Source organism: Chiloscyllium punctatum, chromosome 18, assembly GCF_047496795.1.
Source record: "Chiloscyllium punctatum isolate Juve2018m chromosome 18, sChiPun1.3, whole genome shotgun sequence".
NCBI classification, from domain to species: Eukaryota; Metazoa; Chordata; class Chondrichthyes; order Orectolobiformes; family Hemiscylliidae; genus Chiloscyllium; species Chiloscyllium punctatum.
Genome location: NC_092756.1, coordinates 78399338 through 78521233, shown reverse-complemented (window position 1 = coordinate 78521233; position 121896 = coordinate 78399338). Strand labels below are relative to the sequence as shown.

Genomic DNA, 121896 nt, shown 5'->3' with positions numbered 1-121896 from the left:
AAAAAGTCTGAGATAACTGTTTCTGAACAGAACTTATAGAATTTAAAAATAGAACTTTTGGAAATGGCACACTGAAAATATATATGTGGAATTTTAAAAATAATTGAGCATGAATATTGTTTTCTAGGGAGCAGTTTGATGTCTCTTTCTGACAATTTGGAAAGTCACTGTTGACCACGTTCTTCTCTTAAATGTTTGTGGATTTGTCAAAGATATTAAAAGCCATACAAGCCATTGCCCAAAAAAACATAAATTGCTAGGGAAAGTCAGTAGTTCTGTTAGAATCTGTGGAGAGAAAAAAAAGTTAACATTTCAGTACTAATGATTTTTCTTTGGAACTGAAGAAAAGTGGAAAGCTTATGGGTTTTACACTGTAGACGCAACTGAATGCCTGAGACCTGGAGTTGAAAAGCTGCTTAGGGTGGGAAGTTTTGAAAATATTCATGATTGAAATTGCGGGGAAAAAAATTGTCTCATCAATTGGAACTGGGAGTCAGTGTGGGATAAATGGCTCCTTTGGTAAGTAAGGACGGGTGAGTATTTCTACTATCCTGTCTTTAAAGTAAAAAATGGTCTTTAGGTTAGGCTAAGAGAATTAAAATCAAAAGGAATAGGGTAAAGCCTCTAGTATATATTTAATAGTATTTAGATGCAAGGAACTAAATGGAAAGTGTTATGAGACAGAGACAGGCAGCTGAACCAAATCAGCCTTTCCATCTCTGTATCACAAGACAGCAAAATTAGAAGCTTCAAAGTCTCTGAAATTTACCCCAATGGCTCCAAATCAGACTTTATGAATAATGAATCCCATACGTTGTTAATAATCAATTCTCAACACCGTTTTTTTAGCTTAAACAAATGTCTTAGCAAATAATGGGTTAGTTTAAAAAGCAGGAAGTCTTACTTAAAATTATGATTGCATTCCTGAAAATTGCAAGTATGAGTGAAATATAGTTTCCCATAGGAATCAGTTTTAACACCGTGGTTAGGTTTGGTAGAAACTTTCTTCTCAGAAAAAAAACATGAAAGCATTCACTGTAAGTTGAAGTAGTTTACTTTGCTAAAGTCCTAAATTGGAACAAGAATAACTTTTAAAACAAAATATCTTTTATATTTTGAAATTTAATTTTCTACTTCAATACTTCCTGCCCACTGCTAGATTTTGCTTTCTGATCTTCCTGGTTGATGGGGATCCTTCCCTTTGTGACCCTCTGACTTGTGATCTTTTACCCTCTCTGAGCTCAGTAATGCCCTACTGTCAAGGAAGACCGGGAGGAAAGCCAAAGTACTGCAGTCAGCTAATTGGAACTCTCCACCATGACTGCGTGGATCGTGAAGGGAGTGGTGACCAACAAAAAAGGAGGCTTTCTGGCCTCATCAAAAAGATGCTATCAGGCAGCAGCTACATCATGGTCAGGAGCAAGCAATAGCTCAAGTAGGCAATCTGTAGCCAGCTGAATGAAGGCTACCTGGTGCAGAACTTGGGTAGTAGTGCCTTGATTCCACGTTTGGAAAGTTGAACACAAAGAAATGCCATGTGTTGGAAAGTCTAGCATGTGGAGATGCTGTAAGTTGGAAGGTTGATCGGATAAGGATTCACGCTTTGGAAGTCTGGGCATGGTGAGCAAGAGTGGCAGTGCCAAATTGTTGCAAATCAGGTTAGATAAATTACGTTAAAGTGAATCTGGCTACTCTTAATGAGATGTTGCTGACAGAACAATATTAAAGTAAACCGACTCTAAATGGGATAACTCTAAATGAGGACTTGCAGTACTTAAATTGAAGAAGAAAAGGAGTCCCCATGCATTTATGGTAACTTTCTTCCTTGTCACTTTTTGTCAAACCATCATGACAATTTAGCTTGGGATAGTTAAAATTTACTATGGTTATTTTATGTTCTATGTCATATGTATGCCTATATTTCCCCGAAAATCATTTTTGCTATAAGGTGGTTTGCAGTGTACCCCTAATAGCATGATTGCTCCTTTATCTTTTGATTCAGTTCAGTTGGTTTTTGTTTTAACCTTCTGTTAGTTTGCTTTTTTTTCCTGTTGACATTGTATTTTGGGCAGATAAACCACACACTCCCCCTGCCTTATATGTCCTTTCTGATGACAACCTTCAGTAATTATCATAAATCTTAGCTAGTCCTGCACTTTTAGCTTTTTTCAGTTATTGCTGCCATGTCTAGATCCTTACTCCTTGCCTTAAGCTTCTCAATTTTATTTTCCTGAGGTGTATAGGTGGTATAATTTGTATTCAGCACTCCCTTTTATTTTTACCTGTTTTATATTTGTTTATTGACTGTTCATGACAGCTTTGTTTTGTTGCTTTCTTTGGGTAATCCTTTGCTCTCTTCAGTTATTGTTGTTTTATGGTTGCTACTGCTATTGTCATATTTCTTTCCCATTCTAACTTGTTTAAAGTTCTATCTCAAGAGGGTACTGGTCTCATGTAGTTCAGGTGCAGTCTTGTACAGCAGAACAGATTCTTCCTGCCTCAATGCGAGTGCTAGGAATTCCCTGGCTGTTCTCTGTTTGGCTTCCTAGAAGCATGGCACTCATCCACAGATTCAATCAATAAGCACATCGATCTGGACCCAATATACCGGCCACTGCAGCGGACAGCTGGAACTGACAACCGGAAGCGGCAGATACAAATCACTATAAATGCCGGAGGAAACATCACAGAAGCGCTTCACAGGAGGCTCCCAAGCACTGAGGATGTCACCTAGACAGGGGACGAAACGTCTGCAACACAAATTCCCAGCTCGGCAAACAGAACCACAACATCTTTTTCCTGGGATCGGGGAGTCCAGAGCTAGAGGGCATAGGTTTAGGGTGAGAGGGGAAAGATATAAAAGAGACCTAAGAGGCAACTTTTTCACACAGAGGGTGGTATATGTATGGAATGAGCTGCCAGAGGATGTGCTGGAGGCTGGTACAATTGCAACATTTAAGAGGCATTTGGATGGGTATATGAATACAAAGGGTTTGGAGGGATATGGGCTGGGTGCTGGCAGGTGGGACTAGTTTGGGTTGGGATATCTGGTCGGCATGGACAGGTTTGACAGAAGGGTCTGTTTCCAAGCTGTACATCTCTATGACTCTATGACTCTGAGGTCTCAGCTATCTGTAAATAATAAGGTGGTTATGGTAGGGGATTTTAATTTTTCAAACATAGACTGGGACTGTCATAGTGTTAAGGGTTTAGATGGAGAGGAATTTGTTAAGTGTGTACAAGAAAATTTTCTGATTCAGTATAGAGAAGGTGCAAAACTTGACCTACTCTTGGGAAATAAGGCAGGGCAGGTGACTGAGGTGTCAGTGGGGGAGCACTTTGGAGCTAGCAACCATAATTCCGTTAGATTTAAAATAGTGTTGGAAAAGGATAGACCAAATCTAAAAGTTGAAGTTCTAAATTAGAGAAAAACTAATTTTGACAGTATTAGGCAAGAACTTTCAAAAGCTGATTGGATGCAGGTGTTCGCAGGTCAAGGGACAGCTGGAAAATGGGAAACCTTCAGAAATGATTAATGAGAATGCAGAGAAAGTATATTCCAGTTAGGGTGAAAGGAAAGGCTGGTGGGTATAGGCAATGCTGGATGACTAAAGAAATTGAGGGTTTGGTTAAGAAAAGGAAGGAAGCATATGTAAGGTATAGACAGGATAGATCGAGTGAATCCTTAGAGTATAAAGGAAGTAGGAGTATACTTAAAAGGGAAATCAGGAGGGCAAAAAGGTGACATGAGATAGCTTTGGCAAATAGAATTAAGGAGAATCCAAGGGAGTTTTACAAATACATTAAGGACAAAAGGGTAACGAGGGAGAGAATAGGGCCCCTCAAAGATCTGCAAGGAGGCCTTTGTGTGGAGCTGCAGAAAATGGGGGAGATACTAAACGAGTATTTTGCATCAGTATTTACTGTGGAAAAGGATATGGAAGATATAGACTGTAGGGAAGTAGATGGTGACACATTGCAAAATGTCCATATTACAGAGGAGGAAATGCTGGATGTCTTGAAACGCATAAAAGTGGATAAATCCCCAGGACCTGATCAGGTGTACCCGAGAGCTCTGTGGGAAGCTAGGGAAATAATTGCTGGGCCTCTTGCTGAGATATTTGTATCATCGATAGTCACAGGTGAGGTGCCAGAAGACTGGAAGTTGGCTAACATGGTGCCAAAGTTTAAGAAGGGTGGTAAGGACAAGCCAGGGAACTATAGGTATGATAGGACTGATTAGGAATAGTCAACATGGCTTTGTGTGTGGGAAATCATGTCTCACAAACTTGACTGAGTTTTTGGAAGAAGTAACAAAGAGAATTGATGAGGGCAGATGAAAATATGTGATCTATATGGACTCAATAAGGTGTTCGACAAGGTTCCCCATGGGAGACTTGTGAGCAATGTTAGATCTCATGGAATACAGGGAGAACTAGCCATTTGGATACAGAACTGGCTCAAAGGTGGTGGTGGAGTGTTGTTTTTCAGACTGGAGGCCTGTGACTAGTGGAGTGCCACAAGGATCGGTGCTGGGTCTACTACGTTTTGTCATTTACATAAATGATTTGGATGTGAGCATAAGAGGTACAGTTAGTAAGTTTGCAGATGACACCAAAATTGGAGGTGTAGTGGACAGCGAAGAGAGTTACCTCAGATTACAACAGGATCTTGATCAGATGGGCCAATGGTCTGAGAAGTGGCAGATGGAGTTTAATTCAGAGAAATGCGAGGTGCTGCACTTTGGGAAAGCAAATCTTAGCAGGACTTATACACTTATTGGTAAAGCCCTAGGGAGTGTTGCTGAACAAAGAGACCTTGGAGTGCAGATTCATAGTTCCTTGAAAGTGGAGTCGCAGGTAGACAGGATAGTGAAGAAGGCGTTTGGTGTGCTTTCTTTTATTGGACAGAGTATTGAATACAGGAGTTGGGAGGTCATGTTGCAGCTATGCAGGACATTGGTTAGGCCACTGTTGGAATATTGCGTGCAATTCTGGACTCCTTCCTATCAGAAAGATGTTGTGAAACTTGAAAGGGTTCAGAAGAGATTTACAAGGATGATGCCAAAGTTGGAGATTTGCGCTATATGGAGCAGCTGAACACGGTGGGGCTGTTTTCCCTGGACCGTCGGAGGTTGAGGGGTGCCCATATAGAGGTTTACAAAATTATGAGGGGCATGGATAGGATAAATAGGCAAAGTCATTTCCCTGGGGTCAGGGAGTCCAAAACGAGAGGGCATAGATTTAGGGTGAGGGAAAAGATATAAAAGAGACCTAAGAGGCAACATTTTCTCACAGAGGGGTGAGACGTGTATGGAATGAACTGCCAGAGGAGCAGGTGGAGGCTGGTACAATTGCAACATTTAAGAGGCGTTCGGATGGGTATATGAATAGGAAGGGTGTGGAGTGATTTGGGCCGGGAGCTAGCAGGTGGGACAAGATTGGGTTGGGATATCTGGTCGGCATGGACGGGTTGGACCGAAGGGTCTGTTTCCATGCTGCACATCTCAGTGACTCTATGACCCACTCGCTAACTAGCATCCTTACATACAGATGAGGAAGGACACCACTTCAACTGGGACAACGTGTCCATCCTAGGACAAGCCAAACAGAGATACATATGAGAATTCCTAGAAGCGTGGCATTCCAACGGGAACTCTATCAACAAAAACATTGTCATGGATCTCATTTACCACCCTCTGAGAAAAAGAACAGGAAATGACATCACTGACCCAAGGAAACCCAAACGTATAAATGCAAAATGGCCTACACCACCAGTGCTTCATCTGGAGGCTCACTGAAGATGTTACCTAGTATGGTGACGAAACGTCTGAAAACAAACATTCCAGCTCAGCGAGCAAACCTACATCCAGAACCTCAACTTGTGCTGCAAATCTTCTCAAAACTCGCCTATACAAAATTGATATTAAGAGTTTCTCAAAATATTAAAGAAGAAAAGAATTAACAAAGTGGGGGTGGCAGCACCAAAGACCTTGGTTTGATTCCACCTCAGGTGTGAGTTTACACACTCTTCCCGTGTCCATGTGAGTTTCTTACGGTTTGCTCCAGTTTCCTCCTACAGTCTAAAGATGTGCTGGTTAGGTGGATTGGCCATGCTGAATTGCTCATAGTGTCCAAGAACATGCAAGCTAGGTGGATTAGCCATGGGAAATGCAGAGTTACAGGGATAAGGTAAGGGGGGGTGGTCTGGTTGGGATGCTGTTTGGAGGGGCAAATGGCCTGATTCCACAAAGTCAGCATTCTATGACTCTAGAATTAGAGATGAGAAAATCAATAATTGAATAAAATTAAGAAAATGGCAGATAAGTTGAACAGGTATTTTGCATTGGTCTTCATTACAGACTGCACAAATAACATTCAAACGGAATGATAAATTAAGAAATGGAAGGGAGGGAGGAACTTGAAAAAACTGCTATCCCCAGAGAAGTGGTATGAAGTAAATTTTTGAAGCTGTTGGCTGACACATGCCTGGCTCTTAATGGACTTCATGTTAAAAGAAGTGACTTGTGATGCAGTTGATGTATTGGTTTCAATTTTCCAAAACACTTGATTCAGGAATGGCTTCATTAAGTTGGAAGATGGTGAATGTAATTCCTTTATTTGGAAGGTAACAGACCGAAAGCAGAAAACAGTTGGAATATTGTGTACAGTTCTGGTTGCCCTGCTATAGGAAGGAGGGTTTGAATTATAAGGAGAGTCATAGAATCATACATCATAGAAACAGACTCTTCAGTCCAACTAGTCCACACTGACCATGTTCCCAAGCTAAACTAGTCTCAATTTCCTGCGTTTGACTCATATCCCTCCAAAGCTTTCCTGGTTATGTACGTATCCAAATATCTTTTAAATGTAACTGTATCTGCATCTAACACTTCATTCCACACACAAACCATCTCTGTGGAACAAAGTTGCTCTCATGCCCTTTTTAAATCTTTCTCCTTTCATCTTAAGAGTATGCCTCCTAGTTTTGAACTCCCTCATCCTGGGAAAAAGACCCTTGCTGTTCACCTTATCTATGCCCCTTGTGATTTTATAAACCTCTATCAGGTCACCCCTCAACCTCCAACGCTCCAGTGAAAATGGCCCTCACCTCTCCAGCCTATTTTTGTAACTCAAGCACTCCATTCCTGGCAGCATCCTAGTGCACACAGTACTACAGAACTGCCTTCACCAATGTCCTGTACAACCTCAACATGAAGTCCTACCTCCTATACGCAAAGGTCTGAGCAATGAAGGCAAGCATGCTAAATGCCTTCTTAACCACCCTGCCTACCTGTGGACTGAAGGGTCTGTTTCCGTGCTGTCTGACTCTAACTCTATAATTATTGGTCACTTAGTTTAGCATCTTCATAGGTAAAACACTAGAAGGTAATTTGAAAAGGTTATAACAAGGCAGTTAGATAAATTCATAGTAATCGGGAAGAGTCAACATAGTTTTGTGGAAGAGAAATCATGTTTGACCAATCTATGGGAATTTTTGAGGAGGTAATATGCTGTGGATAAAGGTGAAGGGACATGCACACTGAATGCACATTTCTCTGTGTTCTCAATAGAATACAAAAACCAGAAATGGAGGATAACCCAAGGACTAAAAATAGAAATTTAGATATCTGGAAGGCACTTGATAAGATGCCAGATTGAATGTTATTGTGGAAAGTAAAAGTGCATGATATTGACATGGATAGAAGATTGACAGAAAGCACTGAGAAGGCATAAATGGGCCTTTTTCAGGATGGCAAGATGTAACCCTTCTACTCTACTGTGTGACATTATTAATGATCTTCCAGATTCTTCCATCCAAACTATTGATTATTCCTTTAGAACCATTGAGTTTAGAACTTTTCTTCTTATCAGAAATATCTTTTTTTCCCTTGTTACATTTGGCAATGGCCAATCTGATTGAAGATATAGTTTTCCTGTGATTAACTCCTTAATTTTTTTTACAGGGCAATCATTTGTCTTTGTGGCATAAACCAGCCAGCTATCAAGCAGGTGTCAACACAGTTTTGTTTGTGTAGTCTCGAGAACTTCTTTTCCCAGACATGGCTAATTGCTTTCAATCCCTGTATACGGTTGTCTTTGTTCTTTTAATATTTTATTCCAGACAGAGTTATTGCTGCTTCTTTAAATGTATGAACAGGTATTAAAGTTCTGAAGTTTACACTATCATAGCTGTCCTTGTCTGACCTAATTGTGGCTCTAGATCGATTGCAGTGTGGTTAACTCCTATGGTCAATAAATGCTGGCTAACCACCAATGTCCACATCTCATGAACAAATAAGTAAAATAATATGAAGTAATAGACAAACTGCAGTTGAATGCCTCTCAGAGCATATTAGATAGCAGGTGTTGTCAAGATAGATCCCACAGAGCTCTCAACCATCAACCAAGATCTAAGTGACTCTGTCAGTGAATCTCATTAAAGGGTTGTCTGTTGAACAAGAGGTTGCAATTTGTTTACTTTAGAAAATTATGCCTTAAAGCACTCTCAGAAGCCACTCGTTCATTGACTACCTAAGTAACTGCTCGCGTCCCAGTGGTTCCGTCTCTGAAGTTGTTTCCACTGGACTTCTAAGACTGCATCTACTCACAGGCGCAATTCCAGCTCTTGCAGACAGCTGGCTTCAGTAAGCCACAACTGGCCCTGTATTTTTTCCAAACTCCAATATTTCTCAGCTCCACCAAATAAATACTGCTTATGGGTTTTCTTCACCTTTACTTTCAGTTGCAGTGAACTTTCAGTGGTTCCCAGGACTTCTTCCAAGTCCTATTTTTTCCCAGCATGCAGCTAATCACATTCCATCACTTTGTCATCTCTTGGAAGACCTAACTTCCTGGATGCTAATAACACCAGCACTTCTTCTGCCTAGAGTCGCTTTTCTTGCTTCTGAATCGATGAATGAACAGCAGATTGAAGGTAGCAACCTTCAACTGCCTCTGATCAACTTATTGGATTTCTTGCACTCTTATTGTTCTCTTGATCTCCTTTTCACATAGGCTATGTTCTTCATTTGTGAAAGAAAACTTCCAAAGAGCACGTGCAGCCTGTCATGCTGTTAAAGGCATGTTGGGGCTCCCATGATCTGATAGGAATTGGAGTTCACTGCCTCCATTGCAATGCCATGCAGATGCACTTACTTAAGCCTGTCTCCAAAAAGTTAAGTATGAATCTCTTCACAAAGTGTATATAAACTTTGTAGAGTGTAGCAGCATGGAAAGAGGTTTGTCATTACTGTGCATGTGATCAAGTACCTAACTACTCTAATCTCATTTCCAGCACTTGATCCATAGCCTTGCATACTATGACATTTCAATTATTCATCTAAGTACCTTGGGCGGCACGGTGGCACAGTGGTTAGCACTGCTGCCTCAGCGCCAGAGACCTGGGTTCAATTCCCGCCTCAGGTGACTGACTGTGTGGAGTTTGCACATTCTCCCCGTGTCTGCGTGGGTTTCCTCCGGGTGCTCCAGTTTCCTCCCACAGTCCAAAGATGTGCAGGTCAGGTGAATTGGCCTTGCTAAGTTGCCCGTAGTGTTAGGTGAAGGGGTAAATATAGGGGTATGGATGGGTTGCGCTTCGGCGGGTCGGTGTGGACTTGTTGGGCCAAAGGGCCTGTTTCCACACTGTAAGTAATCTAAAAAAAATGTTGTGATGGCTCCGACCCTTTCCAACAGTGAATTCCAAATACTTACCAACCCCTGGGTGCAAAAATGCTTCCTTAAATCCTCTCTAAATGTCCTAATCCTTACTTGAAATCTGTACCCCTGGAATTGACTCTTCTACTATGAGGAAAGGTTCGTTGCTATCGCTCCTATCCATGCCCCTCATAATTTTGGAGACCTCAATCAGGTCCCCTCCCTCAGCCACCTTGCACCAGAGAGAACAAACCCCAGTCTGTCTAGTTTCTCTTCGTAGTGGAATCATTCCAGCCTGATCAGCGTCCTGGTGAATTTCCTCTATGACCTTTCCTGTGCATTTGCATCCTCCTTTTACTGTGGTGACTAGAACTGCACACAGTACTCCAGCTGTAGCCTAACCAATGTCCTATAGAGCTCCATCATAACCTCCATGCTGTTATGTTCTCTGGCCTGACTAATACAGGCAAGTACCCTATATGCCTTCTGAACCATCTTATCCACCTATTCTGCTGCCTTCAGGGGTCTATGTTCATGTGCAACGAGATGCAATTCCAGTGCCTGATGTGAAAGAGGACAAGGTTAGTTTGTGTCACTCTAGGCTGAGAGTGAGAAACTTGTCATTCCTCGTGTGGGATGAGGTAGCAATCATGCAAACATAATTAAGAATTATGATGTCTCCTTCAGTGTTGTAGCCTTTCTGCCTTTGATCTGTGATCTGTCAAAAAAAACCCAAATAATATTAAGTATGGGTATGTGGAGGAGGAAGTTTGCAGTAATTGTAAGAGAGTGAAGAGAAATGGCTGAGGGCAGCCTCATGAATGCTGTTATTAGTAAGCCTGTGATGCAACTTTGAGCAGAACTGTGAGGGTCATGATCTTACCTTAATGAGATCTTTGAGTATTGTGTTCAATCCTGGATGCTGGTCTCTTTGCATTTGTGCATTCTGCAATTTCTTGCCACTGATAGTGGAGAATATTTTGCATCCTCCCAAGATGCTCAGCCAACACAGAAAAAAACCCTCATGAACTTGAAACAAAGAACTGCATTAGCTTGTATTTTGGGAGTCTGGGAGAGATTGGTGGGGTGCGGGGGTGGGGAGAGGTTTGGTGAATTGAAAATATTGCTGAAATAAAACCAAAAAGCTAAAGGTTTGACTAAAAGTTCAAAACCCAGCACAGCAAGTATTGAAATCTAAATTCAGACAATTATCATGCTAAGCATGAAGGTAATCTCAGTAATGATGATCACAACAAATATCATTGATTGTTGTAAACATCAATCTGGTTCACTAATATTTTTATGGAAGGGAATCTGTCATCCTTATCTAATCTGACCTCTATGTAACTCCATACCTTTAGTAATGTGGTTGACTCTCTGAAATTGCCAAGTAGACCATTCAGTTCAAGGGTGCTTAAGCCAACAAGTACCAACCTTGCCAACAATACCATGTCCAATGAAAGAGTAAAAATTAAAGCAGTGAATGAAAACAAACATTGATGCATTTAAGGGAAAGCTAGATAAATGTAGGTGAATGGAGTGAATGGGGAGTTAAGAAAAGTTTAGAGGAAGGTTGTACGGTGCATAAATGCCAATTGTTGCTATGCTGTACATTCTATGTAAAACGTGAATGGGAGGAGGGTTTAACTGAAATTACTTCAAATGAAAAATTGTTTCATTTTACAGCATTTATTTTAATTTTTTTTCTTTATTTTTAGCCACACTCCTGGACCATATGAGAGTTGCACTGGTTTACCCTGATGAAGCGGTGAAAGCATCAGTGTGTTATATTTTCTGCACTTTGTACAATTACCCTTCAACTGCTGAGAAGTTAAGCATATACTTCAATGGAAGACTTTGTAAACTCTTTGTGTCAGTTATGGAGGCAGCACAGACCAAAGAACTGCAAGTAAATTCCCTTGGTATGTATGGGGTACTTTGTAGTGTGTGATATTTTATGTCTAAGTGTATAATTCTGTAAAATAGTTTTGCCTATTAGTTTTAATATCTTTTTACTTAACTTATGAAATGATTTTGGTTTTCATTCGCCTATTTTAGATACTTAATCAATAATGCAAAATTTGATGAGCTGAATCTTGCTTTCTATTGAATCTGAGTGGTGTCACTTTTTTTTGGACGGTTTTCTACGACAAGGCCTAGTGAATTCTGTCACTGTATCTTACCAGGCTCGTGTGTTATGACACAGGGTAAACCCTCCTACTAAATTTAAAACTAACAACACAGAAAAGATTTATCCCATGCAGTAATCTGTAAAAGTTCAAGTGGCCAAGAAAACTATTTAAAGTAAAAATTAACAACTTTATTTCTTAAAGTATAACAGACTAATGAACTAACAACTATATACATGTCCTCCCTCTAACCTATCTTTTACCTTCCCTTCTATAATACTAGTCCAATGAAACTCCCAATTAAGATTTACAAAACAATACTTCATATCGCAAAACAAGGCAGCTTTTGGTTCTTCTATTTGGATCTTCTTGTGTCTTTTCTTCTTAGGAATTTCTGCGTCACTGGTTACTCATCGAAAAGGTACCTTTTAAGAGAGCTATTTTTTAGGCAGTCTGTTTACATGCTGAGCTGGCAGTTCTTCTCCAACTAGTCAAGATTTGCCAAGCCTTATACCCCCGATCATCAGATTGTCATTGGCTTTTAAGAATGCTAGTATACTCAATTCAAATTTGATTGGAATTTGGTATTTTTTGGGGTATAATTAAAACTGGCCTAATTCGAATCTTTTTTTTGTCGTTTCCAGGCAACCAGCTACTCCAGTAGCTGGAGCATGTGTTACATTGTGTCTTGTCAAGAACACTTGGTGATGTCACTACTAGCTTTTAACTCTCTTAAAAGGTATAGTTCACCCACATCTTCAAAACACATGGCATTAACAGCCTATGCAGCTCCTTGTTGTCCTTCATATCTGATTCTAGTCCCATCTTCCAATGCACCATTCCTAGATCAACTCACTCTCACCAGGTGTTTATTGAAAGACTGGCATCCTTTGCACCTGCAACATCTTTAAAAGGAGAAAGTGAGGACTGCAGATGCTGGAGATCAGAGCTGAAAATGTGTTGCTGGAAAAGCGCAGCAGGTCAGACAGCATCCAAGGAACAGGAGAATCGACGCTTCGGGCAAAAGCCCTTCTTCTAGAGGCCTCTCCTCTTCATGGAGGACAGGCAGTGGATGCCATGTCATCAGACCCTGGCAGCCTAGTCCCACATTGCCACCTGGGTCAATGCTGTCTCTAGAGTGTGAAGGAATGGCTAGCAGTACTATAAGAAAGTCCATGTTCTTCTCCATTGCACCAAGGTAAGTGCTGCGCTCTTCTCTCTGCCATCTCATACTCACTCCATCTCTTCTACCACACCTATCTGCACCAAGATTTATGCTCTGCCACTCTACATATTTCCTGCAAAACCTTCCCTCATTTGCTTTCTCACACACCTGCATGGCCCTTGTACTGCCTCCTCATTGCTTAAGAACACCTCACCACGTTTCACCCTCCTGCACCAACATAACAGTTGTGCAAGCTCCACTTCATTCCTCGATTTCTCTCAATAGGAGAAGATAGCCCATAATAGGAAGAGCAAGCTTGTACAGGTGGAGGAATGCCTCATGTTAGCCTCCTCACCCCGACAAGGAGAGAATCTTGACCCTCGCAAGAGAAGACTGGAACTGGGTTACAGAGAGGTAATATTCTGTCAACTGTGTAAGTACCACTCCTTATTGCACTGCAGTTCTCCCATTAACCCCGCTGTCAGTCTTATTCATTGAACACAATTTGTAACCATTGGCCACAATGCTTGAGTCTTGCAGATGCAGCCAGGATCTCCATGACCTCTGTGGAAATACACCTGTTTCCTCAGAAATCACCTTCTGAACCACTGAGGTTAAGAATATCATAGCCTCAGAGGAAGCATCACCAAGACTTCCTTCTGCACCCACCAGTCCAGTTGCTGCCACCTTGGTGGGAACATTAGGTCCAGAAAGTAGGGGAGCACATCGCTGGGGCAGCTGCACAACTGGCTAAGGAAGAAACACTCCAGGCCACTGGCCCTAGAGGATTGCTGGAGACCAGGCACCTGCTTAGTCCCAACAGGAGACTCTGTAGAGTCAAAAAAATCAGGGACTCCATTGACAGGTGCACAGAGAGGAAGAGGAGTGCAAGATAGCTTTGTGTGATGCAATGGCCCTCATTGCCCTGAAGCTGCAGGAGTGCAGCAATTCAATGACATATATCTGCATCTATGGACAGGTTGGTGGCTGTCATGGAGAGGCAGGTCTAGCACCCTTGGTCTGCTGGAGAGATGCACAGACTTGCACCCCATCATCCCAGCCATTGGTCTGCAGGACTGAGTGCATGGTGTGATGGTGGTGGTGGTGGTGGGGGAGGGGGGGTTCAAAGGGTATGGCATGCATCCTCAAAAGAAGACAGGGCAGTTCCAGAAAGTGGAACGTGGAAGGAGGCTCCTCAGAATTCTTCTCAGGATTCCCCAGAACTGGCCAGGCCTCTGTCTCCAACCTGCCTGCCACCCTTTGACCCTTGGAAGTCCAAACCATGGAGGATCTAGTTGTGGCATATCTGGCATATCCAGACACAAACATTCCTGAGGCCACCTGATCAAACCTCCAGGGCCAACAGACTCTATTGATAAGCAGACTCCCTCCACCTCATCAACAGAAGCAGAAGTATACACTAAAACATAGCTGGGTGGAGAGAGAATGAAAGGGAACACTTTGATGGCACAGGTGAATAATGGATTATACATTACTTTTGTACAAATTTCAGTGCTTTTCATCTGGTTATTAGTAGAGTAGCTTTTTATTTGTCATTTCTACCATACACAACTGATACAGTAAAAACGAGACAACATTCTTCCAGGACCAAGGGTGCCACATGGACAGCACAAACTGCACACTTCTACAAAGCATAAAGTTCATAAGAAGTGTAAAACACGCAAGTTACAATGTAACAGAACAATGATAAATAGTAGACATTTTTCTAGCAGCAATTTGAAATCGCGCAAAGAATTTCAGATGGGAAAGAGTCCAATCATACTGTGTTAAGGAGCCTGTGTTAATGAAACTGGTTCCGTCTGGCCATGAGAGACCGAATGCTCTGGTATCTTCTGCCAGATGACAGGAGGGAGAAGAGTTTGAGTGACAGATGTGTGGGGTCTTCCACAATGCTTTTAGCCTTTTGGATGTAGCGTGTGGTGGAAATGCCTGTAATGGAGTAAAGAGAAACCCCGACAATCTTCTCAGCTGTCCGCATTATCCGTTGTAGAGTCTTACGATCCCGAACCAGGCAGTGATGCAACAGCTCAGGCTACTCTCAGTGAACCTTCTGTAGAATGTGGTGAGGATTGGGGCTGGGAGGTGGGCTTTCCTCAGCCTGTGCAGAAAAGAGAGATGCTGCTGGGCTTTCTTGGCTGTGGAGCTGGTGTTGAGGGTCCAGGTGAGATCCTCTGCCAGGTGTACGCCAAGGAATTTGGTGCTCTTCATGATCTCCACAGGGGAGTCATTCTCTGTAGGCCTAAATGGCCTGGTGGCATTGTGAGACATCACTTCACAGTCACAGACAGGTTTCCATGGATGGAGGTTTGTACTGAGAGTCTGTGGCATCATCTGGAAGCAAGTATACGTGGCATTGGGTCATCTTGAGATCTTTGGCCCTTCTCTTTCCTGCTATGTTTCTTCTGCTGTTTTGTGTTTATTTCATATTTCCAGCATCTGCAGTGTTTTGCTTTTATCCCAATTTTTTTTGTGCCCATTGTGTCCAAAGATTTGGCTGTCAATGAGTTGTTCAACAATGTCTGTGGCAAGGAGGTGCAACACACAGAGGGGCAGTGCTTTAGGGTGGACAGGACATAGGGACCCACAGGTGTTTGTCATGTATAGAATATGTCATGTGTAATGTCATTTAGCTTTAAAAGCTGGAACATTGGTGGATGCTACCTTCTCCCTAACAGGTCAAGTCACTTACCCACCCACTTCAAGTGTGGTCACAGCTGTATTTTTTTCTCATTGTGCGCTTTTGATTGCTAGCATGATAGAAGGTGACAATGAACATGCTATGGCTAGTAGCTTGTAGTGTTCACCTGTATGTGTCGGTGAGTCCCTGAACTCTAAATCCTTTTCCTGCTACCCCTTCCTGTAAACCCCATAGGTTTCACACCTCCCTAGGTACCCACCCAACTTGGCTAAACTCACCTGCATTGCTCACTTTTCCCCAGCAGCCCCTGGCATTTGAGGTGACCACAGGTATGGTCTTTCACTGCTGCCACCAACTCCCCCAGTCTCCCAAAGGCCCAGTGAACTTGACCATGAACAAACCCCCTTCTTGCATGATCACTTTCCCAATCATGCTTTACCAACTATCCCATTGCAGATTCTGTTGTTCCCCTTCACAATTGTCTTTTATCACCTCCAGCCTGCAACCCCACTCCCAACAACTATCTTGCTGAGCCCCATTATTGTGACAAAGGCCACCTTTTCCTCTGTACTGACCACACCCCCACTCCACTTAGTGTCCAAAGACAGACCTGAAGGATTAACCAGATTCCTGAGCGAAGCCAGTACATGTACCTGACTACATTAGTCCATTGATTGGCAATGAATACACAGAATTTATTTTCCCACTCACTGGGCTGCAGAGGCATGAACTTCTTGACCAAGGACATCCTGAGTGGAAACCTGGCCTGATAAGAGAGGCTGTCCTTGACTTACTGTGACGTGACTTTCTGATTGACAGGGTCTCCACAGACTTTGGTCAGCACTATTCTCCTAAGAATTTGAGACATGGCTGCTTGCTTGCTATACGTGCAGGTGCTGGCTGCGTAAGAGTGAAATTGATGTAGTATTGGCCTAAATCAAGAAGTTCTTCCCCTTGACTGAGGACTGCTGAGCTACCAGTCAAGCTACCTGTTTATGCAATTGTGCTAATTGGCGAGCAAAGGCCAGACAGGGAAAGGCAGGAATGGTGTAAAAAGCAGGTGAGCAAGCGCTAGGAGACCAAGTGAGCGTGCTGCAATACACATTGGTCAATCTGTAGCTAGGTCCCCATTTGTGCAAGCAAAGTGTTTTTTCTTCAACTTTCCAAAAATAGATGTCAGTGTGCCCTGCAATGCCAGTCGGTGCTCCCACAGTGCCCTGCAAGTGTATCAGAGAGGTAACAGTATGGGTTGTGATGGATTAGCAGATGTTGGATGGAAATACCAATAGATGAGCACTGCATGCAGCTGGTGCTTGTGGATTGTACCCAGGCCTGTAGTTTGCTTGAACTCAACAGGGGGGGTCATCTGGAGCAGCCAGTAAGTTGAATCCACCCCTCTTCAGTTTCCATTCCTACTTTTCTTGACATCTAGCTTGTTTTGGTGAGATTGGTAAGGTAGAAAGCTGAATATTAATAGTTGCGTTTGTGCTGTTAATGCATTCAACAAGCAATGATACCCTTCAAATAGTAACATGTCACTGCTTATGCAACTTGCCTTGTAATTTGTGAAAAGCATAAAAAGCATGAGTTGCTCCTGACATCAAGATTGTCCTCACTAGACATCTCACCCAATTCTGACACAAATCTTACTATAGCCTACGTGCTTTAAACCCTATAAGATTCCGCCCAGTGATATTATCTTCTGTTTTGTTGACCTTTCTGCATCTTCCATCCTTGTGTTCAATAATAGCCCTCAATTAAAAATCTCTTAGGCTTGTGAGCAAGCCAGTTAACTATGGTAGTACTCTTTCCATGCTAAAATATGGCTGCTGTGGGAAAACTGGCTGTGGAGGAAGGGGGAAAAGGTCATTATTGCACCTTCATTGAGAAAAGGAAGTGGGGTGGATATCTCATTCGGGAGTGGTCTAGGTGCTGCATGCCTACTGAGCACTAGGCAAAGAAGAGGACTGCAGATGCTGGAGATCAGATTCAAGATTAGCGTGGTGCTGGAAAAGCAGAGCAGTCAGGCAGCGTCCGAGGAGCAGAAAAATCGATGTTTAGGGCAGGATTCCTTACTTGACGTCTCGCCCAATCCTGACACAAATCTTACAATAACCTACGTGCTTTGAACCCTGATGAATTGCTTTTGCCCAAACCATTGATTTTTCTACTTGTCGGATGCTGCCTGACCTGCTCTGCCTTTCTAGCACCACTCTAATCTTGACTACTGAGCAATACCCAACTGGAGGTGAACTTCCTTTCCAGGACTGAGTAGTCAACCCCTATCTTAAGCCCCACAAATCAAGCTTCATCTGCACACTCGGGTGGATGTTGAAGCACATGACTGTAGAACAGAGAATTCTGAGAGAAACATTTAACACAAGAAAGTGTGTTTTTAGTCAGAGTGAGGCATGAAATGTCAAAACCAACTGTAACTCTTCCACTTCTGATTTTAGTGGAAGCAGGGCAAGCAAACAATCCGGAAATGCATAATCGTTGAACTCATTTTTAATATTTTTTAAACTGGTAACTAATGCCATCAGATTTTCCAGAGCCCCAGAAACTGGCCAGTTACAGGACTTGAGAGGGATGAATTCATAGAGTGATTGCTTTTACAGCATTGCCTGTGGACCAGAAGGAGCAAGAGTATTTCCTTCAGACCAAAGCAAAAAAAAACTCTTTATTGACCATGTGATTGGCTGATGTCATATCCCTTTCCTACAATCTCCTCCACAATCTCTTTCTAGTCTTCCTCTATGATCTCATTAGAATCATACAGCTCAAAAGAGGCCATTCAGCCTGTAGTTTCCATGCTTGCTCACTGCAAGATCCGCAAGAGTGATTGACCCTGTCCCTACCATACACCCAGGCAGTAAATTCCCGATTTTAGCCGTTTGGTATGTAAAATGTTTGTCCTCATGTTGCCATTGCTTGTTTTGCCAATCATTAGATTGCTGTGGTTTCAATCTTTCCACCATTAGGAATAATTTTTTCCTAACTATTCTGACCAGAACCCTCATGCTTTTGAATACTTCTGTCAAATTTGCATTTAAATTTCTCTTAGTATAGAACAGTTTTAGCTTCTCTCTACCCTCGTACATTAAGTTCCTCATCCCTGGGACCAACTTCATGAATCTTCTCATCACTGATGGTATCACACCTTTGAAAATGTGATACCAGTTGAGGCCATGCAATGTTTTATTATCAGTTCCTTGTTTTCGTACTTTGTGCCCCTCTTTAAAAAACCCAGGATCCTGCATACTTTATTAGTCATTTTCTCAATCTGCCGTGCCACTTTCAAAGACGCATGTGTAACCTGCAGGTTTCTCTGTTCTTATAACCCCTCCAGAAGTGTACCTTTTAGTTTACACCGATCCTCCTTCATCCTATTAAAATAAATCACTTCATGCTTTTCTGTTTCTGAGTTCTGTGACCTTTGCTCCAAACCCCTGACCTCACTGTGTTGGACCACCCAGCTGCAAAATCCACACTTTATGGGTGCAGCCTTGTGATACTTGCTTTCCTGTCAGATAGACAACTGGCCTATCAGTCAGGCTGGCTGTCCAGGTGGAAATTCTGGTGAAAAAATACAAAAATCCCCTGTTGTTAACTCTCAGTACATAGAGGAAACCCTTGCTTCTGAATATTACTAATCCTAAATAGGCAACGTTTTTTTCCCCTGGGATGGGGGAGTCCAGAACGAGAAGGCATAGGTTTAGGATGAGAGGGGAAAGATATAAAAGAGACCGAAGGAGCAACCTTTTCACTCAGAGGGTGGTACGTGTATGGAATGAGCTGCCAGAGGAAGTGGTGGAGGTGGGTACAATTATAACATTTAAAAGGCATCTGGATCAGTATATGATTTGGAGAGATATGGGCCGGGTGCTGGCAAGTGGGACTAGATTGGGTTGGCATATCTGGTTGGCATGGACGAATTGGACTGAAGGGTAGGTTTCCATGCTGTACATCTCTATGACGATGACTCTTGACATTGCCCCTTACCCAGGTTTTAGTAAACATTCGGCTCTTGGTACTATGACCAAGGTTTACTCTAGAATCAACACTCAAAAGAAATGACATAGTCCGTTCTTTTGTTCTTGTTTGTGGGATTCTGCTGTTTGTTTCCTATGCATCAAATTTGCAACAACACAGAAGCAAAGTCCTTGGCTGTAAATTGCATTGGAATATACTCTGATTTTAAGAAAAAAATTCATTCATGGGATGAGAGCATCACTGGCTAGGCCAGCATTTATTGCCCACCCCTAATTACATTGAGGGCATTTAAGAATCAATCACATTGCTGTGGGTCTAGAGTCACACACATATGCCAAACCAGGTAAGTATGACAGCTTCCTTTCATAAAGGGCATTAGTGAACCAGATGGGTTTTTCCTTGACAACCAGCAATGGAGTTTTGAATGCTCTTAATTCAAAATATTTATTGAATTCAAATGCCACCATCTGCCATGGCAGGACTAGAAGCCAGGTCTCCAGAACATTACCTGGGTCTCTAGATTAACAGCCCAATGATAGTATCACTAGATCACTGTCTGCACCTTGATTACGAACAGTTTTTTTAAAATGCAGATTCCTTTTTTTATACTTCTTTTCCTGAGATGGATTTGGAGACACTGGTGTTGGACTGGGGTGTACAAAGTTAAAACTCACAACACCAGGTTATAGTCCAACAGGTTTAGTTGGAAGCACTATCTTTTGGAGCACTGCTTCTTCATCAAGTGGTTGTGGAGTACACAATTGTAAGATACAGAATTTTACAGTGTGATGAAACTGAAATTATACATTTCAAAATACCTTGATTGTTTGTTAAGTCTCTCATCTGTTAAAATGACCATAATAGTTTCACTTCCTTCATACGTAAATCACAAAACTTTTTTAAAAGTTACATTGTCAGGTTAACTGTAACGATTGGTTTCAGCCCAGATAAGATGTTGAAGGTGTTAGCCTCCTGTGTTCTGTTGTCTGTGCCATAATGTTTAATCTAAAAAGTGAGTTAACAGAGTATGACATGGATTCATGCAGTTTTTGAGCAAAGTACAGTGCAACTCTGCAAGTACAAATTCACCACACAAACGTATATGTGCATGTGGATTTTTGTGTGTGTGTGTTTGTCTGTCTGGGGTAGGGGTTTGTGCATGTCTGTGAGAGAGAGTGTATGTGTGTGTGAGTGTAAAGGGGTCTAAGTCTGTGTGTGTCTGTGTGTGTGTGTGTGTGTGTAAAATGGTCTAAGTCTATGAGAGGGTGAATGCGGGAGTGTGTGCGTCTGTAGACTGATAGCTAAGTTCGGTACCCATAGGGAGGGCCTCAACCGGTACCTTGGGTTCATGTCACACTATAGGTGACCAGCATTGCACTATACACACACACACTGACACTCCTCCACACACACACTCTTATGCAGACACACAGACACAGACATTGATATACATAATCACACACACTCCTACAGACACACACACACTTCCACAGTCTCACATGCACCCTCTCACAGACCTAGACCCCTTTACACTCACACACACGCACATATACCCTCTCTCTCACAGACACTCACAACCCCTACCCACCCCCCCCCCACACACAAACCCATATGCACACATATACATTTGTGCGGTGAATTTGTACTTGCAGAGTTACATTGTACTTTGCTCAGAAACTGCATGAATCCATGAAAGATTCTGTTAATTCATTTTTTAGATTAGAATCTGTCTAAACATTATGGCACAGACAACAGAACACAGAGAGGGCTAACACCTTCAACATATTATCTGAGTTGACACCAATTGTTAAAGTTAACCTGAGAATGTAACTTTTTTTAAAAAAAATTGTGATTTACATATGAAAGAAGTGAAACTAACATGGTCATCCTAACAGATGAGAGACTTAACAAGTAATAATCAGGGTATTTTTCAGTGTGTGATTTCAGTTACATCACACTGTAAACTTTTGCTATAAATTCTGTGTCTTACAATTGTATACTCCACAACCACCTGATGAAGGAACAGCACTCTGAAAGCTAGTGCTTCCAATTAAACCTGTTGGACTGTAACCTGGTGTTGTGTGGTTTTTAACTTTTCTGAGATTGCATCTGGAATTTCAGTTGCCTCCAAAACCTAGCCTATTTTTAACCATTGTTTCACACCACTGAACACCTCCTGGCAACAGCATTGGATAAGCTCTGGACTGTATTTATTGTTCAGCTTCTCCCCTAGTTTACCTAGGAACAGCACATAAAACATGCAGCTGAGTAGGTTGTGGGGTGCTGGTGTGGAACAATGAGGGCAAAGAAAGGAAATACTTTAAAAATCTATGAGAAGATAAATAACAGCTTAGAATGTTTAGGTCAGGATATCAATGACTGGAATAATATTCAAATGACAGCTTTCACAAGTACTTAAAATGGAAAAATGAAGCTAAAATAAACTTTAGTACTTTTGGGTCAGGGACAACAGAAATCATAATGAAGAATGAAGAAAGGACAGAGCCACTGAACAAGTATTTGTCTTCAGTGGAAAACATAACCAATATGTAGTAGAGGGGCAATTAAGAGAGATTTCCAGATGGTATTTAATAATGGAGAAAATAAAAGCTCATTGTATAGGGGTGGCATATTGGAATAGATAAAAGATTCGCTACCTGTCAGGAAGAAAGAGGAAGTATAAATGGGTTATTTTCAGGTTGACAAGATGTGACAAATAGTGTGTATATCAGTACTAAGATCTCAACTGTTTACAATTTATATGAAGTACTTAGCTGATGGGGTGGAGGGTATTGTTTCCACATTTGCTGATGACACAAAAATAGGTAGCTTAGTCGGTTGTGAAAAGAGCACCAGAAGATTATAGAAAGTTATAGATAGGTTGAGGATGTTCTATGGAGATAGCGTAGTGAAAGTCACTGGATTGAACCTGGGATATTAGGAGAAAATGAGGATTGCAGATGCTGCAGGTCAGAGTCAAAAGGTGTGGCGCTAGAAGAGCTCAGAAGATCAAGCAGAATCTAAGGAGCAGGAGAATCGATGTTTCGGGAAGGGGGCTGAGAGATAAGTAGGAGGGTGGGGGACCCCCACCCTCCTATTTATCTCTCAGCCCCCCCCAAACACACATTCCTGATGAAGAGCTAATACCCAAAGTGTTGATTTTCCTGCTCCTCGGATGTTGTCTGACCTGCTGTGCTTTTCTGGTGCCACACATTTTGACCCTGTGATTTAGGGTTTTCTTATGATGAGAGTCTGAGTAAATTAGGTCCATATTCAGGACTTTACAAGAGAGATAATCATATTGAAATTTAAAAGTTTCTGAAGGGGCTTGACAGGGGTGTTGCTTCTCTGGGCTGGGAAATCTAGATCCCGTGAGCACAATAAGGAGCCAATCATTTAGATCTGAGATTAGGAGAAATTTATTCTTAGTGTTGTGAACCTTTGCAATTCTCCAATCAGTCTCCAATTAAACCAGAGGTTTGTGGATCTCCTCTAGTTGAATATACTTGAGACTGAGGAAGATGGATCAATGGTCTCTCTGAATTGTGGGGTTCGGGGAGGCAATGGAAAAGTGAAGCAGATTAGGCATCATTGTATTTAATGACAGAGCAGCATCAGGGTACTATATGATCTAAATCCTTTTTGTTACCTTACGTTCTTGCTAAAAAAAATCACTGACATCCTTTATCATTTTTGTGTTTTTTTATGCAAATATAGGGCTTCTGAAACATCTCCTACAGTTTAAACAGTTAGTGACTGTGCTGATGAGTTCATCTGGGAATGAAGACTTTACTTCTGAGGAAGAAATAACATCTCAGGGTATGGTATCACACAGCCTATAGATTATTATATTAACTTTAAAGTGGAATTAGGGAAACATGATGAATAATGTTGGACAGAAAAAGACATTTCGGTTCATCCAACCTTTCCCACAGAACTGTAATGTCTTTTGCATCACTATATTCATATATACACAACCAATTGCACCTGAAATTTATGTACTCTTGGAGAGGCAAAATAACACATAAAAGCTCGGGCCAATTTATGAAGTAAGTCTCTACATCTTAGATGATTGAAACTAGTCAAGTGAATCACACTTGGCATGATTTAATGTCATGTATCACTTATTGATTTTATAAGTTGACATGTAGAAGTTCAGAAACAGGTCCAACTCTTGCTTGAAAAAATTCATTGCATAAGCTGGCAGCTTATTCTGTGGCTGTACTGTTCACTGAGAGAAGAAGCACCTTCTGAAATGCAATCTAGTTCTGGCCTTTTATAACTTGATACTGTAACCTAATGGTTCCTTTAGCATGGCATTCAGCCACTGACTCCACCAACAAGCACATTGACCTAGACCCAATATACTGGCCGCTACCACGAACAACTGGAACCAGCAACCAGAAGCAGCAGAAGCGGAACCTAATAAATTTCAGAAGACACAGTACAGCAGCACTTCACAGGAGGCTCCAAAGCACTGAAGATATCACCTAGACAGGGGACGAAACATCTGCAAATCAACTACCCAGCTCGGTGAACATATCCACAACCATGACAATCGGCACCTGAGCTGCAAATCTTTACACAAACCTTGGTTTCCCCCAAACTTTAAGTGACACAACATGCCTGCACAAGCATATTCTGTCCTGATATCATCCTATAAACCTTGATCAAATAATCTCAAAGTCTACATTTCTCTAAGACATAAGATCCCATTTCTTTTAGCCTGTTTTGAAAAGAAGACATTTAAACTGGAAATTTATGTAGTGATCATTCTTGGCAGCTTTTCTTAAGCACCAATGTCACCCACAATATGAGGACATCAAAATTGGACAGTGGCCTAACTAAAGCCTTGAACATAGAGATAAGTTTGACAAGAGTTTCAAATGTGGACTGTGGTGGAAGGTCAGAGAGGTTTAAAGAAAAAAAGTGAGCAGTGCCAATCCAATCTAAAGGCATCTTGACAGATGAGGGAGAAGTATAGAGTAGACCAACATCATGAGTAGAGAGTGCATGCTGGCACAGAAGTCTATATTACAAAGACATGGAGTTGAATTTTACTCCCTTCCCCATCCCTGTATAGAACAGCAGATGAGGGATTGTTGAACATCTCAGCTCCAAAACATGATTGCAGGTGTTTGTCAAGGTAGTGTCCTAGGCCAACCATCTACAGCTGCTTCATCAATGACCTTCCCTTCATTAGGGGATATAATTTCAACTAGTGGAATGGATTCATTTAAGATCCTTTCAACAATAAAAAAGGATTTGAACTAACCACATAAATCCTAATCTCAAAATTTGCAGATGACACAAATCTGGGTGGAAGTGTGATCTGTGAGAATAATAGAGAGATGCTACAATGTTATTTGGTCAGGCTAAGTGAGTTGGCAGATGCAGTGTAGTGTGGATAAATGTGAGTTTATCTACTTTGTCGCAAAAATAAGAAGACAGATTATTATTTGAATAATATCAATTGAGAGAGGGGAATGTACAACAGGATGTGGGTGTTCTCGTACACCAACTGCTGAAAGTAAGTACACAGCTGCAGCAGAGGGTGAAGGAGGCCTTCATAGCAAGAGGATTCAAGTAAAGGAACAAGAATGTAATTATACAGGGCATTGGTGAGGCCACACCTGAAATGTTCCGTGCAGTTTTGTTCTCCTTATCTGAGGAAGGATGTTCTTACTATAAAAGGAGTGCAGCAAATGTTTGCCAAATTGATTCCTGGGATGCCAGGATTGACATTTGAGGAAAGATTCAGTTGGTTGGGTTGTGTTCACTGGAGTTTAGAATATTGAGGGGGTATCTCTCAGAAACCTATAAAATTCTAACAGGACTTGACAGACGAGATACAAGAAGGATATTCCTGATGATGGGACAGAGAAAGGGGTAAACCTTTTTGGACTGAGATGAGAATTGGTGAACCTGGAATTTATTATCACAAAAAGTGATTGAGGCCATATCTTTGTTTTTTTTTCAAGAAGAAGGTAAATATAGTTCTTGTGGCAAAAAGATTCAAAGAAATATGGGGGATGGAAAGATTCAGATTTGGAGCTCATGATTAGCCATGATTGTACTGAATGTTGCTACAGGTGCCCAACAATACAATTAGAGCGCCAACAATATGGTCACAATAAATGTATAATACTTAAAGCTAACATTTGTATTAAACTTTAAGTTGATTTTCTTTATTGTATTAATTAAAGAAGTTATTATATAGTTCTTTCTGTCTTTTAGGTGGAAATCCACTACTGTTACTGTTGAAAAAGGTACGATTCCTGACTCTGTTTTAGTTCTAGACATATGGGTATTGCTCGTCAGTTGGGTGTAATTGACTTGTTTTCAGACATGCAGAAATAAAGATTAAGCTGACACAAATCTGGGTGGAAGGGTGATCTGTGAGAATAATAGATGCTACAATGTTATTTGGTCAGGCTAAGTGAGTTCGCAGATGCAGTTTAGTGTATTATTAATGTGACTGCAGGGGTGAAAAATGAACTAAAATCTGCAAGACAGCCTTTGGGAGTGCAAGATTTGACTGAAAACCGCGTAACTCATGCTTCTTATCCTGAAGCACAAAAGTCTCATTGGATTCAAATTTATAGTTGCTTTTAATCATCCAGCATGTGATACAAATTGTTTGAAGTTCTTGTTTAATCTCTAGTTTTCCATATAATTCTACGCTTAAGTTTATATATTCTATGAAATTTGGTGGGCAACATTGGCTGAAAATTTGAGATACTAAACAATTTTCAAGATGGCCAAGATGGAATCCTGCAGTGCGATGTTGATTTAGTCTATTGTGAGAGAATCTGTAGTTTTAAAATTTATATTTCGTTGAAACGGACCCTAATTGAAATGGAAGCAGAGAAAGAAACTGACCATCTGTTTCAAAAGAAGCAAAAAGGTTTGGAAGCCAACACTCCTGAATAGAGACTAGTTGAAAGTTATAAAATAATACCAATTTAAGTTGAGTACTGAAAACTAATGAGTCTCCTGGTGCAATACAGTCAAGCAAAGGCGAGATCAAGCTGTTGATGTTATGCAAGGATATAGTGCTGCAAGTGTTTCCATTACTTGAAGATAAGATTGATGGCTCTATGCTGTCCAGACTGAGATAAGCAGGTTCTGCAGATAGAGGATATTTATGTTGAAGATAGTATCTGTTGTGTGCTGCTTTTGGCTGGGAATTGGACTATCGCCTAAAAGGAGAGGAGCTGAAATTCTTGGAGGACGACTGAGCTTTAAAGAATTCTGTGACTGAGTATTATCACCAAAATTTGAGTGGACTGCTGAATCAGTTTGTTAGTCTGACTTTGTTGTATCTGCCTTTTAGTATATAATTTATAGTTTTATTCAACTTCAGTTTGCCTTACTAATTCACGTTTAATTTCTGTTGGATGTTAAGTTAGTATGCCAGGTTATCTAAAGTAGTTTTTAGTGTTGCTTTGTTTGACCCCAAGATAAAACAGAAGAATTTTTCTAAACCACAGACGTTTGCATCTATATTCTTTTACTAAAGAAATGGGATTCTGTATTTCTTCTACTTTTTTTAAAAAAATGTTCCTAGTCACTATAAAGATCATAAAGCTGCCTTTACTGTCAGACACATCACCTTGGTAAATGAATTGAAGCAATGTGCTAGCCAACCAGAGAATTATTAAGGGCTGACATACAATTAAATTGCATGTAGATTTATTTAAAAGCATGCACAGCAATTTAGTGCATACTGCTTCAATTGATAACCTAACCTAATACAAATCAGCTGATTATGAATAACCAAATAATTAATAAGGATTTTGAGCTTTATTTAAAGTCACACCTAGCTTTCAGTGTTTACTTGCTGATTGAGGTTGACTGGCCACACTGTATTGTGCAGAACTTTCGGAACACCTAAGTGTGGGGCAGTTTGTAAAGAGTTCACCAACACTCTTAGCATGAAGTCATTATGTACTATCTGTTTTGCAAGCAAGACAGTTCTGCAGCTAATTATGGTTCTACTATTTTGTAACCAATGCCATATTTTGTAACAGATGGGTTTTTATGATAATCAACAGTGGTTCCTAGGTTGCCAAAAGGCTAGCTTTTATTCCAGATTATTTTGAATTCAAGTTTCATTGTCTACCAGGATAAGATTTGTACCCAAGTCCCTTGAATATTAGTCTTGGGTTCTGGATCACCAGCAGTTTCTGAAAACAATTCATGAGCTTTAAGTTTTTCAGGAGAATGATTAAACTTGCTGGAGTTTTTTAGAGAGGGTATGGTACTCTTTTGGATTCATCCGGAGGGGCCAAATGCCTGTTAGTAGAGGTCAGATGCCCTTTGGTGTTTGTTGTTAAGAGTAGATATTCATGCATATATGTACAAAAATAGGCAAGCTGAAAAGAATTGTCAAGATATTTAAATTATCATTGAAACTGTCAGATTTCCGAGGCAATTAAATCCATTTTAAATGAAAAAGCAAAACCTGAATCTTAAAACAAATTCTGTGCTTGTTCCATCTGTTGACATCAGCCTGAAAGTTGTTATTATAAGATGAGAGATGCCTGATGGATTCTGCATATTTTCATTATTATAATGGGAAATTTGACAATTCCATTCAATTTACAGCTCTAAGTGGAGATAAAGCTTTTGAAGTGGGCTATGCCTTCAAGTGCTTGTCCTTAAAATGATTAAACACCTAACTGAAGTGATTATTTTTACAAAAGATTAGTTGCAAGAATATTAATGTAGTGAATGAGTTTTTGCAACATCAATATACTATTAGAATTTCATTTTATTTTTTTCTTAGCATGATTCCTGGTATATTGGCATGTTGGATGTAAGACCAAGAGTGATGTGTTCAATGACATGGTGATGCTTTTCACTGAGTTTGTATAGGGGTGAAAGAGATGGAGTGGGCAGGGAGGGGAAGTTGGAGAGTGGTGCAGGAATACCAATTATCATGGAGGATATTAGGAGCCGTTGAGGTATGTAGATGGGGATAGATTGGCGTGGACAGTATGAGGGGCCAGCAGTGCAGATAGAGGGGCATAGGTTGGTATGGATGGTTGGGGCAGCTGTGAGTATAGAAGAATGGTTTGCCCTGGAATGTATTCATGGCCATGTAGGGGTTGGTAGAAGGTTACATATTGACTGGAGAGTATGAGGGGCCATGAGAAATGGGTGAAGGGCATAGAAACACAGAAAATAGGAGTAGGGAATGGGTAGTCCTGTCTTCTGAGCCTGCTGTACCATTTAGTATGATTATGGTTGATATCCAACTCCGTATCCTGTTCCTGCTTTCTCCTTTTGATTTCTTTAGCCCTAAGAACTATACCTAACTCCTTCCTGCAAACATTCAATGTGTCAACTACATTCTGTGGCAGAGAATTGTGCGGGCCCACCAATCTTTAGGTGAAGAAATTTCTTCTCATTTGTCCTAAATGGCCTACCCAGTATTCTTAGACTGTGACCCCTGGTTCTGGACTCCTTGGACATCACACGCATACTTCCTATGCTTACTCTGTCCAATCCTGTTAAAGTTTTATAGGTTTCAATGAGTACCTCCCAGCCATACTTTTTTTAACTCCAGTTAACTCCAATGTGTCTTCATACGACCATCCTGCTAACCCAGAAATCAGTCTGGTAAATCTTTGTTGCTCTCTCTCTCTCAATCGCCAAAACATCCTTTCTCAAAGAAGGAAACCAAACTACACATAATACAAAAGGATGGACTCAACAAGGTCCTAGAGAGTTGCAGCAGAACCTTCCTGCTCTTATTCTTTTGCTATGAAGGCCACCATAGCACTTGCCTTCTTGGTTGCCTGCTGCACCTGAATGCCTATTTTCAACAATTAGTGTACAAGAATACCTAGGTTTCATTGTGTCTCCTCCTTTCTCAATCAATCACCATTCAGATAATCTGCCTTCCTGCTTTTGATACCAATGTGGATAATCTCACATTTATCCACATTGTACCATGCGTTTACCCAATCACACTGAAGCATCTCTGCATCCTCTTCACAGTTCGCCCTCACGCCCAACTTTATATTTGGAACTTGGAGAGTTGGTTGACTATAGGTTAGCATTGAGAGTATGAAAGATCATGGGGAGTGGGTGGAGGGAATGAGGTAGCATAAGCTGACATCAGTTTGTTACAGAAAATGTATGTGGTGAGGTCTGCCTTATTTTGTTGTGTAGGTTTCTTTCTTATATCTGAGAGAAGGTTGGCCTCTCCCATAGGCTGTTTTTGCAACTGGCAATTCCTGTGACTACCTTTGAACTATTTCTGGTGGTAGTAGTCTGACTTACATAATCTCTTGTGCTCTTTGTAATGCACTCTCTCTGTCCGTACCAAACCCAACACTACCACCATCAGAATCAAAATCAGACTGACCAGGGCACTTTCTCCTAAATTAAGATGACGAAGTCGGGATGCTCACACACTCTTGGGAGGCAGTAAGGAACAACTATCCAGGCCTGTATATTTTTGATCAAAATGTGATACTGGCAAATTAAGCAGCAGTTAACATTTTGTTCTTTGTTTTCTTTCAGTTTCTGCTCAGTAGAGATGAAACACTACAGATTGCAAGTGTACAATGTATGACCTCCATAGTCATCCACTCCCCAGTGGAGTATGCTCCTGCTCTAGTATATGCAGATATTCCAGGTTACCTTTTATTGCTAAGGTGTATTTCAAGTCTGTTTGATTGTGCAAAATTGTTGCACCTTTGTGCACCATGGTGATATACTTCTGTACCATATCTTTGCCCCTATGTCTGCCCATTTTTTGTCAATTACCACATTTGTTTTATTCTCCACAAATATCTCTGCACCACCAATGTTCTTTTTGATTGCTTTCCATCTTATCCCTGAAGTATAACCTGTTCAAACCTTTGTCATTTGTATCCACTTTCACACCAAATCCTGCTTGTCCATTTCACCCACCAATGGTGACTTGTGTTGAATCTCCATGCCAAAATTTAAGATCCCAGTTTGTGCTCACTCAAAATCCATTCACTTACACAAAGTTAAAATTGACCTTGCCTTTGATTTCTTGTGTGATCGTTCTTTACTCTGCCATTAGAATAAGTTTGTTTTTGACATTAGAGAAGTTATTAATTCTTAAAGTTTCAAAAAGCACATTAAAAAATTTCATTAAAATATTCTGTTAAAATCAGGTCAGTGGGTAGTTAAAACCTACCAGCTCCCCTTGTAGTTGTTATGGACCAGGCCTGACCCCTCAAAACATTTTTAAGCAGGTAGCCCAGCCTGTAACTTTGCTGTTTGTTTCAGGTAAGTGTATTGTTGATATTCCCGGAGTAATTTGCTGGTCAGACCGCCGAGTTTTAAACAAACAAAATTTATTTGCAAAATTACAGAATGCAACACAATGATCCTATCTGAACCCAACAGGCTATCCTGACTTAATGATGCTGTTCCAAAATACTTGCAACAATAAACTCCTTAGCACAAAGAGTAAAAATGACACAAAAAGCATACAGGTTACAAAATCAGAAGGAGGTGGAGAGTGTCCAGTTTCAGCTGTGACCCTGATTCAACTAACCCTCAAACTGAACTGACCTGCGCAGCTGGAGAGCTGGCCACGCCCCATTTATTATACCAGTTTATTTTTAAAACCTGAAAGCTTTCTGCCTGAAGCATTATTTGTTAGATATAAACAAAAGGGCCCCAACGAACCATTTAAACTTCAGACATGTTAGAACCTTGAGTCGTTTAGAACATCTCTGCAAAACATCAAGGACAACATAACCTTGTAAAAGGACCAGCTTTGTGACACTGTCCTGCGGTTGCTAAGAGTTGAACTACCATGGTTTTCAACTGCTTAGGGACAATTGACAAAAGTTGAAAAGAATCTTTTTGAATAAATGCATTGGGCTTTGCTTTCACTTTCTCTGTGTGGACCTAAATTGGAGTACTCCTGTAGGAAGGGTTTAAATTTTCTCCATGTTAACATTAGTCTTCCCAGGGTTCACCTCTCTTTCCAGCTGCAACTTTGTACTGACACTTTCAGAGTCATAGATTATTAAAGCACAATAAAAGGCCCCTTCAGCCTGTCATGTTTGTGCCTGTCATCAAGCACCTATCTACTCTAGTTCACTTTTCCAGCACTTGATGTAGCTATTCTTGTATGCTGTGGTTTTTCAAGTATTCATCTAAATTCTTCTTAAATGTTGTGATGTTTCCTGCCTCTATTACTCTTTCAAATGGTGAGTTCCAGATACCCACCAATCTTTAGGTGAAAATCTTTCCCAAATTCCCTCTAAACTTCCTGCCCCTTACTTTATTGCTGCCAGTTATTGACCCTTCCAATGAAAAGAAAGGTTCCTTCCTATCTACCCTATCTACTCTTCAGACTTTTGTAAACCCCCCTTAGTCTTCTCTGCTTTAAGCAACCCCACCCCTGTCCATCTAGTCTGTCTTCATAGTTGAAGCATTCCAGTCTGGGAAATACCGTAATGAATTTCCAGTCTACCTTCCCATTGCAATCACATTTCTCCTTTGGTATAGCAAGCAGAACCACACACAGTACTTCAACTGTAACTTAACCAACATCTTGAACATGCCATCACACTCCCACACCTCACCCCACCCCAGCCCCTGCATTCCTTGCCTTGACTAAGAAAGACAAATATCCCATATGCCTTCTTGCTTAACACAGTCTAAAAAAATCTGTGATATCTTGTAATTTCTTCGTGTCATTACAAAACCTTTATATCTGGTTTCAAGTTCATTAATCGACTCCACACTTTCACTGTAGCAATAACTTACTGATTAAAAACTGGATTTCCATTAAAATAGGAATTATTAGTGCAAAGCACTGTTTGAAAAGTCACATTTCAAAACATAAGGTTAATATTGACTATTGGATAATAGTGAAACATGTAAAGTGTACTGTATTGGTGGTGACAGTATAACTGAAAAATACACAAGTCAAAACCAGTTTTGACAAGTAGCGCCAAATGACAGTCCATTAATTGAAATCTCTGAAATTTTCTATGTGGCAGGGAATCGAGTTTTGTGTAACTTTCCTTGAAATTTAAAAATCACACAACACCAGGTTATAGTCCAACAGGTTTAATTGAAGCACTAGCTTTCGGACCGCCACTCCTTCATCAGGAGGTTGTAGAGGACACAACTGTAAGGCACAGAATTTATAGCAAAAGTTTACAGTATGATGTAACAGAAATTATACATTGAAAAATACTTTGATTGTTTGTTGAGTCTCTCATCTATTGGAACGACCATGATAGTTTCACTTCTTTCATATGTAAATCACAAAACTTTTTTTAAAAGTTACATTCTCAGGTTAACTGTAACAATTGGTGTAAGCCAGATAAGATGTTGAAGGTGTTAGCCCCCTGTGTTCTGAGTCTGTGCCATAATGTTTGGACTGATTCTAATCTAAAAAGTGAGTTAACAGAGTCTTACATGGAATCATGCAGTTTTTGAGCAAAGTACAATGTAACTCTGCAAATGCAAATTCATCACCACCAAAATGGCCTCCTTGGTTCTTGCAGCAGACCCGGAGGAATTCATCAGACGAGTGAAACTCCGGAAATTCTTTCAAGGTGCTAGCAGTGATCCCAACGAGCCCACTGACGAACCGGAATAGTCATCACAGGGATCTGTAGAGGAGCTACCAAAGAAGGAGTCAACTTGGACCCCACTGGAGGGCCACTGCCCTGGGCTTGGCATGTATTCTCAAACAAGATGTATTCTCAAACTGTCAGGAAATGTATAAATGCCAGATTCATCAGCCGTACAAAAGGTGGAGCAAAATATCACCCAATCACAACGCAACACCATCCATGCTCTCAAAACCAATCACAACATTGTCATCAAGACAGCAGATAAAGGAGGAGCCATCATCATTCAGAATAGAACAGATTACTGCAAGGAAATGCACCAACACCTGAACAACCAGGAACACTACAGGCAACTACCGGCCGATTCGACCAAAGAACACACCCAAGAACTAAACACGTTGATCAGGACTTTGGATCCAGTCCTTCAGAGTTTCCTACGTGCCCTCATCCAACGTACTTCTCGCGTGGGCGACTTCTACTGCCTTCCAAAGGTACACAAAGCCATACACCAGGACGTTGCATTGTATCAGGCAATGGCACTCTGTGTGAGAATCTCTCCGGCTATGTTGAAGGCATCTTGAAACCCATTATACAGGGGATCCCCAGTTTCTGTTGTGACACTACGGATTTATTTCAGAAACTCAGCACCCACGGACCAATCAAACCAGGAACATTCCTCGTCACAATGGACATTTTAGTACTCTGCAGCAGCATCCCCCACAATGACGGCATCGCAGCAACAGTACTCAACACCAACAGTTGCCAATCTCCAAACACCATCCTACCACTCATCCGCTTTGTCCTTGATCACAACGTCTTTACTTTTGACAACCAGTTCTTCATCAGACACATAGAACAGCTATGGGGACCAAATTTGCACCCCAATATGCCAACATCTTCATGCATTGGTTCGAACAAGACTTCTCTACGCAGGACCTCCAACCAACATTATACACCAGATACATTGACGACATTTTCTTCCTCTGGACTCATGGCGAGGAGTCACTGATAAAACTACACAGTGATATTAACAAGTTTCACCCCACCATCAAACTCACCATGGACTACTCTCTACTATCTGTCTTATTCTTGGACGCATGCATCTCCATCAAGGATGGACACCTCACCACCACACTCTACCGCAAACCGACAGACAACCGTACAATGCTACACTTCCCCAGCTTCCACCCAAAACATATTAAAACAGCTATCCCCTATGGACAAGCCCTACATGTACATGGGATCTGTTCAAATGAGGAGGAATGTGACGGGCACCTGGAAGTACTCGGGGATGCCCTCACAAGAGTGGGGCATGATGCTCAACTCGTCGATCGCCAGTTTTGACCTGCCACAGCAAGGAACTGTAATGACCTCCTCAGGAGACAGACACGAGCTTCAACTGACAGGGTACCCTTCGTTGTCCAGTACTTCCCAGGACCCCAAACACTACGCCATGTTCTTTGTGACCTGCAACACATCATGAGGATGAGCACCTCGCTAAGAGCTTCCCTATACCTTCGCTGCTTGCCTTTAAACAACTGCCAAACCTCAAACAGATTATTGTTCGTAGCAAGCTGCCCTGCCTTCAGGACAACTCCATACAACCCTGTCATAGTAGGCGCTGTAAGACATGTCAGAGTGTGGACATGGACACCACCATTACACATAGGGACACCTCCCACCATGTACGTGGCAGGTACTCACGCGACTCAGCCAACGTTGTCTATCTCATACGCTGTAGGCGAGGATGCCCTGAGACATGGTACGTCGGTGAAACCGAGCAAAGTCTACAGCAACAGATGAATGGGCACCGCACAACAATCAACAGACAGGAGTGTTCCCTCCCAGTTGGGGAACACTTCAGTGGTCCAGGACATTTGACCTCAGACCTTCGGGTGACCATCCTCCAAGGCGGACTTCAGGACAGGTAGCAGCGAAAAGTTGCCCGAGCAGAGGCTGATAGCCAGGTTCCGTACCCATAGGGTGGGCCTCAACTAGGACCTTGGGTTCATGTCACACTACAGGTGACCACAATTGCACTACACACACTCATACACAAAGGCACTCTTATACTCACACAGACACGCGAATATACAGACATGCATACGGACACTCACACACACTCCTACAGATATACACACTCCCACATTCACACATGTATCCTCTCACAGACTCACTGACTTAAACCACTTTACACACACACATACATACACTCTCTCGCTGACTCACAACCTCCCCACCCCAGAAACACGCACACTCCTGCAGACACACACACACTTTCACACACATACATGCATCTTCTCACAGACTTAGACACTTTACACTCACACACACACACACACACATATATACACACTCTTTCACACTCACAACCCCCCACCCCAGGCACACACATACACAAACCCACATGCACACATACACATATACATTTGTGGGGTGAATTTGTACTTGCTGAGTTACATTGTACTTTGCTCAAAAACTGCATGATTCCACGTAAGATTCTGTTAACTCACTTTTTAGGTTAGAATCAGTCTAAACATTATGGCATAGAGAGAGAACACAGGGGGCTAACACCTTCAACATCTTATCTGGCTAACACCAATTGTTACAGTTAACCTGAGAATGTAACTTTTAAAAAAAGTTTTGTGATTTACATATGAAAGAAGTGAAACTATCATGGTTGTTCCAATAGATGAGATACTCAACAAACAATCAAAGTATTTTTCAATGTATAATTTCAGTTACATCATACTGTAAACTTTTGCTATAAATTCTGTGTCTTACAATTGTGTCCTGTACAACCACCTGATGAAGGAGCGGCGCTCCAAAAGCTAGTGCTTCCAATTAAACCTAAAGTGAGGGCACTCTACTTGATGGCTAGGTGACTGTTAAAACTCACATTTCTCTGGATTGGCAAGATCAGACCTTGCATTGAGATTAAATAAACATAGCCACTGTTGGCAATACTCAGCAATTCAAGCAGAAAGAAAGAGAGTTAAAGTTTTATTAGTGTCTCTGTCCCTCTTCAGAAATGGTGCCTGATTTGCTGAGTATTTCCAGTATTTCTGCATTAATTTCCAATTTCCAGCATCTGCATATGTGTTCATGTGCTAAATTTGCTCTGTTGAGAGATTTTCTTCTCAATCTGTTCTGTTTAGAATTCCTGTTCGAGAGACTCTCCAGTACAGATGAGATCTTGTTGTGGTCAGTGTACAGTTGTCTTCTTCTGTTGACTGAGGAGAGACTTTTCTTTTCTAAGTGCCACACCATTTATGGTAAGTAAGAGTGAAGACTGCTCAGTAGTATTTAACTGATGAATGCCAACTAATATAATTTAAACATTCAAATTATACTGCATCAAACAAGGCTTTGTTCCTTCTTAAATAAAAACCAAAAGAACTGCGGATGCTATAAATCAGAAACAAAAATAGAAGTTGCTGGAAAAGCTCCACAGATCTGGCAGCATCTGTGAAGAGAAATCAGAGTTAACGTTTTGGGTCTGGTGACCCTTCCTCAGAACCCAGATCTGCTAAACTTTTCCAGCAACTTCTGTTTTTGTTCTTGTTCCTTCTTTATCTGAGTAACTGTCCAGTGAGAGGTCCACCAAGAGAAAAATACTTGATTTATAGAAAAGAAGCAGGATTTAAGAATAATTAAAACTATGATCAAACATGGATAAGATTGGTAATGTCAGTAGAAGGCCCAGGTTCAAAAGCCACCTGCTCTAGAGTTGTACCATAACGCAAGTTGATTAAAAGTATCTGAATGTGGATAAGTCTGGAGATAATATAAGGAACAGTATTCCCAGTTCTCAATTCTGCTTATTTATGAGAATTTAATTGAGTAACATAAATTCATTATGTGGTAGGGGTGCTCAGGTTATTCTTCATGCATGTGTTAGAAAGTTTAAAGCATGTACTGTACCTTAGAGATAGTGAAAGATGTTTTGCACTGAGAGCTTGCAGGCAACTGTCATGTGACTGAATAGCAGTCTGAGCGTACTGAAAAACTGGAAATATGTAACGTTTGACTGTGAAATAAAAACTCAAGTTTTGGTTGCTATGTTGACAACCATTTGAATTTAACCAATCAGTTTAAATTATGCCCAAGATACTAAAATCCAATTGAATTTGAATTTTACTGTTTTGCCAACATTGAACCGATAAGATGATCTGTTGTTTGGGGTATAAAGAAGAGTTAGCCAGAGAGAACGACTAACTGCTATTGTCAGAGACTGCCAATCAAAACACTGTCTATCAAAGGTACCTTTCTCATATGAAACATCTTTGCACCAAAAGACTGATGATGATCCAGGGAGATCTACAGCCTGAGGAAGACAGATACCAGAGACGACAGCTGCTGCAGGGTTTTGAAAATTAAGTTGATGTAATTTTAATAGGGGCGTTTATTGGGACAGTATATTGTTATAGAGTCAGAGATAGATAAAAAAAAAACTTTGAGAAAGGAGGGTTAAAGTTGTAAATAGTTGTTATTTAATGTTCACTTCTAGATTTAAAGAATAAATTAATATTATTCCTTTAAATCATGGAAGTTGGGAGTTCTTTGTCACTCATACTTCAACAGAATACAAGGCGGGATGAGCTTTTCTGGATGTTTGGTTCAATTTGCAGAGGGGTTCACTGCCGTGTTGTAACACATGTTTATCTGTGATATTTTACTTTGTGTGTTATGTATAGTTAGAATCCTTCTGCCTTCCTCCTGCACCTCCACAGTTCAAATTTAATTAGCCTCCAATAGGAAATTTGTAAATTTAGTTGTAATGTGTTTGCTGCATTTTAGATCTGTTACTCCCAATACCATGTTCAATGGAGAAAGGAAAGGCCAAGGAATTTGTGATATTATCCACAGATATACAACCTCCATTATTGGATTAGGTGTCTGACTTGAATAAAGAGTACTCTTCTGACGAATTGATTACAGTCTTTCAGAATTTTTGCTATCTCAAATTATAGCAAAGGGGTGCATTTCACAAATTAGTATAGTGCTTGGTTCTTAACTGCCAGTATAAATGATTCATTTCAAATCCATCTACATCACGGAGTACAGGGAGAACTCGCATTTGGATGCAGAACTGGCTCAAAGGTAGGAGACAGAGGGTGATGGTGGAGGGTTGTTTTTCAGACTGGAGGCCTGTGACCTCTGGGTCACAGGCTGGGTCCTCTGCTTTTTGGCATTTATGTAATTGATTTGGATGCAACCATAAGAGGTATAGTTAGTAAGTTAGCGGATGACACCAAAATTGGAAGTGTAGTGGACAGCAAAGAAGGTTCCCTTAGATTACAACAGGATCTTGATCAGATGGGCCAATGGGCTGAGAAGTGGCAGATGGAGTTTAATTCAGATAAATGTGAGGTGCTGCATTTTGGGAAAGCAAATCTTAGCAGGACTTATACACTTAATGGTAGGGTCCTAGGGAGTGTTGCTGAACAAAGAGACCTTGGAGTACAGGTTCATAGCTCCTTGAAAGTGGAGTCACAGGTGGATAGGATAGTGAAGAAGGCATTTGGAATGCTTTCTTTTATTGGTCAGAGTATTGAGTACAGGAGTTGGGAGGAAATCTTGCGGCTGTACAGGACATTGGTTAGGCCACTGTTGGAATATTGCGTGCAATTCTGGTCTCCTTCCTATCAGAACGATGTTGTGAAACTTGAAAGGGTTCAGAAAAGATTTACAAGGATGTTGCCAGGGTTGGAGGATTTGAGCTATAGGGAGAGGTTGAACAGGCTGGGGCTGTTTTCCCTGGAGCGCAGAGGCTGAGGGGTGACCTTATAGAGGTTTACAAAATTATGAGGGGCATGGATAGGATAAATAGACAAAGTCTTTTCCCGTGGGATTGGGGAGTCCAGAACTAGAGGGCATAGGTTTAGGGTGAGAGGGGAAAGATATAAAAGAGACCTAAGGGGCAACTTTTTCACTCAGAGGGTGGTACGTGTATGGAATGAGCTACCAGAGGATTTGGTGGAGGCTGGTACAATTGCAACATTTAAAGGGCATTTGGGTATATGAATGGGAAGGGTTTGGAGGGATATGGGCCGGGTGCTGGTAGGTGGGACTAGATTGGGTTGGGATAGCTGGTTGGAATGGACGGGTTGGACCGAAGGGTCTGTTTCCATGCTGTACATCTCTATGGCTCTATAAAGAAAAATTTTCTGTCTATATCTTAAACTTGCCATTCGTTTAGAATCTTGGCTCTTCCCATCATTTTACATTGGGTTTTCTTCCTCTGTTCCATTAAGTGTTTCAAGTGTGTAAACTCAAATTATATTGTGAGCCTGATCCAGTACTTGTATTAGTACTTGATCCAGTCCTAGTATTTGGTGCAGACCACAATTCAGCAGGAGTAATTTGGACACACGAAGTTAGAAGTGCCCATTAATTTGCCTGTTTCTAAGCATAATAGATGTAAAGAGCATTTCCAGCATGAGGTTGTATACATAATCTCTGATGATGGCATAGCTGCCACTATATTAGTTCTTCCTGTTTTCCTCTGTGTGTGACAATCCCCTAAAATTAGCACTGGATCAATTTAACTATATTTAAAAGTGTTCTGTGCCAGTTTCAGAGCATCTCTGCAAAAAGTGTGAATATCTAGGTGCAAAGCCAGACTAGTTGTTGCAGTTTCACAGCAACTTAAAACAGTCGTACTTAACAGATCTACTGAGTGGTTGATAGATGATATTTCTAAAAGTTTCTTCTCTTTTGGAAGCAGTAGCAGCAGATGCAGCTCACTAGGCTACTTTGGGTCGCTACCGGCCCATTTGGTTTTCTTTTTCTCATTCTTCCATGTATTGGACCTTCTAATGTGAAATCAGTCTGCAGTCCTCACATGCAGTGACAGCTCTGAGTCTTTCTGTACCATTTCTTCCAGTAACTCAACAATGGGGACAGTTTTTGTTATTATTTGCAGCAGATTTGACATAGCACATTGTACATCAGATGAACTGTTCCATAGACTCAACTGCTCTATAACTTTCTAACTCAAAGTTAAAAATCACACAACACCAGGTTATAGTCCAACAGATTTATTTCGAAGTACAAGCTTTCAGACCGCTGCTCCTGAAGGAGCAGCACTCGGATGTTGTCTCACCTGCTGTGCTTTTCCTGCACCACACTCTTGATTCTCCAACATTTGAAGTCCTCACTTTTGCCTAGTTGATTTTAACTTTGTCAACCCCAGTTCAATACCGGTATCTCCACATCATTTCTTAGTCAAGATTATGACTTACCGTTTATCAGTCTTCCCAGGACCTGTACCAGCAACTTCTAAGTCAATTCTCTGGGGCTTGCTAGGAGACATCTTAATTTTTCAAGATTAGACATCTCTTTAGGTAGATTGCATGCCACCTGGCACCAACCAACTCTGTATTTAATATACATCTATAAATTACAGGTATCGAATCCTTAGTTCGTAGCATGAAAGAGACTTTGAGGTTGAACAGCACTGAGGTCCAGAAGCAAGGGCTACTCTTGCTTGGAGAGATTTTAAAAAGGTAAGAACCTATATTGTTTCAGATTTCTGAACAAGCATCAGGAACACCTGAAACAGCAGGAGTGAATGAAGTAAGGTAAACTGGAAGGAAGCTCATGGAGATATACATCACAGAAACAGACCCTTCAGTTTAATCGTCCATGCTGACTAGATATCCTAAATTTGCACATTGCACTAAACCCTTCCTATTCACATACCCATCCAGATGTCTTCTGAGTGTTATAATTGCACCAGCCTCTGCCACCTTCTGCATGAAAAACCTGCCCCTCAGGTCACTTTTAAATCTTTCTTCTCTCACCTTAAATCTCTGCCCTCTCGTATTGGACTCCCCCACGCAGGGAAAAAGACCTTGGCTGTTCACCCTATCCTTTCCCCTCATGAGTTTATAAATCTCTATAATGTCACCCCTCTCCAGAGAAAACAGCCCCAGCCTACTCAGCCTCCGCTGTTGCTCAACCCTCCAATCCTGGCAACATCCTTGTAAATCTTTTCTGAACCCTTTCAAGTTTAACAACATCTTTCTTAAGCAAGGAGACCAGGATTGAACACAATATTCTAAAAATGGCCTGATCAATGTCCTGAACTGCTGGAACATGCCATCCCAACTTCTATACTCAATGCACTAACCAATGCAGACAAGTGCACCAAATACCTTCTTCACCGTCCTGTCTACCTGTGACTCAATTTCAAGGAACTATTCACCTGCACACTCAAATCCCTTTGTTCAGCAACACTCCCCAGGGCCCTACCACTAACTGTATAAGCCCTGCCCTAGTTTGCCTTACCAAAATGCCTTACTTTACATTTATCTAAATTAAACTCTATCTGCCATTCCTCAGCTCATTGGCCCATCTGATCATGTCCTGATGTACTCTGAGCACTGTGCAGTACACCACCAATTTTGATGTCATCTGCAAATTTACTAACCATATTTCCCATATTTAGTCCAATATCAACTGGTTTACTTCTGGAATTTGTACATAATGAGCAAATGAGTATGACTTGAACTAGTTTCCTCAACTCAAATATGTAAAGAGACAATCAAAAATGCAAGTTTAAGAAGTTTGTTGTTGGACGAAGAGGGAGCTAAATGTTCCAGTGGAATCCAGATGATCAAAAGCAGAGTCCCACTTTGTAGACACTGCTAGGAGTCTGAGAAGCTCAGAGTGAGAGATCCTTCCCTTGTAACAAGAGGAAGAAGCCTAACAATTGAGACCAAGAAGAAATGGTTGGAAGTTGTGATAGAAGTAAACACCTGATATCTGCTGACGTGCTTCTGGTACAGTGCAGGAATCATTTTAATGGTCATGTCAGGAAAAGTGAGATTCACCTAGATCCTGCTATGCTCCTCACCCTAGCCTTTGACTTTGCCTTTTCCAATCTACTCCACCACAACATTTCTCACGTTCACTTCCAGTGGGTTCTCCCACCTTTCTGTTTCTATACACTTCCTCACAATCCCAACCATCATTCCCATTTACCCTCATCCTTGTGTGATGTCACGTTTTTCCCTTACAATCACCCTAAAAAAATACATTCCATCCAGTGAACAAACATTTTTTTTGCTGCAGAAGTGGGAAATAACTGGAATTTTGGGATCTTTAGCTACTTGAATTGATCTCCTGGCTAACTTGTCCGGCCTAATTCATGTTTTACCATTATGCCAGGATCTTCAAATGTAGCAGGAGTTAATAGATGAGGTGGATGATGAGTGTTTAGAGAAATTTTGGGGTATAACATGGGATTCATTAAATCCAATACTCACATATTGTTGTTGAAATACATTAAACAGCTGGATTTTCACTTGGTGACTCAAACATTTCAAGTGAGCAACAGCATGTGGTGTTGATAGGGACAACAATGAAGATTAGATTAGATTAGATTCCCTACAGTGTGGAAACAGGCCCTTTGGCCCAATCAGTCCACACCGAACCTCCGAAGAGAAACCCACCCATTTCCCTCTGACTAATGCACCTAGCACTGTGGACAATTTAGCATAGCCAATTCACCTGACCTGCACATCTTTGGACTGAGGGAGGAAACTGGAGCACCCAGAGGAATCCCACACAGACACAGGGAATATGTACAAACTCCACATAAACAGTCCTTGAGGCTGGAATCGAACCTGGGACCCTGGTGCTGTGAGGCAGCAGGACTAACCACTGAGCCACCATGCCACCAGTAAAAAGGAGCCTATCAGTGAGGATTGCTGTCTTTAAACTCTACTGATGTTGTGCCAGTTATATCGATGACGAGTAGAATTCATCAGCAGCAGGCAAGCCTTAAAAGCAGTGTGAGTTTAGGTACATTAGAGCAGACCATCTCAAGCATGAAAGGTGTACTGCTGTAGGCCAAAGAGATGGCATACATTCTTCTTGGATCTTGATCAACTGGGCCAGTAGCTGAGCTATGTCAGCTGGAGTTTAATTTAGGAACATGTGAGGTGTTGCATTTCGGTAAGACAAATCAGGGAAAGACTTAACATATTTAATGGTAGGGCTTCAGGGAGTGTTGTCAAAGAGTCAGACAACTCACCCATGCTGACCAGAGTTGCACAATGCTCCAGCTATGTCCTAATCAATGTCTTATTCAATTCCATCATTACCTCCATGCTCTTGCATTCAATGCCTTAAACTAGTAAAAGTGAGTATTGTCATGGATCTGTAGACATTCACATCAAGGTTCCTCCAACCTTCTGTACTTCCTAGGGTTCTACCAGTCATTGTGTACTTCCTTACATTATTTGTCCTACCAAGATCCATTACTCTCACTTTTCAGGATTAAATTCCATTTTCCATTGTTCTGCTCACTAACAATTGGATCAGTGCATTTTTAGACTTGACATGGTTACTTGATATGCCTGGGGCTTGAGTAAGTGGATAGCTGAAGGTTCAAAGGCAGATTTACTAGAGACTGAGGGAAATGCAAAGCCCACAAAGTTGATAGGGAAGACTAACAGAGAGGGGATGTTTCTGTTTGTGGCTTCACCAAATGCAGAGCCTAAGATTCACTGTTCGAGGAATGACCACTCCATATAGAGAGGGAGTGTGAATGACCACTAGTTGTCGTACACATCAGTGCCAACGATATAGGTGAAAAAAGAGGTGAGGTGCTTAAAGCAGAACACAGGAAGTTAGGAAGCAAGTTTAAAAAGTAGGATCTCAAGGGTAGTGATCTCAAGATTGCTCTTGTGCCTTGTTCTAGTCTGAGTAGAAATAGGTTATATATGAAGAATTAATGAATGGCTGGAGAGAAGGAGGAGGGAGAGAGTTTCAGATTTATGGGGTTTTAGGGACAGTAGGACTAGTAGAAGCTGGACGGGCTGGACCAGGGTAGGACGGGAAATGATGTCCTCGATAGAGTATTTGCTGCTGTGGTTGGGGAGGGTTTAAACTAAGTGGCTGGGTGCCTGGAACATATACAGGGAGATGGAAGACAGGGAAACAGGGCAAAAACAAAAGTCAAAATGGGAAATAAGAGAAGTGATAGGCAGAGAATTCAAGTGCAAGAATCAAATGGTCACAGTGCAAAGTAATGTGAACAGGACTAAGAATGTTAAAAAGACAAGTATTAAGACTTTATGCAGGGTGACCAGGGCTGAAACTTAATATCCAGGGAGGTTCACTTTTAGGAAGGACAGATGAAAAGAAAGATGAGCTGTGGTAACATGACTGGTCAAAACAGATACCACCACAATAGTGAGGGAGGATATTAGGATATTGTAACAATAGTGTTGAAGAATATTAGCTTTAGTGAAATGGAATCTGAGTAGGGCTTATACCAAGGGGCAGATCCCCCAATTGACGGCAGTGTTGGGGGAATAGAAACAGGAAATTACAAACACAAGCAATAAAGGTACAGCTGTTTTTAAGGGGACTAATTAAGGTAAGATTGGGCAAACCAAATCAATAACAATACTATAGACAAACAATTCCTGGAGTTCATTTGGGATGGTTTTCTGGATCAATATGATGAGTAACCAAATAGAGAATAGGCTGTCCTAAACTGGGTATTGTGTAATGAGAAAGGAATAATTGGCATTCTAGATGTGAGGCTTCTTGGAGAAGAGTGACCATGATATGATAGAATTCTTCATTAAAGTGGAAAGTGATACAGTTCATTTGATTTATTGTCACGTGTACCAAGATACAGTGAGAAGTGTTGTTTTGCGTACCCTATAGGCAGATCATAGCATACAGTGTCAGATAGCAGAACAGTTTGCAGAATACGGTGTTACAGTTGCAGAGAAGGTGCACAGTGGGAGATGAACATTAACATTTCAGAGGTCTGATAACAGTAAGGAAGAAGCTATTCTTGAATCTATACGTGTATTCAAACTTTTATAGCTTTTGCCCGACAGAAGAGGACAGAAAGAGAGTAAACTGGGGTAGGAGGAGTCTTTGATTATTTTGGTTGCTTTACCATGGCAGCAGGAAGAATAGATGGAGTCAATGGATGGAAGGCTAGTTTGCATGATGGACTGCGCTGTGTTCACAACTCTCTGTAGTTCCTTGTAGTCTTGAGACGAGTAGTTGCTACACCATGCTGTGACGTATCCAGACAGGATGCTTTGAATAATGCACCTATAAAAATTGGTAAGAGTTTTCATGGACACGCCAAATCTCCTCAACCTCCTGAGAAGTAGAGACCTTGTGCTTTCTTGACCGTCACTGCTACGTAGGTGGACTAGGACAGATTTTTGGTGATCATCACTCTCAGAAACTTGATGCTGTCTACCATATCCACCTCAACACCATTGACGCAAACAGGAACAAGCCTTCTACTCCACTTCCTGAAGTCAATAACCAACTCCTTCATTTTACTGATTTTGATGGAGAGATTGTTGTCTTTACACCATGCTGCTAAGCACTCAATCTCTTTCTGTCTTGTTGTTGTTTGAGATGTGCCCTATTGAAAGGTGAAACTTGTAAATGGAGTTGGGGTGGAATTTGGCCACGCAGTCGTCAGTGTATAGGAATACAGTAGGGAGCTGAATGTGCGCGTTGCAGGGCACTGGTGTTGAGGATTATGGTAGAAGGGGTGTTGTCACCTGTTCTTACTGATTGCAGTCTATGGGTCAGGAAATAGAGGATCCAGTTACAAAGGGAAGAGCTGAGACCTTGTTCTTGGACTTTGGAGATGAATTCGTTTGGAATTATAGTGTTGAAGGCAGAGCTATAGTCAGTAAGTAGCACCCTTACGTAGGTGTTCTTGTTATCCAGATGCTCCAGGGATAAATGTAGGGCCAGGTAGATGGCATCTGCCACGGATCTGTTGTGCCAGAAGGTGAATTGCAAAGGATCAAGGCGATCTGGTAGGCTGGAGTTGATGTGAGCCATCACTAGTCTCTCAAAGCTCTTCATAATTACGGAGGTCAGAGCTACCGGGCGGTACTCAATGAGGCACTGTACATGAATTTCCTTTGGCACCCGGATGATGGTGGTCTTCTTGAAGCGGGGGGGTACTTAAGGAGAGGTTAAAGATGTCAGCAAATATTTCCTCCAGCTGGTCCACACAGGATCTGAGTGCATGCCTAATGATTCAATTTGGGACAGTCACTTCCACATGTTTGCTCTCAGCTAGGCTGATTTAACGTCCGCAGTGGTGACTGTGGGTACAGAAATATCCGAGGCCTGTAGGAATAGGTGACGTTGTTTTCACTAACATTTTGTTCAAAGCGAGGATTGAGCTCATCGGGTGGGGATGTATTGTTGGCAACACCTTTTCCTACAGGAAGTTGGTACAATGGACTTGTTATTAGCATTCAAATATCTTCATTCTGACTAACTGTACCATTAGTTGTTTCGTCAGAAGTACACTAAATCTGTTCTGTCAAGTTTTCAGTGGCAATATGTGCATTGCCTAGAAGCAACCAACCGTTTCTGCCTGCTTTGGTAATAACAGAGATCTGCATTCAAGCTGGTACATGCAGTGGTAATGATAGTAACCTAAGCGTAATTGTTCATTCTTGCAGGCGTATTGAAAAGCTGAGGAATGGAGTGGAAGATAACTCTTTTGCAAGCACTGCTGTAAATACAACTGTGAAACAGTACTGGGATGATGGACTGCTCTTTGGGCTTACCGACAAACCCATACTTAAATTTTGCTTTTCCTGTTCCTTCATTTATGTCTCTTATGGTTTTGGCAAAATTTGCCAGACTGATCGATAAGATAACAGGACTGACCCATGAGGTGAAGTTGAATTGGTTATGATTGTATTCATTGGATTTCCAAAGGATGAGGGAGATTGCATAGAAATGTATAAAATTCTAATAGGGCTAGCCAGGGAAGATGAAGGAAGGATGTTCCTGGTGACTAGGGAGCTCAGAACCAGTGGTCACAGTCTAAAGGATACAGGGATAGTCATTTCGGTCTGACATGAGGAGAAATTACTTTACCGAGAGAGTGGTGAGCCTGTGGAATTTGCTACCACAGAAAACAGTTGAGCCAAAACATTCTGTAATTTCAAGAAGGAGGTGGATACAGCATTTGGGACAGAAAGGATTAAGGGATATGGCGGAAAATCCTGAACAGTTTATTGAGCTGAATGATCATAATGAATTGCGGACCATTTTCAACTTTCCTATATTAATGGCTTTAGATATGCCTTATGACTTCCCAAATCTTTCAGAATCTTTGTTCCCCAATTGTAATCCTTTCTTTTAGTTATATCTATTTAAATTCAATTAAAATAGAATTCTGTGATCACATAATGAGTGTGCTCCCTTCAGCTATTCAAATCGGTACCTGGCATAATACTGATATCAGCACAAGAGACGGTGCAAGGTAGCAGACAATGACACATTCCTCCCAGATCATCTCAACATCTTCTGTGCTTGCTTTGAGCAGAATTTTGGCGGAGATGTAACACCTGTTCCAACAAGTCCTCACAAACCTATCCCAACAGTCACTGCATCAGAGGTCATATCAGTTTTCCTTTGTGTGAATACAGGGAAAACAATGGGACCAGACAAAGTACCAGCCCGTGCACTCAGCATGCGCAGATAAGCTGGCAGAGGTCTTCTGAGACATCTTCAACCTCTCCCTGCAGCAGGCCATCGTCCCTGCCTGTTTCAAGAGGGCCAACGTCATCCCTGTGCCTAAGAAAGCTCGTACAGCATGTCTCAATAACTAGCACCCAGTGGCCCTAACTTCAGTGGTCATGAAGTACTTTGAAAGGCTTGTCATGGCATTAATCAACTCCAGCTTCCTCACTACTCTTGACCCACTCCATTTTGCCTACAGACCAACAGATCCACTTTAGATGCCATATCCCTTGTCTCCCACTCCGCCCTAGAACTTATTGACACCAAGAACAGCCACATAAAAATCCTACTCACTGACTACAGTTCAGCCTTCAACACTATTATCCCCTCGAGACTGATTACTAAACTTAGTGATCTCATACTAAGCTCCACTCTCTGCAACTGGTTTATTTGGAGGCGTTAACTTTCGGAGCGCTGCTCCTTCATTAGGTGGTTGTGGGGTACACAATTGTAAGACACAGAATTTATAGCAAACTTTTACAGTGTGATGAAACTGAAATTGCACATCGAAAAATACCTTGATTGTTTGTTAAGTTTCTCATCTGTTAGAATGGCCATGTTAATCTCACTTCTTTCATATGTAAATCACAAAACTTTTTAAAAAAAAGTTACATTCTCAGGTTAACTGTAACAATTGGTGTCAGCCCAGAGAGCATGTTGAAGGTGTTAGTCCCCTGTGTGCTGCTGTCTGTGCCATAATGTTTAGACTGATTCTAATCTGAAAAATTAATTAACAATTTTATGGATTCATGCAGTTTTTAAGGAAAGTACACGATAATTCTGGAAGTACAAATTCACCCCACACGTGTGTGTGTGTGTGTGTGTGTGTGTGTGTGAGAGACATGAACCCAAGGTACCGGTTGAGGCCATCCCCATGGGTACCAAACTTAGCTGTCACCCTCTGCTCGGCCACGCTTCGCTGCTGCCAGTCCCGAAGTCTGCCTTGGAGGATGGTCACCTGAAAGTCCTAGGTTGAATGTCCTGGACCGCTGAAGTGTTCTCCAGCTGGGAGGGAACACTCCTGTCTGTTGATTGTTGTGCGGTACCCATTCATCCGTTGCTGTAGCCTCTGCTCGGTCTCACCAATGTACCATGCCTCAGGGCATCCTTGCCTGCAGTGTATGAGGTAGAAACGTTGGCTGAGTCGCATGAGTACTTGCCACGTACATGGTGGGAGATGTCCCCACGTGTAATGGTGGTATCTATGTCCACACTCTGACAGGTCTTGCAGCGCCTACCGTGACATGGTTGTATGGAGTTGTCCTGAAAGTCCGGGAGTTTACTACAAACAATGATCTGTTTGAGGTTTGGTGGTTGTTTAAAGGCGAGCAGTGGAGGTGTGGGGAAGGTCTTGGCGAGGTGCTCATTCTTATTGATAATATGTTGCAGGCCTGAAGAACATGGTGTAGTTTCTTGGCTCTTGGGAAGTACTGGACAATGAAGGGTACCCTGTCGGTTGAAGCTCGTGTCTGTCTCCTGAGGAGGTCATTACGGTTCCTTGCTGTGGTACGTTGGAACTGGCAGTCGATGAGTTGAGCATCGTACCCCGTTCTTATGAGGGCATCCCTGAGTACTTCAAGGTGCCCCTCAAGTTCCTCCTCATCTGAACAGATCCCATGTATGCATAGGGCTTGTCCATAGGGGATGGCTGTTTTAATATGTTTTAGGTGAAAGCTGGAGAAGTGTAGCATTGTGAGGTTATCTGTGGGTTTGAGTAGAGTGTGTGCTGAAGTGTCCATCCTTGATGGAGATGCACGTGTCCAAGAATGCGACAGATAGTAGAGAGTAGTCCATGGTGAGTTTGATGGTGGGATGAAACTTGTTAATATCACTGTGTAGTTTTTTCAGTGACTCCATGCCATGGGTCCAGAGGAAGAAAATATCGTCAATGTACCTGGTGTATAACGTTGGTTGGAGATCCTGTATAGAGAAGAAGTCTTTTTCGAACCTGTGAATGAAGGTGTTGGCATATTGGGTGCAACTTTAGTCCTCATGGCTATTCCATATGTCTGGATGAAGAACTGGTTGTCAAAGGTGAAGATGTTGTGATCGAGGATAAAGCAGATGAGTTATAGGACGGTGCTCGGAGATTGGCAGTTCTTGGTGTTGAGTACTGAAGCTGTTGCCGTGATGCTGCCATTGTGGGGGATGCTGGTGCTGGTGCTGGTGCTGAAACGTCCATTGTGACGAGGACTGTTCCCGGTTTGATTGGTCCTCACTAACACTCAACAGTGGAGTCCGCCAGTAGTGCGTACTCAACCTCCGACTGTACTCACTGTATACCCATGACTGCAATGCCTAATACCAGGCTAATGGCATTTACAAGTTTGCTGATGACACCACCATATTCAGTTGAATCTCAGAAGGTGACAAGACAGACTACAGACAGGATGTGGAACACCTGGAAAAATAGTGCACTGAGAACAACCTAGCTTCAATTCCGGCAAAACCAAGGAGCTCATAGGAGCTCATTATTGACTTTTGGCGGGATGTTACACATTTCTGCACAGAGGTGGAACGAGTGGACAGTATCAAGCTCCTGGGAGCGGTCATCAACAACAAGATTTCTTGGACTCTTCATGTGGACGCACTGGTTACAAAGGCCCAACAACGTCTCTTCTTCCTCAGGCAGCTGAGGAAATTTGGCATGACAGCGAATACCCTTACCAACTTTTATAGGTGCACCATTGAGAGCATTCTGTCTGAATGTATCTCTACCTGGTATGGGAACTGTACCTTTCAAGATCGGAGACTGTTACAGAGAGTGGTGAACTCAGTCCAGACCGTCACAAAGGCCAACCTCCCATCTATAGAATCCATCTACCAGGCCCACTGTCAAGGAAAGGCTGCCAGCATTCTCAAAGATCCATCCCACCCTGGCAATGCTTTTCTACAACCTCTACCATTGGGGAGAAGGTACAGAAGCCTGAACACATGTCCCAGCTGGTTTTGAAGCAGTTTCTACCCGACTGTTGTTAGAATACTGAATGGACTCTCAAACTCTTCGCATTCGCCTGTACCTTTGTTTTTGTTTTTGCTGCTGTTTACCTATTATTTACTTATCTATGCTATTTAACTATGTGATCTACCTGTGTTGCATGCAAGACAAAGCTTTTCACTATGTCTTGGTACAATAAATTCGATTCAGTTCAATTCTTATCAGAAACTAAGATGTAATTTACATACTTCCATTTTAATCCATCTGAAACCTAGCTATTTGGCATAAATTGCAAAAGCATCGAAAAAATAGTGCCTAATTATGTACCAAGTGGCTAATGTAATTTTCTCAGCAGTCAATTCTGCAGACTAAACAGAAAGTAACAAATCTCATAACAGTACACTGGCTGTATGTACTTAATTACCTTTCTGTTAGCATTTTAGTTCAATTTGGTGCTTTTGGATTGGCATCCAGGTCAGTGTAAGCATATGCAATCCTATCAGTGAGTGTTGTTCAGAATAGATTGGGCCAGTGATCTTAACTTTAACAATTAATCGTAACGGTCCTTTCTGCAAGTAAAGAACTGAAATTAAAGGAGTGAATCTTGTGCTTAGCAATTTCTTAGTGCAGACATGATTTAAAAAGGTGTGCTGGAAGTCTGTTCTATGCCCATTTTTCTTGCTTCTTGGATGGCCAAGAAGTTTACAAAACTGGCAGAAACCGAGTGGAACCTTTTGCTAATCTTCCGTGTGAGCTTTCATTTGAGCCTGTTTGGTGTCTGCTTTTAGCCAGCACACAGAAAACTCAGCAACTGTTGTCACTACAGGCTCTTAAGTTAAAGATTGAGGTTCCAGAATCCAGGTGAGATAATTCCATGTCAAGTAGAGTTTTCTTTAATGTTCTGTATCTAAAATGTATGAAGGTAGAATGGAAGAGGAAAACTGGAACCCTTAGGTCTCCATGAAGAAAAGTTGATGTGAAGTTGAAGCCTTTTTCTCTGTGGTTTATTTAAATTATATTGATGGGATTTGAATGTTAATCTTAGGGGATTGAAGGTTAAAACTAGAACAAGATATTGGTGAGATTGTACCTCAAAGTCTGTGTACATTTTTGGTTCTGTATATAGTAAAGGATATGCTGGCATTGGAAGCAGTTCAAAAGACAGTCACTTGACTGATTCCTGGAATGAGCAGCTGATTTATCAAGAACAGCTTAACAAGTTAGGCATATATTCATTGGAGTTTAGAAGAACAAGATGTTACCTTTTGGAAAGGCCTAAGATTTTGAGGGGGCTTGGTGAGGTAAATATTAGGATGATGTTTCTGCCAGTGGGGGAATCTTAAGTTAAGGGACATAGTTACAGAATAAGGGGACATTCGTTTAAAACATGAGAATGTAAAGGAATTTCTTCTCAAAGGGTAGTACATGTCTGGAACTCTCTATTCCAGAGAGTGGTGGAGGTTAGATCACAAAGTCATTCAAAGCGAAGGTGGGTAGATTATTCAAATATTGGGAAATTGAGAGATACAGGGGATAGATTGGCCCAAAGGTGTTAACACCTGGTGGAAATCAGCAATGATAGAATGGCATGATAGGTTTGAAGGGCTGAATGGCCTACTTTTTCTTATGAGGGCTTGAGTTCTAATTTGCTGTGTCGTCATTTAAGTACGTTTTACACTTTTAAAATTTTTTGTAACAAATTGTTTAAAATATGTTAGTGAAAATATGCAATTAAACATTATAAATGTATCTTTTACAGGCAGCCTTCAGGAATCAAACTGTTCATGAATTTCAGTATTTGGCATGAAGTCATTGTTGTATTACAGGAAGCAATGACCAGCTCCAGCCTTGAGGTTGTGATTGAGGCAGCCAATGCTTTGACATTCTTTCTGCGGTAAAAAGAACCAACTTTCTTGTTACTGTTTGTACAACAAAAAAAAGGGGTTTTTTGAGTTAGCAGAAATAAAAGAGGATTAACTGAGCTGAGGTAATTACACAAATATCATTTTTGGCTTTCTTGAGCCTCATTCGTTCCGTTTGTACATGGATGATCTGCATCTTAATTTAATTTATTCACCTTTGCTCCATGTTCTCTTGTACTCTTCTGTAACAAAAATACATTAAATGTAGTGAAATATATTAAATTAATCTGAATAATATGAGGTCGGTGGGCCAGAATAACTGATATGTACACTGAAGTACATTGTTTAAAAAAACTTACTCAGGAAGGGTCACCTGCCTGTACCTGTACAATACCAAGAACTGCAACCACTCATTGAAGCTATATTAATGCGCTGTGCAGATCTTCCTGTGCCTCTCATGATCAGAAGCAATGGCAGCACTGTCAGGAGTAAAGAGGTAATGTGAATCTTGTTAACTTTTTGTTGAAATCATTCTACACTTTAATATGTTATGACCACTTAAGAGTTAATGTTAATTCACTAATTCAAAATTGCAAAATGTAACCACTACTCATTGCCTGGACGACTAGCACTAGTTCACCACTTGTATGATGATGGCCTGTGAGGCTTGCTTACTTTTTCACCTTCCTGCCTTAAACATTTATACAGCACTTGGAGTGATAGTGTTGGGGTTAAGGGCTTGGCGGGCTGACTATTTCTATCTTGAACAGCAGTCTTAACTATATTAGAATTAGCCTTTATTGTCACACATAGTTAATGAGTATAGTGAAAAGTTTATACATCACCAATTACAGCGCTGTCTTAGGTACAAAGGTACCCAGGCACACCTTCTTTAGTTATAAGATTTTAGACAATAGATAAATAGGTATCAGTATATCAGTTCCTAATTCGCTCCCTCCACATAATCATGTGTGCATGCATACCAACCTTACAGGCCTGCAGCAGCCATCTTGTTTTGTGCAGGCTGCCCATTTAGTGGATCTCAGGATCAGAGCATATTCTCCCAATGACTTGTGGCATTGTTATTGTAATTCCCTCCTGGCTGCAGTGTGATGTATCAGATAACAATAAAGTTGACAGCTCTAAAAGTGTAATATTCTCAATTATTGAAGTTGTCCAGCAACAAATCCATTTAGTTGTTCAAAATGTTAGAATCATGCAGGCTGTTCTATTTAATTATTTGTGTTTCCTCTTGGTCAACAATTTTCAGCTGCTTCTTTTCCTTAGAGAAGATAGTAAATGCGGATTTTTTTTCAAATTCCGATTATTATTACTATAACTCCAGGTTTCACTTTTAACTATTACCTGCTGTGTTCTTATTCCAGAGTCAGTCTATAAGGAGGGAACAAAGCAAAAAGTCTTCAAGACAAGGACAGTTGCTACTTAGTGCTTTAGAGGCATTTCTTAATGCTTGCAGGTACTTGATATATACAGACCCGATCAAGTTAGGGGTGCTGTGATGAACACAAAAAAATCTGTATTGATTTTGTTGTAAAATTTTATGTAACCTTCTTGAAGGTCAGTTGCTTTATATTATTTTTCGTAAATACATGTTGACAAAACAGGAGGAAGGCTTTAGAAAATTTTTCTATGGAATTGCTTGAAACTAGAATCTTGAGCAAAGAGAACATGGACCTAACTAGCAGCTTTAGTGATAAATCATCCTGGCAGAAGAAAGTTATTCATGCTGTTACATTAAAATTCCAAATCACCCTGAGAAATCCAAACTTTTATGTTTTGCCATCCAAACATTGATTGCTCCAAAATCCTCCTCCTCCATTTTCTCAACCACAATCTGACCTTTTGAAACTTTGGATTATTGTGATCAATTCTGCTCCCATGCTTTAAAAAGGATGACGTAGCCTTGGAGAGTGGATGCTGATGGGATTAATACAATAGTTTTAAGGATACACAATTTATATTATCCACCCAGACTGGAAAAACTGGGACTGTTTTCCTTAACAGCAGAGAATATTAAGCAATGTCTCAATAGCGATTAAGGCTTTTTGGATAAATACATGAATAAGAAATGTTTGGAAGGATATGGGCAGGAAGGACTAATTTAGTTTGGGATTATTGTAATGATTGTGGACTGAAGGGTCTGTTTCCATGTTGTATGGCTCTGAGGCATTCTGATCAAGAGAATAAGAAACAACTTCCCACTTCATGAGAGTCAGTAACTGGAAGCTGTTAATTTAAAATAGTTTGTAAAAGGCTAGGGATATGAGAAATGTTTTCACTTGAACATAAGAAATAGGAGCATTAGGAGGCAATTGGTTAAGATCATAAGGCATAGGAGCAGAAATTAGGCCATTCAGCCCATCAGGTCTGCTCCACCATTCAATCATGGCTGATATGTTTCTGAATCCATTCTACCAGTTTCTCCCCATAACTCTTGATCTCCTTGATAATCAAGAACCTATCTATGTCAGTCTTAAATATACTCAATGACCTGGCCTCCACAGCCTTCTGTAGCAGCGAATTACATAGATTCACCACTCTCTAAAGAAGTATCTCCTTATCTCTGTTCTGTAAGGTCTTCCCTTTATTCTAAGGCTACGCCCTTGGGTCCTAGTCTTTCCTACCAATGGAAACATCATCCCAACATTCACTCTGTCCAGGCCATTCAGTATTCTGTAAGTTTTAATTAGATCCCCCACATCCCTTCTAAACTCCATCAAGTTTAGACCCAGAGTGCCAGCATGGGCCCCAACTCTGCCTGCATCTTCGTAGGATACATGGAACAGTCCATCTTTCGCAGTTACACTGGCGTCATCCCACACCTCTTCCTCTGCTACACCGATGACTGTATCGGCACCACCTTGTGGTCTCACGAGGAGGTTGAACAATTCATCAACTTCACCAGCACCTTCCACTCTGACCTTAAATTTAGCTGGACCACCTCGGACACTTCCCTCCCCTTCACGGACCTCTCCATCTCTGGCAACCGACTCAGCATGGACATCTATTTCAAACCCAATGACTCTCACAGCTACCTGGACTAGAACTCCTCCCACCACCACACCTGTAAAAACGCAATCCCTCCGCCTTGCCGTATCTGCTCCTGGAGGAACAATTCTACTTTAGGACATCTCAGATGGCCTCCTATTTCTTCCTCCCCTCCCCCCACCTCCCTCCACATGATCACCAATGCTCTTCAATGCATCTCCTTCACTTGCCACACCTCCGCCCTTGAGCCCTAACCGCAACAAGGATAGAATCCACCCAGTCCTCACCTTCCACCCCAGTAATCTCTGGATACAGCACATTATCCTGTGCTATTTCCACCACTTACAATCAGACCCCACCACCAGAGACATATTTTCCTCCCCAACCCTATCTGCATACCGCAGAGACCATTCCCTCCATGACTCCCTCATTAGATCAATGACACCCACCAATCCACCCTTCACACCTGGCACCTTCCCTTTCTGCTGCAAGACGTGTAAAACCTGCGCCCACACCTCCTGCTTCACCACCGTCCAAGGCACTGAAGGATCCTTCCACATCTGGCAGAAAGTTTCCTGCACATCCACACACCTCATTGACTGTATCCATTGCTCTCGATGTGGTCTCTACATTGGGGACACTGGATGCCAACTCACGAAGCATTTCAGGGAAATTTTCTTGGGGACATGTACCAAACAACCCCACCACCATGTGGCTGACCACCTTCAACCCCTCCTCCCATTCCACCAAGGACATACAAGTCCTGGGCCAGCTCCATTGCCAAATGCAAGCCACCTGACGACTAGATGAAGAACTCCTCATCTTCTGCCTTGGGACTCTTCAACCACATGGCATCAACATCAACTTCACTAGTTTCCAAAACTCCACTACGCCCCACCTTATTCCAGATCCAACCCTCCAACTTGGCACCGCCCTCTTGACCGATCCTACCTGTCCATCTTCCTTCCCACGTAACTGTTCCACCCTCCCCACCAACCTATCACAAGCACCCCCCCACCTGCATCTACCTATTGCCTTCCCAGCTACCTTCCCTTCCACCCGTACCCTCTTATTTATCTCTCACTCCCCGACCCCAACTTCTTGATGAAGGAATGCCCAATACATCGACTCTCCTCCTCGAATGCTGCCTGACCTGCTATTCTTTTCCAGCACCACATTTTTCAACTCTGACTGTCTAGTATCTGCAGTCCTCAGTTTCTCCTGAACCCAGAGTCCTCAAACGTTTATCAAATGTTAAGCTTTTCATTCCTGGGACCATTCTTGTGAACCTCCTCTGAACCCACTCCAAGTTCACGGGAATGATCCCAGAAATGAAAAGCTTAACATATGATGAATGTTTGAGGACTCTGGGTCTTGGAGAAACTGAGGACTGCAGACACTGGACAGTCAGAGTTGATAAGTGTGGTGCTGGAAAAGCACAGCAGGTCCTGAGATATGGGGCCCAAAACTGCGTAGTACTCCAAGTGTGGCCTGATCAGGGCCTTATAGAGCCTCATAAGTACATCCCTGATTTTATATTCAAAACCTCTCAAAATAAATGCCAAGATTGCATTTGCCTTCCTAACTACTGACTCAACCTACAAGTTTACCTTGAGAGAATCCTGAACTAGAACTCCCAAGTCTCTTTGCACTTCAGACTTCTGAATTTTCTCCCCATTTAGAAAATAGCCCATGCCTCTATTCTTCCTACCCAAGTGCATGACCTCACACATTCCTATATTGTACTCCATCTGCCACTTCTTTGCCTAGTCTCCTAACCTGTACAAATCCTTCTGCAGTCTCCCTGCCTTCTCATTACTACCTATCCCTCTACCTATCTTTGTATTGTCTGCAAACATAGCGAGAATGCCCTCAGTTCCTTCATCTAGATCGTGAATGTATAAAGTGAAAAGTTGTTTCCAAAACTGAGCCTTGTGGAACACCACTTGTTGTGGGCTGCCATCCTGAGAAAGACCCTTTTATTCCCACTCTCTGCTTTCTGCCAGATAGCCAATCTTTTATCCGTGTTAGCATTTGCTTCTAACACCATAGGTGTTACTCCTTTGCAGCACCTGATCAAAGGCCTTCTTGAAGTCCAGAAGACCTGCTCTCCTTGGTCTAACCTGTTTGTTACTTCCTCAAAGAATTCTAGCAGATTTGTCAGGACTGACCTTCACTTGATGAAACCAGGCTGATTTTGCCCTATTTTACCATACACTTCCAAGTATTCAGAAATCTCAAGCTTCACAATGGACTCCAGACTCTTACCCACAACCAAGGTTAGGCTAATTGGTCTGTAATTTTCCATCTTTTTCCATACTCCTTTTTTTAAAGAGGAGTGTCATGTTAGTGATTTTTCAGTCCTCTGGGACCCTCCCTGATCCTAGCAATTCCTGAAAGATCACTCCTAACACCTCCACTATCTCTTCAGCTATCTCCTTTGGAACTCTGGGGTGTAGTCCATCTGGTCCAGATGATTTATCCACCTTCAGGCCATTCAGTTTTTCTAGCACCTTCTCCTTGGTGATGGCTACCATATTCAGCTCTGCCCCCTGAGTCTCTTGAATTTTTGGGATATTACTAGTGTCTTCCACCATGAAGACTGACACAAGGTAGCTATTCAGTTCCTCGACCATTTCCTTGTTCCCCACTACTACCTCTTCAGCATCATTTTCCAGTGGTCCAACATCCACTTTTCCCTCTCTTTTGCCATTTATATATCTAAAGAAACTCTTACAGTCTTCCTTTATACTACTGGCTAGCTTACTCTCATATTTAATAATATCCCTCCCTGTTTTTTTTTGTTGCCCCTGTTGGTCATTGTAAGCTTCCCAATCCTCTGGTTTCCCACTGCCCTTTGCCACATTATATTCTTTCTTTTTTGCCATTGCTGTTCCCTGAAGGCTGCCCTGTCGTTCAATAAGATCATGGCTAACCTGCCCCAGGCCTGAACTCCTTGATATTTCAGCAACCTACCTTCATCCCTTTAAATGCTTTTGATTTCAACTCTCTGCAATGGAAAGTTCCGGACATTCACTATCCTCAGGGAAAAAAACATGTCTTTGCATCTCAGATTTAAATGAGTGACCCCATTGTCTGTAGCAGGAGTAGGTTCTGCATGCTTTTCTGCAATTTTGACCTTCATTCTTTTAGATATTAGTGATGATCTCTGGGTTCACATTTCATTCACTGTTTTTAGGTGCTGGCAACCTCCTGCTCCAGATCCTCCTTTCTCTGGGATGACAATTTATTGTGATCAGAACTCACTGCTTGAAAGGACAGTGGAAGCAGATTCAGTTCACTCAGTGGAGCATTCACACGTGGAAAAGACCCATTAATCGCTACACAGTGCTTCCTGTTAGCTAACCAATCCTTTAGCCATGATATAAAAACAAAGAACTACGGATGCTAAAAATATGAAACAAAAACAGAAAGTGCTGTGAAACTAAGCAGGTCTGGCAATGTCTGAAAACAGGAATACAGTTAATATCCGTGGTAAAATGTGATCCTCCTACACCTTATTTTTGTTTGGGTAAATCTTGACTTTCCACTTGCCATTAACTTGCTTCCTGTACTGAAGATAGGAGCATTTGCCAGATTTCAGTTGCTGATTTCCAACACAACCTCCAACCATACCTTCTTGGACTCAGTTGCAGACTTCTTCCACTTGTTGCAAAGGAAGGATATCTCTCTCCTGGTCTTCAGACTCCTGACAGGACATTTAGGGAGGCATCTGCAATATGGGACTGAGGCTCAATCTCAGACTTAAACTTGCATTTTTGGATTATCGCTTTATGTACTGGAGATGAAGTTTTGTCATGCAGATTCATGTGATACTTACTGTTCCTGATCAGGCAGGAATGCCAGAAGTATAAATAATGATGCGGTAACCGAATTAAAATGTCATTGATGGATGAATTGTTCTTTCTTCCAGTTTTGCGCACAGTTTCTGAACTTCCCCCAACATTTTTACCCCATCTCCCATTTCAAATGCACCTATTTGTTGTTCTGAAATCTGAAACAATATAGGTCTTAATGTTTTAAAATCTCACCAGAGTCTAAATCTTGCTTTAGAATCTCAACATTTTTCACCCTGAAACGAAGGTTCAATACTTATAATTTTCACATGTAATATCTATTTAAATATATAGTTGGTAAGTATCATTTGGGCTTGAAACTGAGACACTGAAGATCTGTTTAGCATTAAAAGCTTCAACAAAGTCCATGACAATGGATCAAGACATAACCATAAACTGAGATTAGATAATCTGAAGTTTATAATCCTGAGCAAGTTTGAGAGCAGACATGTTAAATATATAATCTGTGGAACAGTTTACATCGCTTGATTAAAAACAAAAAAAAACTGCTTGCAATGTCACATGACTGGATGTAATGATAATAGCCTGAGAAGCAAACTGTGGATTTAGAATTTAGTTCAGCTTTTGCTGGTGGTGGGGCATGGGGAGATATCAGAAGAGTCACGTTAGCTATTGCACTCAACATCCTAAGCAGTGATAATGCTATACATGCAATCCCATTTTAGACATTTGCAGTGATTTTGCTGTCATATACAAGCTGGCACCTTGTTTCAGAAGTCAGTGATCTTAAAGCTGGTCGAGAATACTTAGTTGGTTGTTTTTGACTGGCACAGATTTAATGGGCTGATTTGCCTTTTTCTGTGCTGTAAATCTAGATTTTCCTTTTTCAAATCTGTGCTTATTTTGTTATAAATTTTGTTTCTGGGTGTTCTTCCAATACCTTTAGTAGGGATTCCATTATTTCTCCTGTCACTAATGTTAAGCTGATTGCTCTGTATTCCCCTAGACATCATCTACCCCCCCAACTTTTGCAATAAAGCTTTATATTAGTTATCCATCATTCTGGCACAATTTCTTGTTACATATTAATATTTTGTGTATAATGCCCTTGCCAACTCTTTCCTAGATTCTTTTAAAATGTGTGAATTCAATGCATCTGGACTAGAGATTTTATCATCTTTGAATTTGGTTAGTTCATTTAATACATTGACTTTTTAAGTTTCAAATGCACTTATCTCATTGCTTATCTCCTTCTCCAAAATCACATCTGCCTGTTCTATCTCTCTGATAGGTCTGATACACAGTAACTCTTTTTACATACCTTAATTTTTTTAATGGCAGTATACTATGCAAGTACATTAGAAAACATCTTTATGCTCAGTTTTGTTTTTGTAGATTAGCTGTTGATTGTCAGAAGGATCCTTCTGTACAAGGAAATGCTTTCACAGCTCCAAGCATTGCAAGTGAGAACATGTTGGAGAAGTATTCAGAATTCCTGCTGAATGTTTGCGACACTTTGTGTATCCCAATTGTAATGGTAAGAAGCGTCAAAATTTTAATTTACCAAACATGAAGATTTGAGTGATAATCAGGAAATTTGATGAACTTGGTCAAAATCACCAATTGTATTCATAGAGTAAAGAAAGAAAAGCTGATTCCAGTGATAGAAAGGCCAGTTCTCAGAGGACACAGATTTAGGCTGTTTGGCAATAAAACCAGATGAGAGATGAGGGAAAAGAATTTATATAATGTATTATGATGATCTGGATTACACTGCCTGAAAGGGTGGAGATTCAGTAGCAGCTTTTGAAATGGAATTGGAGCAAAGATGAGTGGAAGGCATTTTGCAGGGTTTTAAGAAAAGAGGAGAGGAAATAATTGGATAGCTTTACCACTGGCACATTTGTCCTAATAACTTCCTATGTTGTATCAACCTATAATTCTATGGTTTGGATAGAGAATACACAACAAAAGAGCATCGTGGAATTTTTAACCTTAATTCTATAGCAACTAAAGCTAGTTGTAAGATGTATTTTGTTTTAAAGGAATTGTTGCATTTTGCATACTGTGCATAATGGGCAATCATTTTGACTCATTCAAAACCCATTCATTTACACTGAATTAATACCAGTCACCTGAGTGCAAGAATTTACTTCTTGGGACTGTGAGGTCAATATGCAAATAACTCTAATGTGATATGTCACTCCTCACTGTGCTGGAAATCAAGTCCCATTATTATTGGAGTCATAACAAATGTTAGAAGATTTAGTCAAACTACTCAATTGACCTGACTGTAGAACTCAATTTTCTGTAAGAAAATAACTTTATCAGAACAATTTGTCTTTGGCCAATTGCAATTAAGAAATACGAATTCTCAACTTCTAAATCTCTAGCCTTGTTTCAAACATGAACAAATTAGCTAATTTCCAGAGGTGAGGTGAGAATGCCCTTGACATCAAGGCTACATTTAACCAAGTCAGGTATCCTGGAGCACTAGCAAAACTAGAATCAATGGGAATCTGGGGTAAATACTCTGCTGATTAGAGCTATAACTGATGCACAAAATAGTTGTGGTTATTGGAGGTTCATTTTCTCAGATCTAGAATGTTTCTGCAGGAGGGGCTCAGAGTAGACATTTTATAATTAACCTGTTCTGAGTTATTATTACATGACTCGAGAGCTGGTGGAACTTGAACCTGGGTTCCATGGCTCAGAGATAGGAACACTGCCACTGTGTCACATGAGCCTTTAGTGGCTCAGTGTAGTATCCTAGGCCCAGTCATCTTCAGCTGTTTCATCAATGATCTTCCCTTCATCTTAAGGTCAGAAGTGAGGATGTTCGCTGATGATTGCACAATGTTCAGCACTATTTGCAACTCCTGAGTTACTGAAGCGGCTAGTTTCCAACTGCAGCAAGTTGTGGACAATATCCATATTTGGATTGAAACATGACAAATAACATTTATACCACAAGAAGCAGCTCACCATCAACTTCTCAAAGGCAGTTATGGATTCGCAATAAACACTGGCCCCGCCAGTAATATTCATGTACTACAAGTGAATGAAAAAAAAACCTTTCTGATTGTATTATGACAATTAACTAGGTAATGAATACAGTTGCTACAATTTTTATGTTATGACATGAATCATAATATGGAGTTAAACATAATTGCATCATGGGCTAATTTCTTTAAAAAACTACGCCAGTTGGGGATAATGCAACAGGACAGAGCGACAAGTTGTTTATAGATAGTATGATGATGCTGTGGCTTTCAGGAGATTATTTTGTCCTAGATTTTTTTTGAAGAGAGGTTGTAAGACAGTGGCCATGAGCTGTCTACTTAAAACTACTTGAGTAAACAGCTAGTGAGGCCTTGTTTTTTTTAAATTGGAACAATGGAAGCAGCCTGGGTGTAGCCAGATCTCACAGACCAGGCTTTCTAGTTTTTTATTTGTTTTAGTTTTGCAGTTTAGCTTTAAGCAGAAGCTCTTGGGTTTTCAAAAGAGTTGGAAGCTTTAGTGAATGTCTTTTGGCTGCTACGTCCTGTCAATTTTCTTGATGTTTTTTCCTCCCAGATTGGAGAACTGCAAGTGAGAAACTTTGTCTGATTTTTTTTTGCCAAGGGGTGTGTTTATGCAACGTTACTATATTGAAACAGTTAATTAGTAATAGATACTGTATCTATTATTCTGTTAAGTTTTCCAGTGGAGTAGTTGTTCTAAATTTTCTCTTTCTTTGGTTATATTTTAATGTTATATATAAATAAATAGTGTTTTGTTTAACATTGTGTATTTTGGCCAGTCACATTGCATCTGATGGGTTCACTTCACATTTGCCTTTAAAAATAAGAAAAGGTTAGAGTCTAGGCTACCTTCTTAAAATATTTTGATGGGGTCTGGTCTGGTCCATAACAACTGCCTGATTTTGGGTTCGTTTTCAAATTGAATTACTTCGATTGCATGATCATCATGAATAAAATGGGGCGTACAAAGAAAGTATAGAACTGTGGATGCTAGAGATCCAAAACAATAGCAGAATTTGCTGGAGAGACTCAGGTCTGGCAGCATCTGCGAGACGAAATGTTCAGAGTCTGATTACTTCATCAGAAGGGTCTTCTTCAGTTCTAATAATAAAATGGGATTATGAACAATAGACTGCATCATGAGATAGGCTTTCATCTAAATCACTCTGGCAGTAATCTTTACAGCAGATTGAATCAGCCAGATTCTCATGACATAGTAATGGAATAAATCCAAATAAGTTCAATAATTGGCAAACATTCCACTCAACCAAATTACTGTCAAGATTTTAGAAAATCTATACCATTGTTTTGGATTTTATGAAATGTCTTGTCTCAGGGAAGTATCAAAATTATAGAACATCCCCCTGCCTAGGTGTTCACTATTTAGGTGTACGGCAGCTCCACCTTTTGGTGAGTATGACTATTGGAACAACCTTAAGTAATTGATGCAACAAAACCTGTGTTATACTGCAGGTCTCAATTAGTTGCTCTCAGGGGAAAGTACCAATGATGGGAGATGTTTACTAATAGGCCACATATATTTTTCATCAATATCTATTGTAACTAGGCCTCTTTTGTACTGCTGTGTCTTCATTCTTCACAGCAGTCAAGTAAGAGGAGCAGATAGATGAAATAGTGAATAATCTTCGGGTGAATTTTACAGTACCTTTGCCCTGTACTCTTTTCCCTCTTTATATTTCTTGGAATATGGTCTTATCCAGCTACCTGGGCATAACATTGACCTTAAGATGAACCTGCTTCTAAAATCCACCTGATGCCTATTTCAATTGACTTCTGTTTTAATCAAATGGAGGATTTGACTGCAGTCTATATGTAACAAAAATTAGTTACTTTGATTCTATTTACAGAACAACCTCAATTATCCAAATGCAACGGGCGGGGAGTATTTTATTTGGATAATTCATTGTTCGGATAATGGATAATGTTTTTACGGGACCTTGAGATCTTTTTTGGATCATCTAAAATTCGGATAATTGATGTTCGGGTAACCGAGGTTGTGCTGTACTTGAAAGTGTCTTAGAGTTATAGAGTCATTCAGCACCGCAACAGATCCTTCAGTTCAACTCATCCATGCTGACCAAGTTTCCCAAACTAAACTAGTCCCACTGGCCTCCATTTGACCCATATCCCTCCAAACCTTTCCTATTCAGATTTATCCAAATGAAACTCCATTTGCCACTCCTCAGCCTGTTGGCCCAATTGATCAAAATCCCTTTGTTACCTTAGATAAACTTCTTCACTGTCTTCTGTTTATTTAGTCTATAGTCAACTCTGTTTTACTCTCCAGTTTAGGTATTTTTTTTAGCTTTATCTCTAAACACATCCATGTTCTAGGGTAGTGCAATGTAAAGTGATCATGTGATGACATCCTGGCTCTTGGCATAATTGCACATTGATCTCTTAATGCAACACTACTGTTAATAATATTACACCTACTTTCCAAAAGATAGATCTCATATACTAAAGGTGAAAGTGCATAAACATTAGCCAATAGCAAAATTAGTTAGACTGAGATAAGGAAAGTAAACTTTATGGCAAAAGAGATAAACATTATACAATGTAAAAGTACAAAGTCACAGGATGCATATATCATTTCAGTAGTGAAACAGTGAAAGGTCATGCTGGTAAGATTAGGGAAAATGGATGAATAAAGAAATTGAGATTCCAGTCCAGAATAAAAAAGAATCATATACTGAACATAGATGACTGGGGTCAAATTAATCTCTTGAAGAGTATAAAAAGTGTAGGAACATTCTTAAGAAGGAAATCAGGAAGGCAAAGAGAGGATATGAGATAGCCTTAGCAGCTAAGGTTAAGGATATTCCAAAGAGATTCTACGAGAACATTAAGAGCAAAAGAGCAACTAGAGGGAGAGGATAGGTCCCCTTAAAAATTGACATAGTCTTGGTGTTGAACCTCAGGGAGATGGGGGAGATGTTAAATGAATATTTTGTCAGCTTTTACTGGAGAAAGAAATGGAGACTAGAAAACTTAGGGAAATAAATATTGATGTTTTGAAAACAGTTCACATTATAGAAGTGGAAGTGCTGGAGGCCTTAGAAAAGCATATAGTGGATAAATCTACGAGACCTGATCAAGTGTATCCCAGGACATTGTGAGTAGTTAGGGAGGACATTGCGGGCGCCTGAACAGAAATAATTGTATTATCTATATCCATGGGGGAGATACTGGAGGGTGACTAACATTGTGCCCTTATTTAAGAAAGTGAACTAACTTTATTAATTAATTTACCTTACAACTGTTTTCAAAGGTTTTACTAAGATCCAACTTCTTGTCCTTTGTGTAAGGGAAATCATGTCCCTTAAACTTGATTGAGATTTTTGAGGAAGTAACCAAAAAGATTGATAAGGGTAGAGCAGTAGACTCTACTTGGATTTTAGTAAAGCCTTTGATAAGGTTCTGCATAGTAAACCAGTTAGTAAAGTTAGATCACAAGGGATTCAGGGTGAATTTAGATTAGATTAGATTACTTACAGTGTGGAAACAGGCCCTTCGGCCCAACAAGTCCACACCGCCCCGCCGAAGCGCAACCCACCCATAGCCCTACATTTACCCCTTACCTAACACTACTGGCAATTTAGCACGGCCAATTCACCTGACCTGCACATCTTTGGACTGTGGGAGGAAACCAGAGCACCCGGAGGAAACCCACGCAGACACAGGGAGAACGTGCAAACTCCACACAGACAGTCGCCCGAGGCGGGAATTGAACCCGGGTCTCTGGTGCTGTGAGGCAGCAGTGCTAACCACTGTGCCACCGTGCCGCCCATAGTGTGAGTTTGCCAACTGGGTGCAAAATTGGCTTTATGGTAGGAGACAAAAGGTGGTGGTGGAAGCTTGTTTTTCAGTTGTTTTTGTGACCAGCGTTGTTCTAATCAGTACTGGGTCCATTTTTGTTTGTCATTCATACAAATAATTTGGATGAGTATATAGAAGGTATGGTTAGTAAGTTTGTGATGACAAAATTGATGGTATAGTAAACAATTAAGAAGGTTATCTAAGATTACAAAGAAATCTTCATCAAATGGGTCAACGGGTTGAGGAGTTGCAGATGGAGTTTCATTTGGATAAATGCAAGGTATTAGATTTTGGTAAAACAAACAAAGGCAGAACATAGATAATTAATAGTAGGTCCCTGGGTGATGTTGTAGAACAGAGAGACCTAGAGGTTCAGGTACATAATTCTTTGAAATTTGAGTCCCAAGTAGACATTGTGGTTAAGAAGGCATTTAGCACACTTGCCTTCTTTGCTCAGACCCTTTTGAGTATAGGCGTTGGGACATCATGTTGAGGTCGTACAGGACATTGGTGAGGCCTCTTTTGGAGTACTGCATGCAGTTCTGGTTGCCCTGTTGTAGGAAGAATATTATTAAACTGGAGAGGGTTCTATAAAGATTTACCAGGATGTTGCCAGGAATGGAGTTATAAAAATAGGCAGGATTAGCTGGGACTTTCTTCACTGGATCATAGAAGGTTGAGGGGTCACATTATAGAGGTTTATAAAATCACGAGGGGCATAGATAAGGTGAATAGCAAAGGTTTTTTTTCCCCTAAGATGGGTAAGTTCAACATGAAGGGGACATATTTTAAAGGTGAGAGGAGAAATCCTCAAAAGAGACATGGGGGCAACTTGTTTTACACAGAGTGGTTGGTGTATGAAATGAACTGCCAGAGGAAGTGGTGGATGTAAGTTACAATGTTTAAAAGTTTTGGGGGGGGGGGTGGCAGGAATCCAAGGTGGCGGCAACCCAGCAAGTCTGAGTCCGTTGTACTCCACCCAAAACTCGAGCAAAGTGGGCCACCCGCCTCTACTACACCTTCCAAACCATTCAAAGTAACTTTTACCTAATTTACTTGGTCATTCTGCATCTAGCTTGAGTAATTTGGTGCAGTGCTAATATGACTAAAGGAAAGAATGCTCGCAGCAGGCAGGAACACCTCCCCCACCCCCACCCCCTCCAGCACCTCGGGGGACTTACCTACAGGGGCGAGCCTGTTTTCTTTAATGAACAAGCTGCAGGAGAAGATCGACGTCTTCATAGAGGAATCCAATCCAGGTGGGAATCGTGCTTTTGCAACGTGACCGAGATATTGAAAAAAATCGAACATCACGTTGGAGAGGCGGAGCTAAAGGCCGCAACCCCGAAACCTGCTGCAGAGTCAGCCGGGTCCAGACTCTCAAACAACGAGTCCAGGCTTTAGAAGAACATCATCAACAACCTCAAGAATTAGTTGCTGAAAAAAAATTTGTTTGCTGGGCCTTCCTGAACGGGAAGAGAGAGACCAGCTTACAGTCTTCTTGGAGCAGTGGCTCCCTCAGATATTGAACCTGGAGGTTGGATCAGGCCAGGTGCAGGTAGAGTGGGCCCACCGGGTTGTTATACGCAGGCCCGGGTCGGACCAGTGCCCCTGCCCTGCCCTGTTCCGGCTTCAGTGTTACAGAGAGAAGCAAATGCTCCTGGAAGCCTCCAGAATCCTCGGGCAGGATCCCCCAGCCACGACATATAAGAGATCTAGGATTATGCTGTTCCAGGATTTCTCCCCAACTTTGGTCCGCAAGAGGAGGGCGTTTGATGAAACGAAGAAGCGTCTAAGCGACTTAAACATCCAGTATTCCTTGCATTACCCAGCGACGCTGCATTTTAGCCAAAAAGGATCCGTCTATAACTTTGGATCGCTGGAGATGGCCAAAGAATTTTTAGACTCTTAAAGAGACTGTAAGAATTAATCCGTGTGGTTAATGAGGCACTTTTGCCCCCGGTCTCCCCCTTTTTTGTCTTCTTATTTGCTTTATTGTTTAATATCATCTCGGGGGGGGGGGTGTAGGGAGGGGGTCTTATTTGTTCTTCAGTATGCAATTTTGTCTTTATTTATATAAGCCAGGCGGTTTAGTTGTTTTGTGTGGGGGAGGGTGTTTGCTCTGTTCTACCTCATTTTTTTTCTTAGAGTGGGGCTTTCTTTTTTTGTTATCATACTTGGTTATTACCTGCTGAGATTGTAACTTTATAGTTTTATATGCTTATACTTGGTATTATCTTTACTAAATGTATCTAGACATTGGTGGGGGGGTGGGGAGCTCACTTTCAACTTTAGCTTTATAGCACACTGCAATTTCCTTATTTTACTATGTGGTGCCTGGGTTGAGGGTGGGGCGCTGGTTGGGAGAGGATACGATGGGTTTACTGATAGGAAGATACCTGGGAGCTAGGGGGAAATCGCCTTTTAAATGTGCTTTATATTTTTCTTATTTAGAAATTGTTTTTCACTATATTGGTGTGAGTGCATTAAAGAATTTATATTTTTGTGAATTTTCTACGGTCTGTGCTCAGGGTACTTTGGGTGGGGGGGTCTTCGACTTGCCTGGACGATTATGGTTTGTCATTCGATTAAGTGGTGCACCTCGAATGTCAAGGGGAGTAATTCACAAATCAAAAGGAAGAAAATACTATGAAACCTCAAAAAAGAAAGATTTGATATAGCTCTCTTACAGGAGACACATTTACTGGATAAAGAGCACTTGAAATTACAACAGCGAGGATTTGATCAGGCCTTCTTTTCTTCTTTTAGTTCAAAAAGTAGGGGAGTAGTCATTCTCATTTGGAAGAACCTTCCTTTCAAAATCTTAAGTCAGATAAGGGATGAATCTGGACGGTATATACTGATCAAAGCCCTTATAAATGGAGAGGAGTATGGGATTTTGAATCTTTATTGTCCTCCGGCACACTCTTTCAAATTTATAACGAAGCATTCTCCAAACTGATAGCTTTCGGGGCTCATTACACAATTATAGGAGGAGATTTTAACTGTATTATGGACCCGGAGGTAGACAGGATACCCAAGAGTACTGCGGGTACATCTCCTAGATCCAGACAATTGGCGGATTTGAATAAGGAGCTAGGATTAGTAGATATGTAGAGGTGCCTTCACCCACAAGGCAGAGATTTTTTTTATTCTAATCCACATAAGTGTCACACTAGAATTGATATGTTTTTTGCCCCCTCTACCTTTCTGAATTATACACTATCCTGTAAAATAGGTAATATAATAATCTCTGACCTTGCTGCAGTATACATGGAAACCAAGACTAGGGACAATGAAACGATCCCCCCCCCCTCCCCCGACATTGGCGTATGGATTCTTTTTTAATGAAGGATAGTAAATTTGTAAAATATTTTTCTCAAGAATTCTAAACCTTTTTGGAAATTAACTCAGGTATGGCCAGTAACCCGTCGGTGATGTGGGAGACCATTTAGGCCTATGCACAGGGTCTGATTATTTCATACTCGGCAACCCAAAAAAAAACAAAAGGGAGAACAACAGCGTCTACTCGAGGCTTGTTGGAAGGCAGCTGAGATAGTTTATGTTGATAGATCCTCTGTTGCCAAATTACAAAGGATTACAGCCCTTAGGACAGCCCTGAGTACTGCGTTTACCCAAACGGCAAAGAGGGAAATATTATTTGCAAAGCAAAGATTATATGAGTATGGTGATAAGCCTGGTAGATACCTAGTGTATCTTGCAAAAAAAGGCCCCTCAAGCTATCATGTCCATTAGGGAAAGTGCTGATACTTTGACTCATGATCATAAAAGAATCAACACAATCTTCAGAGAGTTTTACTCTGATTTGTATAAATCGCAGGATTGTGAAGAAGAGCTAAGAAAGTGGAATCCTTTTTTAAAAGCCTGGCCTTTCCGGACTTAACCCCGGAACAGGTGTTGATTTTGAATACTCCCCTGACAACCCAGGAAGTACTTGACGCAATCAAGCAGCTTCAGAGCGGTAAGACACCTGGCCCAGATGGATTCCAGGTCGAATTCTACAATGAGTTTACAGGAGTACTAGCTGGTTCACTTATAGACATGTATAATTACTCATATGGTCAGGGCTGCCTCCCCCCTTCGTTGAGAGGTGAATATATTTCTCATTCTCAAAAAAGGAAAAACCCCAGAAGATTGCGCATCATACAGACCAATATCTCTATTAAATGTAGATTTTAAAATTCTTTCTAAAACGTTAGCATTGAAGTTGGAGAGGGTGTTACCACACATCGTAAAACAGGACCAGACAGGGTTTATCAAGGGCTGTAGATCATCTAAAAATATTAGAAGGGTTTTGAATGTGATTCAAATCTGTCATCAGGAAATAATACCGGGAATATTAGTCTCGTTGGATGCAGAGAAGGCATTTTACTGGGTTGAATCGTCATACCTGTTTTACACACTGGAAAAATTCAGTGTCGGAAAGGTATTCACTAAATGGGTCTCAATATTGTATAATGACCCCAAAGCAGCTGTGATTACCAATGGCTTAGGCGCGGATACCTCCAGTGTGGGTAGGGTCTGCTGTCAGGTTGTCCTCTCTCACCGTTATTATTTACGCTAATAATTGAGCCACTAGCAGAAGCTATACGGGCTGATTCTAATATAATAGCCCCGAGGGTTGGTACGGGTAAACATGAAATTACCTTTTATGTAGATGATGTTCTCCTTTTTTTCAGTAATCCTTTGATGTCCATGCCCCACCTGATCCAAGTAATTAATTTATTTAGTGCGTTTTCAGGTTACAAAATTAATTTCACAAACTCGGAGGCCATGCCGATGGGCAGTCTCGCTAGTATGTCCTACTTATCGGACGGATCTTGCTTTCCCTTTTGGTGGTGCCTGGAAGGTTTTCTATATTTAGGTATTTTTATCACCCCAATGTTTGGCCAGTTGTATAAAGCCAATTTTGGACATTTACTGGAGAGGATAAGGCAGGACCTTCAACAATGGGAGGATCTTCCAATATCTTGGTTAGGCAGAATAGCTCTAATTAAAATGAACATCTTGCCCCGTCTCCTATACCCTATGAGAATGCTCCCTGTGATTCTACCGAGAATGGCATTGTGCAAACTATATGGTTGGCTTGGTTCTTTCATTTGGAACCATAGACGGCCCATTATTAAGTTAAGGAAGCTGCCGCTTCCACAAGCAAGGGGAGGGCTAGATTTTTCAGACTTTAGTTCTCTAGTTCAGCTGAGTTCTCTATTAAGCTACATAGCTAATTGGTTTTCATGTGACACGCAATCAATCTGGATGGAGATAGAGACCTCTCAAGCAAAGTGCCCCCTTATTAATCTCCTATTTTCATATAAAATGAAAGCCATTATGGACCATTGTAAAAACCCTATTGTATTAAACGCAATTAAAGCCTGGAGGATCATGCGACAAAACGAGGGCAACTCACAAAAAACCTCCCCTTATACTCCTTTAGTGGGAGCATGGGGTTCCCAACTGGGACTCACAGACGCCACATTTAAATCATGGAGGTCCGGGGTATATCTTGCTTAGGGGGTCTGTTTGATAGGGAGGTTATGATGTCTTTTGAACAGCTACACCAGAATCTTGGACTACCTAATGGAGACCTCTTTCGGTACTTCTAAATTTGAGATTACATACAGAAGAAGACTATGTTATTAGATTGCTCTTATAAATCAGATAGGGAACGAAGAGTGTTGTGGCCAATGGGTTTACCCTCGGTCAACACTCTCTATCATTCACTACATAATGTAGTATCAGAAGACATGGAAAGATTGTTTAAAACATGGAATCAGCAATTGAGGTTGGAAATCTCTTCAGAAACGACTTTCTGGGACGACTTTTGGGAAAATGCCAGGAAGATCTCTATATGTAATAGAACCCAAGCTACTCAATTAAAGATACTCCATAGGACTCATATAGCACTGGAGCGATTGGCAAAATTTAGGGCAGGAGCCTCTCCAATGTGTCCAAAATGTAAAATTGAGGTCAGCACTCTCATACACTGCTTATGGACATGTCACAAGATCCCCAAATACTGGGTCAGAGTAACAAGTGCTCTGATAGACACTTTGGGAGCAGAAATTAGGGTGGATTCTGTATCTCTTCTCTTGGGCTTTTCTAGCCTGCCCTCCCTAGATGTGCACAGGAAAAGAATATTCTCCATTCTTTCCTTTTGTGCAAGGAAACATTTCTTAGTAAACTGGGTAGCTGAGGGCCCTCCAGGACTTTCGAATTGGTATAGGTGGGTCATGGAATGTATTCCCCTTGACTTACTTACAAATATGTTGCACTAAAAAACTGAATTACTTAATAAAATATGGCAGCCCTTTCTGAACTATATCGATACAGGTATCTCGGCCATTTTGTCAAGGGCTTTTATCTAGTTGTGGGAACGGTTCTGGCTGGTCCGGGGACCCCGGCGGGGGAGGAATCCCATATGAATATGGGCTTTATTATGACTTGATGTTAATTCGTTCTGAGTGTTTACCTCATTATTTAATTATTATGTTATCCCTTTCTTATTTCCTTTTAAGTAATGTAAGATATTTTATTATACGTTCTGATTAGTAATAGGTTAGATTAGATTCGTAGTTAATTGAGCTTTTTTTCTCTTTATATTTTCTCTTTGTTTGCTATGTTTTGGCCATTGTTTATTTAATATCTAATTGTATATTAATGCTTGTATTTGTGAGTATTATTTTGTAAGTTTGTAATAATATGTTATAAAAGAAATTTCTTTTTCTTCAATAAATATATCTGTCAAAAAAAAGTTTGGAGGGATTTGGGCCAAAAGTAGGCAGGTGGGGCTAGTTTAGTTTGGGAACATGGTCGGCATGGGCTGGTTGGACTGAATGGGTCTGTTTCCATGCTGTATTAATCTATGACTCTAGTTTTGTTACCCTTTCAAATCTTATGATGTACTTTTTCAGAGATGTGGATTTCGCCCTTGGCTGTTCTTGATGTGTTGTCAGTGTATTTATTGTTCTTTTTGTGTTCCAGCCCCATTCTCCTTCCTTCTCCCTGTAACCCCTGATCCTCTTGCTAATCAAGAATCTATCTGTCTCTGTCTTAAACCCACACTCAACGATTTGGCCTCTGCAGTAATGAGTTCCATAGATTCATGGTTCTAAAGGGTGGTCTTTTCTCTGAGGCTGTGCCCTTGGGCCCTAGTCTCTTCTACTAATGGAAGCATCTTCTTTATGTCCAATCTACTCAGGCCTCTCAGTATTCTATAATTTCAATGAGATCCTCCCCTTTATTTTTCTAAATTCCAACAAGTGCAGAGATCCTCAACCCACGTCATATGATAAGCCAGGGATCATTCTTGTCAACCTTCTCTGGACCTTCTGCAACACCAGCACCTCATTCCTTACATATGGGGCCCAAAACTCACTATATTCCAAATGAGGTCTGACCAGCGCCTTATACACCCTCAGCAGTATATTCCTGCTCTTATAATCTAACCTTCTCAAAATGAATGCTAACTTTACATTTGCCTTCCTAACTACCAACTAAACCTGCATGTTATTCTTAAAAGGACCTGGAACTAGAACTCCCAAGTCCCTTTTGTGCCTCAGATTTCTGAAGTTTTTCCCATTTAATCTTCATGTCTCTTCTTCCTACCAAAGCATATAACCTCACATTTTCCCACATTGTATTCCATTTGCCATTCTTTGCCCACTCTTCTAGCCTGTCCAAATCCTTCTGCAGACTCCCTGTCTCCTCAACATTCTCCTTGTTGGTAGCTTCCGTTGAATGGCTTTGTGTTGGAGGCTACAAAGCAAATGGTCCCGCAAAACAGCTTGGAGGAACGCTCCAAATTCATAATGTTCGGCTCACCTTATGGCGGCCCTGAATTGGGCAATGGACTCTTCTTATGCTGTACCCATGTATAAGAAAGCTTCAGTGACCATTAGTAGCTTTGATGCAAAATAACTCCCCACCATCTTGCATAGTTCTTGGTGTGCCTTCTCTGCAGGTTTCTCTGGTTACTTCAGACTCCGTAGAAACGTGCTCCCAATGATACTCAAGAAAATCGGCACCATTATGTATTCAGCCATCTATTCGTTTTTAAACATGCATCAAAATGTCCAGTGTACAGTGTCCAACTTTCAATCTCTTCATCAAATCCCATCTCTCCAAATTGGCCTGTCATTTTGTTTTCCTGCCGGTGGGAATTTTTCCCGCCATTCAACTCTAGTAGCTATTTGCAGCCCGAGTCTCCTTAGTGAATGCTCTGTGTGCCAGCTGCTCCCTCACCGACTGTATCAGAATGCCATTCTTCCCCAGCATTGCCCGCAGCCTGAGTCCCCTTTCGACTGCTCTCCATGACAACTTTGGTAAGCTCCCAGATGTGTACCCCCGTCTTCAGCTGTCAGCTGCAGCCCAAGTCTCCTCACAAGCACTGTTCTCAGCTGGCTTTTCGTTTTTCCCAGGTGTTGACAGCAGCCTGAACCCCTTCACAACTGTTTCCCTTGACATTATCTCAACAGTCCCATGCTGTTTTGAAAGTCTGAGTAACATTTTTCACCCGAGCATTCACAAGCAGGTTTGTGGCCAGTTCCCACTCTCATCACCAGTTGTTGTAGTCATAGTTCACTAGAACCATGAATAGAACAGAGGGTAAGTGGAGAGTAAACGAGAACAGGGAATACTTTAATGTGCATCCCCTCAGCTCCACATCCATTTATTCCCACTCTGGATCCGCTCTCTTAAAGCAGCAACACCCACCCAATTACATACATAACAACTTCCAGCAACCTGAACGCCTTCAGCGTGTTGTTTAGAGTCGCTTTTCTATTTTCTATGTAAAATTTGTTCTGTTCCCAACTGCAGCCTGAGCTGTTTTTCTTTTGGTTGAATCCGTATGCAACTCTTCCTTTCTCCAAATGGTGTCATTTCTTCAATGAAGAAACCTTATTTTCTTCTGTTTAATGTGGAAGCTTTTAGATTGCTGTTGTTTCTTGTTCACTCCATTCTGTCCTACATCCCCATCCCCATCCCCATCCAGTCCTGACCTTCAAGTTTGTTAATGTCACCTTTTTAAAAAAGTGACATTAAAGAGATTATCTCTTTTAAAGAGATGATCACTACTGCACAGTTAAGAGGGTCTCTATCTGTATGAAATACAAGTGAGATTGAAGATAGAAAGTAAGAGTAAAAATGAGTCCTTTGCCCAATCAACCCTGCTCCAACCTGCAAATCTTCTACTTCAACTCCAAAAGCCTGCTGTCTCCACACGCCTCTTGAAACTTCTAACTTTTAGAAATCTGTCTATTTCTTAATTATATTCAGTGACTTCAATTCCACAGCCTTCGGTCGTAGAGAATTCCATAAATTTATCCTTCTCTGGAGTGAAGAAATTTAATTCATTCATTCATGGGAGGAAGTCATAGCTAGCTGAGCTGCATTTATTGCTCATGAGAAGATGTTGGTGAGCTGCCTTCTTAAACTTGCTGTAGGCAGACCAATGGTACCTTTAGAGAGGAACTTACACAATTTTGATGGAGCAATACTGAAAGAACCTCAGGCTGTAATCAGGTCAGGAGTGGTCTTGACAAAATCCAAACTGAGTGCCAGTGAGCAGATTATTGGTAAGCAAGTTAAGATGGTAAGTGATTTGAAGGAGAAGTTGAAGGTACTGGTGTTCCCACATATCTGCTACCCTCGTCCTTCTAATTGATAGTGGTTGTAGTTTTGGAAGATCCTGTCTCAATGTTTGATGAATTTCTGCAGTACATTTTGTAGATGGTACATACTGCTGCTACTCAGCATCGGTGGTGGAAGGATTGAATGTTTGTGGCTTGGTGCCAAACAAGTGGGCTGTTTTGTCCTGGTTGGGATCAAGTTTGTTGAGAGTTATTGAAGCTGCAGTCATCCAGGCAATCAGGGAGTAATCCATCACACTCCTGATTTATGCTGTGTAGTTAATGGACAGGCTTCGTGCAGTGAGGAGGTGAGTTACTTGATGCAATATTCTTAGCTTTTGACCTACTCTATTAGGCAATATATTTATGTGACTGTCCATTTTAATTTCTAGTAACCCCCTGGATGTTGAAGTCGGGGACTCAGCAATGGTATTGCCAAGAATGTTAAGGTGAAGGGTGAGATTGTTTCTTGTTGTAAATGGTCATTGTCTGGCATTTGTGAGGTGCAGATGTTACTTCCCATTTGTCACATCAAAGTAGGATATTACCCAAGTCTTGCAGCATTTGAACATGGATTGCTTCAGTAGCTCAAGCGTTGCAATGGTACTGAATGTTGTGCAATCATTAACATTTCTGACTCTGTGGAGGAGGGAAGGTCATTGATGAAACAACTGAAGGTGTTTCAGCTACGGACATTTCCCTGAAGGACCTGTGCAGAGATACTCTTGAGCTAAGATAACCAACCTCCAACAACGAAAACTATCTTCCTTTGAGGCATGATTCCAACCAGCAGAGAGTTTTCCCTGATTCCCATTGACTTCATTTTTGCTAGAGATCCTTGATGCCACACTTGATCAAATACAACTTTGATGTCAAGGGCAAAATTAAAAATCTCACACCAGATTATAGTCCAATACGTTTATTTGGAAGCACGAGCTTTTAGAGCACTACTCCTTCATCAGTTGGTTGTGGAGTATAAGATCATAATACACAAGTCATTTTCACCCAGCCTCTGGTAATCAATTCTTTTGTCCATGTTTAACCTCGGGCTGTAATGAGGTCAGGAGTGGCCCTGACAAAATCCAAACTGAGTGCCAGTGACATCCTTCATTAATAGACTGATGATCGAGAGTAGGTGATGGTGCATTAATTGGCTGTGTTGACTTTACCCTCCTTTTTGTCAACTGGACCTTTCCAATGATAGTGTCAATTAACTTTGTGTGTTTTTAAACCTCCATTCAACTTTTGTTCTGTTTAGGACATAGACGTAAATGGATTTCATTATTGTCAATGTTGTGAAGCAGAGGCAGTCCAGTCTGTCCTGATTTAGGTCATCTCTTATTACACTACCATTGACTGATAAATATAGTTGAAGATAAGCTTGCATGAAAGAATCATACTGCAATGCTATATATTTGCATATGCATCAAATTGAAATACTTTTGTTCCTACTCATCCTTATTCTCTATAATTTTTACTTACATGTTTCTTCCAACAGGAATACTATGAAAAAACTCCGAGTGCCAGACTTATGGAGGTGTTCTTTTCTATACTCAATGTCCAGTACAGTATCTTGCCAAACACAGCCAAACGATTTTCTATTAAACTAGGTACGAATCTTTCAATTCTGTCCCATTAAAAATACCAACACCATTGGTTGTTTGAACATAAACACATCATATTTTTGGCATCCATTAAAATGAATTCTCTTGAATATATATACATGCTCCACATTTAATGTTAAACTTTACTTAAAAACAATCACTCTTTAAATTATTGAAGTATTTGCCTACAGCTTCCTCATCTTTTATAAAGTTCACAGTGGAACTGAAGGCCAAATTCTGTTCAGGAAGCAGGTAATGCAGTTTTGTTTTCAAATCTATTAATGTTCAATTGCAGAACTTAGTTGTCATTTTGAACCAAATGTTGATTCAGTTAATTACTTAAAATTGTTCTCCACTGGTGACATTATAATATTTTCATTCTGTCCCATTAGAAATCCAAGATTGAATCAGATCTGCTCAGACTTCCTATGTTGTATGTGTCGAATCCTGTTTTCAGCAATGAAGAATGTACTGAATTACCAGCATGGTATGTTTCCTTTTTATTATTCACTCTTTTTGTCCCTTTCATGAAGTTATACAGCTTGGAAACAGACCCTTTGGTCCATATTGTCTATGCCAACCAGATGTCCTATAGAATTCTAGTCCTATTTGCCAGCATTTGGCCCGTATGACTGTAAAACTTTCCTATTCATATACCCATCCAGATGCCTTTTAAATGTTGTCATCATACCAGCCTCCACCATTTCCTTGGGCAACTCATTCCATACACGCACTACCCTCTGCATAGAGAAAGCTGCCCATTAGGTCCCTTTTCAATCTCTCCCCTCTCACCTCAAACCTATGCCCTCTAGGTTTAGATACCCCACATTCCGGGGAAAAGACCTTGTCTATTTACCCTATTCATGCCTCTCATAATTTTATAAACTTCCATAAGGTCACCCCTTAGCCTCTGATGCTTTAGGGAAAATAGCACCAGCCTATTCAGCCTCTCCCTATAGCCTAGACCCTGCAACCCTGGCAACATCTTTTAAAACTTTTCTGAACCCTTTCAAGTTTCACAACATCCTTCCTAAAGGAGGGAGATAAGAGATGTACGCAATACTCCAAAAGTGGCCAAACCATTCTCCAGTACAATGCAACATGACCTCCCAACTCCTATACACAATGCACTGACCAATAAAGGCAAGCATACTAAACCCCTTTTTTACTATCCTATCTACCTGTGATTCCACTTTCATGGAACTATGAATCTGCACTCTAAGATCTCTTTGTTCAGCAACAAAACTATTCTCCCATCGAATTGCATTTACTTGGGAGAACACAATATATACTCTTCTTTCTTCTCCAAAGACAATGCTAGTGCATAGCAAACAACCAATCGGATATTTCAACTGATTTCAAACTGTCCTTTGATCAAGACTGGTAAATTAGTCTGGATTAAATTTTCGAAGAGCTATATTTATGTGATATTTTTATCTAGTAATCCAGGTGAGCAATGGCTCATCTCATCGTTTTAAACAAAATACCAGATCCTTCTGATAAAAACACCTTTTTCAGGGTCTTAATTTGATGCACACGGTTGTCAATTGTTCAGAGATTGTGCTGACAAAAAAAAGCCTTCCTCAGTTCAAACTGGCTTAAAATTTTACAATTGTAAAATGGTGAGCTGCAAGCACAATAAGTGGACCTATTACAGAGGTATTAAGAAGTATAACATGGGATCTTTTTCTTCGTGCAGGAATAGGGTCTTGGTGGGACATGTTATAGCATAATGTCAATGCACTTTTCAGGTACAGGGTTTGTGATCGATTCAGACCAGGATTGCTGCCTGCTGTGAATGAACACGATTCTTCTGTTTATATCTGTCATCCAAGGATCCTTGATTGATATCTGGTCCAATCAGGGAACTCATTCTGTGATGTCCATCTGGCTGACCTCATTACAATCACTACTTCTCCCTTTGAGTCTGAGGACATAGGCTGTTTTTTCTTTGTCCTCCTGGCCTATTTTATCACTGGCCCGGGTTTTTCCAACTCTCCCTCTAATACAGGCAGCGTACAATGCACACTAGCTTGCCTGTTGCACCCGGACTGTTTCAGAAGAAATTAATTCTCTTTGGGCAGCAAAGGTGTCACGGTTGCGTCATCTGCCGTGTCCATCTCAGATTCTAAGGTATCTTCCACGTTTGACAGAGAAGGAGAACCCACAGGTTCCGGACCAGTCAGAAGGGCATTGAGAAGCCAGTCATGTTTTTCTCCTGCACCATTTGCAAGTTTGCAACTTTCATGTGGCCCACCTGCTTGTTTAGGACTGTTGCACCAACGCTACCTTTATACATCTCTGGACCTTACCTTGCATCAACCATACCTATTACTCTTCCAGGGCAATTCCTGTGGTTTCTACAACAAATATTGTTCCCTGAAGTAAACTGTCTCTCTCGCTTAGCAGTTGTCTTGTGTCTAGCATCGGCACTCCTGATGCCACTTCAATCTCCTCCCCCATGTCTGGGAAGATCAGATTTAACCTGGTATGGAGTCTTCTCCCCATTAGCAAATCTCCCCATTGATTATGCCTGTAGTTGCATGAGGGGGTGGTCCTATAATCAGTTGGAATCGGGACAGTTTGATATCTAGTGAAGCTGTAGATTGCTTCTTTAAGCCTTCATTCAAAGTTTAGTCTGCTGTTCCTGCCAGACCATTGGATAATAGATGGTATGGAGCTATCCTTTTATGATGAATACCATTCAACTTTAGGAAATGCTTAAATTGTCTGCTGGTAAATGATGGCCCGTTATCTGTGACCAACACTTCCAGGAGTCCATGTATAGCAAAAGATGCACGCAGCTTTTCTGTTGCCATCCTCGTGTTGGATGAATTAACTTTATGCACATCCAGCCACTTTGAGTGGGGGTTCACAATGACTAAGACCATGGAGCCCATGAAATGACCTGCATAGTTGATGTTTAATCGAATCCAGGGTTTGCTCAGTCATTCCCATGAATGTGGGGGAGATGCTGGCAGTATTTTTTATTCTTGATGGCACTTTGGACACAACTGTACCAATGCAACTATGTTTGCATCCAATCCTGGCCACCAGATATACCTTTTCATTAATATCTTCATTTTGAAAACCATTAGATGATCCTGGTGGAGTTCATCCAGTATCTGGCAGCAACCTTTGCTTGGAACAATCACTCTTGCCTCCCCCCATAATATAATGCAGTCCTCTACTGTGATCTCGTATCTCCAAGTCTAAAAAAAGTTTCAATTATGGTATGATGACTCTTTGGGTTTCCCTATCCCCACCAGCTGTTTCAGTTTTGCTAGGATTGGGTCTTTGTGCTTCCAGAATCTGATATTGTCAACTGTGCCTGGAAACGTGTCCAGAAAATTAAAACCCATTACTGACTCTTACAGTGGCAGTACTATCGATGGTGTATCTGTGAATGAGAGGTGATTCAATACAGCCACACTTGCTACTTGACCTCCCCGACAATGTTCCAATTTGTAATTACATGTACTTAGTATAAGAGCGAGCATCTGAACTTGTTCTAAAGCTATGGGCAGGACTGCCTTGTACTCTTCAAGTAGGCCTAGCAGGGATTTATGGTCTGTTACTATTGCAAATTTATGTTCAAAGAAGTTTTGATAGAATTTCCTGACTCCCAATATGACTACCAAAGTTTCCTTCTCTATCTGGGCCTATTTATGCTCTGCATTAGCCAAAGTCCTGAATACATAATGTTACGACACAGAGGTCGAACCCCTCTGCTAATTAAAACCAAACACCCAGAAAAGTTTGTCTCACCTCGTAATCTGTTGAGATGTGAGTAACTGAGAATTCCTAATTTTCACTGTTTAAAGAGAAAGTAACAGTTTACTTTTCTAACTCTAATAGTGATCGCTAAACAAAAACTAATCACAAAATCCAAGCCCCCCCCCTCCTTTTTTTAATTGCTTATTATCTGACCCCCAACTCTATATAAGAAAATGTTGTTCCAATACTGCAATTATTAAACATTACATTAACTTAAGACCAAGCTATGGCTTGGTTACTTGACCATTTCCAAGGCTAACCCTTTTTAAAGAGGTCATTCAAAGGTGCCGGGATGGAAGTAAAGTTATGTATGAACTTTCCGTGATACTTCACCAGCCCAAGGAAGAACCTAAGCTATAGTACAGACATGGGAGCTGGGCACTTTTAATTGCCCCCACTTTGTCTTCCACCAGGTCTAACCCAGTCTGTCAACTCCATAGTCCAAATAGATCACTTAGGTGGCTGGAACACATTCTTCCCTTCTATGCATGCCTGGGACAAATCTCTAAGGGCTATGTCAAAGTTTTTTAAGTGTGTCCTTTTGATTTCCCCGTTATTAGCACATCATCTAGATAAATGGCGATCTAGGGTAGAACTTGTGACATGCTCTCCGTCGTCCACTGAAAAATTGCACAGGCTAATGATAGCCCAAATGTCAGTATTGTATATTGGTACAAACTGTTATGGGTATTAATTGTAGCATATTTCTGGGAATCCTCATCTAACCACAGTTGCAAGTATGCATGACTCATGTCCAGCTTCCTAAAGGACAGCCCCTGCCAGCTTTACGTAGAAATCCTCTGTGCGAGGGATGCGGTATTTACCCAGCTGCGAAAAGCAGTTTATTGTTTGTTTAACATCCCCACAAATGTGAATCAACCCATCGGACTTCACAGTTGGTACGACTGGTGCTGCCCATTCCACAAACTAGACTGGTTTGATAATTCTTTCACTTTCCAACCTTCTGATTTCTGCTTCTTCTTTTGCTGGAAGGCAAACTGTACTTTTTGGACGTTGAGGAATCATAGAATTGCTTCCTAGTCTACATGCAATGTCTGCTTGGCTTCTTTGAAAGTTCCTCGACCTTCCTGAAAGTCTTCCAGGTATTTAATTAGAACTTCACTCAGGCAGCTATTGTCCAATCGAAAAATATTGAGCCAGTCAAAGTGAATCTTTCTCAAAGATTTTTGCCCCATCAAGCTTGGGCCCAAGCCTTTTACTGCAATCAGTGGGAACTGAACCAGCTGCTTCTCATAAGAAACCAGAGCCAAAGTTGAATCCTTAATCTGTAAAGGTTCCTAGGTATAGGCTCTCAGTTGAGCGATGTCTTGTGCAAACACAAGTTGGAGTCTAGAGCAAATTTTATTAAAGACTGATTCTGCTATCACTGAAATGGCTGCACTGGTACTGACCTCCATTAGAACCAGGTGACCATTTAACCAGACGTTTAGTTTGGATCTGATTTGGATGTTCAAACCAGATATAGGTAGGCCTTCCAGGGTGCACAATCTCCTGAATACGGACCTATGAGGTCTCTTACTCAGTTCAGATCTAGTGGAGCTCTATTGCTGTCTTGAATCCACATACTGGCAGCAACTACAATGGCTTGTCAGCCCAGATCCAAATTTTAACCGTTTGGCTGAGACTTGGCTTTGTTCTGGGGTTTTGCTGTGGGCTGACGTACAGTCCCTCTGTTCAGGATATGTTCTGAGTGAAATTATGCCATTACCTTCACTCAAGTGGTGAACCCCAAACTCAGTTGACTGGTGAAGGTGTCCACTTCCATGAAAATACTCTGCAACTCGTGCTCCACTGCCACATTTTCCAATGATAAAACCAGTTGGAGTGCCTGTTTGAAGTACTAGGCGCTTTTGCATGGGATCACTCTCATCACGACTGATACAACTTCACAGAGACTGGTAACCCATCACCAAGTCACCCTTTATTTACACATGGAGAGTTCTTCACACCGATCCTTCACACTGATCCAGCTCCCTTCAAACCAACTCCAAGTGATAGGATATCTGTTCTTTTCTTTAATTTTTCCCCTACACTACTGCCTAACATGCTGTGTGATCAAAAAAAAGTTAACAGGAGGGCAGGAATTAAATCAAAATAAAATTGGAGGGGGAAATAAAACACTCCACCCCCTGCGGTGCCCACCTCTCCCTGAGCAGCTCAAGGGTGATGGTGGACACTCCGTGCTCCTTTTCCAGGGACACCCAGGATCGAACATAACCGTGGAAGAGACGCAGGCAATCAGCCGTAACAACCCCCTCCATGTTGCCTGGGCCTGTTCATGGCCAGTTTGGCCAGGCCCAGGAGCAGACCCACAAGGAGGTCCTCTGACCTATCCTCCCCCCCTCCGCACTGGGTGCCCAAAGATCAAGAGCATTGGGCTGAAGTGCAATCAAATACAGAGAGGAAGGTTTTTAAGTAAATCTGAAAGGGAGTGTGAATGCACACACCTAATATCTACATGGTCCCCAGATTCCTCAGCACCACAGAAAAAGTAGTTGGACTGGGAGTCTGTTGAACCACTGCAATCTGCGGTTGCAGGGGACTGCTGCATACAGCACCCTCCACACCAGATCCCCGAGCAAAAGGGGGATGGCAAATGGAACTCCTGTTTATTTATATGTCAGGCAGAGGTCCCTAATTAGACCAGATTAACAGCCCCAATCAGGGAACTTACCAGGAGTCAGCAATGGGGCACAGGTCTCTGGCACAGAGTCTGTCCCTGTTGCTCAGAAGGGAAGAGGAGCAGATCATTGGTCACTGGGGACTCTATAGTTAAGGGGACAGATAGGAGGTTCTGTGGGACCGAGAGAGACTCACGTTTGGTGTGTTGCCTCCCAGGTGCCAGGTTTCATAATGGCTCTGATCGTGTTATCGGGATTCTTGCAGTGGAGGGAGAGCAGCCCCAACTCATGGTCCACATAGGCGCCAGCAACATACTTAGGAAGAGAGATGGGGATTTAAAGCAGAAATTCAGGGAATAAGAGTTGAAGCTCAGAGCTAGATCAAACAGAGTTGTTAACTGTGGTTTGTTGCCCGTGTCACATGCTAGTGAGGTGAGGAACAGGGAGAGAGAGGAGTTGAACATGTGGCTACAGGAATGGTGCAGGAGGGAGGGATTTGGATTCCTGGATAATTGGGGCTGTTTCTGGGGAAGGTGGGACCTCTACAAACAGGATGGTCTTCACCTGAACCAGAGGGGTATCAATATCCGGGGGGGGGGGGGGTGGAATTTGCTCATCTTGTTCAGGTGGGTTTAAACTAATAAACTAATTCAGCAGGGGGATGGGAACCTAAATTGTAGGTCGAGTATACGGGAGAATGAGAGTAGTGAAGTCAGAACTAAGATTTCAAGATCGCAAGAAGACACAGGCAGGCAAGAAGTTGGTTTGAAGTGTGTCTACTTCAACACCAGGAGTATCCAGAATAAGGTGAGTAAACTTGCAGCATGGGTTGGTACCTGGGATTTCGATGTTGTGGCCATCTCTGAGATGTGGATAGAGCAGGGACAGGAATGGTTATTGCACCTTCCAGGCTTTAGATGCTTCAGTAAGAACAGAGAAAATGGTAGAAGAGGGGATGGTGTGGCACTGTTAGTCAAAGACAATATTACAGGTGCATAAAGGATGTTTGAGGACCCATCTACTGAGGTAGTATGGGCTGAGATTAGAAACAGGAAAGGAGAGGTTACCCGTTTGGAAGTTTTCTATAGCCCTCCAAATAGTTCCAGAGACATAGAGGATAAGTTAGCAAAGATAATCCTTGATGGAAGCAAAAGTGACAAGGTGGTTGTTATGGGTGACTTTAACACTCCAAATATTGACTGGGAATACTATAGTTTAAGTACTTTAGATAGGTCAGTTTTTGTCCAAAGTGTGCAGGAGGGTTTCCTGACACAGTATGTAAGGGGCCAACAAGGGACGAGGCCACATTAGGCTTGGAACTGGGTAATCAACCTAGCCAGGTTTTAGATTTGGAGATAGGTGAACACTTTGGTGATAGCGACCACAATTCAGTTAGGTATACTTTAGAGGTGGAAAGGGATGGGTATATACTGCAGGGCAAGAATTATAGCCAAGAAAAAGGCAATTACAATGCGTTAGGCAAGATTTAGGATGCATAGAATGGGGAAGGAAACTGCAGGGGATGGGCAGAATAGAAATGTGGAGCTTATTCAAGGACCAGCTACTGCAGGTCCTTGATTAGTACGTACTGGTCAGGTGGGGAAGAGGTCGTCGAGCGCGGGAGCTGTGGTTTACTAAGGAAGTTGAATCACTTGTCAAGAGTAAGAAGAAGGCTTATATTAAGATGAGGTGTGATGGCTCAGTTAGGGCACTTGAGAGTTACAAGTTAGCCAGAAAAAAAACAGGACCTAAAGAGAGAGCTAAGATGAGCCAGGAGGGGACATGAGAAGTCGTTGGCGGGTAGGATCAAGGAAAATCCTGAGGCTTTCTATATATCAGGAATAAAAGAATGACTAGAATAAGATTAGGGTTGAGAGTGTGGTGCTGGAAAAGCACAGCAGGTCAGGTAGCATCCAAGGGGCAGGAGAGTCACGTTTCAGGCAAAAGCCCTTCATTAGGAACAAGGGCTTTTGCCCTGATGAAAGGCTTTTGCCCGAAATGTTGACTTCTCCTGCTCCTCGGATGCTGCCTGACCTGCTGTGCTTTTCCCACACCACACTCTCGACACTAATCTCCAGCGTCTGTAGTCCTCACTTTCGCCTAGAGTAAGATTAGGGCCAATCAATCAGAGGAGTCAGAGGAGATAGGGGAAGCGCGAAATGAATACTTTTCATCAGTATTCCACACTAAAAAAAGACAGAGTGGTCAAGGAGAATACTGAGATACAGGCTACTAGACTAGATGGGATTGAGGTGGATAAGGAGGAGGTGTTAGCAATTCTTGAAAGTGTAAAAAATGATACATCGCTGGGCCGAATGGGATTTATCCTAGGATTCTCTTGGAAGCCAGGGAGGAGATTGCCAAGCCTTTGGCTTTGATCTTAATGTCATCTTTGTCTACAGGATTAGTGCCAGAAGACAGGAGGATGGCAAATCTTGTTCCCATGTTCAAGAAGGGGAGTAGAGACAACTCTGGAAATTATAGACCAGTCAGCCTTACATCGGTTGTGGATAAAGTGTTGGAAAGGGTTGTAAGAGATAGGATTTATAATCATCTAGAGATGAATAAGTTGATTAGGGATGGTCAACACGTTTTTGTGAAGGGTAGATCGTGCCTCACAAACTTTATTGAATTCTTTGAGAAGGTGACCAAACAGGTGGATGAGGGAAAAGCAGTTGATGTGGTGTATATGGATTTCAGTAAGGCGTTGATAAGGTTCCCCACAGTAGACTATTGCACAAAATACGGAGGCATGGAACTGAGGGTGATTTAGTGGTTTGGATCAGAAATTGGCTAGCTTAAAGAAGATAGATGGTGGTCATTGATGGGAAATATTCATCCTGGAGTTCAGTTACTAGTGGCGTACCACAAGGATCTATTTTGGGTCCACTGTTGTTTGTTATTTATATAAATGACCTAGATGAGGGCATAGAAGGATGGGTTAGGAAATTTGCGGATGACACTAAGGTCGGTAGATAGTGATGAAGGTTGTTTGTGGTTACAGAGAGACACAGATAAGCTACAGAGCTGGGCTGAGAGGTAGCAAATGGAATTTAATGTAGAAAAGTGTGAGGTGATTCACTTAATAAGGAGTAACAGGAATGCAGACTACTGGGCTAATGGTAAGATTCTTGGTAGTGTAGATGAGCAGAGGTATCTTGGTGTCCAGGTATATAGATCCCTGAAAGTTGTCACCCAGGTTGATCGGATTATTAAGAAGGCAAAGGGTGTGTTAGCTTTTATTGCTGGAGGTATTGATTTTCGGAACCATGAGATCATACTGCAGCTGTATCAAACTCTGGTGCAGCCATATTTTGAATATTGTGTACAGCTCTGGTCACTGCCTTTAGGAAGGATGTGGAAGCTTTGAAGAGCGTTCAGAGGAGATTTACTTGGAAATTGCCTGGTATGGAGGGAAGGTCTTATGAGGAAAGTCTGAGGGAGTTGAGGATGTTTTTCGTAAGCGGGAAGAAGAGTTAGAGGCGACTTAATTGAGATATGTAAGATAATCAGAGGGTTAGATAGGTTGGACAGTGAGAGCCTTTTTCCTCGGATGGTGATGGCTAGCATAAGGGGGGCATAGCTTTAAATTGAAGGGTGGTAGATATAGGACAGATGTCAGAGGTAGTTTCTTTATACAGAGAGTAGTAGGGGTGTGGAACACACTGTATGCAACAGTAGTAAGACTTGCCAACTTTAAGAGCATTTAAATGGTCATTGATAAGCATAAGGATGAGAATGGAATAGTGTAGGCTAGATGGGCTTCAGATTGATTCCACAGGTTGGTGCAACATCAAAGGCGGAAGGGCCTGTACTGCGCTATCATGTTCTATGTTCTAAAAGTGATTACAGGTTGGTAAATTTTAATAAGTCGCTTATAGTGGTGAAATGCAGCTTCCTACAGATTGAGATTGTAATAGGCCCTCCAACAGCAGGTGGCAGTGGTGAGGAAAGATACCAAGCATTGGAACTCAAGCAGTCAAGTGAACCCTGTCTGCACAAAAGCGTGTCTGACAGAAAGGAGTCATTGAGAGAGCAAGAGGCAATGATTTCTTTCTCCAGATGTGAACTACAGGCTTAATTACATATAAATATTATTCCCTTGTTTAACCCTAATTTTCCTTCACGTTTGTAAAAAATTATATTTTGCAAACAGAATAATGCTCAAATCTTTCATGTTTCTGGCAATGATTGGCAAATTTACAGTACAATCATCAAGTTTTGGTGGATGAAGTAAAAAGTGCCAGGCAAAGATAGAGTGGATGGTGGAATGTTGAAACTGACATTGTCCACTTTGGAAGCTGAAACTACTTCAGTATCTTTGGGGGCTCAGGCACTGGGGAGGAAATTGGACCTTTTGACCAAAACCAGGCAGAGGCTCCCCATGTGTATTCCCTTGTTTTGGAGGAAGGAAGTATACTTTTGGGAGGGTATTCTACTTACTTTGAGTCGGAGAATTGTTGGAAAATTGCAAACACCCAATGATGTAGTATTTGAAGGTACACAAACACAAGCGAGCAGGCAGTTTTCATGGTGAACATCTGTGTGGAAAAATCCATCGTAAAGTATTGGGAAAAGTTACAGATGTTCAAAGAAATTTGTAACAGATAGTTGAAGCATTCACACAGTTTTTGGGAACCCCAGTAGATTGTCACAGTTCCAGCAGGGATTTTCTAAGTACAGCCAAAATTGGCCTCAACAACTACAGCCACCACTGCCATCAGGCTTGGAAACTCTGTCCAGTGTAATGTCCTTCTCTTCTCAACGGTTGTTAAACTAGTTGTGCCTCCCACCTAGAGCCTGTCGAGGGATATGGGACAACAAGGTTCTTTCAGGAAGTGGTTTTGGCCTTATGAAGATTGGGAGGGGCTTGCCCTGCACTAAGAGTAAAACTTGATGAAGTGGAAGCATCTTGCCTAATTGACATATGATCAGAGTCCAACATCACGAGTTTTTTAAAGAGCATCTTGCTAAGAGGTATAAATTGATCAATGTTTCCTCTGGATGGAAAGGATACTCCTTCATCTGGGTCTCTGGTTCACAAGGTTCAGACATCCTAACTTTCTTTTTCATTCATTCAGGGGCTGTCAGCTTCAGTGCCCAACCCTAGCTATCCTTGAGAAGGCAATGGTGAGCTGCCATCTTGAACCCCTGCAGTTCATTTGATGTAGCTATGACTACAATGCTGTTTGGAAGTGACACTAAAGGAATGGTAATATATTTCAAGTCAGGATGGTGTGTGGTTTAGAGGGAAACTTGCAGGTGATAGTTTCCCATGCATCTGCTGCCCTTGACTTTCTAGATGGTACACACCTTCTGTTAACCAGTGGTCGATAAAGTGTAAAATTTTACAGTGTGGCACCAATCAGACAGGCTTCTTTGTCCTGCTCAGTGTCAAGCTTCTTGAATCTTTTTGGACCTGCACTCATCCAGACAGTTGGGGAGTATTCCATCATATTCCTGACTTGTCTCGTGTAAATGGTGGACAGTTTTGGGAAATTAGGAAGTGCATTACTTGCTGAAGGGTTCCTAGCCCTGGCCTGTTTTATAACCACAGTATTTGTATAGCTAGCCTCGTTTAATTTTTGGTCAACGATAATCCCAAAGATGTTGGTTTTGGAGGGTTCAGTGATGGTACTATCATTAAATGTCAAAGGGTGTCAATTCTCTTGCATTGCAATTCTTACAGCTATCTGTAAGAATAATAGGGTAGTTATGGTCGGGGATTTTAACTTTCCAAACATTGACTGGGACTGCCATAGTGTTAAAGGTTTAGATGGAGAGGAATTTCTTAAGTGTGTACAAGATAATTTTCTGATTCAGTATGTGGATGTACCTACTAGAGAAGTTTCAAAACTTGACCTACTCTTGGGAAATAAGGCAGGGCAGGTGACTGAGGTGGTGGGGGTGGGGAGCACTTTGGGGCCAGCGACCATAATTACATTCGTTTTAAAATAGTGATGGAAAAGGATAGATCAGATCTAAAAGTTGAAGTCCTAAATTGGAGAAAGGCCAATTTTGACGGTATTAGGCAAGAACTTTCGGAAGCTGATTGGAGGCAGATGTTCACAGGTAAAGGGACGGCTGGAAAATGGGAAGCCTTCAGAAATGAGATTAAAAAATCCAGAGAAAGTACATTCCTGTCAGGGTGAAAGGGAAGGCTGGTAGATATAGGGAATGCTGGATGACTAAAGAAATTGAGGGTTTGGTTAAGAAAAAGAAGGAAGCATATCTCAGGTAAAGACAGGATAGATTGAGTGAATCCTTAGAAGAGTATAAAGGAAGTAGGAGTATAGATTAGATTAGATTAACAATGTGGAAACAGGCCCTTCGGCCCAACAAGTCCACACCGACCCGCCGAAGCGCAGCCCACCCCTTCCCCTACATTTACCCCTTACCTAACACTACGGGCAATTTAGCATGGCCAATTCACCTGACACTGCACATCTTTGGACTGTGGGAGGAAACCGGAGCACCCGGAGGAAACCCACGCAGACACGGTGAGAACGTGCAAACTCCACACAGTCAGTCGCCCGAGGTGGGAATTGAACCCGGGTCTCTGGCGCTGTGAGGCAGCAGTGCTAACCACTGTGCCACCGTGCCGCCCACGGGAAATCAGGAAGGCAAAAAGGGGACATGAGATAGCTTTGGCAAATAGAATTAAGGAGAATTCAAAGGGCTTTTACAAATATATTAAGGACAAAAGGGTAACTAGGGAGAGAATAGGGCCCCTCAAAGATCAGCAAGGCGGCCTTTGTGTGGAGCCACAGAAAATGGGGGAGATACTAAATGAATATTTTGCATCAGTATTTACTGTGGAAAAGGATATGGAAGATATAGACTGTAGGGAAATAGATGGTGACATCTTGCAAAATGTCCATATTACAGAGGAGGAAGTGCTCGATGTCTTGAAATGGTTAAAAGTGGATAAATCCCCAGGTCCTGATCAGGTGTACCCAAGAACACTGGGAAGCTAGAGAAGTGATTGCTGGGCATCTAGCTGAGATATTTGTATCATCGATAGTCACAGGTGAGGTGCCGGAAGACTGGAGGTTGGCGAACATGGTGCCACTGTTTAAGAAGGGTGGTAAAGACAAGCCTGGGAACTATAGACCGGTGAGCCTGACCTCAGTGGTGGGCAAGTTATTGGAGGGGATCCTGAGGGACAGGATGTACATGTATTTGGAAAGGCAAGGACTGATTAGGATAGTCAACATGGCTTTGTGCATGGGAAATCATGTCTCACAAACTTGATTGAGTTTTTTGAAGAAGTAACAAAGAAGATTGATGAGGGCAGAGCAGTAGATGTGATCTATATGGACTTCAGTAAGGCGTTCGACAAGGTTCCCCATGGGAGTCTGATTAGCAAGGTTAGATCTCATGGAATATAGGGAGAACTAGCCATTTGGATACAGAACTGGCTCAAAGGTAGAAGACAGAGGGTGGTGGTGGAGGGTTGTTTTTCAGACTGGAGGCCTATGACCAGTGGAGTGCCACAAGGATTGGTGCTGGGCCCTCTACTTTTTGTCATTTACATAAATGGTTTGGATGTGAGCATAAGAGGTACAGTTAGTAAGTTTGCAGATGACACCAAAATTGGAGGTGTAATGGACAGTGAAGAGGGTTACCTCAGATTACAACAGGATCTGGACCAGATGGGCTAATGGGCTGAGAAGTGGCAGATGGAGTTTAATTCAGATAAATGTGAGGTGTTGCATTTTGGGAAAGCAAATCTTAGCAGGACTTATACACTTAATGGTAAGATCCTAGGGAGTGTTGCTGAACAAAGAGACCTTGGAGTGCAGGTTCATAGTTCCTTGAAAGTGGAGTCGCAGGTAGACAGGATAGTGAAGAAGGCGTTTGGTATACTTTCCTTTATTGGTCAGAGTATTGAGTACAGGAGTTGGGAGGTCATGTTGCGGCTGTACAGGACATTGGTTAGGCCACTGTTGGAATATTGCGTGCAATTCTAGTCTTCCTATCAGAAAGATGTTGTGAAACCTGAAAGGGTTCAGAAAAGTTTTATAAGGATGTTGCCAGGGTTGGAGGATCTGAGCTACAGGGAGAGGCTGAACAGGCTGGGGCTGTTTTCCCTGGAGCATCGGAGGCTGAGGGGTGACCTTACAGAGCTTTACAAAATTATGAGGGGCATGGATAGGATAAATAGACAAAGTCTTTTCCCTGGGGTCGGGGAGTTCAGAACTAGAGGGCATAGTTTTAGGATGAGGGGGGAAAGATATAAAAGAGACCCAAGGGGTAACTTTTTCACGCAGAGGGTGGTACGTGTATGGAATGAACTGCCAGAGGATGTGGTGGAAGCTGGTACAATTGCAACATGTAAGAGGCATTTGGATGGGTATATGAATAGGAAGGGTTTGGAGGGATATCGGCCGGGTGCTGGCAGGTGGGACTAGATTGGGTTGGGATGTCTGGTCGGCGTGGACGGGTTGGACCGAAGGGTCTGTTTCCATGCTGTACATCTCTATGACTCTATGACTCCATGTATTACACTTTCATACTGGAAACCAATGCATCGGAGCAGTACTATCACAGGTTCAAGAGCAAAAAAGGGGTGGTTATCACATAACACCAGTAAGTCTCAAGCTTAATGAGAAGAATTTGCAAAATTATTTCAGTGTGTAATTGAACTGCTAGCTTCCTTGGCATTCAGAGACAATTTCAACTGTGCAAAGTTTGACATGTTCGAATGTTAGACAACAACCCATTCAATTACTTTTCAAGCATCAGTCCAGCTTGGAGCGACAAAGACCCAAGGGACCATCAATCTTGCTGTGCTTCAATGCAAGAGCTGATATTGGTCAAGCAAAATTAATGCAAATGCTGGTGTACTTAGATGACTGACTATGGGAAGGAACTCCCCCCGGCCCAATTGGAGGGATTTGTGGCTGACACTATGCCTATGTCCAAGTCAAAGACAGCATTTTAACCTAATTCCCAATGATATTCAGATTAGAATTCAGAAGAGTGTTACCAATACGCTTATGAGTGAGATCCAAACTGTTGTCAAAACGGTCCAGCCAGGTATAGTTTTACCTTTGCCATATATTTTGAAAGAGGATCACAAACAGCTTCAAATGATTGCATATTTGCTGGAAAGCCCAATATCAATCACCCAATGCCAACTGATGAGTGGTACAAACAGGCACAGAAACATTTGAGGTGCTGGAAGAGAATCGTGAAGAGAGAGGATTGATTGGCTGGTTCATGACAAGGAGGAGAAAGTGAGGACTGCACATGCTGGAGATCAAAGTCAAGAGTGTGGTGCTGGACAAGCACAGCAGTCAGGTAGCATTCGAGGAGCAGGAGAATCAACATTTCAGACATAAGAACTTCATTCCTTCACAGGCCATTCCTGAGGAAGGGCTTTGCCCGAAACGTTGATTCTCCTGCTTGGATGCTGCCTGACCTGCTGTGCTTTTCTAGCACCACACTCTCAACTCATGACAAGGAGGAAAAGGTAAAACAACTCCCTTCCTAACATCTTTAAGTGTCAAGTATTGGTCACAGTTCATGACCAAGCACTATACTAAGCAACAGCAAAGATGATTGCACTGACCAGAGCTGAGTGTTACGGGTCTAGGATGGCTGTAGATATTGATGGCTGCTGTCAAAATTGCGATTTGTGTACTTCGGCCAAAGTAGGGAAGCCGTTTCACCCCAACATAGGATCCCTACTGGCCAAGAAACCTTGAGACATGTTTGCAATGGATTTTACAGTCTTTGCCCAAGCAGTAATGGCGCTGACGCCATTCTTGTACTTTTGAATGTATTCAAGCTCATACAGGCCATTCCCATCCACAATCTAGGGCCTGGACTGTAGCCAGTGTTAGTACATGATTGTCTGTCTCAGTGTTCCATATTGGATTCAGAATGTTCAGGGGCACAACTTTGAAACCAAGATCCTACAACAGCTTGGCAAGGTCTATGGCCTTCGCAAGAGCTATACCATCCCTATCATCCAGAGGGCAATGGACAGTAAAAACAAATTGTACTCTACGTGACTTTCTACACACCCTGCCTCATCAGATTAAATGAAAATGGCCAGAGTATTTTTCAGAGCTGGTTTGAGCATTTAATAGCACCCTGTAGTCATCCATACTATCTTTTGTTTGGACGAGATCCAGTTATTCCTGTGGACCACCTTCTTGGCTTCACCATATCTTCTGATGGAAATGGCCAGGTCATTGAATGGATAGCCAAGTATCACAAGTTAAGTCAGGTCAAAGAGGGCCAAGAGAGAAAGACTGAGAAGAAAAACATGGAATGATTGCAAAGCTGACGGGATTGACCTTTCCAATGTAAACAAAAATAAACAAATCGCACCACATATTTTCAATCTTTTTCCGAACAGCTTCCCTTACCTATCCAATTGACATGCTGCGCTTCTTTCTGATCAATCTCTAACACTTGTATAGAACTGTGTCATGGTGCTGACTGCACCAGAAAGAACACCTCTGGAAAGAAACAGAGAATGCTCTGTCAGAAGTGCAAGATAGTCATAGAGTCCTAGAGTGCAAAAAAGGCCCTTCAGCCCATTGAGTCCACACTGACAATAACTACCATTAAAGATGCACTAATCTCAGTTTCCTGCATTTGCCCCATATCGTCAAATGTTATGGTATTTCAAGTGCTCATCCAAATATTTTTAATGGTTGGAAGGTTTCTAGTCTCCACTACCTTCCCAGGCAGTGATTTCCAGATTCCCACCACCCTCTGAGTGAAAACTATCTTTTCTAAAATGTTCTTTGAATCTCCTTCCCCTTACTCTAAAACTATGCCCCCTCATGATTGACTCTTCAAGGGGATCAACTGCTCTTTACTCACCCTATACATACCCCTCATAATCTTATTCACCTCAATCATGTCCCCCTCAGCCTTTTCTGCTGCAAAGAAAACAAACCAAGGCTAGTCTTTTCTTGTCCTCAACTTCTCCATAGAGTCTTAAGAGATGTACAGCAAGGAAACAGACCCTTCAGTCCAACCCGTCCACGCCGATCAGATATTCCAACCCAATCCTGCACCTGGCCCATATCCCTCCTAATCATAAAGCCATCCAGATGCCTTTTAAATGGTGCAATTGTACCAACCTCCACTACTTCCACTGGCAGCTCATTCCATACACGTATCACCCTCTGCGTGAAAAAGTTGCCCCTTAGGTCTCTTTTATATCTGTCCCCTCTCACCCTAGACTTATTCCCTCTAGTTTTGGACTCGCCAACCCCAGGGAAAAGACTTTGTCTATTTATCCTATCCAAGTCCCTCATAATTTTGTAAATCTCTATAAGGTCACCCCTCAGCCTCCGACGCTCCCAGGAAAACAGCCCCAGCCTGTTCAGCCTCTCCCAATAGCTCAAATCCTCCAACCCTGGCAACATCCTTGTAAATCTTTTCTGAACCCTTTCAAGTTTCACAGCATCTTTGACAACATCCCCGTGAACCTTCTCTGTACCCCCTCTAGTGCTATCACGTCCTGCTTGTAGTGAGATGACTAGAACTGCACACAGTACTCTAGCTATGGCCTAACCAACATCCTGTACAATTCCAACATTACGTCCTTGCTCTTATACTTTGTGCCAAGACTAATGAAAGCAAGTAGATCAAATGCTGCCTTAATTATTCTATTCACAAGTGATCTGTGAATGATTACCCTAAGTTCCCTCTGTTCCTCTGAGCTACCCAGTGTCCTGCCATTTATTAAATACTCCTTATCATGCTGCGTCTTCCAAAGTCCATCACCTTGCACTTTTCTGGGTTAAAATCAACTAGGTAAGAACAATGACTGCAGATGCTGGAAACCAGATTCTGGATTGGTGGTGCTGGAAGAGCACAGCAGTTAGGGCAGCATCCGAGGAGCAGTAAAATCGACATTTTGGGCAAAAGCCCTTCATCAGAAATACCTGATGAAGAGCTTTTGCCCGAAACGTCGATTTTACTGCTCCTCGGATCCTGCCTTAACTGCTGTGCTCTTCCGGCACCACTAATCCAGAAACTTATCTGGGTTAAGTACCATCTGCCACTACTCTGCCCATCTGACCAATCCATGTACAGAGGAACCTCGATTATCCAAAGGACATGGGCGGGGAGTATTTCATTTGGTTAATGGAATACCGGATAACATAGGTTAGCCAAGCAGCAGGAGCTTGCGATCTTGCCAGATAATCTGAAATTCAGATAATTAAATGCTAGATAATCGAGGTTCCTCTGTATATCTTCCTGTAACCTACAACCATCTTCTTCACTGTTAACCAGTTAAACAATCTTGGTGTTATCTGCAAATTTGCTTAATATTCCCACCATTTCCATCCATGTTATTTCTGTATATAACAAACAGTAAGAGTCCCAACACTGATCCTTGCAGTACACCACTGGACGCTTACGTCCAGTCACTCAAATAGCTTTCTACCACTGCCCTTTGTGTTCTATTACTATGACGATTTCTGATCCATCTGGCCAAGTTTCCTTGATTTTTGTGTGCCGTAACCTTCTCAATCTGTCCCATGTGGTACCTTGTCAAAAGCTTTGCTAAGATCCACATAAACTATATTAACTAAACTTTCCTCATCCACACGATCACATTTTTGAAAAATTATAACAAATTTATTAGGCATGACCTCTCTTTAACAAAGCCATGCTGACTGCCCACAATTAACCCATGCTTTTCCAGGTGGATATTAATTCTCTCCTTCAGAATTTACTCTGATAACTTCCTTACCACTGACATGGGACTCACCCGTCTGTAATTTCCTGGTTCATCTCTACCAAATTTTTTGCAAAATGGAACCACTTTGGGGAAGGTAATAAACAAACAGCCAAATAACTAACAATGTACTTGTGTCAACATTGGAAGAAATAAGAGTAAAGTTGAATTAAATTATAAAGTATGCCATGAAAAATGAAAGCTAGCAACTTATCAACTCGTCAAGGCTCCTTCAACAGCACTCAATCGTCTAGAAGACCGTTAGACATAAGAGCAGAAATTAGGCCATTCAGCCCATCGAGTCTGCTCCACCATTCAATCATGGCTGATCAGTTTTGCAATCCCATTCTGCTGGTTTCTCTGTGTAATCCTTATCCCTTGATACTCAAGAACCTATCTATCTCAGTCATAAATATACTCAATGACCTGGCATCTACAACCTTCTGTGGCAATGAATTCCATAAATTCACCACTCAGCTCTTCCCTGTAATCTAAAGCTGTGCCTTCAGGTCCTAGTCTCTTCTACCAATGGCAACATCGTCCCAATATCTACTCTGTCCAGGCCATTCAGTATTCAAATTCCTGATGAAGGGCTTATGCCTGAAACATCGACTTTCCTGCTCCTCGAATGCTGCCTGATCTGCTCTGTTTTTCTAGCGCCATACCTTTTGACTCTAACTCTCCAGCATCTGCAGTCCTCACTTTCTCCATTTAGTGTTGTGTATGTTTCAATTAGAACCCTACCCTCACACACCCCCCCCCCATCCTTCTAAAGTCCATTGAATACAAACCCAGAGTCCTGAAATGTTCCTTGTATGTAAGCATTTCATTCCTGGGACCATTCTTGCAAACCTCCTCTGGACATGCTGCAGGGCAAGCACATCCTTCCTGAGATTTGTGGCCCAATACAGCACACAATACTCCAAATATGGTCTGAGGACAGCCTGATAGAGCCCTGCTTTTATATTCAAGTCCTCCCAAAACAAATGCCATCATTGCATTTGCTTTCCTAACTATTGACTCAACCTGCAACTTTACCTTGAGAGAATCCTGGACTAGAACTCCCAAGTCTCTTTGCACTTCAGATTTCTGAATTTTCTCCCCATTTAGAAAATAGTCCATGCCTCTAATCTTCCTACCAAAGTGAATGACCTCACACTTTCCCACATTGTACTCTATCTGCCACTTCTTTGCCCATTCTCCTAACCTGTACAAATCTTTCTGCAGCTTCTCCACCTCCCCAATGCTACATGTCCCTCTACCTACCATTGTAAACAAAGCGAGAATGCCCTCAGTTCCTTCATCGAGATCGTTAATGTATCAAGTGAAAGTTGTCCCAACACAGTCTTGCAGAACACCACTTGTCATCAGCTGCAATCCTGAGAATGACCCACTCTCTGCTTTCTGCCAGACATCCAAACTTCTACCCATGCTAATACCTTGCCTCTGACCCATTGGCCCTTATCTTACTCAGTAGCCTCCTGTGCAGCACCTTGTCAATGGCCATTACTTACAGTGTGGAAACAGGCCCTTCGGCCCAGCAAGTCCACACCAACCCTCCAAAGAGCAACTCACCTCGAACCATTCCCCTACATTTACCCCTTCACCTAACACTACGGGCAGTTTAGCATGGCCGATTTGCCTAACCTGCACATTTTTGGACTGGGAGGAAACCGGAGCACCCAGAGGAAACCCACACAGACACAGGGAGAATGTGCAAACTCCACACGGTTGCCTGAGGCGGGAATTGAACCCAGGTCTCTGGTACTGTGAGGTAGCAGTGCTATCCACTGTGCCACCGGGCCTTCTTGAACTCGAGATAGATAACATCCTTTGGCTCTCCTTGGTCTAACCTGTTTGTTACTTCCTCAAAGAATTCTAGCAGATCTGTCAGACATGACCTCCCCTTGATGAAACCATGCTGACTTTGCCCTGTTTTACCATACACTTCTGAGTATTCAGAAATCTCATCTTTCACAATGGATTCCAGGATCTTACCCATGACAGAGTTTAGGCTAAATGGTCTGCAATCTTCCATCTTTTGCCTTAGTTCCTTTCAAAACAAGGGTGTCACACTAGCAATTTTCCAATCCTCTGGGAACCCTCCCAGATTCTAGCAATTCCTGAAAGATCACTGCTAACACCTCCACTATCTCTTCAGCTATCTCCTTTAGAACACGGGGATGTAGTCTATCTGGGCCAGATGATTTATCCACCTTCAGGCCATTCGGTTTTTCTAGCACCTTCTCCTTGGTATTGGTCACCATACTCAGCTCAGCCCCCTGACTCTCTTGAATCTTTGGGATATTACTAGTGTCTTCCACCGTGAAGACTGATGCGAAGTAATTATTCAGTTCCTCAGCCATTTCTTTGTTCCCCAGTACTATCTCTAGCATCATTTTCCAGCAACCCAATGCCCACTTTTGCCTCTCTTTTGCCATTTATATATCTAAAGAAACTCTTACAGTCTTCCTTTATATTACTGGCATGTAGGGCAACAAAAGAGTGAGAAATGTGTGAGAAGAGTCTGATATTTGTAAAGATATCATTTCAACTAGCTCTTGTATGGCATAAAATAAATAGTGTTCTTTTGTTTTTTTGTCTGTAAAAGGCTTTGATGTGCTTTTGTTAAAAGTACGCTGACATTCTTGTCAATCTGTTCAGTGGCTGACCATCACACTAAATAAATCGCCAAACAACTTCTGATCTGTCAAACCAAGTTTCACTCCTGGATCTGCCTTGTCCATATTATCATCAGCTGAGGTCATAACAGTAGAAATTGATTTATGTTAAATAATTATGTCATTGCACCTGGGTCTTAGAAAATTTCTGATACTTGTTTGAGTTTTCTTATAAAGCAATAGCAGTTTGCAGTTGAGACTTAGCAAACTTCTGATTTGAATTTCTTTTGGTCGCTCTTAAACTGATCATGCTTTTATCTCAGTTCACTTTTGAAGTGCTGTGAGATTTCATTTCAAGATCATTGATTTCAATAGATTGCTAATAGATTTTAAACAGGGAATGAATGAATGCTTTAGAATACAAATTGAATACTTTTGAATGCAGATCATTGCAAATAAATACGATCAAACAGTATTAAGTGCAGATTAATGTCTGATTTTTTCTGTTAGGGTTCCTAACACATTTAGGTGTTAAATTTTCAATTTCCCTTCCACACATTTGGGTTGATTATTTCCAGTATGAGTAAGTGATCCTATCACTCCCCACACAACAGATTTTATGACCTGGCATCTGCTCATATCCTGCTCGTGTTCTGTCCGGCTTCTGCAAAGCTGCTGTTTTGCATGCAGAGCTGACAAACTGCATGAAAATGGTTCCTGGATCACAAAATAGTTGCAGCTTATGCGTTAGCACCAAGCAGGCGTACTCCATCCAGCAGCTACCAATTGTGCATCTAACTTCAAATCCATTGACTATGGTGGAGCATTTTGTGATCTAAAAAACACCCTGTGCAATAAAAAGTCTTGCCCCTTCATTTATACGGCTACCGTCAATTTACCAGTGCATAGCTTTTCATGATATTTTCATTGCATGATATGCCCACTGTATAAATATATGTATCTATATTTTGGGATAGACGTTAATTTAAATGCTGACCCCAATCGCCAACATTGTTTATGTACATGGCAGCTGAAAAATCTTTTTAGCACTGCCTTTTGGGTTATTTTCCATCCATACTTATGTAATCTCTTTAACATGTGCCTCAATATTATCAAATCGACATGCAAATCAGCACCTTTTGAAAAATTATTTAAAATCGTTTATGTTAGAACTGTGTTTCATTTAATTTCTGTCATTGGCACAGCTAAACTTAGTTACTTGTGTGATATTTATTGTTAATGTGATCGCTGCATTTAAATATTTGTAACTCCATTGATTTCTGCAGTCCTTCTTTGATAAATTTCATCTTCTATACTCTTTTGAACTCCAAGGCAAGATATTTTCTCTAGGTGTCTGAACCCAGGGGCTGAAGTTTATAGCCCCTGCTGGTGTGTTTGTGGTGTTGGAAGACGTAAAATAAAATGGGTTGGTAGCTCATTGCCTCTGTCTACCCCAGACTTTGTTCCAAAAACAAGGGTGGCAGGGGGTGGATGCGATAAAGTGTCCACTACACTGCCTGCTGTGAGATTTATTGAGCTGTTAAATAACCAATTAATGGTCACATAAGGACCTCAGTTTGCCTCCACTGCCATAAATGTTAGACAATGGGTGTGCAGTGAAGACTGTTTTTAGACCAAAGTTGGTGAAGGGACAGAAAGATAGATGGTGGAGATGCGGGGCAGGCTGGCTGGCTTATACATTGTTTGGCGAATGTCCTGTGCATATCAAGGCCAACCTCCCTTAAGATTGACCCAGTCATTTTTACCCCACCTCTACATGGCTTGCAAAATGACTCATCCTCTGCCCTAGGCTGCTGCATCTCTCTACACTCCAGAAGATGAGAATTTTCTAATCCAGTCACTATCAAACTTCTTCATGTGGCTTCTTGCAGTCCCTGCAGCACTCACAACTGACTTCAAGCCCTGCTGACTGTTAAAGGCACATTCACTTATTTCCACTAAGGGATGGAAGTTCCACTCTCAGCTTGCAAAGGATTTCCATAGCATAATACCACTGGGTAGACTTTTTAAAGTGTGACCAACTCTTGTAAAGGAAGGTGCAAGCAATACTCACCATGTGATAAAATTGTGATTTTTTTTTCCCCAAGACAACCAACAGTAATGCCATCCAATTAAGGTCAGTAGGTGGATCTCAAAGCTGGAGGGCTAGTCAGAGGCCTTTCAGCTAGAAAGAAGTATTAGATTGCAGTAGAGCACTGGAGAGAATACTATAATACGGAGGTGCCCTAACTCATTTAAAACTTAAATTTGAATTAAAAATTAATTTTGCAGCCAGCATGTTACTGTTGGGACTTAAAGAGAGTTGGTGGAGCCAGGGCAGTGTGACCTGGAGCTGGTACAGCACTCAGTTATGCATGGACAGCCTCTAGGTCTGCTCCCGTAAGTTCAGGCAATCAATCTAGCTCCGTCCCCTTCATTTGGAAAATCACCATTGGCCTCCTTTAATTGGTCTTGCCTGCCTTTAAATCAGCAATCTACTTTGCTCCGCCATCCCACATTCTCAAAAGTGCTCCAGGAATAAGATAGAGCTAGGGAACCAGCTCACCAGAATGCAGTAATTATCCCATCCGCAGACTGAAAATCAATTAGAGTCATAGAGATGTACAGCATGGAAACAGACCCTTCGGTCCAACCCGTCCATGCCGACCAGATATCCCAACCCAATCTAGTCCCACCAGTCAGCACCCAGCCCATATCCCTCCAAAACCTTCCTATTCATATACCAATCCAAATGCCTCTTAAATGTTGCAATTGTACCAGCCTCCACCACATCCTCTGGCAGCTTTCCCCGATCCTTGTGGCACTCCACTGGTCACAGGCCTCCAGTCTGAAAAACAACCCTCCACCACCACCCTCTGTCTTCTACCTTTGAGCCAGTACTGTATCCAAATGGCTAGTTCTCTCTGTATTCCATGAGATCTAACCTTGCTAATCAGTCTCCCATGGGGAACCTTGTCGAATGCCTTACTAAAGATCACATCAACTGCTCTGCCCTCATCAATCGTCTTTGTAACTTCTTCAAAACACTCAATCAAGTTTGTGAGACATGATTTCCCACGCTCAAAGCCATGCTTACTATCCCTAATCAGCATCCTTTCCCCAATCCCAGGGAAAAGACTTTGTCTATTTATCCTATCCATGCCCCTCATAATTTTGTAAACCTCTATAAGGTCACCCCTCAGCCTCTGACACTCCAGGGAAATCAGCCCCAGCCTGTTCAGCCTCTCCCTGTAGCTCAGATCCTCCAATCCTGGCAACATCCTTGTAAGTCTTTTCTGAACCCTTTCAAGTTTCACAACATCTTTCCGATAGGAAGGAGACAAGAATTGCATGCAATATTCCGACAATGGCCTAACCAATGTCCTGTACAGCCACAACATGACCTCCCAACTCCTGTACTCAATACTCTGACCAATAAAGGAAAGTATACCAAACACCTTCTTCACTATCCTATCCATCTGCGATTCCACTTTCAAGGAGCTATGAACCTGCACTCCAAGGTCTCTTTGTTCAGCAACACTCCCTAGGATCTTACCATTAAGTGTATAAGTCCTGCTAAGATTTGCTTTTCCAAAATGCAGCACCTCGCATTTATCTGAATTAAACTCCATCTGCCACTTCTCAGCCCATTGGCCCATCTGGTCCAGATCCTGTTGTAATCTGAGGTAACCCTCTTTGCTGTCCACTACACCTCCAATTTTGGTGTCATCTGCAAACTTACTAACTGTACCTCTTATGCTCACACCCAAATCATTTATGTAAATGACAAAAAGTCAAGGGCCCAGCACCGATCCTTGTGGCACTCCAGTGGTCACAGGCCTCCAGTCTGAAAAACAACCCTCCACCACCATCCTCTGTCTTCTACCTTTGAGCCAGTTCTGTATCCAAATGGCTAGTTCTCTCTGTATTCCATGAGATCTAACCATGCTAATCAGTCTCCCATGGGGAACCTTGTTGAATGCCTTACTGAAGATCACATCAACTGCTCTGCCCTCATCAATCGTCTTTGTAACTTCTTCAAAAAACTCAATCAAGTTTGTGAGACATGATTTCCCACACTCAAAGCCATGTTTACTATCCCTAATCAGTTCAAAGTTTGTGAGATGATTTGTAGCTCGGGTGCTCATTGTGGTTCTGTTCGCCGAGCTGGGAATTTGTGTTGCAGGCATTTCGTCCCCTGTCTCGGTGATATCTTCAGTGCTTGGGAACCTCCTGTGAAGCACTTCTGTGATGTTTCTTCTGGCATTTATAGTGGTTTGTCTCTGCCGCTTCCGGTTGTCAGTTCCAGCTGGTCGCTGCAGTGGCTGGTATATTGGGTCCAGGTCAATGTGTTTGTTGATAGAATCTGTGAATGAGTGCCATGCCTCTAGGAATTCTCTGGCAGTTCTCTGTTTGGCTTGTCCTATAATAGTAGTGTTGCCCCAGTCGAACACATGTTGCTTGTCATCTGCGTGTGTGGCTACTAAGGATAGCTGGTCATGCCGTTTCGTGGCTAGTTGGTGTTCATGGATACGGATCGTTAGCTGTCTTCCTGTTTGTCCTATGTAGTATTTTGTGCAGTCCTTGCATGGGATTTTGTACACTATGTTGGTTTTGCTCATGCTGGGTATCAGGTCTGAGAGTGGCTGTTTGTATATACCGGCCACTGCAGCGGACAGCTGGAACTGACAACCGGAAGCGGCAGAGACAAACCACTATAAATGTCAGAGGAAACATCACAGAAGCGCTTCACAGGAGGTTCCCAAGCACTGAGGATGTCACTTAGGGGATGAAACATCTGCAACACAAATTCCCACCTTGGCGAACAGAACCACAACATCCCTAATCAGTCCTTGCCTTTCCAAATACATGTACATCCTGTACCTCAAGATTCCCTCCAACAACTTACCCACCACCGAGATCAGGCTTACCGGTCTATAGTTCTCTGGCTTGTCTTTATCGCCCTTCTTAAACAGTGGCACCATGTTTGCCAACCTCCAGTCTTCCTGCACCTCACCTGTGACTATCGATGATACAAATATCTCAGCAAGAGGCCCAGCAATCACTTCTCTAGCTTCCCATAGAGTTCTCGGGTACACCTGGGGATTTATCCACCTTTAGCCGTTTCAAGACATCCAGCACTCCCTCCTCTGTAAACTGGTCATTTTGCAAGATGTCACCATCTATTTCCCTACAGTCTATATCTTCCATATCCTTTTCCACAGTAAATACTGATGCAAAATATTCATTTAGTATCTCCCCCATTTTCTGTGGCTCCACACAAAGGCCGCCTTGCTGATCTTTGAGGGGCCCTATTCTCTCCCTAGTTACCCTTTTGTCCTTAATACATTTGTAAAAACCCTTTGGATTCTCCTTAATTCTATTTGCCAAAGCTATCTCATGTCCCCTTTTTGCCCTCCTGATTTCCCTCTTAAGTATACTCCTACTTCCTTTATACTCTTCTAAGGATTCACTCGATCTATCCTGTCTATACCTGACATGTTTCCTTCTTTTTCTTAACCAAACCCTCAATTTCTTTAGTCATCCAGCATTCCCTATACCTACCAGCCTTCCCTTTCACCCTGATAGGAATATACTTTCTCTGGATTCTTGTTATCTCATTTCTGAAGGCTTCCCATTTTCCAGCCGTCCCTTTACCTGTGAACATCTGCATCCAATCAGCTTTTGAAAGTTCTTGCCTAATACCGTCAAAATTAGTTTTTCTCCAATTTAGAACTTCAGCTTTTAGATCTGATCTATCCTTTTCCATCACTATTTTAAAACGAATAGAATTCTGGTCGCTGGCCCTAAAGTGCTCCCCCACTGGTACCTCAGTCACCTGCCCTGCCTTATTTCCCAAGAGTAGGTCAAGTTTTGCTCCTTCTCTAGTAGGTACATCCACATACTGAATCAGAAAATTGTCTCATACACAATTAACAAATTCCTCTCCATCTAAACCTTTAACACAATGGCAATCCCAGTCAATGTTTGGAAAGTTAAAATCCCCGACTATAACTACCCTATTATTCCTACACATAGCTGAGATCTCCTTACAAGTTTGTTTCTCAATTTCCCTCTGACTATTAGGGGGTCTATAGTACAATCCCAATAAGGTGATCATCCCTTTCTTATTTCTCAGTTGCACCCAAATAACTTCCCAAATGTATTTCCAGGAATATCCTCCCTTAGCACAGCTGTAATGCTATCCCTTATCAAAAATGCCACTCCCCCTCCTCTCTTGCCTCCCTTTCTATCCTTCCTGTAGCATTTGTATCCTGGAACATTAAGCTGCCAGTCCTGCCCATTCCTGAGCCATGTTTCTGTAATTGCTATGATATCCCAGTCTCATGTTCCTAACCATGCCCTGAGTTTATCTGCCTTTCCTGTTAGGCCCCTTGCATTGAAATAAATGCAGTTTAATTTAGTAGTCCAACCTTGCCCCTGCCTGCTCTGACTGTTTGATTCACTTTTGTTCTCAACTGTTTTATTGGATCACTGTCTCAAAATACATCCTGTGCTCATTTTGTTCTCAGGAGTCCCTGTTTTCCTGTCAGTGAGGTCTTCAAAGTCATGTCAGAACTGTTTCAATTGATGCTGTACTTACTATATCTTGTACTTCTTGTTTGGTGTCTATTAATCCTCCAAATGTTTTTCAAATATAATAATGTGAAAGTTACTAGAAATGTTCATGATTTTTGTTTGTTTGTTTTGAACAATGGTAGCAGCCTGCATTTATACAGTACCTTTAATGAAGTGAAAGGAACTAAGGTGATTCAAAATATGTCTGATAATTTGTAATAGCAGGGGATAAAAACATGGAAAAGAGAAGTATATGTACTTTTTTTCTTTTTGTTTAAATAGTTTACTTGCTATTTTTGCTTCCAATTTTCCTCCTTTGTCTCCTGGTGATACTCCCTCATGCTGCAGTATAACTCCGCAGTTAGTAGCAGCCTCTGAATAGTTTGCTTCTTTATGCCATTATTTATATCTGATCCTCTTGTCGGTTGGCATGTTTTTCAACTGTGGCAAATATCACAGCTGAGTGCAATGCTTGCTTCATTTAATGTTCACAAATGTAACAATCGTGTGAAGTAATCCTGGCTGCACCATTATCAAGCTAAGTAGGATTATGATTTTTAAAATTGTTTTAGGCCATGATCTCTTTTTTCCCTTCATTTTAGATCTTGATAGTGTATCCATGCTTTTTGCAAAGTGTATTCCACATCTGAACTGCACATTTTCAGATGCTGTATCCATGCTTTCAGAAAGTGCAGATACAATTGCAATAGATGAAGACATTCAGAACCATCATCGTTGCCTTTTAGTAATATTGCATCTGGCTCATATGTATGACAACAGGTAAGAGGTTTTACAAATTGCCTTTTCTAAAGAAGTGGGAGAATGACAGATTAGATGCTACAGCAAACAGTTTATTAACCAGCACCTATGGGACTAGGACTGTGCTGTTGATCAAATATTCCAGATAATCAATAACCACAATAGAGTCATACAGGAAACAGATCTTCCAGTCCCAACCAGTTCCATGCCAAACATAATTCCAAACTAAACTAGTCCCACCTGCCTATACTTGGTCCATTCCCCTCCACACCTTTTTTATTCATGTATTTGTCCAAATATCTTTAAAGCGCTGTAACTGTACCCGCATCCAACGCTTCCTGTGAAAGTTCATTCACACATGAATTACTCTGTGTAAAAACAGTTGCCCCCATGTCCTTTTTCAATCTTTCTCCTCTCACCCTAAAACACATGCTCCTAGTCTTAAAATCCCCCACCTTGCATTCACCTTTTCTATACCCTTCATGATTTTAAAAACCTCCATAAGGTCTCCCCTCACCTCCTACGCTCCATTGAAAAAGTCCCAGCCTATTCAGCCTCTCCTTATAACTCAAACCTTCCATTCCCGGCAACGTCCTGGTAAATCTTTTCTGAACCCTCTCCAGCTTGGTAATATCTTTCATATCAAAAGGTGACCAGTACTCCAGAAGAGGCCTAACCAACGACCTGTACAACCTGAACCTGACATGCCAACTGTATACTCAAAGGTCTGAGCATTGAAGGCAAGCGTGCTACACACTTTCTTAATCACTCTGTCCAGTGTGATGCAAACTTGAAATATTATGTCTGAATCCCTAGATCTCTCTGTTTTACTACACTGTACAAGGCTCTACATTTAACTGTATAAGTTTATTCTTTATAAAGCAATTTAAACCCTGACCAAGTGAAGCTTTGAGATATAACATCCCTCAAACAATTTATGCAAAAACATCAACACATCTCCAAAAACACACAGTAAGTAATTGAAGTGGAACACACGGGGTATTATGTATCACTGTTATACTTTATTTACAGCATAAATACTTGGACATCATGATAGATCATGGTATTTGAGGTATATAATTTTTGCCGTTTTATCAAGAGTGCCAGTTGATGAAGTACCAGTTAAAACAAAGTTTGCTCTATTAAACTAATAACAATCTGCTTTTTTAAAAAAAGATGTCAATTAGCAACCCTGAAATTTCTTCTTAGTAACCAGTTCCATTATTCTTCATATAGTGAATGCATTTTTCTATTAATGTTGCCTTTTTATGAAAGTTATATTATATGAGACTACTTCTAATATGCTGAGATCTCCCATATTTTATTTATTCTTCCTTATTAATTGTTAGAGCATCGCAAATCTTTTCCCTAATCACTTTCTTTGATTTATAGAGGTCATTTCTTTTTTACTTTGTCAAAGTGTTTGCTGATCCACTTAGGGATTACTTTTTATGTGATATAAGAATCTATCTATCCTCCAGTTTCAATATTATGCCTCCATTAGAGTAGAATAGAGTAATTTTTATTTGTCATTTCTACCATATACAACTGAAAAAGCAAAAGCAATACAGCGTTCCTCGAGGACCAGGTGTGCTACATTGACAACACAATCTACACAGTGAAAATGTGTAAGAAGTGCAAAACACGCAAGTTACAGTGTCACAGAAGAATGATGAATAATAGAATTTTTCTAGCAGCAATGCAAAAGACTTTCAAATGGGAAAGAGTCTGATTATACTGTGTTAAGGAGCCTGATGGCCATGAGAGACTGTATGCTCTGGTATCTTCTGCCAGATGACAGGAGGGAAAAGAGTTTTGAGTGAGGGGTGTGTGAGGTCTTCCACAATGTTCTTAGCTTTTTGGATGCAGTGTGTGGAGTAAATGACTGTAATGAAGGGAAGAGGGACCCCGATGATCTTCTCAGCTGTCCTCACTATCCATTGTAGGGTCTTATGATCTGAGACGGTGCAATTCCTGAACTAGCCAGTGATGCCACAGCTCAGGGTACTCTCAATGAACCCTCTGTAGAATGTGGAGAAGTTGAGTGGTGGGGGTGAGCTTTCCTCAGCCTGTGCAAAAAGTAAAAATGCTGTTGAGTTTTCTTGGCCTTGGAACTGGTGTTGAGGGTCCAGGTGAGAATCTCCACCAGGTGTACACCAAGAAATTTGGTGCTCTTCACAAACTCCACGGGGGGGAGCCGTTGATGTCCAACAGAGTGGTCGCTCCTGAAGTCAACAACCATCTCTTTTGTCTTGTCCATGTTCAGAAACAGGTTATTGGATTTACACCTGTCCATTAGCCTCTGCATTTCCTCTCTATATGCTGACTCGTTCCAGCTGATGAGACCAATTACAGTTGTATCATCAGCGAACTTGATGATGTGATTTGACCTGTGTGTCACTACATTGTTGTGTGTCAGCAGGGTGAACAGCAGTGGACTGAGCACACAGCCCTGGGGGTCCCCCATGCTCACTGTGATGGTGATGGTATTGGAGATGTTCCCGATCCGGACTGACTGAGGTCTCCCAGTCAGGAAGTCCAGGATCCAGTTACACAGGAAGGTGCTTAGGCCAAGCAGACTCAGCTTTCCAATCAGGTGCTGAGGAATGATAGTATTAAATGCAGAATTGAAGTCTATGAACAGTAATCTGATATGGGTGTCTTTCTTCTCTAGGTGGGTGAGGGCCGAATGGAGGGTAGTGGAAATGACATCATCTGTTGAGCGGTTGGGTTGATACACGAACTGCAAGGTATCCAATGAGGGAGGCAGCAGGGTCTTAATATGCCTCATCGCAAGCCTCTCAAACCACTTCATGATGATGGGTGGAAGTGCAACAGGGCGGTAGTCATTGAGACAGGCTGCTGAAGACTTCTATGGCACGGGGGCGATGGTAACCTTGAAGCACTTTGGAACTATGGTGCAGCTCAGGGAGATGTTGATAGTGTTCCTGAGAACATCCGCCAGTATGTCAGAGCATCCTCTGAGTACTCTGCCAGGGATGTTATCTGGTCCAGCAGCCTTACGTGGATTGACTCCGCATAGGGTTTTCCTCACGTGGGCCATGGTAAGACAAAGCACCTGGTCATTGGGAGGAGATGTGGACTTCCTCACTGCCAAGTCGTTTCATGCTTCAAACCATACATAAAAGTTGTTCAACTCATCCGGGAGGGAGGCATCACCAGCACAAGCTCCTGGATGCCTTTTCACATGCTCCGCGTATCACCGCTGTCCTGAAAGTGGCTGTGTATTCTCTGTGCATGTACATGCTTTGCCTCTTTGATGGTCCGGGTCAGGTTAGCCCTTGCTGTTGTTAGGGCTGCCTTGTCATCTGTTCTGAAAGCAAAATCACAGTCCTCAGCAGCACACGCCTTTGTGATCATCCACGGCTTCTGGTTGGGGCGAGAAGTGATGGTCTTGGACACAGACACTTGCTAATGTGGCAAATCACCGACACCTTATACTCCTGTAAGTTGATGGACTTGCCTCTGTGAACACGTGCCAGATAGTGCACTCAAAACAGTCTTGAAGAACAGAAATGGCTGTTCATTTGCTCTTCATTATGCATTTATCCAAAATAAATCTTTAGTATCATTTAACCAATGATCAAGCCTCATTCAATTAGGTGTGCAGAAAGGTATGCCAGAAGTAGCATTAGCCATACTTAAAAGTGAGATGCCACCCTGATGAAGTTGTAGTACAGATCATGCATGCTAGACAACTGAAACAACATGCAAAAGACAGCTAAGTGATCCTACAACCAATGAATCTGATTAAAACCCTCCAGTCTTTCCACATAATTGATAGTGGACAACTAAACAATTAAATGGTAGAGTAATCTCTATAAATATCCCCATCCTTGAGGATTGGGGACCTCAGCATAAAAGGCAAGGCCGAACATTTGGAGTAACTTTTAACAAACAAACTGTTTAAAAAGAGAGAAAAATACACAGACTTCTCCATGTTTTTATTTCTTGTTATGATGAATTATCTTTATGTATCTTAATCTGGAAATGCCGAATGGAGGAGCCAACATGCCTCCTACTGTATTCCCGAACATCATAATGCCAGTCTTCAGCCATTTCAATTCACCCCATGTGATGTCAAGAAATGGCTGAAGGCATTGGATACTGAAAGCTATAGGTCCAGACAATATCTCAACCGTAACATTGAAAACCTCAGAACAAGCTGTTCCTTTTCCATGTTGTTCCAGTATAATTACAATACCAGCATGTACCCAACAATTGCCCAAGTATGTCCTGACAACAAAAGGTAGGACAAATCCAATCCAGCCTATCCTATTCTCCCCATTGATATGCAGCAAAACCCAGGACAATATTCAGGCTGGTGCTGATAAGTAGCAAGTAACATTCACACTACTGAAGTGCCAGGCAATAACTGACTCCAGCAAGAGACAATCTAACCATCTCTAGTTGAAATTCAGTGGCATTTCCATTTCTGAATTTCTCAGTATCAGCATCGTGGGTTTTATAATTAATCAGCAACTGGACTGGAATAGACCATTCAACTGTTGGCAACAAGAGCAGATAGCATTATTGAATCCCATAGTATCATCATCCTGGGGATTACCATTGACCAGAAACTGAACTGGAATAGTCATGAACATACTCCAGCTACAAGAGCAGGTCAGAGGCTGGAACTTCTGCGGCAAGTAACTCATCTCATCTGACTCCTCAAACATACCCAACATCTTCAAGACACAAATCAAAAGTGCAATAGAATACTTTCCCATTGCCTGGATGAGTATAACTCCCCTTCAAGAAGCTTGGCCCTGTGTACCACCTTAAACATTCACTTCCTCTACCATTGACACAGTGGCTACAAAGATGCACTGCAGCAATTCACCAAGTCTCTTACAGTAAGACCATCCAGGCAATGTGGCTGTTTGGGCTGGGAAGAATTCAAAAAAAGGTTGGGTGGACAGTACCCTGAAATTGAGCAGCTGGTGGCAGGTTGAGCAAGAGGGTCATAGCTGTCCTGTTTATTGGATGCAAAACAGAAAATTGCTTATTAAATGAGAATTAGGAAAGGAATATGGATAACATCCTGGATATAGTTGAGCTCAGTAATGGCTGAAAACTACAACTATATCACAACAGATAATTGTTTATGTGCAGTGTTTCTATCTAAAACATTTGCATAAGGAATACTTTCATTGTATCAGCGATAAATTCCAAAGGATGAAATCATTAGCAAAGGAATTTTTAGCATGTGCTACTTAGTTTTTAATATGTATTTACACACAATGTTGAGTATTGGCTGAAGCGAGCTGCACAATTGAGGCATGGACCATAGTTTACTACTGTGTGGTCTAATTATTAATATGTCAATGCCAAGAAACTATTTATCTTATAACATTTCGGCCTTGAAATATCTGTAAATATTAGTATATAAAAGATCAATGCATTGGATTGTAATTTTCTTGTCTGCTATTTTGACGGGAATAGCTTGCTTAGAAAAGAAAGGGTTGAACATCTATTGAAACAACTTAAGGGTGTTAGGCATTGATTGGGGGTGTTTGAATTAAATCATGTATATTCCTGGTAGTTCAAGATCAGCTATTATATTTATGTGTTCATAGTCAAGTATTCAAGTATATTTTAGAACGTTTAACTTTTTTTGCTTCTTTAGATTTTTTTCAGAAGGTCCTGTGTTCACAGCTATCAGTAACTTCTTACACACATCCTTAGTTCAAGGACATTCACTTCCACCCTTTGTACTTAGAGCTGCTCTCTATCTGTTGTCTGTGTGTCAAGAAAAGTGCAGCAGACTGGACTGGGTAAATGAATATTCTTATTGTTTGCTATGTGTAGAATTACTTCTTTTGGTGGTTTGGTTGTACACAATATTTCTTTTAAATACCACCAAAAATCAACAACTTTATAAAACAAGAATACCTTAAAATTTATGTTAAGATAACAATGGGGAATGTATCACCAAGGACTGAGGCTAATCTGTATTCAACAAAAATCCTAAACTTGGGAAATATAATGATTTTGTGCATGGCTGTGACTTTCATTTTTTCTCTCTAACAAATTATATCTATATAATTTAGAAATACAGAGAATAGCAAAAGGCACTTCACACAGGTATAGGGAGAAATATGGACATTGAGCCAAACAGTAAGACATTAGGAGATGTGTCTAAAGGTATGGTGAAATAGATGGGTTGATGAAAGGAACAGGTGTATGGGCTGAGGCTTTTATGGGACTAAATGGAGAGACAGAAGGGGCTCAATTGATTAATTATTGAAAAGAAGTGCCGTAATCATGTTTTCAGTTATTTTCCACCCTTTCAGCGATAAGCTAACAGCATATCAAATCTGTGCTACCTGCTCAGCGTTATAATTGCTTTGTTCAGTTATTACGCCCAACATTGTGTTCTTTCTGATATGTAGCCCATGAAAAAAGTAGAGAAGCTGGGCAATAATTAAACCTAGCTGCTAACTATATGTGGGTTTTATGCCTTAAATAAGTGCTTAAAAATGTGTTGCTGGAAAAGCGCAGCAGGTCAGGCAGCATCAAGGGAACAGTAGAATCGACGTTTCGGGCATAAGCCCTTCTTCCTGAATCTACAACATTTTATACCACAGGAATAAAGGACGAAAAGGGATTTTGTAAGGAATAGGATGAGAGAGAGAGAGTGGGAGCGATTAACATTGCAAAAGCAACCTTACACAGGATCACCAAAAATAGGGACAGGCATAGCCTGCTACTAAGATCAGAGAAGGATATAAGAAAGAAGGATGAGTCCTACTATTAGATTTAAAAAGTTCAGAGACATTAGCGAATTCAGTCACCGTACTTTCATATCTGGAGAAAGACCAACAGAGATACTCTTAGGTACCACATTGACCAAACATGGCTTGGATATAGATTATTCAGATCCAGTAAAACAAAACCCATATCAGTTAAACCAGAGAAACAAGCCAAAGTAACAAAAGAAATGTAATACATGTTGGGGAATCAACTGATTGAACCAAGTCAGAGAGATTTGAGTTCTCCTGCTGTTTTGGTTTCTAAACCAGATAGTTCGATTAGATTGTGAGTAGTCTATGGGAAAGTAAATACAGATTCATACCCTGTTCCCAGACTACTGCATAGATAGGGTTAGCAGTGAGTCATTCTTCTATAAAATTGGCTTGTTAAAAGGATACTGGCAAGTACTATTGATGAGAGCTAACAAAATGTCACATTTATCACATGTGGAGGATTGTACCAATGGCGGGTGATGGTATTAGGATTTAAGAACGCCTCAGGCATAGCTCAATTATTAATGAACAGTCATAGCTGAAGTGTATAATTGTGTAGTTTACTTGGATGATAGTGTAGTACATCGTGCTACATGGAATTAACCTGTTTACACAATTGGCAGCCAGGTTAGTAGTAAATCTAGAAAAAGTGAATTTGCAAAAGTGAAGGTGACATACTTGAGACATGCTCCAATACTTTGAAGTTTATGTTTGGCTTGGAAACTTAAACTGTGGTTTTTGTTCAAAATTTTAAAATAAGCCTGAGAGGTTGGTCAGAATGAGTTTAAATCTGCAGCCATTTAACATAAAAATGTGCATATATTCAGGAAAGAAAATGAATTGCCGATGCCTTATCCTGAATGTAAAATATTACAAATGGACCCAGAATCAATCTCTGTAGAACACAGCTGGTCACCGGCCTCCAGTCCTAAAAACAACCTTCTGCCACCACCCTCTGTCTCCTACCGTAAAGCTCACATTTGCAGCTTATTTTATTGATTTATGCCGGCAATGTCCCCTTTAATTTAAAAAAATCTTAATTTTTCCTTCTAAAACTTTCTTTCTAAACCTGGCTTTCAAGTTTAGAAACTACTGCTAGATCAAGATCTAAAAAAAAAGGTTAAATCCAGTCTAATGATATTCTTCCTCATTTATGAATTATATTGGAAATAAAGTTTAAAATAGAGATCTCTGGGGCAAAGGAAGAAAAACTATTTTGAGGGAAGCCCAGTTTAGGTTCTTCTTTAAACATATAGAAATACCTATCTATATACAAACTTTATAGGTTGTCAAAATGTGTTTTAATTAAAGCAAGTTTTGATGTATCAAAAGAACAGTTGTTGCAGAAGAGCCTGGCCAACAAAACTTTGAATTTTCTTTAATATTAGCCACTAAAGGAGAACAATAGGGTAATTGCGTGTGGTGAAGATCAGTGGCGAATGAAGGAAACTGTAATTGATGTGGGGTTTTTGGCAGCTTCCCAACATCAAGCCTATTGTTTCTTTAATATCCTTTTGTAGAGGCTTATAGCAGGCTTTTGATTTCCTGTGTCAAGAACAGTTTGGTTTGTATATTGTATCTTCAGATTGAAGGAGTTCCCGGAAATTAAGAAATAATCCCTGAGGAAATCTCAGAGCAAACTTCAAGAAGAAAAATATGTTTTGATCACTGCCTCTCATTCTTTTAAGTTTCATAAGTATAGGTTTTGTCTGCGTACATTTATGGATATATCCTGCCAGGAGATAGTGAGAACTGCAGATGTTGGAGAGTCAGAGTGGATAGACAGTTGAGCTGGAAAAAGTACAGCAGGTCAAGCAGCATCAGAGGACGGAGGGGCATTGACTTTTCAGGTCAGAACCTCTCACCAGGACTGGGGGAGTGGAAGGGGACTGCGAAATGTACAGAGGGAGGGGGTGGGGCTGGGGGAAAGGTAGTGGGATGGTGATAGGTGGATGTAGGAGGGAGGTGACTGTGAGTGGTCAGTGGGAGAGTGGAGTGGATAGGTGGGAAGGAATATGGGCAGGGAGGGTCAGGTTAAGGGGGCAAGGTGGAAAGGGAAGGCTGGGCTTGGGATGAGGTAGCGAGTGGGAAGATTTGGAAGCTACATCTCCTGCCAGGATAAAATAATAATGCAGCAATCGTCTTGAAGGCAGAGTACTGTTGAGTGTTAGTCCAACTCAAACAGAAGTGGCTTCAGTGGATTGGGAATGTCCACAGGATGGAAGTTTGTTGCACACCTGAGGACCTTATGTAATGAGATCGCTAGAACTAAATGACAGGTGCACTTGTGTCTTTTGCTGAAAACAGTATTTTTTAAAAAGTAAGTACCTGCTTTTCCACAAGTGAAGAACAGCCAGCTGATCCAAATACGGAATAGAAAGGGTAGGTTGAGGGTTGGATTTGAAGGTGTAGAAAAGGAAAGCTGAATGCACTGGAACAGTAATTTGTAACACAATGACAAACACCAAGCCCACTGAATTTAAAGAGATGGTGGAAACTGTAGGTTAGGCAGAGAATGCATTGAAACCAATCCCTTTACTTCCAAGGCACTAACTCATATTTAAGCTGCTTTCTTCCGTCTTATATACATGTAAAATGTCTTGCTGTTTTTATTTTTATTGGTGGCTGAACTCTGATTTCAAATTCTAATTCCTCCCTATTTATTATTCTTTAGTCATAATTTTGCTGTTTCTAAAATTTTTCTAGTCTTCTGACCTCCCACAAGTCCTTGCAATATAATATGCCTTTTCTTTCAATTTCATAACATGCTGAACATCCTTAGCCACAGATATTGCATCCTTCTGGAGACTCTTTCATTCTATTGATTGTGTATTTTATTTTTGAAAAGTGGTATGGATTATTCATTCAAATATCATCATCATCATCATCATCATCATCGGCAGTCCTTCGCAGATGAGGATGACTCTCTTCTACTCTTGCGGCAGTCCGTAGATGGCTGTACAGATTGATCCGGCTACCACAGGCTCTGTTACATTGGGGTAGAAGGTGGTCACGCAAGGGGGTGGATGGGATGTTGGTATGGCAACAGGCTCCTTTTGCTGTTTTCATCTGGCTTCCGCTGTTTCCCAATGGCAGGTCTTGAGGTGCTTGATGCCTACCTGGATTTGCTTTCTCGGATTCACCTTCATTTTGGATAGTCTTGGGCTAATGATTACCAGTGTCTGTTGGAATGCTGCACTTCGCCAGCGAGGCTTTGAGGGTATAATTGAAGCATTTCTTCCATTCATCTGGGGCTTGCCTGCCATTTTGAAGCTGGGAGTGGATGCAGATGATATGCCCAACTCATTGTAGTTGATCAAGGGTGGTCAGTACCTTGATGCTGGGAATGTTGGCCTGGATAAGGAGGCTGATGTTGGTGTGTCTTTCTTCCCAGCGGATTCACAGGATCTTGCACTGCTCCAGTGTCTTAAGGTGTCTGCTGTAGACAGTACACATCTCAGAGCCATACAGGAGGATGGGGACCACCTTAGCACTGTAAACCATGATCTTGGTCTCCGATCTGATGTCGTTATCTTCAAATACCTTTTCCTTAGGTGGCTGAAGGCTGCACTAGCATACTACAGGCAGTGCTGGATCTCTTCGTCATTCTCTTCACCTTTGGCCAACAGGACACTCCCTAAGTATTGGAAGTGCCATTGCTTACTTATTGTCTTAACCTTTTAACCCATTTCCCCAGTCCACTACAGCCAACTCTGTCTCCATACTTTTGTGATTACCTTTTTAAAGTTTAAAATTTTAGTTTTGGGCTCAAGTTGTGAAATATTATTAAGTTATGATTACTCTAGCCTAGAAAATCCTCTGCTATGGGGTCATTAATTATTCCAGTTTCACGATATACTGTCAAGTCTAAAAATGCCTGTTCCCTTGTTTGTTCCCGAACATATCGATCTACCTGTCCAGAATGCATTCTTCAAACTCATTTTGAAGGCTACCTTAGCAAATGTGATTTATCCAATCTGCATGTGGTGCAATTTTTATCATGCAATGATCCCGAGGAATGCTGTGTATATAATGAACCTGGATCTCTTTTGTCATCTGTATTATTGGTTAGTTTTCCCAATGCTGCATCTTATCTTATTTGCTGCTTCTGTTTTTGGTTTCCTTGTACATCTTGCCATCTATAATTCTCATTGCCACAATCTCTTGCATTTGATTTTCCCTTTGATCTTTTGCTATCCTTTTCCTGTGCCCCTTCCACATCTCCAATGTCTGTATTTAATTCCTCTCCCCTTACTGTTTATTTTTACTTTCACTTATCTTTACCCTTGCTTCACCACTGTGAACCTTTCCCTCAATTCATCTCTATTCACTATTCTGTTGCTTTACCTGGGTTTTTTTCTCTTCAGCTCTCCCGTCTGCTACTGTTACCCTTTCTCTCCCTTAACTCTTACCACCATCCCTCACTTTTTTTTCTCTCGCCCAGCATTATGTTATCATCTTAACCTGTCACTGTCTTGCTGTCATAATTCCTGCTCTTCACCTTCCCTTTCATTGTTGCCTCTTGCTCCTCCACAATAATTTGCATAAGAATAACAAAAACAGAAACTGCTGAGGGAAACATTCAGCAGGTTAGGCAGAATCTGTGGAGAAAAACAGATAAAACATTCCAATCTGCTTCTGAAGACCATATGGAAGAAAGATTAACACTAAGCAGAAGATATTATGTAGAGTAACTAAAGCTTATTCATATAAGTGGAATTTAAGGAGCCATTTAAAGGACGGAATGAGATATAGTTAAAGTGTTTCAGAGAAAATAAACAATGCAGTGTGGGCCTAGGCAGCTGAAGATACAGCCATCAAAGATAGGACTAAAGAAGAGGACATTGCATGAAACAGTCAAAGTTAGAAAACAGTATAGGGATTAAAACACAAACATGAGAATTTTAAATTGAAGGAATGATGCCGATGTCTTTCCTGCTGAACCATTTGTACCCACCCCTTTGTATCCCATTGGCTTATGTTTTCCATTATGGTACAAACTGTAATTCGCATGCATTTAATTGTCTGTTTGTCTTCCACATGCAGCTCCAAATCTCAATTTACACTTTCTTTTTCAATAGAATGCCTGGACAGTTGGTTGTTGGTCACCTTTGAAAAGCAGCTGTTTGCTTTTTAAAACATCATAGTAAAATGTTGTTGTACAGTATGCCGGTATAGTGATTTTTAACTTGGTTCTTCCTCTTTTAATCAACTATCGCTGTTTAATGTCAATTAAGTGAGGAAATACCAATGGTGTTTGGAGCTGCACTGATAATGAGAAGATACAAAGTAGGAACAAGATTGGTTATTTGGTGCTAAAAACACCCCTGCCATTGGATATGACCATGGCAGTTTTATTTCATGTTTCCTTATTTTCTCCATGTCTCTTAATACCTTTAGTATAAAAAAATTGGTTCTTCTCTAAGTTTAATATTTTCAATTGCAGAACATCTATTGGCCTGAATTTCAGCTTAAATCAACACACCTGGTGGAGAGGGAAGTGTCAGTCAGGCACATGAGCTTAGAGATTAGGATACCTCTGTATCCTGTAGAGTTTTAACTCTGTCTTGACTAAGACTCCATCAGAAAGTTTACTGTGTCACCAACTGGTTCCCTACCTGGAATCTAACCTGATGGGGTCACTGCTGATACTGAGGTTGCTGGGAAATGGGTGGAGGGTGGAGGTGAGCAGTCTTGGTTTAAGGAAGTAACAGAAGATTGGAGGCCTTTAGCTAGGCAGGGTGCAAATATGAAATTGGAGGCTTGGGAGGAAAGTTGAGAATTGAGGTTTTGTGCGAGTGGAATCAGGGGACTGAGAACAAACGCTAAGGCTCCAGTATTTCTTTTTGGGGAGAGGATTGGTAGGTTGAGTAGGAGGCCTTAGGAGGTGATGTTGAGAAAGAATTTTGAGGCATTTTAAAGATTGTTAGGATTGTGAGAGGAGTTTAGAATATGGGAATTCCCAATCCCAGACAGGCATGCCAAACTGCACATGTTGGAATCCAAAGTAGACAAGTAGCAGGCTGGAAGAACATAGCAAGCCAGGCAGCATCAGGCAGTGGAGAAGTCAACGTTTCCGGTATAATTTCAGGACCTGAAGAAGGGTTATGCCCGAAATGTTGACTTTGCCACCTCCTTATGCTGCCTGACTCACCGCATTCTTCCAGCCCCCTGCTTGCCTAATCATGGAGACAGACAGCTGAACCAAATCAGCCTTTCCACCTCTGTGTTCACAATACAATAAAATTAAAACCTTCAAGACCCTCAAAACTAACCTTAATGGTTCCTAACCAGACTTCTGAATAATCAGTTCCAGATTTTGTGAATAATCAATTTTTGATTGTAGCTTATATCTTTAATATAGCAAAATTAAACAATAGCAATCTAATTAGTCTATGCTTTAAAGTTAAAAGCCTTTGTTTTCAGCCCCATTCGCAAAAAAAAACACAAACAAACACAATTACAGGATAAATAAAATAACAAAACTAACCAGATTACTTGAATAGTTTCCATGATGTATTGTTCCACAGGCATACATTGTGATTTCTTGGTTGGTTTTCTGAAGATGTTGATTACAGGTTGCTCAGATGAAGGCAGTAATATAATACTTGTCTTAATTTTCTATGATCGAAGTTTTTAATAGCTGCTAATGGGAGGTTAGGCAGAGCGCTTTCAGATCTTCATGCTGTGGCATCAACAACCAGAATACCTTTCCACAGAATACCTTACCATTCAGCATCTACCATCTGCTAAAGCATAACATCTTTTCAAATCTTGTTGGAACCAGTTCCAAGATACTGACCTTGTTAATAGTCAATTTCTGCTATCTGTTTAAACATAATGCTCTTCCCTGGTGATGAAGCATCAGCAGAATCTTTTGATCAGGAATCAATTTGCAATTAATTTTCTGGCCTGACCTTTCAAATAAACAAAAGCTTGTTCAGTCTGTTTTCCTTTTTGCATAAACTGTTACCACAGTCCAAAAGTTGACTATAGTTCACGGTTCCCAGTTCATTGCTGCAAACCAAAATTGATTAAGCAATAAAATGAAAAATTAGCAAGGGCTCTGAAATGCCTTCACCCTCAAAACATGAAATACTGTTTTCTAAAAAAAAATGGATTTTATAACAAAGTTATGATTTGGAGGTGCCAGTGTTGGACTGGGGTGGACAAAATTAAAAACCACAAAACACCAGGTTATTTGGAAGCAGTAGCTTTTGAGGTGCTGCTTCAGCTTTTCTAACAATAGACACCATCTCAGCTCAGAGAATACATTAAAGGTGTGAGGTTAAAGTCTGTCTGTGTCCCGATGTTGAGTCAGACTGGTTCTATTTCGAAAGTGGGACTTACAGAATCTTACATGAATTTATGAGACTGTAACTTAAAAGGAGTTCCGGGATTTACATATTAAAGAGCCAAAACTAGTACATCCCATTCTAAAAGATGAAAGACTTAATCTAAATTTATTTAATATATCATTTCAGCTCCATGACACTCTTTTGCTATAAATTCTGTGTCTTACTGTCCTGTTCCACAACCACCTGATGAAGAGGCAGTGCCTCGAAAGGTAATGCTTCTAAATAAACCTGTTGGACTATAACCTGGTGTTGTGTGAATTTTAACTGTGACAAGGCTAGTAATACCTAAACGACAAACAAAACACAAAACTGACAGCTGTTCATTCTTCCTCCACTAGATTCTTAATCACATTCAACTTCTTGGTCACACTTTCAAATTTATAATATTTTACGTTCAGGATAAGGCATCAGCAATTTCATTTTCTTTCCTGAATATATGCACATTTTTTATGTTAAATGGCTGCAGATTTAAACTCAATCTGACCAACCTGTTAGGTGTATTTTAAAATTTTCATCAAAAACCACAGTTTCAAAGTTCCCATGTCAAACATAAACTTGCAAGTATTGGAGCATGTCTCAAGTGTGTCACCTTGGCTTTTGCAAATTCACTTTTTGCTAGATTGTACTACACTATTATCCAAGTAAACTACATAATTATACACTTCAGCTATGACTGTTCATTAATAATTGAGATGTGCCTGAGGCACTCTTAAATCCTAATACCATCACCTGCCATTAGTACAATCCTCCACATGTGACAAATGTGACATTTTGTTAGCTCACTTCAATAGTACTTGCCAGTATCCTTTTAACAAGCCAATTTTAGAGAAGTATGTCTCACTGCTAACCCTATCTATGCAGTAGTCTGGGAACGGTATGAATCTGTATTTACTTTCCCATAGACTACTCACAATCTAATTGAATTATCTGGTTTAGAAACCAATACAACAGGAGAACTCAAATTTCTCTGACTTGGTTCAATCAGTTGATTCCCCAACATGTATTACATTTCTTTTGTTACTTAGGCGACTGACTGCGTGGAGTTTGCACGTCCTCCCTATGTCTGTGTGGGTTTCTTCCGGGTGCTCCGGTTTCCTCCCACAGTCCAAAGATGTGCAGGTCAGGTGAATTGGCCATGCTAAATTGCCCGTAGTGTTAGGGTAAATGTAGGGGGATGG

General features: G+C 41.4%; 2 protein-coding genes across 2 annotated transcripts; both read left to right on the top strand.

Moving 5' to 3' along the window:
* The first annotated feature begins 23901 nt into the window (after positions 1-23901).
* Positions 23902-52586, top strand: LOC140489031 (meiosis inhibitor protein 1-like). The gene is made up of 6 exons (XM_072588271.1): positions 23902-24046; positions 25840-25871; positions 30139-30253; positions 36353-36469; positions 40606-40705; positions 52448-52586. Exons 1-6 carry the CDS (start codon positions 23902-23904, stop codon positions 52584-52586), a joined length of 648 nt encoding a protein of 215 aa, XP_072444372.1.
* Positions 52587-59440: 6854 nt separating this feature from the next.
* LOC140489030 (meiosis inhibitor protein 1-like) lies at positions 59441-80862 on the top strand. Its single transcript, XM_072588270.1, has 6 exons — positions 59441-59445; positions 60773-60914; positions 77389-77500; positions 77686-77746; positions 77887-77981; positions 80804-80862. Exons 1-6 carry the CDS (start codon positions 59441-59443, stop codon positions 80860-80862), a joined length of 474 nt encoding a protein of 157 aa, XP_072444371.1.
* Positions 80863-121896: the final 41034 nt, after the last annotated feature.

Coding starts and splice junctions, on each gene's coding strand:
- LOC140489030 (XM_072588270.1), top strand. Junction 60,915..77,388: donor TGTGTATCCCAATTGTAATG/GTAAGAAGCGTC, acceptor TTCTTCCAACAG/GAATACTATGAAAAAACTCC. Junction 77,982..80,803: donor TGTACTGAATTACCAGCATG/GTATGTTTCCTT, acceptor TTGTGCTTCCAG/AATCTGATATTGTCAACTGT.
- LOC140489031 (XM_072588271.1), top strand. CDS start 23,902: ATGGTTCCTTTAGCATGGCATTCAGCCACTGACTCCACCAACAAGCAC. Junction 25,872..30,138: donor TACTGTTACTGTTGAAAAAG/GTACGATTCCTG, acceptor GTTTTCTTTCAG/TTTCTGCTCAGTAGAGATGA. Junction 30,254..36,352: donor AGTATATGCAGATATTCCAG/GTTACCTTTTAT, acceptor TGTTCTGTTTAG/AATTCCTGTTCGAGAGACTC.